The 124,171-nt window shown below is 39.9% G+C and overlaps 4 protein-coding genes across 4 annotated transcripts; 3 read left to right on the top strand and 1 right to left on the bottom strand.

Moving 5' to 3' along the window:
* Positions 1-14,752: 14,752 nt before the first annotated feature.
* klhl10 (kelch-like protein 10) lies at positions 14,753-35,125 on the top strand. Its single transcript, XM_083119915.1, has 9 exons — positions 14,753-15,066; positions 17,662-17,913; positions 20,630-20,909; positions 25,223-25,459; positions 27,484-27,653; positions 30,006-30,175; positions 31,313-31,471; positions 32,461-32,665; positions 34,758-35,125. The coding sequence occupies exons 1-9, from the start codon at positions 14,879-14,881 to the stop codon at positions 35,011-35,013; spliced, it is 1,917 nt and encodes a 638-aa protein (XP_082976041.1). The 5' UTR covers positions 14,753-14,878; the 3' UTR covers positions 35,014-35,125.
* Positions 35,126-37,987: 2,862 nt separating this feature from the next.
* On the top strand, positions 37,988-42,657 carry LOC145985824 (thyrostimulin beta-5 subunit-like). The gene is made up of 3 exons (XM_083119916.1): positions 37,988-38,024; positions 38,960-39,173; positions 42,300-42,657. The coding sequence occupies exons 2-3, from the start codon at positions 38,961-38,963 to the stop codon at positions 42,558-42,560; spliced, it is 474 nt and encodes a 157-aa protein (XP_082976042.1). The 5' UTR covers positions 37,988-38,024; position 38,960; the 3' UTR covers positions 42,561-42,657.
* A 2,486-nt stretch (positions 42,658-45,143) lies between these two features.
* Positions 45,144-82,910, top strand: LOC145985825 (thyrostimulin beta-5 subunit-like). Its single transcript, XM_083119917.1, has 3 exons — positions 45,144-45,278; positions 76,873-77,095; positions 80,114-82,910. The coding sequence occupies exons 2-3, from the start codon at positions 76,874-76,876 to the stop codon at positions 80,351-80,353; spliced, it is 462 nt and encodes a 153-aa protein (XP_082976043.1). The 5' UTR covers positions 45,144-45,278; position 76,873; the 3' UTR covers positions 80,354-82,910.
* A 32,531-nt stretch (positions 82,911-115,441) lies between these two features.
* LOC145985557 (uncharacterized) lies at positions 115,442-123,035 on the bottom strand. Its single transcript, XM_083119628.1, has 4 exons — positions 122,788-123,035; positions 120,615-120,717; positions 119,019-119,161; positions 115,442-115,682 (listed from the first exon to the last, which is right to left on the bottom strand). The coding sequence occupies exons 1-4, from the start codon at positions 123,033-123,035 to the stop codon at positions 115,442-115,444; spliced, it is 735 nt and encodes a 244-aa protein (XP_082975754.1).
* Between the last annotated feature and the right edge of the window lie 1,136 nt (positions 123,036-124,171).

Consider the following 124,171-nt stretch of genomic DNA (forward strand, 5'->3'; position numbering starts at 1 on the left):
TAAAATATATTGTAAATTGGCATATTTTATATAAATATTACATAGATTAATGTGGGGGTTATGTAGGACAAACTTTTATTACTTCCATTAGATTAACATCTGCATATTCGGAGCTATTTTACAGGGCGATGACAACTTTTAGCAAATACTCAATTTTTAAACATTTATTTGCTCGATAAAATGAATTTATATGCTTTGTTTTAATCGCTGCGATTATCCAAATGTGGCAAATTCCTATATCTAGTCTTCAAATTAAAGAGACCCTCCTTGATGGCGTAGTGGTAACGCTGTTGCATTGAAAACAAAGGCTCCGGAGCTCGATTTCCGGTGGAGCGATATGTCACAGGATAAGGCAGGACAGGAGTAATCACGGCGGGTTTGCATTTTTTGTTGAAGTTTCGGCAACATTTCTTGCCCTGCCTTCTAGTTTTATTTGTGGCCTTTTCCCCTCTGTATTGGTTTGTTTTGTTTTGACATTATTCCCTCTCGCACTACTGTTGTGTTAATAGAGCATTTAACATTGTATTACATTGTAGGAGTTATTTTATACTAGAATTAGGCTAAGTAGCTGGACCTGATCGTTTCTATTACATAGGCCTATATTTATATATTTTATAGAAATATATCTATCTCTATTACATACCGGGTGGTCCAAAAGTACCGGAACGGTCACATATCGAGAGAAATACACATCGAATCAGAAAACGAAAAAATACGTGTTTAATAAGTGAAAGAAAGCTATTCAATGATATCACAGTTGTCCCCCGCCCCACCCCCAGGGAGCGGGGTTGGGGAATGAAGTGTGATATCATTGAATACCTTTCTTTCACTTATTAAACACGTATTTTTTCGTTTTCTGATTCGATGTGTATTTCTCACGATATGTGACCGTTCCGGTACTTTTGGACCACCCGGTATATTTGCCTTTGTATTTCTTCTCCCTTGTTCAAAGTGGTTTACTCAATTTTTTGTTGTGTATTGGACTTGATATTGCGTCTGTCACCCATTCGATTACTGTCCAACAAAGACGCTGCGTGACTTGTGTTCCATTAAGTCGGTTGCGGTATGTATTGTCTTATACGACTTGCTGCTTTGTGTATTTGTTATTTTTGAGCTAATCTAGTATCGGCAGTTTATAAGTCTGCCTTCTAGGATCCCTTTGACCGATGTTACTGATGGTTGGGTTAATATAAAGTGGCTGTTTCGCCCAAAACTTTATCCTTCCACGTTGCATGTAGTCGTACACAGGAAATCGAATGAAACGCCCCCCCTTACGGCTATGCAACCCGGAATTTTATATCATCTAGTTTCGCCTGGTAGAGTAATTCCAGAGAGTAGCAGTGTTTCCAAAAATATAACCGTAGTGTTTCCAACCCTGTATTGGTTGGTTGGTTGTTGATTTGGTGTTTTAGGTCCACAATGCACAGTATGACTAATCGGGACTGGGCCTACAGTTTAAAGTGGGATCCTAACCACTTTGTGCCTCCACCGGGAGCCCTTGATTACAAGGCGACGACGCTACCACTGCGCCATCCAAGCCTGTATTGCTTCGTAGAAGACGAAACCTTCACGTAAACTTCTTCATTCGTGAGTTACATTTGGTTTACAGACTCACATTACAGGACACTCTTTTCCTGTATTGCAAGTTTTCTGGAGCATTTATTTTTCCTTCTGCGGAGAAAATTCTGTTACGAGTATTATTTTACATCTTATTTTTCGCAACTTTCCTACCATTTATTGTCTAATCGCAACAATGAGGATGAATGATGTCTCGATGAAATTGATAAAAGGACAGTCATAAAGAAACCATGGGGGGCTAGATTCATATTATTATTATTATTACTAATATCTTTCTTTTTCTAATTTACTTTTGGCTAATCGCAACGATGATGATTAGTGTATGATAAAATTCATGAATTAACACTCATAAATAGAGCCCGGAAGTTTGGCAAAATGCCTCTTTTTATCTACTGCATATATTGATAAAATTTTTCCGGATATAAGTTTCTTATGTTGTTTCGAATGTTTTAGAAGCATTTTCATTTTGCCTATTTTGCCTATTTGGGACCCCACTGCCTATTTTTAATTATAATGCCTTTTTTTGCCTTTTTCAATGAAATTTAACCATTTTTTTTAAAAAAAAATGTGTATATAAATTATTTTTCTCCGAAAAAACGTTGTTGGCATTTATTTTTCTTTCGTTTATTATGTGAGTAATTTTCGTCTTATTTAAGTAATATTGAGCTCATGCATGTTTCAACATTGCTGAAGGAGAAAAGTGTGAGAAAAATGTATTTCATGCTCAGTTAGGATATTGCCTTTCGGTTAACATTTCCTTGTGCATGATTGACTGCTGAAGTAGACAGGTTGATTTCGAACACAAAGAAGATATTTCTGAAATCTCCCTCTCGAACCCGAAAATTTAAGGAAGTTGCATCTGAGCTTAGGTTACCTCCGCAACCAGTCTTGACCAGATGGGGAACCTGGATATCAGCAGCTATATATTATGCTAACATCCTTGAAAAAATTAGTGAGGTGATAGATGCTCTTCCAGAAAATGAAGCGGCTTCAATTCGTGAACTGAAAAAACTCCTGTGCTATTCAAGTTTATTTTTACACATTATGGTGCATTGCCAGAGACAATTACAATTATAGCATCCATGAAAATCTACGAGGAATCTATGCAGCATATGATGGAAGTGCCAGAAGAAAAGGGGTCAGCTGTTGCGGAAAAATGCAAACGGGTAGTGAGTGCAAATGAGGACTTGAAACAATTGAAAACAATTTCTGATATTCTAAAAGGTGAAAATGCTGTTACCAAAATGATTCCAGCTACATTAGTTTGTTTTATGTATGCTCCAATAACTTCTGTCGAAGTAGAAAGATCATTTTCTATTATGAAAAACATTCTCTCTGACAGACCACTATCAATGAATGTTGAGAACTTTAAAAAAACACCTTGTAGTTATGTGCAATCAAGACGGAGAAAATTGAAATGCTCTTCCCAATGTAGATTTTAACATTTTGCCAGAAATTATAGATAAAAGTAAGTGACTTCCAAATGTGCCTTTCTTCGGTTTATTTTGCCTTTTTTTTTTTCATTTTTAGTGCCTATTTTCCACATTATAAATGCCTTTTTGCCTGCCTATTTTAACGAAAATAAATGCCTGAACTTCCGGGCTCTACTCATAAACAATCATACCCAGGCCGGGACTCGAACCCGGGAATTTCGGCAGCGAGATCAAAAGCCGACGGCTTACCACGCTCGGGCACAGCGGCGGCCAATTATTATTAGTGGTATTGTCTCAAGTAGTGTATTTTTCCACCATATTCTTTCATACAATCATGAAACGGATGAAAATTAAAATGTTAAAATACCTGCCTACGTTTTTTTTTTTTTAGCTGGCAATATAAAGCCCTACTGCACGAAGCTAAATTGTGGGAATAAGAAACAGAACCAAGTTAACATATCTTGACCGTGTAAAGTGTTAATACAAAATCTAGAAAAGAGTCATTTAACAGTTGCCTGATTGCTTTTCCATTAGTTGTATGGGAAGAATTGTGTGAAATGTGTGCGTAGTGGCAGGAAAAAGAGAATACAAAGATCGAATAGAGAGGCAACACTGTCACTGTTCTGCACTGCACAGACAACGCGTCTCGTCCAGTGGGCGGGGCACTGTGGGTGCGAGCGAACTGCTGTTGCTTCTGCAAAAAGAACACTCACAAACAACTGAATGACGCTCCGCTTAAAATCTAGTCAATCGAGAAAGGATTTGTTGAGGAAGTGAATTGAAATATAAACGCCACAATTTGGTCTAATCCTATAATGGTTACTCGCAATAGGAGCTGATCAATTTTTACATGTGGAATTCTGTAATGAAAGATGCAACAGGCCGCACTCCACACCTTTAGCCTGGTAACACTAATAAATCATCTCATTATATGCTTTCGGTTATGCTGATAATCATGTTTAATTTTACGCTTTACTTTCATGAAGATATTGTAGCAATATAATCATTCCGCTCCATTTTCGTAGTCTCAATTGAACTCGCACTATTTTTTTCCCAGAATTTGAGCTCCACCTTCCTTCTCCCGCCTTAAAAATTCTTGGGTGAGAAGCTACAAACTATACTAAAACTGAATTACAGACAATACTTTACGACTCAAAGTGACGTGACCTAGAACGTAGTGAAAAATCACTGGTGCAAAATTCAACGTAATGACGATAAAATGAAGGTAGGAAAATGGATGTGCTATAAAGTTTTACATACATACACACACATAGTTAGTTCCTTGTAGAAGATATTGCTTCACATTTTTCTCACCTTGGCTTCCTTGAATTCACGAAACTGTAAAGCCATGAACGCGTTAACACCCTATAATCACGGAGTCCCAGGTTCGATTCCTGGTGGAGACACAACTGCCTAGTGGTTCGGATCCAACTTTCAACTGTAGATCCCACTTCGGGTAACCTTTTTGAGCATGAAATGGAATTAAAACAAAATTGGAACACGGTAACCCATCACAACACCCGCGCAGAGGGCGTTGAACTTAATGACTGACATCTATTATATACATCGAACTTTCAGCGAAGCTGGAATAAAGTATATTTGCCATGCCAAATAGTGTGAATTTTCAGTCTCGTGGTGCATTCCTTCTATACGAAGTGCACGCAAGTTGTCTAAAAAAAATTCAAATGTGAGGGTGAGTCGAGCTATGTTTCATTCAATAAGACTCTTAACTTCAAACATATTTTGCTCTATAGCTGTCGATTTGGAATGGGCATCTAAGACTGGTTGCTTAGCGGACCGGATTTGGAAAAAATCTCGGACTGCCATAGTTCCAATCACACTACAGACATAGCAAAAATTGTTCGCCTGAAGATGAGAGAAGAGGTGATCTCTTGATATGTCTCGAAATATATGGATAGAATATATGGTCAATCAAAAAGAAAAACAATGGATAATGTCCAATTAAGTCGAAACGCTGTTTGAACCGGTATTCATTCACAGAGCAGAAGGGTTATTTTGACAAAATCCTGTTTCCCTGCTGGCTGCTTCAGGGAGAAGGGCTTTGTAAAGTTGCCGCTTCTTGCCCAAGCGGTAGCCTAATTCGTTGTTTGGCCACGAGTTCCTTCAAACGCGGCAACAGAGGATCACTGCCATAAAAGTGGTTCCCGCGACGAGAAAAGCGAAACTAACTTCACTATTGTCACTAACTTCAGACAAACATCTAATAATTTCCTTAGGTTTCGAAGCTGATCCGAAGGGACAACAAATACCAAAAAAACGACATGAATTAAATGATCGATTGGTCCGTCCTTCTGTTGATGGATGGCAATTCATATTAACAATAATAATCGTAAGCTTATCATTAAAGAGTTAACAATCAAAACTAATACGCATCTATTGATAAGAAATTACTAGAGTGTTAAAGTTGTTTTTGTACCTTTTGTTATTTTAAGGCGCTCTTCTGCCACTTTCGGCTAATGAGGATGAGTGACGATTAGATTAAATTGACACCATGATACCAATACTGATACCGTGGCTCGAATCCGGAAATTTCGTGGTATCGGAAGTGGACCATTTAACGTGCTTGGCCACCAAAGAGAACCGGCTCTGCGGCCAAGCGCGGTTAGTGAAGGACTAACGATCCAGACACCGAATGTTCCGGGTTCGAGTCCCGCCCGGAGCTTTGTCAATTTCTTAATCGTCAGAAATCCCTTCACAATCTAAGACATAACACTTTATCAAAACTTCATTCCCCTCCCCTCCACCTCAAATTTAATACTCAATCTTCCCAACAAAATTTCCATGCCAATTTTTGACTTCCTGTTGATATTGCTCCCTCCAAAAAAGCAATCTAAGACGTAATAGTAATACACAAGAGTTGGGATTCCCTGCCCCCCGAAATAATTATCAATCCCGCTACCTGAAAATACCACTAACTTCATTAATCGCCCACCATAATTTCCCTATCAATCTAAGGCCTAATATGTAAGAGTTGGATATCGCCCTCCCCACCAATATTACTTATTACCCGTAACAATTCCCCTGACAATATACAAATTACTATTTGTATAACAGCAATGGCTAATTGATGACGTAATTCAACTTGTGCCCTGTTTACTCAGTCAAATTTCCATCACAGTCTGCGCCATAATGCCCTTCCGCCTGGTCACCCCTGATTTAGAACTGTGACAACGTGACAGGTGTAATCTAACTAACAGTTAAGTGTTAGGAATGGGTGCATGTGTGCTGCGCATTTGAATTTCATGTGAATCAAATCTGTCAATAATGTGAATATTAATATTATAGAATATAATGTAATGGTGCAGGTATGTGAAAAAGTAACCATGAGCACCAAGGTATCAATAAGAAAGAATTGGAAACATAAGTTGCATATGGAGATGTATGTAATTAGTTTTGTTCTGGGATGTAGCAAAGAAAATCGGTTAAACCGTCGGGGTTTCAATACTGTGTCCATCCGCCATTGGATTCAAGCACTGCATCTAGTCGACGAGGCAAGGATTCCACGAGCAGATGTTTGGTCTTCTCCTTAAACTCTCCCAAACATCAAACACGTGAGCCAGGGGACACGAAGGTGCGAACCTCCGCCACCACTCGCCACTCTCACTTCTTATATCCTCTCACTCAGCTATCGTTTGTCGTTGGTGCTTCTGCTGAGTGCGGTATTCTTCGTGTCCCGGAGTGAAGGATATACTTTGGAGTGGTTAACTAGGTTCTGGGAATCTCCGCTTCTACACCAGTTTGAATAAGAAGATAAGCGAGTAATATAAATCTCGGTACCTAAGATAAAACCGAGATGTTTGAAATTAAAGTTTGAGAATCTAGAGAAGTTTTCAAGAAGCATGCATAGGTTTAATATAGAATAAGATCCAAATGGTAAATATAAAATAATATATAATACATAAAATATAGAGAATAATAATTCAGGGTCCAATAGGGTCCGTAGAAAACTGGAGTGCCCTTTAATGAAGACCACAACATCCGCTCTATGTTGGAATCAGGTCTGCACTACGAATCTGCTTCGAATTCTTCCGACTGTTTTCCTCTAATGGAAGTTATGAAGAAACGTCCTCTATTAAGGGAAGTTGTCCTGTCTCGTAGTACCTGATCTCTTCTTGCTGATGATCTTCCTCAGTGGTCACAGTAATGGCTGATCTCAGTACCCGAGTTGATCTCCTAAGTACATCCTGAACTGCGACAGTCCCACGTATAGTAGAGCCAGGAGTGGTATCTCTTTCTGTGGGGTCTGATCTTCTATACTCGAAATGCTCATAGCTTGATATATCCGCAAGCTTGTTGACGATATTGAAGGTCTGCTGGCAGCTCGCCATCTGCTGGAATGAGCCTCTTCTTAAATTGGTCCTCAGACGCCGAATTCGGACGTCGTCAAATTTCTCGCAAGTTAAAAGGGCGTGTTCCGGTGTATCTATTACTCCACATTTCTGGCACTTATCATCAGATCTTAATCCGAACCTCTTTAAATAGGAACCGTAAGGGCCATGCCCTGTAATGAAATGAGTAATACCCTTTGATGGTCGGAAGAAGGAGTTTTTAGGTCTTATCTTCGCCAACGGCAGAAATCCTTTGGTACGTCGGGAACCGGGATGCTGTTCCCATTCCATCTTCCAGGCATTTTCTAAGTGTTGATCGATGTCCTGAAATGTGTTGAGGTTTTGACCAAGAAGGGCTACGATCTTATTATGCTGCCCTTTCCTCAGCCAGTATCTGGCTGCATATCTCTGAACCTCGAAATCGAGTGGAAGAACACCGGCAATTGCTATTACAGCAGCTGTAGCGGACGTCCGAAAGGCGCCCAGTATTCTCAGGAAGATATTCCTCTGTGCTGCCCGTAACTTGACTTTCACATATTGGTTGAGGGTCATCATTGCCCAGGTAGAGGATGCATAACATACTGTCGGCATGAACACCGCTCTGTAATATAGCATTGCTGTGTCAAAAGGCAGCCGGTACGCCAAATTACCCATGCTCATAATGTTATGCATAGTGGTTTTTGCTTTCGTCAGGACATTAACTATGTGAGAGCGAAAACACAGTTGTGTCTCGATTAATATTCCTAACTACTTGACTTCCGAGGCAGCTCGAATAGAACAATTTCCAAGCTTTATTACTGGAGATCTCTGTAGTTTACCTTTTAACAATATCTGATGGGTTTTTTCGGTAGCTATTGTTAGCTTACTTTTCGATGACCATTCTTCAAGCCTTAACATAACATTATTCGTCTTCGTTTCAAGGTCTCTACGATTGTCGGCACTGAAGATAATTAGTAGGTCATCAGCGTATGCAACTACATCAGTTACGTCAGTCATGTGCATGAGCTCCACCAGAATTGGCTCCTTCGTGACATTCCAAAGTATGGGTCCCAATACGGAACCTTGAGGGCAGCCTTTATTGATATTTCTATTTATACTGGCTGTACCCCATGTGTATTGGACACTCCTATTGCTTAAGTAATCCTTTATAACATTATATAAAGCCATTGGTATGTGAAGCTTTTGAAGTTCTCCAAGCAAGTACGGCCACCAGACGTTGTCGAACGCTCCACTTATATCAATAGTTATAGCAAGGACATATTTCCTGAGATCTTGTTGTACAATCTGTGTCACCATATTGATTGCATCCTCAGTGGAGCGTCCCTTCTGGAAGCCATACTGCCGTTCAGAGTTGTTGCTAAGGATTAATCTCTCGTTTAAGCGTTTGGCAATAAGTCTCTAAAAACTTTACCCAGGGTGTCCAATAAACATATCGGCCTGTATGACTTGACGAGAACTGGGTCCCTTTTAGCATCCTTTAAAAAGAGCACAAGTCTGGCCAATTTCCACGTATTGGGGAAGATCCCCTGGAGTAAACACTGATTATAAAGTAGCTGAAGGTCACCAAGTAAGTTGTTCTTCAAAATCTTGATGACTTCATTTGAAATGCCGTCAGGACCAGGGGCACTCCTATTTCTCAATCTATCGATAATAAGTGCAATCTCCTCTTGAGCGAAGGGTATTACCATCAGTTGATTGTTGTAGTTATTATTTGCATTCGCTCTGATGATCCGCTGTTCTGGAGTGTCTTGAAGAGGATCATCCAACGGAAGTAACTTTTCCATCAGGTAGGAAACGGCTTCGTCCCAGGTCTTAGTATAAGTAGTTTCACTTTTCTTCATTGGGACGGGAGCAAACCTTTGCCTGCTCCTCTGCGAGGCCATTCTGTATGGTTTTCCCCAAGGATTTCTTTCAATCTCCTGCTGAACGAACCTTGACCATGATTTCACTTTGTACTGTTCAATAAGGGAAGAGTAGATGCGCTTGGAATTCCGATATTTTTCCAAAAGGAACAACCTGTCTCTTTCTGTTGCAGCCTTTTGGTAGCGCTTTCTCAATCGACGGGTGACACTCCTACGTGTCAATATATACTGGGACCATTCATGCTTGGGTGAGCTTTTGGTGGATTTGGGAATTGATCGAATTGCTGATGTAATAGCATTTGTAATAGTTTTTGCAATATCCTCAGCCAGTCTTCCTTTACTCATAGGATTTAGCTGAAGCTGAATCGTGACCAGTGACCTCAGAAGGTCTTGATCTCTGGCACTCCAGATTCTCTTGATGTTGTCATTATTAAGTGTGTGTCTTTTCATAAGTTGGATATTATAACTAATCAGATTGTGATCACTAACCGTTTGGTTGTCTTCTACCTTCCAATTGACAACAGACATCCTCCCTCGGTGATTTGTAGTAGTAACATCGATATTTGAAGTCCCTCCTCTATTATTGGAATAAGTAGGAAACTCAGACCTGCGATTTATCACACTTAAGTTTTTGCTTGCCAGTAGAGCTTCCTTTGTTCTCAGCTGTCTAGGTTCCCACTCTCTCACCATCAACGACCAAATGTTTTCGATTGGGAGACTTCGCTGGCCAATCTACTCTTGAAATTCCTGGGTGCTGATTAAACCAGGTGGTGTTCGCTTTCGATGTATGGACGCTGCTGTTGTCTTGATCGAAAGTCACGTGCGGAGTCTCATCTTCAAGGTGTCTCTCTCGCACGCTGGGAAGCATGTGGTTTTCCAGCACTGCGACGTATTCCTGCGAATTTATTCTCGAGGACACTTCCACCAATACATCTACTCCAGACGAACTGATCCATCCCCACACCGTGACGGATATCCTGTCACTCCTAGCATGGGTAGAAATGTTCTCTGGGCCGTAGCGAGTGTTGTCGCGCCTCCAAACATAAACCTGACCATTTTCGTCAGACGAAAATACTTTATCGTCGCTCAAAATTACGTTCTGCCAAAATTCTTGAGGAGCTGGTAAATATTGTAAAGCAAAACTGATCCGTGCTTCGTGATGGAAATGCAGCCGAACTGTTGGAGCATGGCACTCCAGTTTCAACTCTTGGCGAATCTTCGTTGCAGCCATGAAGAAATTGCCCTCGCTCATCTCAATGATGCCTACATCTTCTTCCCTGGTTGTCTTCCTCGGCCGGCCTTTGTTGGGTCTTGACTTCATTCCTTGGTCCCCTTCTTCCTCGTAACACCGAATCCAACGCCTGACGCATGAACCGTCCACACCAAGGGTCGTAGCAATCTGTAGTGCAGCAGATCCGCCGCACAAGAACATGCGGACTATCTTCTCTCTTGTAAATTCCGAAGTGTGAGGCATGATGATATGATATCGTAAAGGAACATTCGGACCGAAGGGACATGCTGCACGTGGCACATGCCTCTTCAAAACACCTTATCATTGGTGCATGTAGAGTTTCACGCCCATTCCGGTGCAGAAAGTTTCATTTTATTGGTTCCGTTGCAAGTGGCATGCCCAAGGCATAGATACGAGTAAAACTGCTGCAGGATCTCGAACGAAGCACCCACCGGGGCTCGAATTAAAGCTAAAGCGTGGTGGCAAAAGGCAACCGTGAAGTTACTGCATCTCAGATTTACGTCAAGCAGGGCCTCCGTGGTGTGTGCAAAGAAACTCACGCTTGGTTTAGGAAATAAGGATACTATTGAATCAATGCAATATAAAAGAGTATATACCGTAAAATATACATTATTATTGAGTCATGCATTGACTCATGACACATTTCTGCCCGCAATGAATATAAATGTATAATCTATTAAATTAAGCAGGTGCTTGCAGATTTAAAAATATTGATAAGATGATTGAATTGAATTGAATTGTTGTTTTTTAAGTCCACTTTGTGCACAGAAAGGCTAATTGGGACTGGACCTACAGTTTAGAGTGGGTTACGAACCACAATGTTCCTCCACCGGGTATCGAACCCGGGACCACTTGATTAAAATGTGACGACTCTACGATTGCGCCATCGGGGAGGCCCTAGTCCTCTTACGGAGATAATTCGTTCGGAGCAATAGAAATGCCCTATCAAAACAATTGGGGAATATTATTTTCAATGTGGATATTCTTCGGAAAATATATTTCTAACAACAGTTTACGTAAATAGTGGGGACGTGGGGTGAGAGATAGGGACGGAGTTGGAAGAGAGAGAGAGAGAAAGCACACAATTTTCTGTTCAATGCGAACCTTTGGGATTGCTTTTTCCTAGCGCACCAAAAACGCAATACGTATAACCCAAATACAACCGAAACCTTCAGTGGCGAAATTGTGAGTCAATCACTCAACTGGAATAAAGAGTACGGATTTAATTCTAGGAGGCCAGAAGATAGTTATTGCGCTACCATGTGCCAATACAAAAAAAAATCCACTTTGCCCGCGAGAATTGTCATGCCTGAGTGACATGTATTTTACGTTAGTTGTGAGAGTTGCTTCAATTCCATTGCCTGCCAAGAATAATTATAGCGCTGAAAGTATAAAATACGGAAATGTGCATGTTTGGCGAGTTATGAGAAAAGTAGATCCTTGTGTTTTCTTTTCGAAATTTGCTCATTTTATGTCAACTTTTACATATAGCCAATGGCAATAGAGGATGAATGATGCTTCAGGGAAATTGATGAAGATTGAAGAAACAACGAAAAAGAAAAAAACTCATTATCAGAGGCTAGGACCCAAGAACCCTGGCTACCCAGCATGCTATGATATTTAAGTATATCACGGATTGCTGCTAAATCCTTTCCTAGATATTCGTAATGAATGAACCCCCGCTACGAGGAAAAGAAAGACTACAGGATGTGAAACATTCACAATGTAATTGCATTACTTTACATCGCTCTTGGCTGTATTCCAAATGTAGTAAGAGTAGGTCCCCCCCCCCCAAGGTATAGGTGTATTTGAGCGCAAGGGCTTCCTATTTCATCATTTATAAAGAGTTAACTTTGTCGTTACACTAGCACCAGGCACAAATGCATCAATTTCTCTTTCGGTTATTTTACATCACTCTTCTCCCTCTTGAGTTAATCGCGATAATACGGATGAATTATCAATTTATAAAATTGTGACGGGACAAACTCAGTGATACATTCATGCCTGACCAGAGTTCTAATCTGGAACATATGACCTCGCTTCCCTAAAAAGGCTGGCAGAAATGTATCGGAAAAGTATAGGAGCACCAAGAACCGGTTTCACCGAGCACAGACGATGAAATCATTTACAGCGACTCGCTGTGGTAGTGTTGCTCGTCACCCCCTCCCCCTCGCTCGCAGATAGCCTAGCCTTCTCAGCACCCCACCTGCTGATGGAAGAGTGGAACCGCAAGCAAAACAACCTGCGCAGACCCACGACTCCTGTGCACCGTACTCCCGCGAGGAGGGGCGGGGGAGAGTGGACCATGCTTCCTTACGGCCCGAGTTGAAGGGAAGAAGGGAAATCTGCGCGGGGACTTTTCGTCCCAAGGATTTGTTTCCTTGCGGTCGATCTCATACTTTTCGTTTCAGGCATATTCCGTCTGGAAGGTTTCTGGCACCCCTCCCCCCCTTCCCACCATGGTTAATAAATGAGACCCTTGCACTTTCAAAACCCTTATCGCAAGAAATAGCTGGCATCAATTTTACACCACCATACAATACGATTTACACGGGAAACATTTCCTAACATATTTTCTTGATTCGGACTAAGGGCAAATTAAAAATAGTCGAAGGAATTATACACAAGAGAATTAAATTACTGAAAATATGGGAAAGCGCGATACCGAAATCTGTAATGAGTGCGAATGGAAAATCGAGAAAAGAAAAAAAAAGTGCGAACAATGCAAATGAAAAAAAAACGGGAATACGAATTGAAATATACGACAATCGGAAGTAGGCTGAGGAAGCAAATTTTAATAAATGTGGAAAGAAAACATAATCAAAGTAGCGCTGGTTCGATTCGCAACGGAAGCTCATATTTGTTGTTCGAATCCCACTCTACACTGTATGTCCAGATGCATTTACACTTAAAACAAACTTCGTGGAACTTTTCCAAATCAGATGTCGCCAAAAATTTAAAAACAAAAAGAATAACTCTGAAGGAAAAATGCCGAAAGCGTTATTGCGAAATGAAAAAAAAAAATCTTCACATATTCGTTCGGAAGTGGTAAAAGAATAATAAAAAACTCAAGCATAAAGGTTAATAACACTTGTTATTATTACCAGAGACATTCTCAAAATAAACTTGTTGTCGGTTGAAATCAAATCAAGAGGAAAGCAAGATCTCCACCCGGTCGCGTGAATCTGTGGCTAGATTCAAGAGTTGGAAACACTACGCTTCTCGCGAGCTGCTCTTCCTGGCGAAACTAGATGATATAAAATTCCGGGTTGCATAACCGTAAGGGGAGGCGTTTCATTCGATTTCCTGTGTACAACGCTTCTTGGTCCAGTATTTCGGGAATTTGCCTGTTGGTAATTGTTATTATTCTTAGCGCTTTATTTTGCACACTTTGTAGTGGTTTGGATACCGCTTTAAAATGCAGGTCCAGTCCATTCTTCTTTCTTCTTCTTCTTTGACCTTGTCAAGCAAAAGGCTGTCTTGTTCTTGTTCTTTGTATAAAATCACTGAAATTATTTTTCACACTTCCTGTGTAAAGTCAATTAATTCATGAGATTCGACACTATTTTGGAAACAAAACATGATTATTGAACTTTTGCACAATATGTTCTGTTTATAGTACTACTTAGTTGGCATTTACGTGCATATCCATATAAAATCCAAATAAGTGACGGTGATGAATCAGATAAAAGGGAAGATAGTGAAATAGGAAATTGAATTTTTAAGCGTATCAAACATTTGTATAATATGTATATCTGTATTGTACGCATTCCAAAATTAAGTGTACGGCATGACGGTTGTCATTACCACATGTACAGTTTTGATCTTGTGTAAGGCCTATTTTCGCTAAGTGCGCTGGTATTCGTACGTGTCCAGTACGTAATCTATTAATAAGAACTACAACCGGTCTTGGAAGGGCTTATTTCTGGTACCATGGATATCTTGCATCTGTATGTATGGCCTCTTGCACGCTTAGCATACATATCTACCATCATATTACTTTGATTAATGTGATGTGCTTTGACACATGTAAATTGAACGGTTACATTTTTCGATTGTGCTTGTTGTGTTAATTCTAAAATCGATATAATGAAAATAGGTTGACGGCATAGTTGGGGGTAGGATAATGTCAGAGTCTGTCAAAGAATGGCCTAACTCAGCATAGAGTGCACTGAAAAGAAACAAACATGGATACGCTATAACAATGCTGCAGGGTATCATCCGCCCTCTGTTGGCGGTCATTGTCACTTTCGGCAACTTGGAAACCACTTCTTGTGGCATATCCTGAAATCATGCCATCAGAGGAAAAGAAGAGACCTGGACAGACACACGGCCCTCAATAGAAACGATCCGGAACAGAAGCGTCCACTCTGTGGAAGACTCCTTGAGGGTTATTCCCGGGGGATGGAACTGAACTTGGTCCCGAGCAGCGAGCAGCTCATCCCGGGAAGATGCATGAGCATCCAAGCTATGCAGTCTCTCTTCGAGCTCAGAGAGAACAACTTGCTCTGCGACGCTGTGATTCGGTTGGATGACGGTGGCACCTTCCCTGTTCACAGGGCCATTTTGTCAGCCAGCAGTTCCTACTTCAGGTAAGACGTGTGGATGTTAAGCGGTGGCAAGGTACGGTTTCTGGCACATTAACTTCAATTCTGACGAAACTAGGGTTACCAGGCTTACTCCTCTTCCCGTACCTAAATTTTAGTCTTATGTCTGTCGTCCGGAAGGTATTTGAAAAGTCGTAAATGCCCCACATAAATTTGGAATGGTTGTACTCAAGAATTCATTAAAAATGCAATTTTACATAATGTCTGACATTGTCTTGTCATGGTGGAGTGGTTAGCACAGAGCGTTACGACGGCAGGGGTTTCGGGTTCGAATCCCGGCTTGTGCATGGGCATTCTTTCTGAGTGCCCAATGTCATCATCTAAACTAAACTAAACTCCGTGCAGCAACAGCCCTCGAAGGGCCAGAACCTGCCAGAGCGGCTTTTCATTGGGCGACGCGTGGAATCGGATTCCATCGCCGCTGTTTTTCTGGCTTTCGTGACCGGAGCCCGCTACTTCTTCTTTTCAAGTAGCTTCCCAATTGTCCTCACGACGCTGAATCAACGCCGAAATTTTGGGAGCTCCCACCGGGAATCGAACCCGGGACCGTTTGCACGAAAGGCGAGAGTGCTAACCACTTGGCTACATGGGAGCCCATTGTAATAATCACTTCCTTATCTTCGCGATTAGCCACAAGGGGCAAAAAGAGCGAAGTAAAATAAAGCAAATCAATGAATCCTTCATTCCAAAATATCGTATGGAATCGTGTCATTCGTTGTTTCAGTATATGATATATACATGCTTCAATATATGATGTAGAAACCTGTTATTCATGTTGCTGTAATTTATCTCGTATAGTATATAGTAAATATTCATAAAATAATGCACAGGAATCTATCATTTATTTTGTTCCGAATATAGTATACATCAATATATTTCAAAACAAGGTACTAAGGTAACTGGAGGAATAACGCCATGCTAAGCTTCTTCGATTTTTCCTGGCATTATAAAAACATCTGGCAATGTAAAAACTGGATAAGGCAATAGATGCATTTTTTCGCTAGCAACAAAAAAAATATGGTATCTTTATTTCAAAGAGTAAATTTTCTGAGGGCTTTTTTCTAAGAAGGTACATTTTGGCGCTATTTCCCACATAGCCGGGTAATAACGCCTCATGTGTAGGAGTAATAACGCCATACTATAAGAATGTCCTAATAAAATAGATAAATGGTAATTACTCACTTTATACACACTTCAAGCAATATTCATTCTACAACTAGTTAGAATATGCCATAACATGCAACGTATAATATATTATATTAACATAAACATATAGTAAATGGAAATGTATATAATACACAAAAACAGATTCTATTTTCCACGTTTATTTATTTTCTACAGTACTGATACATTTTTTTATCTCTTGAAATCTATAGCTTTAAGTGAGAAAACACAAACCGAAAGCAAACAATAAGTGCCTGTGTTGAAGATATCTCATATTAACAAAAAACACAATAGCAAAGTTGGCGTTGTTAGCCCAAATTGAAGTTGGCGCTATTACCCATAATACGCAAGTTCCTCTTTCGGAATGCATTTTGCTTCTTCCTCAAAACAAAGAGAATTAGTTAGTAGTATGTTTGGAAAACATAACGACCCACGTACAAAAATAATACAGAGCGCGAACCTCTAACGTGAGGAAAAAACTTTTGCACACTAAGAACTTACCTTTTCAATTTTACATCAGCGTCTCCGAATAACCGCTTTCACCACAAGCAACTAACTCACACTGGGAAGAATGGCGCGACGTCAGAACAAAGGAATCACGTGACTTACTTGCTAGTAACGCACACACTGCATGTGCCATCTATCGAATTCACTTTCAACTTCTCGAGATATAGCCACCTGGCGTTATTACCTCAATAGGCGTTATTTCCCCCAGTTACCTTACATACATACTCTTCTGGAGCAGAAATACCAGAATGGCATTCAACTGTGAACTGTTGCGACTTAGACTTCCTACTGTGTTGCTGAATCTCGGGCTTTTGCTGGAACGTTCATTACAAGTTACAAAAGAGCAGAAAGTTTGTTATTTTTATTGTTAATAACAGAAATAAAGTTCAGTTAGTATTCGAAAGGAATAACTAAAGTTAAAACTGCGTTAGATTGAAAACAATAGAGTGTAAAACGTAGGAACCAAGTTATGTTTCCATTTTCTATGACTTAATGCAAACAATAAATGTTTCTACCGACTTCCGTGAAGCAGTGGTTAGCACAGAGCGCTACGACATCGTGGTTCAATGTTCAAATCCCAACCTGGCCATAGGTGTTTTTTGTGAATGTCCCTTCATCAACTCCCTAGAGGAGTTATCCTCTTCATGGTAGAGCTGTAGATCATTTCTCAAATATTGTGTATATTGTTAGAATTGTATTGAATATTGTACTAGCCAGAAACGATTGTTTGACACTCACAAAGAAATAGAAACTCTTTTCCATATAAAGTTAACTTCTTTAGAATCAAGGAAAATTTACTCTTATGGTAATTTGATAATTGATTTTTGGTAGTTTTAGATGACTGGGGGTATCGCCCTCCACTTGATCCGTCCATGAGTGTTACATAAAGGCGTCTTTCATTCGTTCCAGAGCCCTCTTTACCACGACCCTCCACCCGAGAGAGAAAACCGACGTCGTGCTTCCCGGTGTGTCCTCGGACGTGATGTCGTCGCTCCTTCAGTACGCCTACCTGCGACGCTTCGAAATCACGAACCAAAATGTGTGCCAGCTCCTCGTGACGGCCGACTACCTGTCGGTGCTCGGGGTGTTGGAGCAGTGTTGCGACTTCCTGCGATCCAGTTTGTGTCCCGAGAATTGCATCGGAATAATGAGGTTTGCCAGGTGGGTGCAGTGGAAATTGAGGCACATCTTCAAAGAAAAATTCACGTTGTTATCATGTGATCCGAACAAGACTATAAGTTTAGACATCTTGTAAAGTTATTCGTTATATTAATAATTATGAGTTTGTTTTTTATCACGAAATTTGCCAATTACATTTTGATTTTTGGATAGGCCCTTGCCCACTATGACTTTCCCTTGGCCTGGGTGAATGCGCTCTCTTTACAATTTGCTTTGGTTATAAGGAGATATCGAATTTTTTCGTTGTCGTTTTTATTCTTTAAAAAACTATTATCTTCCCGCTGTTCTGTGACGTTACCCGAAATTCGCGTTTAAAAATAAATAAAAAATAAATACTGTACTTAAAAATATAAAATATGCCAATCCAAACTTTTTCTTTTGTACTCACTACAGAATTTTGGTAACAGAATGTGTTGCAATTGCTTATGCTATCTCCTTGTGGGCAAGAAATACTGAGTTTGATTCCTGATGAAAACACCTTAAGATGATAGTTTGAATCCCATATTAATCTGGAGGTCCAGTCCCAAGTAGCTTATGTAAGCTATTGAGTGACAGAAGTCACATATTTATGAATGCTTGCAACTTAAAGGCGCTTCTTCATTGTAATAAAAACCAAGAGATCCGTTATTTTACTTATGACCTTGTTTATGTTATTTACATAATGTTTAGCTAGCAACATGTGGCATTTGGACAGTTTACTGAAAGATTAATGGCTACTATGAAGGATAGCTGACTGTATCGTAAATTTTAAATCACATTCACATGCATATTTCTGTTCTTATCCATCCCTGGAACGATTATTTTGTATTTTTGTTATTTTACGTCGCACTTCTGCACCTTTGGGTTAATTGGGATGATGAGGGTGGATGATGAATACGTAAATCATATTGATGAAGACACAGTCACAAAGATTACCCATGTCCACGGCAGGACTCGAACCCAGGAACTTCGGTGGGGAGATAATCTCTAACTGTAACTGAGTTACATTTTAGCAACAAAATGGTTAATTTTAACTGTATTCGATCGATTTGTTGTTTTAAGTCCACTTTATGCACAGGAAGGCTAATCGGGACTGCACCTACAGTTTAAAGTGGGATCCGAACCACTGTGCCATGTGCCTCCACCGGGTATCGAACCCGGGACCCCTTGATTACAAGGCGACGACGTTACCACTACGCCATCGGGGAGGCCTTTAACTGTATTAGAGTTACTCTTTAGCAAAGTATAAATGAGGCTGTAAGGGAGCTTTCATGCGTACGTGTATGCAAACTTGACAGCTGGGGACAGACCTTCAGAAATAAATGCAATATCTTGCACCTGAGCGATGTACAGTCATCGGCAATAAATATGGGACACCTAGATCGTGAAATACTCGCTTCCCTACAAGGCGTTATGTGTGTTGCCTAACTCCACGGCGATAAGTGAATTATATTAGCAAAATTTCGATGGAAACTTCTACCACCGCCGTACAGTTAGGCAACTCACACAACACTTTGCAGGAAAGCGAGTATTTAAGGGCATGCGAGACAGACTCCGCCCGGCTTTTCTCTCAGAGTCAGTGTTGCCAACTTAGCTCTCTTGGAGCCAGATCTAGCTCTTTCGTGCACTCGTTTGCCTGTGAATTGGGGCGCCCGCCCCCGTGCCTCACTATGATACCATCAGTGGTTCCGGCCCACATAGACCAACTTTTGCCATGATTATACATTTTGCACGTGACGTGATATTGTTATATTGGCTGCGTCGCCCGATCCCGTCTTATATCCCTAGCTACTTTTTTTATAGCGCCGTGTTGACGTGAAATTGGTATAATATTGTTATCAGGGAATCCTTTATTTTCGATTTCGTACGACCATGAGACGGGTGATGCCGCCGGATCTAGATGGTGAAAACGAAGAATAAATTGTCATCAATTTAGAGTTAACGGTAATAGCTTTGACAACTAACATTACTTTAGGACTTTAGGAAGCACTTCGTAAATCTAACTCCTTGAAAGTCAGTTTTAACTCCATTTAAGGTGCAATTTAGCTCTTTTATGCGCACCAGGTTTGGAAACACTGCCAGGAGGCAAGGAGAAATGCATTGGGCATGTGGGAGTATGTTTTGATTTGTTATCTTGGAAATATCAAACTTCCGATGGAATAGAAAATGATATCAACAGGAAGAGGGCAGTTTGAAGAAGTGATTGTCCAGCAGAAAAGTCGAAACTCCCATTTGATTAGCCGTAACTTGATGTTGAAGTTGATTCCCCATAAGGAATACATGGGATTCCGAAAATTCTTATTCGTCATATTTTTTACAGGTCGTATCTAGCTTAATAATCAACTTTGAAAAATGCTTCGACCTGCTACATGTGGAGAAATTTATGCTCTCTTGTACCCCAACGCTTTTCTTCAGTAGCATTGCCCATTCCGACGATATTAAAATAAATGCACACATGGTGCGTAACTGTATCTCCTCGCCTTAAGGATCTAGGGATCACATTTTCATTGCCGGCGACTGTACGTTTGTGAGAAACCCTCGTACCACATGTAACTTGTCCCTTTTTCCCCCGTTTGTCACTGTGCTCTCAAAATTTTCCATCTCTGATACTTTCCAAATATTGTCAGAGACGTAAATGGCCCATGTTCTCAGAGTTCAGCAGCTTATAAATAACCAGAATACTTCCCAGCTGTTGAATGCATTCCCTTTGTACTTGCAGGGATCATTTCTGCATCGACCTTGAGAGAGACGCCTACAAGTACATCATGAGGCACTTCGTGAAGGTTTCCAAGCAGAGCGACGAGCTTCTGGATCTCCCAGTGGCAGAGCTCATCAAGATGGTAGGAGCGGACGAGCTCAACGTCAAAACGGAAGAGGTGGTCTGGGAGGCCGTACTCAGGTGGATCAACCACGAACCTGACAACAGGCAGTCTCATATCGTCAGCCTCATGAAGAACATCCGTCTGGGACTTCTGGACACGCAGTTCTTCTTGGAGCACGTAAGTTGTCTCAGTGATGTGCCGTAGGTTCTAAGGCCACGTTGAATCGAACATGCTCCGATAAGTTCTGTCTCCCAGGCCGTGTCCGAAAGGTACAAGACCGTACTTGAAGCAAGCATCCTCCGAGTATGGTCTTTGGGTGCGATCTTCAAGTCGTGGACTGGAAGTGAAAGTCTCTCGAATTGCACTTCGACTGCAGCGCCAAATACGATCAGTAGATAAAACTGAGTACTTGTTGTTTTCCCCGCGTTTTAAACACTTGTGTTTCACCGTAGAAATCACATAGCATTTTCAAATGTTCGTACACATACATTTCCACACATTAGAATAACTTTAACCAACAACTTACTGGCCCATAACGTACGTATATTTAACCTGTGTTGCTGGCTTTCTACCTCCGTGATTTTAAACAAATGAAGAACGAGTGCGGAAATCACGTGACCTAGTCAGCACCCATCTGTGCGGCGAGCTGTGCACTTGCGTACTTCTGTTCTTGGCGCTTTCGAACTTTACTAGACAACGTCACTTCCATCAAGACCATACTTCTAGTACGTACTTTGTACCTTTCGGACAGAGCCTCAGTTCAATCTTGAAGCCTTAAACTGAAAGTGAAAATCCTTCGAATTGCACTTCGACTGCAGCGCCAAATACGATCAGTAGATAAAACTAACAACACATTGTTTTTCTCGCGTTATGAACACTTGTTTCTAACCATATAAATTACATAGCATTTCAAAATGCTCCTTTACTTACATTTCCACGCATTAGAAGAACTACAACCAACATCTGTTTGACTTTCGACTTCCTTAATTTGAAACAAACGAACAAGAAGTGCACGAATCAAGTATTCAAGCCTACAACGATGCGTGCTCCATGCTACGGTCTCGATTGCTAGTTTAATTGTCGCTTTCGAACTGCACTAGGTGACGTTACTTCCGACAAGAATGTACTTCAAGCCTGATTTTTTGATCTTTCGGACAGAGCCAGAGTCTAGGTCTACAGCAGGCCTAGTCAACTCGTGCGTATTTGTGAAAGAACGATCCCGTATGCACGTGTGTACTGCAGAGCGAGCGTCGGTACTGTAGCGTTATAAGAGGTACGAAAAGGAGGGAGTGAGCGAGACAGGAGACTTCGTCGGTCGCATTCGTGCAGTGGGAAACCGCTAGTAATTTTATTCGTGAGTAACAGTGCAGTGTGGCAATGTAATCGTGGTAGAAGAAAGGGGAGGTGGTTCCTTGAAAAGGAGGGCGCCTTTCCCCGCAGAAATTTAGGTATGAATTTACAATACCGGAAGTATCTCCAATTGCTTTCAAATTCGGCATACTCACTAATTTTGGCCTCGTAATCACGAATCTGCAGTTAAAATTTGGCGGCCACGTCTAGAAATTGCAAAATAACCTTGTCAATTACCGATATGATTCTGCATACACTAACATGGAAACCATGTTTTCTGATATGAAGACGTCTTCCTTTCCGCACAACGGTCTTGCTACCTTGTGTTCTGACGTAGTCATAACATAACGTTGCTCAAGTGTTGTGCAATAAGTGAGACCAGTTGCATCGAGCGTTGATTTGCATGTGAGAAAATGGTGTCTTGCAAAGGTGGAAAACATGTTTGACCCACGAACCATTCACGGTAAGGTTAGGTTAGGCAAGCATAGTTAAAATTAAGAGTCATCATAAACATAGTTTTCAAACGCTAATCATTGCAAGAAATAGTTGTTTTCTTCATAAATCAAGGGTGTTCACTCCGTTCACGGACCCACTTCTTTCGACTTGTTTTGCAATTTCTAGACGTGACCGCCAAATTTTAACTGCAGATTCTTGATTACGAGGCCAAAATTAGTGAGTATGCCGAATTTCAAAGCAGTTGAAGATACTTCCGGTATTGTAAACTCGCTCCGAATTTTACTTCACTCCTGCTCTGCTCTTTACATGCCTTGAGGTACAGTGCGCAGGCGGGAAGTTTACACCGCACGAAGCACTACCTGATCTCCACAAGTGAAAATGTGTTGTCTAAGCCGGATCTACGTGCCTTAATAGGCGTCGGCAGAAATGTACGTAGGAAGGGCCAAGCCTTCTATATAAAATTGAATAGTAGTAATAATATCAAAATGAACATTATATACTAATAATAAACTATTATGTCATTACCAATTTATATCTTTGGAGAGAGACTCTACTCGATAAACCATATACCATACCCTTAACATACTAAGATGGACAGTTAATGTCGTTAACTTTTACACAGCCTCGCTCTCCAACCACTTTTGGCTAATCTCGAGAATGAGGATGAATGATGATATGATGAGCTTGATGAAGGGACATTCACAAACAACACCCATGCCCACGTCATGCTTTGAACCCCGGACCACTGGCGCCATAGCGCGCTGTGCTAAGGATTCCATCACGGAAGTTAGTAGAACCATTTATTGTTTTGGATTAAGTGATAGCAAATGAATGCATGGCATGATTCCTGAACATTACGCACTATTGATTGGATCTAACGCAGTTTTTACTTTAGTTATTCCGTTCGAATGCTAACTGAACTTTAGTTATACTTATTAACAATACAAATATTAAGGTTTTTGCTTTTTTGAAAATTGAAATGAACAATGCCAATTTCCAGGGGGGAGGGGAAGGGTCGATGGCCCCGTTGGTTCCTCCTCCCGACGCACATGGGTTCTAGACGAAAGAGTCTGTAAATATGCCTCAGATACCCCATACTGGTTGTACTTTCGAAAGTTGTCAGTAGATGTCAGTACAAGGTAACTTGAAAACTTGAAATAACCAGTGCAGTTGGAGCTCAGTACGGAAAATAACCGTTCTCAAAGAGTGAACATCTTGTGCTTGTTTTGTATAAAAACTACTTCCCAAGGATATTTATAAATCATTCCTGTGTGTGATGCGAAGTGTTTGTCATAAAGTGGTAGTAATGTTCGATATCTGAAAAACATTATGGAAGAATGTGTGGTTAGGATATGAACAAGAATTGACGTTCACGCTAATCCAATTATGCACAATATCACTCAGAAAACCCACGTTTCAAGGGAGGCTACCCCGACCAAATGCTTCTCTTTGTACCGGCCGACCTCATCGTTCCATTCTATTCACGACTACGCAGTGATTTGCTCCATTTATTATAATGAGATATTATGATTTGTCTCTTCTTCTCTTCGACGTGGCAGCAATAGTTCTCATTTCTACAGATCTACCTTACACATTTCTTCAGTCTTCTCGCGACAGTATCTATCCATGCATCATCAGGTACCGTTGCAACAACCAACAACCTTGGAAGGTATTTCCAGGTGACACCTTCACCAAAGGATTTACGCACAGGGAACAAAAGAAAAAACAATGTTTACAAGCTTGCTTGGTTTGTCCCCGGAATTTCTTTTCCATTTATCTTGTCCTCTTTTCCTTTTCTATTTAATTAAAATACTCTTCAAATATGAAATCAAGGTTCAAGAAATCCAGTGTAATTCAGAAAAACGTCACTTGCGCTTGGCTTCATGAATTGAAGACCCTCGAAGACATACTCTCGTAGATATCCAGGGTGGCGACACATGCAAGTGACTCCGTAGACATATGTTGGGCCACATTCTATGCGACTGGATCTTTTGTAGCAGCGCTTTGACTAGTTTATTTTTATCTTTCTTCGATAAATTCTCTCATGAAGACCTACCTGATGATTCTGTTGAGATTGCGACAGAAGTAACTATACAGATAGTTTTGAGCTGACAGACGAATGACAATATATAGTGCAACAGCACAATACTTGATAGTTTCAATTTTCCAATATTGTGCTCATGATGGGTGGTCAGAGAACTAAAAGAGGGCTACAAAACGAATGAAATAACCTCTCTTTGCAACTTCGATACTGCAAACTTCGGGCAGTAATAATACGATGGTTAAGTGTATGAATATTGGCGTATATTAAATATTGTCAGACTTGTATCTGACATAGTATATATTCAATGGCCATTAGCGACCTACTTACTCATTAATTAAAATGAAATGTAGTTAATTCATTCCCCATCAGAGCTAAGGCAGTAGTTGCTGTTAATTTTTTTATTTATTAATTCAATTATTAAGTACAATAATTAATTTACTTGCGCATTTAGTTAAAAATTCTCACGACTTTAGCTCCAATTTGGATTCTAATATGTCCTAATATCTAGAATTCCCAGCTAATAGACAATGAAACTATGTGTATTTAAATGAAGACCATCTTTCGTTCCCTAAGGTGAGTATAAGAATGTTGTACATGGGAAAACTAAACATTCAGATTAATTCGAAACTGTATGCTTCAGGTTAAAGACCACGAGTACGTGGCCGGCAACGAGGCATGCCGTCCAATCATCATAGACACGCTGAAGTTCCTCTACGATCTGGAAATGATCACCCAGAAGGACGGAGAGGTGCCGACCCCTGAGATCGCCCGTCCCCGAGTGCCCCACGAGATCCTCTTCGCCATCGGAGGATGGAGTGGCGGCAGCCCCACCAATTTCATAGAAACCTACGACACGCGTGCTGACAGATGGGTGAAGGTAAGTTGCTAGAAAATTAACATGGAAAGTTATAGTTTCTAAACGTGGAAATTTGTTGATTCTATGCAACGAGTTTAAATAAGGAATTTCCTTATTATGTTTCCATTCTGTCCCGGGATATAGCTACCATTAATCAACAAATAATTTGTTATTGGTGTTTTATACAGCATACACCCCCCTTCCAGTATCTCAAAGGTAACGAGCTTCTGGATATAGTTTCCATTTTATGAGCTGTTCAGAAAACAAATTGAAAGATTTGGTCTGGAAAATCAATCAGCTCAGGATATACGTGTATTTACCTTCTTGGTCGGATGTAGGGGCAACATTTTCGGAAGGCACTCTAAGACCCACCTCCATTCCACGTCTGTAAAACGCATTTCTGCAGGCTAACGCGATTTCTGATAAAAGTATAGTTAGGCAGAGTTTGTCTCGAGTTCACTTTATGCTCAGATGGGCTTGTCGGGACTGGATCTATAGTCGTAAGTGGAATCAGAACCATCAGGGGATAGAACCGTTGATCCTTTGACTAGAAAGGGGCATTGTTACCACGAAGCTATTTAATAGGCTTTATCTTGTCCACATATGTACCGAGTGCTCCTCTAGGGCCTCACCGATGGCGTGATGGCAAACTCTTTATCAAGGTGAAGTTTAGCTGAATCCAGTCGGCAGAAGTAGCTCGCTACTTGGCATGCCATAGCAAGTATGTAGGTAGGTCTCCATCTCTGCCATAGGAAAGATGATGTGGTCAGTATGACTCTCAAATGAACTCTACTCCTCCAATGTGCTAAATAATTAGAGGATGAGTGATCCCCAGAACCGCTTTTGCAGGGACATTGACGCAAGATTCCCTTTTCAGGAATGGATTCTAGATCGGGATCGTGGCAGTGAGACGTTCTACCTACTGGCCCACTTTCAACCCCCGTTATCTTTCTCGATGTATAGTTTGACAGTTTTTCCCTTTCCGGGTTTGATACCCGGTGGTGGCACATAGTGGTTTGGATCTCACTTTAAACTATAGGTCCAATCCGGCTTAGCCTATCTGTGCATAAAGGGTACTTCAAAAACAGGCCCTTCTCGCTTGTAACTATACCATTGATTTTAAATGGTATCTTTACAACCCAGAAGTGTCCGTACAATGGAAGGGACAGACTTCTTTTGCGATTTAATGTTTATTTCTCCACCCTTTCACTGAAATTACATACATACATATGAGTATATGTCAGGCACGTATCTAGAAATATGTTTCGGGGGGGGGGTCCGAATCAAGTGTCTCAGGAATAATAATAATAATAAAAATAATAATGTTTAAATTCAAATAATTATATTAAATCAAATTATTACTAATTACAATACATAAATTAATATTATATTATTATTACACGATTAGGTAAAAAGACTGTAGCTATAAAAAAGAGATATAAATACGTCCTTCCTGTCCCTCAAAGCCGTATGATCCCAATATAATCCTTGTCTTCCAATAAGTTAAGGAGAAATTATACAACAAATGCTAAACGAGTATATTTTCATTATTCAATTTTTGTACTTAATAGTTCTTTCGGGGGTGTGTGGGGGGGAGGGGCGTCAGGAACCCCTAAATACGTTCTTCGTATCCCTCAAAGCCCTATGATCCCAATATAATCCTTGTCTTCCAATAAGTTCAGAGGAAATTATACAACAACGGCTAAACGAATATATTTTTCATTATTTAATTTAAGTATTTGATAAATCTTTCTGGGGGGGCCGGACCCCTGGACCCCTAAATAAATCCTTGGTATAGCTATGTATATTCAAGGCAAGACCAGAAAAATGTTTAACAGTTTCACGTATACATGTTTGCTCACATTTTAAATTGAGAACACACTTAAGTAACACTCCTAATAATTTCTTGTGTAATGTTCACACTTCCTATGACTAGCAAATAATGTAGCAGGCGACAGTGCTCCTGAAATACTTCCTTCTTGGATAAAAAATCAAAATGTATATAAACATGACAAGCTGTGCTTTTACAAGACGTTTTCTTTCAGATAGAAGAGGTTGACCCAACAGGCCCTAGAGCTTATCACGGAACTGCTGTGGTTGGGTTCAACATTTATGTAATCGGAGGATTCGATGGAATGGACTACTTCAATTCATGCAGATGTTTCAACGCCGTGACCAAAGTGTGGCGAGAGATAGCTCCGATGAATGCCCGTAGGTCAGCAGGGTGAACAGGTTACATAGAAATAATTTTATTTGGTGATAAGTTAGTAAATTTTCTTTCACAAAAACATCGAAATGAACGAATATTCTTCAAAATAAAAATAACTCCAATGGGCAGGTATTAGCACATATATTTTAATGATTGTACTCTTACTTGAGGAACAGAATAATTAGAAACATGTCTTGGATAGGAAGTAGAATATTAATCTCTCAAACCTGATCAATTTTGACACTTCCAAAGAAATATAGAGTAGAGAATATGTAAAATACCTGTGAAAATAATTATGGTTAATTTGTAAGCACATCCTTGAAAGGAAGAAGACACACACAACTCCTGAACGCTTTACTTCCAATTAGGCCTGTCATATTATATAATGTAATTGAGACTGAATGTCTTACACACGCTGCGTCATCAATATAAGAAAATAAAAGGTAAAGGCATTACACCCTGCCATGAAGACACATAGTGGATGTGGAAGTAGTGCCCCCGTACGTTTTACATCTTGAAGGACAATATTTGTTAATACATCATTACTGACTTATTTAACTTTTATCTCAGCAATTGTCACTAATTATATTAGTTGTAAGCGTACTCTGAAATGTATTTTTTTACGTCGATTCACTTTACTGCCACTATGGCTAATCGTGGCGATGATAACGAATGGTAATTGGACGAAATTGATGAAGAGACAATCTCGAAAGAACGCCAGTTTCCCTGTCAGAACTTGAACCCAAAACTTTTATAACTGAATTACTCAAAGGCATGGGCGTCGCCAAAACATTTTTCAGGGAGGGGGTAGGGCAAATGATAAAAAGTTGAATAGCCAAAAAAACAATGAGTATTATTACAACGTTTATTATATACATAATAAATATCATAAACTAATAAAAACAAATTTTATTCGATAAAAATATTATTATTATATAAATGTGGAAACTCGATCTAGAAAACGAGTGAATACAAGCACAACTATTTTTTATTACTTATTTTGCATTTTATGCAGTTAGTATCTGAAATGCATTTTGATATTAACTTTTGCACGTCTCGTTCAAGAAAAAGGCTTTACATTATAGGGGATTTTTTTTCATAAAATTTGTTGTGTGTCCTCTCACCTACAATTGTAATTATTAGAATTTTGAAAACTGTGGAACCATATGTTCTTTGGATCTGGTATAACCTTGTTCCTGTATTTTTCAATCCAACGCATTTTTACATTACATATTTTTTTCTGTTCTTAACAATAAGAGTAACAATCTTCCGGCTTTCTTGTATCTTTGAATGAACGATATCAATTTCCAGAGGGGATGGGGTCCACCGACCCGTTCGACCCCCCCCCCCCTCCCGACGCCCATGCTCAAAGGTCACAATTAATGATATAGTGTTTTGGGAAGTCACACAACAATTGTAAAATCTTTGGCTGGTTGCTTCGTCACAGTTTTTCACAATTTAAGAAGTAGGTAATGCTAGTCTATATGATTCATGGCCATAAAGACAGGCTAGAGTTATTAATAGAAAATCCATAGGCAGTATTCCGTCTTTATGAATCCATTAGTTAACTTTACTGAACATTTGAATTATCTTTAGTACAAATCCTGAAATAAGAATACTTATTGGATGACTCTGTTAATGACGTAGTTGCTTCTTGTAGTAGTAGATTTCAGATTTCAATTTGCATACTTGTATCAAACAGTCTTCTCAGATCCACTGATTATACACAGGCAATTGGTTTCCATGCTGCTTGTGAGACTATTAAAACCATTTGCAATGAAAATAATAATTATAGTACATTATTTTTACTTACTCAGAAGAATAAAAGTGTATGAAAAAGTCTTAGAGTGGAAAGGAATATATACATAGATCTCCCATTTCGCTAATTATTTATATTTACATAACATAACCCATGGCTGGAAGGGCCTTGGCCTATCTCCTGACTGCCAGTCTCCCTCCCATAATCCTACCTAGAGGTGTGGAGATCTTCAACCAGTAATGGGGTGACTTCAGCACGTCGAACCCTCAGCCGTTATAGGAGATATCCGTGACTGGGTTACGCTACTCACTCGTAGCTCCCCAATTTCTTCAAGATGGTGGGTTGCCTATACACAGGCCGAGAAACCAGAAACTGAACCCAGGCGGACTCGAACCCATGCCGTCTCGCAGTCGGAGTCCAAAGCACAGCGCCTTAGACCACACGGCCACGGAGGAGGACGATGATTTATAACATCAATAATAATGATAACACTAAGATAAATTAAGACTTAACGTTACTTGTAATTTAGATTCAATAAAAACACACCAAACTTAAGCATATGCATCTATGTACATATTCTTACTTTCTACTCGATTCAGATGTTACGTGAGTGTCACCGTCCTCAACGACCTAGTGTACGCCATGGGAGGGTACGACGGCCACCACCGCCAGAACACAGCCGAGCGCTACAACTACAAGACCAACCAGTGGTCTCTCATTGCTCCGATGAACGTGCAACGCTCAGATGCCAGCGCAACCACGCTTAACGGTAATATTTAGTTCATGATACGTGCGAATTTAATACAAAAGTTATTGGTACAGTAGGTGAAACCATGGTCACATTGGATCCGGTTTCGATCGAAATTTTACACAGCCGAAAAGTGTTGGCTGTCACATTATCACCTATACTCTGTTCCAGGAATCTGTGGAGCAAGCGAACGAAAACAAGTCCCCTTGGCAAGTAGTGACTCGAGAGGGCTGGACAACCCGACTGCAACTACCTGCCGTTTAAAGCAGCGCGCGCTGATTTGCATCACCAATAGCTTTCTCCTCTACCCTTCTCAACCCCTGGTTTTCACTTTCACAGCAAAGGAGGGATTCAACGAGAACGCACGGGAACTATACTCTGTCTCGGCTATCTGTGGAGCATGTGAACGAAAAAAAAAAGCAATTACGCGAGACGGCTCGACCAAAGAACACGTGAGAGGGAACAAGATTGCGTGGAGGGGGAGCGACTGTAGTTACCAGCCTTCGCAGCAGCGTGTACTGCTTCGCCTTGACCACTCGATCCCCCCCTTCTCTGCCGCTATGACCGTCCTTGCTCCACAGACTCCAGGGATAGAGAATGTATTCCTGACGAAGATCAGTTCCAAAACTTACATAACTCATTGTCGTCATTTGGTTGTTCTTCGCACGAACGTCCCATCAGCAAGGACTATCGCTATATTCACACGAAATGTAAAATCTACCAAGATGAACCTCGTAACTGGTGAACAGGTTCTTTTTTTATGGTAGGAGGAAGGCTTTAAGCTTGTTTCCTAGGAATCTTCTTTACAAGGAAATTGCCAGATCAGCAAAATTAACCTACTTGCTATCAACTTTGATTACCGATTCAATTACAGGGCATATTAGCATTGTCTTAATGAAGGGTTTTTATTGCAACTGTTAATTATTTCATCAACCTTACAATAAAATCAGAGTACGTTTAAAACTTTAAATATGCATCTTCATTAATATTCAGTTACATCACAACTGAAATTATACTTTTATAGACAAAGTAAAAGAAAATTAACACTCACACCAAATATTGAAACATATAAGAAATAGCAAAATTTATACGTTACCTCTGCGACTTTGAAAACAGCAAACACAGAGCGATATTGACTTTTCCCACCATTTGTTCCAGATAAAATTTACATTACTGGAGGCTTCAACGGACAGGAGTGCATGAACACAGCTGAAGTATACGACCCCGAAACCAACCAGTGGACTCTGATTACTGCAATGAGGTCTCGGAGGAGCGGCGTCTCCTGCATCTCCTATCACGGCTGCGTGTACGTTATAGGTAACCACAATTTACAGTTAGAAGCACTTAGTTTCCATACGGAAGGCACTTTTGAAAAGGAGTACTTTGGTCTCTAGTGCTTTAATTTACATGAATTGGTGTTCCGAAATTTACTTGTTAAAACAAGTTAGTATTTCCCAAACAGAAAGTCGTTAATACCTTCACTTTCTCAGGCAACGGAAAATATCTTAATTATACTTTAATTATGAAGAGTTTCTGTCACATACTGTATGGTTATGGATTTTTAAGGAATTGTAGCATTAGTAGTATCTACTCTATATACTCCCTCTCATTTGTTAATTTCATTCATTTAAAATAGTTCATTATCACTTATATATAAGTGGCAATATATATACACATATATGTACATGTGTGTGTGTGCGATTGTGTGTATTAGGTATATATGTTTTACTGCTATCGTTTCATGTAAACTGGACAGTCAAATTATTAAATTTTCTTCAAGAAAGACAGTTGAAAAGAAACTGAAAACATTTTTTTAGGCGTGGGGATGAGCATTGTCTTGTTGAAAGTTAGTTCAATTTCACTCGGACTTTTTCTTCTCGAATGTACCGATTTCAATTTCATCAGACCTTCCCAAAGATTTATCATCCATGTCAGGAGATGATGACAGAGTTTTACCAAATGTTTTTATCTTTGTGAAAAGCGCGGGCCTTTTACACTGTTTCTGAGGAAGTTCTTAGACTGTCCTTACCTTTTTTAATGTGTTGCGATTGCCCCGTGCAGTCCCCTTTACGACTTGCATTTCGAACCTTTCTCAAGGGGCTCTTTACACCCATTTTATAATTTTAAGGTAAGGCTGTAGATAAAGACATTTTCTCCCATATACCTAGAAGGGTGCAAAATGGCTGCACGGACCGAAGCTCCCAAAAATGTCAAATCAATCAATTTTTCTACTTGCACTTTGTGTCACACACCTTTCTTCTGATATGGAACTGTTCAATGCAGACACATTGTTATCCCCCTTGCAGGAGGTTTCAACGGCATTTCCCGTATGTGCAGCGGCGAGAAGTTCAACCCAACCACCAACTCGTGGACGCCCATCCCAGACATGTACAACCCTAGAAGCAACTTCGCCATCGAAGTGATAGATGACATGATTTTCGCTATCGGAGGCTTCAACGGTGTGACCACCATTTACCACGTTGAATGCTACGACGAACGAACTAACGAATGGTAAGTGCAGGATTCACGCATTAGTTCGGCACCCCCGTTCCTTATCTATAGCGGTCTATTCGGTTAGGCTGATCCTTGCACAAAACTTCCAGCCTACTTTCCAAGGCGTTTTATTTCAACGAGAAATTTGAAAACCATTTTATCGCCTAAGGCTTCCCCCAACATCATGTAGCAACTAAATAATCATGACACACTTTAAATCTCATGTAGCAGTACAAACTTGAATCCTTGGAATATTATATGAACTACAGTACGTTCCCAAAGTCCGACTTCAAATTACGTCAGAACCTAACATACCTTTCCCCGCTAGATGTTGGTGCAAATACAGTAGTTACTGGCTCAAACGGATACCCGGTGTACATTTAAGGGTAAGGTTCATTTCAAGTTGAGTTAGTATAAGTTCGCAAGATAGACTAGTTCAAGGAACTGCAGTTTTTGTAAATGTAATCTGAACTTAACGTTGTATTTTTATTTTATATCAATTAATACTAAATATTTATGGTGCTGAAGTAAGGTGTGTCTTATTTACAGCATTCTGACACAATTTTCATAGCACAAAAATACAATACACGTCAGTTAAGACAACCAAGAAAACAACATAATTAAAATTAAAAGATAGATATAAAGTAAATGGATTATCAAACAGATTTTTCCTCACTGGCGTACGCAAAGGGGGAGGTACGAATGGGGCTACAGCCCCCTCCGAAATCTTCAAATGGAAGCAGTAGAAAGCGCGGAAAAATCAAAGCGACAAATACAATCTCGCCATAAAATGAACTTCGATACCAAATTTGTCTCTGAACAACTATTAAAACAAAGATTAAAAATGGCAATTACTAAATATAATGAAAGCAGCAATGTAACATCCACCTTTACAATTCAAGCCCTCTAAAAAAAAAAAAAATCCTGCCCACGCTAGTATATTTCCTATGTACAGTATTGTTATACTAAACGCTATAAGAAGGCAATTAACATAAGTTGAAACAATGTAGAAAGAATTAAAATTGAAATTGCACAGAAAGATTAATAAGTAAAACATTAAATTGAATACTTGCATACATACATGAAATATTTTTAGTAGGGCTGAGCCGATGCCGATATATCGCTATCGGAAAATATCGGTTAGAATTCATTTACCGATACCGGCCGATACTTTTACGGTATTTTGGTCTTTCGCAGGTTCCACAAATATGCCACGTGATACTTTCGCGGAGTGTAAATATTCTTGAAATTATGCAAACTTCAAACTTTCTTTATATTTTGCACCAATTTTGCACGAAAAACTGCATTTTGTGATTACATAACATTTATGAATGAATTCTTGAATATTCTAAAGCAAATTTCTTGGTAAATTGATGTATAGGATTGGAAAATAATATTTACACATCAATAGTGATCAATAGGGCTAGGATTTTTATGACCTAAAAATCAACAAAATATGCAAAATAAAATATGCTCTTATGACCTAAAATGTTACAAAATATGCACTATAATTTGAAAAATATGCCCTTTTAACTGCATTCTTTCAAACATCAATATCTAAATGCTGAGATATTTACACATACGTACTATTTTTAGTTTACTTTGTGGGTCCTGAGTTGCAATGCACAATGAATACTTTCTCTAAATTTTCAAATAAAAATGATAACGATTTTGCTGCAGTCCAAAGGAAAAAAAAACTCTCTAGTAAACATTGGAGTAAGACGAATCCACTTCAAAAATGACTGTATATTTCTGGAAAATGTAAAAATATGCTGAATATGACCGAAAATCCATCAGAATGTGCTCTATCACTCAGAAATGGCCAAATATGCCAATATATGTCCTTAAAAAGCACCTTAATTTTATTAGTTTCTTCATAATATGAATTTCTATATGTTTGGGGAACACATCATCCTTACCAAAAAAAAATATGCTAAGTCATAAAAATCCTAGCCCGTGATCAATATTTGGAACAAATTTTTAGTATTGCAATTTTCAAGTATCGGTGGGAATCGGTAAGAGTATCAGCATCGGTATCGGTTCAAAGTGGTATCGGCTCAGTCATAATTTGTAGTAGGAATTATATATTTGTTTAATACTTAATTCCCAGGTACGAAGCAACGGACATGAACATATACAGGTCCGCTCTGTCGGCGTGCGTCATCATGGGTCTCCCAAACGTCTACGACTACATCCACAAGCACAGGGAGCGCCTCATGGAGGAAAAGCGTCAGAAGATGCTGGCTATAGAGACTCAGAGGAACAACAATGCTGCCAATAACAATGGGAACAACAATAACCTCAATTTGAACTTAAACATCAACAATCTAAACCCCCCTGTGAACAACGACAACGAAGGGAACTGAAGACCTTACGGAACGCTTCACCCGAATCCTTTTCAAAATAGCTCAACAAATTGGAATTCTCACCATTGTTGTAAATGAGAATTAATACACACTAAATCTTGATACACACACATAGGCAAAATAAATATTTTTAGGTATGCTGGTTTTTCATTTTCACTTGAAAACTGAAAATAAAAACAGGTAATTGTTAGTTTGGGGCGAATTTAAAGAAAGTCGAACGTTATCTTCCCACGCCTTGTCAAGATATTGTGAGCGAAATAAGGTCCCCACATGCGTGCCTCATACGACCCACAAACATGCCACAAGCTCACACCATGCACGCATGTAATTTGATGTTTAGTATTGAAGTGCACAGTAGGAACTACCTAATGGAGTGGTGTTGACGCGTTTGCAGCTTAGAAATTATCCGTTGAGAATATTACACGATTACAGTTTTACAAGTTTGTAAGAAAATTACGGAACAGTAATTGCACATATACGTCGTAATAGGCGGATGTGTATAATAAAATAGTTATAACTTGAATTTGGTGATTGTTCGAATCTACTGACTTCTTAACCCCATAAGTGGGTAATTTAAAAATTACAATTGCTCATCTCTCTTCAAAATGCAGCTTCTATGCTCAAACAAACTCCTTTTGCTGCTTTGAGCCATCGTTGTAAAATGCAAGACTTCAAATCAGGGTTGTTTAAGGTCCAGGAATTTTAAATAAATTCAATTCCAGTCCAGGAGAGAAAATCAGCAAGCGTAAATGTGTTCTGGACCGTAAAGAACCTTTTTATCTGTAAAGTATTTCAATTCGGTCCAGGAACCTTTATTCCAGGATCAATTTAAATACAGTCCAGGAACATTTTTTCTGAATGAATTTAAATACTGTCCAGGAACCTTATTTTCCGAATCAGTTTAAATAGAGTCCAAGTTCCGTATTGAAATGAAACATTACGCAACTTGGATCGAATACGGACCTGACGATAAACAATTATCCACTTGTGAGCATGAAAGACTAATCCAGGTGCTGGCTGTCTCGAGAATCTAAGGTAGAAATAGGCGAAACGCAAACGCTGCAGTCGCGTTACCACTCTCCATGTAGCCCCATTCTCTCTCGCACGTTCCTTCACTTGATTGCAGCAGCACTGCCCTTCCCTGTTGTAATATCTGCTGGGAACACAGCAGCCTCACGTTACCTCATCGACGGCTCCTATTGGCTGCGGTTTCTGGATCGGATGCGGGAGCAACACGTGACTGGTTTGTTTGAACTCAATCAATGTGACGCCACACTAATATAGTCCATTGCGTTATGTACAGTTAGTCTTCGACAAGGGAGTTTTTGAACCTGGCCCACGAGAGAACAACATCGTTTTGATTTATTGCCCGCGCTATGTTTTCTACAACCGCAGTGTGACATTCCAATGTAAAACGTACTCGCGGTTAGAAGGCAACTTTTGATCGGTCAACCCTGGTCCAGGAATTGTAAATAAATTCAATCCTTGACTGGGAGAGCAAATCAGCAAACGTAAATGAGTTCTAGACAGTGTATAACCTTTTCATATTTAAATCATTTCAATTCGGTCCAGGAATCTTTTTTCCGGATCAATTTAAATACGGTCCAGGAACTTTTTTTCGGATGAATTTAAATTCGGTCCAGGAACTTTTTTCGGATGAATTTAAATTCGGTCCAGGAACTTTTTTCCGGATGAATTTAAATTCGGTCCAGGAACTTTTTTCGGATGAATTTAAATTCGGTCCAGGAACCTTTTCCCCCGCATTCATTTAAATACGGTCCAGGAACCTTTTTTCTTCATGGAACAATTAAAATACTTTCCAGAATCTTTTTCAATGTAACAATACGCAACTTGGACCGAATTTAAATTGTGCGAGAAAAAGGTTCCGGTCCTACAGCCCAATAGAACCCACTATAATTTATGGGTTCCTGTACATTTAACAACTCTGCTTCAAATTGCAAGAAGTCAGGGGTCGGTTCGAATCCCGGCCTGGGTGTTCTTTCTGAGTGTCCCTTAATCAATTTCATCACATCATCACTCATCCTCATCGTCACGATTAGCTAAAAGAAACAGAAAAGCGACCTAAAGAACCTAATTCAATCACCCAATCAAGAAAAACAATCATGCAGCTCCTGAATTGTATAAAAGTGAAATATAAACTCAGTAAGCAGAGTTGCCAACGTGGAAGCACTGTCTCCATTTCGATGTGATTATGGCAAGTAAAATACTCTTGAGCTGCTGAAGAGTGACATCTCATGGCGGAAATGCTACCTAACTCGATATAAAAAGAAGCAGGTTCGTAGTTCGTCATACGCAGGAGGAATTAACCAGAACATGTCGAGGAAGGATATTCAGTCAAACCAACTTAAAGGGAGTTATCAAAAATCCTGACCATATTGAATTTTCATTTTACATAATGTTTCTACCTCTCTACATTAATCGTGGCTATGAAGATTGATAGACAAAACTCGAACGCAACGAGATGTCCCTGCTTTGTCGGGATTGAAAACTCTGGTTTCATAATGCTCTGCTGTAATTATTCCGCCACATAAACGGCTCCTGAAGATTTTTCCACTCTATTTACAAGCAGATAAAAATTTGCATGTCTGACGCATGTCTTCTGTTTTTACCTTTTCTGAACGATGACAAAAATAACCGCTACATTATGATTATGCTAAGCTCTTCTGTTGTTTCTTCCTGCTCTGTGTTCATTATGCAGATGTTCATTTTTGTAATCTTCGTAACTTGATTTTTCATCGTACTGAAAGATAAATTTACCGATAATCTCGCAGCGTTTTTCGAAACGAGGAACCAGAATAATGCTTTGTACATTTTCACAACCAAACGCTCGGTGATTTTCTGAAGTTACAGAGGAAGGGAAATGATGTTGAAGTATGACGGGTGGAGCTTGAGTAATCTCCAAGGCTGAAGCTATTCGTATAAAAGGTGCGATTTGCTTTTCTTGTAGGTCAATTCAACACCATCTGGACGTGAAGTTTGATCCAAAGCAGGTGAGTAGATATTCTCCTATGTAGTTCCACACAGAGAACACAAAATAAAAATATGCATATATTTTTTTTTTACTCCAGTAACACATTAAAGTTCATAAACTACTAATGATAACCAAAACTTCATAATTAGTAGTTTATGAACTTCAATGTGTTACTGGATTAAAAATTAAAATGTTTTAAGTCCACTTTATGCACAGATAGGGTAATCGGAACTGGATCTAGGGTTTAAAGTGAGACCCGAACCACTATGTGCCACCGCCGGGTGAAAATACTCTGCATGTAATCATGTGCAATCCCGCCCACTGAAGTGGAAGCTGGACAAAATTCTTCCGCCACTGAGCTTCCCCGATGGTGCAGTGCTAGCGTCGTCGCATTGTCATAACGGGGTCCCGGGTTCGATACTCGATGGAGGCAGATAGTAGCTCGCATTCCACTTTAAACTGTAAGTCCAGTCCCGATTAACCTCACTGTGCACAAAGTGGACTTAAAACACCAAATCAATCTTCCGCCACTGGAGCAGTCTCGAGACTTCTGGAAATGAAAACTTGCCTCGCCGCTTCGCTTCTGCTCCATGTATACTCTGTCCCGGATATCTCTAGAGCAAGCGAGAGAAAACAAGTCTCTGTGCAAGTAGTAACGCGACATGGCTCTACCAATGAACACGTGAGAGGAAACGGGACTGCATGGCGATGGGGAAGCGACTGCAGTTACATGCCTTTTCAGCAGCGTGTACTGCTTCGCTCTGCCCACTCGATTTCTCCCTCTGTCTTCGAACCATAAGAATATATTAGTACACTAGGCAGATATCGTTTGACGTTCTAATAGGCTCTTCTTATTTATGATAAAGAAAGGCAAGTTTAATTATACTTTTGGCATATATTACTATGACAGCATTTCGTAAAATGGCCCATTGACCAGGCACCGTGTGATTTCAGAATGTGTGTGGATGGCCGACATCTCGTCTCCTTGGTTGCGTTCGTCGCGACGGCGCTGGCTCAAGAGAAAGTGGACCCCTTGGACCCTACATCGGCTCTGGGGTGTCGCCTGCTCCCTTACATCACCAACGTCACGAAAACCGACCCCTCCGGGCGCATCTGCTGGGACTCCATCACCGTGACCTCCTGCTGGGGGAGGTGCGATTCCAATGAGGTAAATATGCAGCCATTGATATTTTGATTATGTAGAATTTTATTTGCAACAACTTTATCATCATGTTACTTTTTATGCTTGGGAAGGGAAAGAAGATAGATTGATTTGCTTTATTTTACTTCGCTTTTGTGCCAATTTTGGCTAATTTGCGAATATGAGAATGAGTGATGATGTGATGAAATTGATGAATGGACACTCACAAACAGACATCCCCAGGCCGGGATTCGAACCCGGGACCCCTGGCGTCGTAGCGCGATGTGCTAACAACTCCGCCACGGGGGCCGGTGGAAAAAATACAGGTTTAAGAAGAATTCGTCGGACGGAAAATGCACCAAACATGATCTAGTTACTGAAAATGTCAATTTTAATATTAAATTTTATATTTCTCCAGAAGAAATTAGGTTTGAGATGTGAATGTTGATCGTGAAATGATTTATGCCTGTCATATGCTGAAAAAAAGCTGAACAAGCTCCTACATCAGACCTGACACCATAAAAAATTACATTTTTTTGTTATTTTCAATAGCCTTTATTTAACTTAATAATTAAAATAAGAGCTAAATGCAATCACATAACTTAGAATACATCACATTTTTTTATTACTGGAGCATATTTTTCACACAACTGAAAACGTATGATGATCATTAGATAATATCTGACAATCTTCAATTTTGTTTCTATGTTCTTGATAGCCGTTGAGCATATGGAAGTGATGTGCTATAAAAAACTTGACAAGATTAAAAACAAGACGCTGCAAATAGCTGTTGCGCAGCTCACACCACATTTCCCCACTCCATTCTCCGCAGCGACGTTGGTTTGCAGTGTTGCAACCTGGAGGGAGCGGAATGGTCTGAGGATTTTGAACGAAATTTGTATTCGTTTTTTCCTGGGCTGTTTTCTACCTCTCGGGAGTACAGAACTTCAGCTCACCTTTCGCCAACGATTCTTTTCCTTCTTTTAAAACTTGAACTCCCCGATGGCGCAGTGGTAGCGTCGTCGCCTTGTAATCAAGGGATCCCGGGTTCGATTCCCAGTGGAGGCACATAGTGGTTCGGATCCCACTTTAAACTGTAGGTCTAGTCCCGATTACCCTTACTGTGCATAAAGTGGATTTAAAACAACAAATCAATCCAATCCAATTCTTTTAAAACTTGAGAAACCATCCATTTAGATACGACCATGGCGGCGCTTGTGGACTCGACAAAATTATACTTAAGTTTATGTAACTCCTCCTGATTTCTCAAATATGTTGCAACATTGTAAACAATTTCTCTGGCGTGTCCTCTAAGGGGCATTCCAGAGCACATTGTGTATTTCGTTGGACCCGGCATGATTTGATTTTTGCATTTCAAAAATATCCAGCCAAGAGTAAAGAGCAAGAACATTTCAGTGCTTTAAAAAGGAACACAGACAAGCGTGTTATCAGATTGCCTTCTCGTAGTGATTGTTGTACGATAAACAAAATAACCCCCATCCCCACTCGGCTTTTTAAAAAAAACCAGGCCACTGTTCGATGTCGCATTCAGAAAATGAAGTCATTCGCCCAGTAGTTTTTCTTCGTTATAAGCGTTAACGCGCGTGCGTAATACTACAGTTTACGATCCGCGTACCGCACGCATTTTCAAAGACTGGATTAAATCAAATGAACCACTGATAAACTGATATGAGCCGGCACCGACAATCTACACAGTAAAAATAGTTTGTCATATTTGTTTTAGCTTAATTTTGCTGAGTTGGCACCACTCGTTGTCTGCGCCGTGCCTCGCCGTTCTGCAGTCACGCGCTATCTCGGCCAGGAGTCAAAACGAACGCACGGTAGTTGTTAGGCACAATAAATAATATATCACATTAAAAATGATACTTTTGTATTCGTGCATATTTAATCAAAATCCGTTTTAAAAGGTGCTACGTGCGTTTTTATTAGTAGTATTATTATTACTATTTCACTGGACTGATACTCCAAACAATGATGTTAGAGTGAGGCTGCTGTTGTTGTAAATATCTGAGAAAAGATTTCAAGTGTGATCGAGGGTACTGAAGGCAGAAATTGAGAAAAAAAATGTCAAAATGCGTTTGTCCTTCAACACTACATACCCTAACCATTAAGATATTATGTATGTAAAATTCGTGTGGTTCGGCCACTATTAACACTGCAATGTCTTGTAGGTTCCGGACTGGCGTTTTCCGTATAAACTCTCCCACCACCCCATCTGCATATATGGCGAGAGAAAGCTGAGGGAATCTGATCTCAGGTACTGCGAAGCGGGAGTCGAACCAGGAACCAATAAGTTCAAGTACCACGAAGCCCTCTCCTGCAAGTGTTCTACCTGCAGATCTTCAGAGGCAAGCTGCCAGGGAAGGAAATCTCGGGTGATGTTTGCTGCTCCTCCAACTCCCTCAAAATTCTATCCGTTTGTCTTGAAACTTTAAAGAATCAAGTTGGTGAAGTGGAGAGTGAACGATATTGGAACTTTCGTGTTTCTCTCACGTAAAACATCGTTATAGTAATTGAAATGTTTCACTATTGTATAAGCATAACCCTCTCTTAAAATAAAATAAACTCAAATTTTATTTAAGCTGTTTTTTTCCTTTCTTATATTCAAATTTAATTGACTAATTTTCTGACCAAAGATAACGTTCCCCCATGTTCATTACACTTTATGGGGAGGCCACACAGCGAATATGCAGATATGAGTCCACATGTTATAGAATTTGACCATATTGAAGGTGATGTGATCAGTATCACGTTCCCTATGGCTCTATCCTCCATGGTTCTCCCTTAATGGGAGGCTGTGTCAACCTCAGAGCCACGTATTCAGTTATTCAGAGATCGGGAAACCGAGGCTAGGTCTCCACGAGGCAGTCAGGCACATTGGAACCAAAGAAAACAAATAATAGAAAACGAAACTAAACTAACAATCACAAACAGCGACAACTGTGGTTGCTATCTTATAACGAATATAAACGAAAGGACGAAATTGTATTCTTGAAGTATCTATTTCTTTATTTAACAATTTGTAGATACAAGTTCGTTCTTACCAATTTGTGTGCAGAAACGGTAAAAGCAGCGATAAAGATTTAAGAAACTTCAAAGAACCTTGCTTTAATGCTGACTTGCGTGTTCCAGGTGCCCGACTGGCGGTTCCCCTACAAGCGCTCCTTCCACCCGGTCTGCATCTACGCCGAGAGAAAAGTGAAGGAAGTGGAGCTGAGGTACTGCGAGGAGGGAGTCGAACCCGGAACCAGCAACTTCCACTTCTACGAGGCCCTCTCGTGCAAGTGCGAGATCTGCAAGTCCTCTGAGGCGAGCTGTGAAGGCAGGAAGTCGCGGGTGGTGATGGCAGGTCCCTCTGCGTGGCCCCAAGTGAAGCTGGTGCCTAGCCTCTGAAGTTCAACTGAAAGATGAATGAGAAACAAACAGCTGATGGGATAGATATCTTGTGCAGAGCAATCACTCGAAGGTGTACGTTCAATTTTAATGAACAAAAAATAAAATGTATTCGATAAAAGTATTTTTTCTCTACCTGAACAATAACCATGATCCTCCACTTCCAAATTCAAATAACATTCTTCACGATCTCACCTTTCCAGTCCAAGGTGTGGTGTTCCCCCAATGTGTTTGTCTGTGATTGTGTTTCACGTATAGGTGGGTTTCATGTAACGTCAAGATGCGCACAGCCGCCATGTTTGCGGCCAATTTTATTTGTCGTTTGTAATTAAATATACACCACGTAGCGTTCGTTACATCTGCACCAACTGCACGCTTGCTTTAAATCACGAATCTCTGTGTTTGTATCTCCCGCCCGCTCGCTTGAACTCCGTATGATTACAAGAACTGGCCTCAATCATGGCTGCTCGAAACCACATGCAACAGATCGTGACGTAGGTGTAACACACCAATAATGATCATTCAACTTCATCGTCGCGATTATTCTCAAGAGATGTAAAAGTGACGGTAAATAACCAGCAAACATACGTGCACACCTACACACATACCAGGCTTCAAGATATAGTCAATTTTTTTCAGCAATGGCAAAAGTACACTGCTATTAAATTAATTTACATTCAATATTGTCATATCAGCAAAACCATTGAAGCTATGAATGTGGAATTCGGTGAACTGAAAGCTCTGCAAAATACTGGTAACAACTTTGTGCGATATTTATATTGTTGATTTGTTTTATGATTACTACGTTCTAGTCAACAGTCGAATCCGATTGATGGATATTGATTCTTCGGAAATTGTACAAGCTGGATACATGCATTTTTCTATTGGAGAGAAACTGCTATCTAATACTAATATAATGCGATATCAAGAATATTGATCTAAGATCTATGGCAGTCAAATAATAGAAAATCAACAACTGACATAATTATGTTCAACATGTGATTTGGTGTACCGAAAGATACATAACTTTTCTACAAAATGTTCACGATTGCCCCATTTGTCAGTTTAATAGTAAGAGTAATATCATTAATATCGTAGTCTAAAGTTTTAAGAAAGGACACTTTGAGCCATGATTAGTATAGTTATACTTGATATGTGCAAACATTAAACACAATGTTATGGTACATGAAGCAAATTTGGCCTACCCGATGGCGCAGTGGTAGCGTCGTCGCCTTGTAATCAAGGGGTTCCGGGTTCGATACCCGGTGGAGACACAAGTAGTTCGGATCCCACTTTAAACTGTAGGTCCAGTCCCGATTAGCCTTACTGTGCATAAAGTGGACTTAAAACCCCAACTCAACAACATGAAGCAAATTATTTGATTATAATTTAATCCTACTCTAATCTTGCCTTGATTCTTGTTTATATTTTACTCATAAATTAATCCTTCGCGTTTAGAGATATTATTTCCTAAAGTTAATTTAAGACCACTGTTCAAATTCTTAACAGATTCATTTACAGTACCGGGTCCCGGGTTCGATTCCCGGTGAAGGCACATAGTGGTTCGGATCCCACTTTAAACTGTAGGTCCAGTCCGGATTAGCCTTACTGTGCATAAAGTGGACTTAAAATACCAAATTAATCCAATCCAATCATCTACAGTATCGATTGCAATCATATTTGAATATTTAAAAACAAGATAAAGATTCTTATAATAACCTTTTACGTAATTTCTAGCATTGCTTTATTACTTTTGTCCTAGCATTAGGTATGCCTTTCTTTACTTTTTTAATCCATGTTGAAAATAAATGAAATAAAGTGGATGGCACTTGTTAGTTTTACATAATTGGTAAACATAAGGTAATAATAGGTAGAGTTAACCATAAATACACTACATCTACTGGAATTCAGGGATCGTAAGACACATTATACTGAAATAGTGTATTACGACTGCAACATCTTCATTTTCTCTTTTTGACGCAAGACTAACTGCAGTAAATGTTACCGAAGTCCTTAAAAAAAAATATTGGTATAGGCTATATATGTTTTTTTTTTTATCGATTTAATAGACAATTCCGATGTGTTAATATCTACCTATGTTCATACATCGAAAATACTATTTAGTCACGTGCTTATTAGTGGTCAGGTAATAAATGAGTGCATAGTAAAACGTCCAAGTGGGGTTGCAGCAGAAAATTTAGTAGCCTGGGCAATTCTACTGAATTATTAATGACTTGAAACTTGGAGACAAGGATTGGCAGATAAAAAAATAATCTGATTAGTTCTCTGCATGTGTTAAGGCGGTGTAAATACAGGGGTAAAAAGATGCAGGCGTTGTGTAGGAGTTGCGGAAGGACAGCCCACCCACACGCTGGATACTCAGCCCCTCGAATTTGCGCCCCGGAAAAGGAAAAAGTGCCCCGAAGTTGCATCTTCCACCCACGCAAACTTCTGGAAACGCCAATGCAGGCGCCTCAGGGATGCATCGACCAACCGGAAGCGCATTTCCGGGAGCATGCGCCTCATTGGCGAAACACGTCGTTTTCCAGAATCATTCATATAAAATGTTCCCATTAGTTCGCGCCGATCTTTCAGCGCAGCCAGCAACGAGAGGCGTCCGTTGTCATGTGGAAATGAAAAGCGTCAAGTGACATCCCGCCCCGGAAGCTAGAGAGACAACGATCGAGACTCAACTGCAAAATCCATTAAAGAAACAACGTGAGTAATAAGGATTACTTAATTAGTATTGCATAGTTACTTAGGATTGCTAGTTCATATTTTTATTGGAGCCATTGATGCATCTTTATGGCTGGACAATGACCAGCTGTTTTAATACCAAAACTCTGACATGTATGTAGTTCGAATTCAAGACAGTTTGAATTCAAGTTAACTTGGCTAATGCTCTGTCGTCGTAAACAAGAATGTCATTGTTTGTTTGTTTGATTGATTAGTTTTTGTTATTTAACGTAGCTTTTGCACAACTTTTAGCTAATCACGACGATGAGGATGATATAATGAAATTGATGAAGAGACACTCATAAAAACACACATACCTCGGCCGGGATTCAAACCCAGAACTCCTGGCGTCATAGCAACAAGTGTTTGGCTACCGGTAAAGGATGACTAATGTTTCGGATCCTGCTTTAAACTGTAGCTCCAGTCCTGATTAGACCATCTGAGCATAAAGTGAAATTTAAACGTACATTTCTGTAAAGTTCAAGTTACTGATGAAGAAATCGAGATTTTTTTTTTTGGTGGTATTTTTAACATGTTACAAACTACTAAATGGCATTTAAGTAAAATATTTCATAACTTTCTTTAATATATTTGATCTGTGTCCCTTCAAAAAAGTTAATAAACAATAGCTATACTGTACATTGAGGCAGCGATGTATTCAAACGGGGTATACGGACTGCATATACCGCATAATCTATTTCATTCGCTGATTTTTTATTAGAATAATTAAATAAAGATGGCTTCTATGAGCTGCTATGTAGCACGCACGGAAGAAGACAGAAAAGTTTACAGGGGTCTTGCTGCGGTAATAAACCTTCGTGTTTATGAATGCATTAGAGTTAGTTAATTAGTTTAATACGGACCTCTTTGATTGCGACTTCGTTTCTCCACATAGGGATACTAGCTTCGATCGCCAGTGGAAGTACGTAGTGGTTCAGATCCCATTTTAAACTGTAGACCCAGTCCCTACCTGCACATAAAATGTACTTACGGGGCACTATCGGTCATAAACCTGTAACAGAGAAGTTATGGAACCCTCTACCTCCTCAATAAGATTATCATGATTTGTTGAGCTAAAAACTCATACTAATTGTACGCGCCTTTATTTGTACCAATATATCTTTTTAATAAATCAAGGTACAACCACAATAGAGTACTGGAGTTTGTGAAACGGGAGCCTCCATCTTAGCGGTGTGGATAACGCTGTTCTCCTATAATCTAGATGTGTTGGGTTGCATTCCAAGTGAAGCCACACAGTGTTTTGGTTTTTACTTTAAACAGTAGCTACAATTCGGATTAACCTCTGAACACAAAATGAACTTTTAAAAAAATTGTTTTACAACAACTGTGTACTTTTCTAAACACCTGATGGACATTTACGAAAAGAATAAACTTACTCTTATATGATTATATGTCATCAGTAGGGAGCGGAAGTTGATGACCTAAAAAATATAGGTATATGACTTATAGAATGTCCTAAAGAATGGGAAAAAATGATGTAAAGAATGCAAAAAATGACCATTAAATTTGTGAGTTTCAGGTTAAAAATTGAAATGAAAAAGAAATTAAACAAAATGCAATCTTGCTTTTAAAAAAAGGCGCCAAATGATACCACATGCACATTCAATTAACATCTGTAACGAGGATTTCCAATGGAAATAGCCGAATAATTTTAAAACATAATGAAAATGTCGTATACACTGAATCAAGAATATTACCAAAATGAAAGAAGTGACAAAATATGACGAAACAATACACCGAATATTGCGAAAAATGACTGAAAAATACCGAAAATTGGGAAAATGACCTAAAAACTGAAAATTGGCAAAAAATGCACTTGAAAATTACCTTTTTTGGGTTCTAGACGAAGTGTAATATTGTGTGTATCTAATGTGCATCGTGTCCGAGATGTCAGAAAAAGATGACATTTCATCAACTTCTACTCCCTACTCATCAGTAAAGTTTTGACGTGCAGCTAGTGAAATTATCAGTTGCTTTCTTATTTGCATTTCTCTTCAGTTACGCGTTTTCGTGCCTCATTATGCTAATCATGGCGGTAAGGATGAACGACGATTAGATGAAATGACGGAAAGAAATGTTCATGTCCCGACCGGGATTCGGACATGGACCTACGCTCGGAGAACATGGGTTGACTACTTAACGAGGTCATCCTCCGAGGGCAATTTTCCCTATTTAAAATTAAGCTCGAATACTACCACACAACATTTGATAATAATAATGATACAATATATTATCAGATGGGGAAAGGGTACGACAATAATTTTAAAAAGTTCTGAGAAAATCTTAAAACTGAAAATTCACTACATCCTCTTCAATTCACGAAGTAAATACAGATATCTTCTCCTTCGAAGATATTAATACAATTATTTTTCTTCTGCGATAATGATTTACTTTGCCATTTTCGCCTAATATCGACAACTGGGATGAATGGTGATTAGATTGAAGGAACAATCACAAATACATATAATGCTGACCTCCGTGGTGGAGTGGTTAGAACATCGCGCTACATCGACAGTTCGAATTCCGACCTTGGCATGGGGGTTATGTGTGATTGTCCCTTCACCAATTTCATCACATCATCACTCATCCTGGAGTGTAAGAGATGACCCTTTTTATAGACACCTAAATGCCAAACTCACTTCCACGTAGAACGCCCTGGACTTCATTTTGCAGACTAACGAAGCTTTGGCGTCTGCACCCATAGCCAGTACAATCCTACCTGAGACTTGTGTTGCGTGCTGTCCATGTGCTTGTGGTTGTCGCTTATCTATTTCATTTTATCACCATTCATCATCACGATTAACCAAAAGTGGGCATAAAAGCGAAGTGACATTAACCTGATCAATCAATGAACAAACACATATGAACGAGCACGAGCTCCATATAGGATTACACTGCCTGTGGCTATATGCGCCAGATCCTCGCTAGCTTGCACAAATGCAGTGTACGTAGAAGAAACGTTGACATTCGAGTGCCTTCAGCGAAGACCAATCCTGACACTCCCGTTTCTCTTGCTTATTGGTTACAACCAATACAACCTAAAAGAAGGAGTAGGTTCAGTGGTTATCTTGAGATTTTGCTCATTCGCTCCATACGCATGCTGGGAGAGTACATTTAAAGGAAACCCCTGACGCTTACAGCCCCTTCTTGTGAGGTCAAGGCTTGAAAAGGGGCTTTCCATCATGAGAAAGTGAGTGGGCCACTCAAACGCTGAGCAACTGCGGCTCCATTTTATAACTTGTTTTCCAGTTATTTATTGTCCTTGACGACGTTATTTTTAACGACAGGGCATGCCATTCATGTTTTCTAAGGTGTTCTAAATATTATTTTGAGGGCTCATGCATATCCACAAAGAAGAATATGTTTATTTGTTACGTTTACGTTAGTGCACTCAACTAATCCTTGTAATAGTGATATATCGAAAAAAGTTTGAAATGGTCTCTTGGCTCACATGAGATCATAAACGGTGATGTTAGTCTATTTTTTCGGTACGAAGCACATATTTAGTTGTAAATCAATACATTTTCCTATTTCTTTGTGGAAATTGTTTATTCAACGTTCCTCAGGTGAAATGTGTCCACAGAATGAATACATGGAATAGATGCAATAAAGAGCACAAAGGATTATCCAAACACAACACGGAACTAAGAAACAAAACATTTCACGACTGGGTTATGATTTCGCCAACAAGATGGCTCAGGATATATTGATGGTAATGTTACGGGTAGCTGACGGAAACACAATAGCGCTGCGTGTCGTGCGTATTCGAGAAGACCACACGGATAATAACTAAATGGCCTAATTCCGGTCGATACTTTTAGTGATTGCAAAATTCATTTCTTACATTCTTTATTCTGCAGAAAAACGAAAATATTTGCTTTGGTTATTTTATTTTGGCTGGAGATTCATTTTCGGAAGGTGGCTGAGGAAGGTTCAAAGGAATTCTAAAAATACGTATTTGGTGTAACAGAGCGTGTTAAAAGTATTAGATTGGTGTATCGAAGAGGCATCAGCCAGCCTGCCTAAACTATAGCATGGTCAATGACAGCGCGTTTTAAAGCTATACTTTCTATACTAAAAAAAAAATAACATTTCATTGTGTTAGTTCCTTCAGTTCCATCAGTTGCCATTCGTGCCTATCGTCCCGATTAACGTCAATAAGCTGGAAAGCGACTTATAACCAAAGTTACAAATCATATATCAACAAGTCTGATATAATCGATTTCTGGCTCTTAACGTCTATCTACAAAGACACACTTAGTGTCGACATTCAGTGGCGCGTTTGTGAACCGTCCGCTGTGTGCTCTGCGACAATACACCTGTTCCACAGTAAGATATGCATTTTACGTCAGGAGATGGATCCACCGAATGGCGCATTTGTGGAACTATAATGGAATCATCCAGTGGCATGTGTAAAGGGACCCTTAGATAAACTGACAATTCGAAGACAATTTTTTAACTAACGGAGCCAGATATAATGAATGTGGAGACAGAGAGAGGGAAGGAGAAGAGGAAAATTTTACCCCCCCCCCCCCGGTGTTCACACCCAGCCTAAAATCACAGAAAATTTTGCCCCCCTCCCCCCAAGACAGGGGGGATACAAACACATTGAGAACAATCACAGAGAAGAAAACGGTAAATGTGGACAACAGATTAATTGAGCATACAAGAAGGCGAAGCTATGATTTCCGTTTTTAGAGTGCCCTACAGTAGCCAAGTAAATAGATTATCTCGGTATTTGTCTAGAGTTTCTGAGGACAAAAATAGTAAGCAAATTTAATAAACATTAAGAGATGAAACTTTTCAAGTTGACACTACCAACAACTATCAACTATTCTGCGTCAATACACGCAAAAACATATCACTGTTTACCAAGTTTTAAACAAGGCTACAAAAACCTATGCTGATCGATTTGATTAACGTCATTCATCTGGACGTTATGACAGAAGACAGAACGCAGGAAAGCCCTAGAAAGTGGTAAGCGGCGTTCATGAAATGTATCCATCTGGAGTGACTGAAGGAGGCCACGGATAACCTCAGAATGTCGAGCCACGAAATTTTAACCCACGACCTCCCAATTGTGAATCATTGATACATCAATAACTAATTCAGAAAGAACACATGCTGACCACATGTCACCCCATTACCGGATGAAGAACTCCACACCTCTATGTAGGATTGTGTGAGGGAGACTGGCAGTCGGGAGAGAGGCCAAGGCCCTTCGAGAGCTGTCGCGCCATGGGAGCCCGGAAGTGCAGGCATTTATTTTCGTTAAAATAGGCAGGCAAAAAGGCATTTATAATGTGGTAAATAGGCACTAAAAATGAAAGAAAAGACAAAATAAACCGAAAAAAGGCACATTTAGAAGTCGCTTACTTTTATCTATAATTTCTGGCAAAATGTTAAAATCTAAATTGGGAAGAGCATTTCAATTTTCTCCGTCTTGATTGCACATAACTACAAGGTGCTTTTTAAGTTCTCAACATTCATTGATAGTCGTCTGTCAGAGAGAATGTTTTTCATAATATAAAATGATCTTTCTACTTCGACAGAAGTTATTGGAGCATACATATAACAAGCTAATGTAGCTGGACTCATTTTGGTAACAGCATTTTCACCTTTTAGAATATCACAAATTGTTTTCAATTGTTTCAAGTCCTCATTTGCACTCACTACCCGTTTGCACTTTTCCGCAACAGCTGACCCCTTTTCCCCTGGCACTACCATCATCTGCTGCATAGATTCCTCGAAGATTTTCATGGATGCTATAATTGTAATTGTCTCTGGCAATGCACCATAATGTGCAAAAGTAAACTTGAATAGCACAGGAGTTTTTTCACTTCACGAATTGAAGCCGCTTCATTTTCTGGAAGAGCATCGATCACCTCACTGATTTTTTGAAGGTTGTTAGCATAATATATAGCTGCTGATATCCAGGTTCCCTATCTCGTCAAGACTGGTTGCTGAGGTAAACTAAGCTCAATCGCAACTTCCTGAAATTTTCGGGTTCGAGAGGGAGATTTCAAAAATATTTTCTTTGTGTTCGAAATCAACCTGTCCACTTCAGCAGTCAATCATGCACAAGAAATGTTAACCGAAAGGCAATATCCTGACTCAGCATGAAATACTTTTTTCTCACACTTTTCTCCTTCAGCAATGTTGAAACATGCGTGAGTTCAATATTACTTAAATAAATAAGGCGAAAATTATTCACATAATAAACGGAAGAAAAATAAATGCCAACAACGTTTTTTGGGAGAAAAATAATTTATATACACAATTTTTTTTAAAAAAATGTCAAATTTCATTGAAAAAGGCAAAAAGGCATTATAATTAAAAATAGGCAGTGGGGTCCCAAATAGGCAAATTAGGCAAAATGAAAAGGCTTCCAAAACATTCGAAACAACATAAGAAACGTATATCCGCAAAAATTTTATCAATATATGCAGTAGATAAAAAGAGGCATTTTGCCAAACTTCCGGGCTCTAGTTATTATATATATATATATATATATATATATATATATATATAAAATAAACCTTGGGCGTCTTTACTGGGAATGTTTAAGGATTCTTCTGCTTTTTAAAAAAACCTTTTCTCCATTATTGTATAAATATAATTTATATTTTAGTTACACAAATTTGAACGGTACAGAACTGTTCTAGTGAAGTCAGAATATATTTCGTTAATAAATTTTAGAGTACAAGAAAAAATAATAAAGTAAAGTAAAATAAGAAATATGAATAATTGTAATAATTCATTTTTTATGAAGTATACGAATCTGGGACCTTCTACTGTGCTAGCCAGTCCGCCAGAACGACCACCGAAAATCCATTTACAAAACACAGGCCAATTTTCATTTACTGCGAATTATTATAGTTTCCGCTTAACACCTCCCCCCTCCTTGTCCGTCATTGCCCTAAAAAACAAGGAAACATTACTAAGGTAAACAATACATGTTTCCCGTTTAAATTATTGAAATGCCTTACTTCTCTCCTCATTGGAAATTATTTTGCCTGTTCGTAAGAATTAACTTCCACCATTTCCACTAACCATGATATCGACGAATATGTTTGATTTTTTTTTAATTTCATAAGCCATTTGTAATTTCACAGTAAGTCTCTGACAATGCTCAAACTTCATGATGCGAATTGCAATTCGCGAACCGGCCCCCCGTGGCGCAGTGGTTAGCATGGATGTTTGTGAGTGTCCATTCATCAATTTCATCATATCACAACTCATCCCCATCTTCGCAAATTAGCCACAAATGGCACAAAAAGCGAAATACAATAAAGCAAATAAATCAATCAAGCAATTCGCGAAACTTAAAATTATTGTTTTAAAATTTACCTGTAGGAGTTTATAACAATTATAATTTCCTTTCGATATACATACTCGCTTAGATGTGTGACAAGATAAATATTAGTTTCTACTAGCAGTGTCTTCGTCTTCTTTCTTGGAGGCACATAGTGGTTCGGATCCCACTTTAGACTGTAGGTCCAGTTCCGATTAGCCTTACTGTGCATAAAATGGACCTAAACACCAAATCAATCAATCAATCATTCGTCTTCTTTCTTTTTGACTTGTCTACATTATCTGAAGGATTAAGCAACAATTTTAAATGTCGATGTTAAGTGTAAATCTGCTCATTTTGGTGATATAGTGTTTTAAATCATAAAACCTTCGCCATGCAAGGCTTTGGGTGTGCGACAACTATTTCTAATGTTGTTGAGGAGGTTTGCGTCCTTAATTTTTGGCGAAATGTATTGGAAATTAAAGATAGGCTATTAGGCTAAAACGTGGAAGATCTTAGGAATTACTATAACAATACACGCAAACAGTGCTTGCATTATAATATCAAGACAACTGCTTACTTTTCCCCAATACAGAAGCTAAGCGAAACGAAAAATAAAATACCTCGCACCTTGGCCGCTATCGGCATTCTCCGAACATTTGCTGCCATCTGTTGAGTGTTCTTTCGGAAGGGCACGTGCTCCTATTCCTAGTTTTCCCCTTGCTTTTTTCGGCTTCTTCCGTCGAGCTAGATAGAACACGGGAAGAATACAGCAGAGGGAGTTCACTACGCCAGAGGTTCCCCTGGCTCTCGCTGCCTAACCTGGTGAGCTTTTCTTGTCAAGAGTCGGGGGGAAATTGGGAAATTTTAAGCATTGTGAAGACTTTATGAACGAAAATAGCTGCTTTGTCAAATAAGTATAATGAAATGTAGTGTTTTATTCTGCAGTAAAGAAAACAAATTGAAAATTTTTCCGTTTTCGGTTGGGGGTTCGTGTGCTCCGTGAACCCCCTTCAGGCGACGCCTCTGGGAAGGAGGATATTTTCTGGAGTGCAGTCGCACTTAATATACCTACCTCTTACTTCCATACAAAAGTAACATTTTCGAGTTATTTGAGAGCCGGCCCCCGTAGCGGAGTGGTTAGCATATCGCGCTACGACGCCAGGTTTTAATACACTTTCATCTATCGTGTTCTCACATACTTTCTTTGTTTAAAATTGTAATTTCATAACAGTCCAGCATCGAATTCCGCATGTATTTAAATGGAAGAACAGATACCTGTCTGAAGAGCAAGGACACAACTATCGTGCTGCCACCTACAATTAGCTTTGCCTGACAAACTTCATTGGCTGGTCCACTCTCTCTGGTGGACTTTTTTCATTATTATTTCTTTGATTTAATTTACGTCACTTTGCTGCCACTTTTTAGCTAATCGCGAAGATGAGAATGAGTGATTATATTAACCACTCCGCCACAGAAGCGTGCCCTCTCTCTGGTGGAGTGCTTAGAGTATGTCACTGCTAAGCCGCGGGTCCTAGCTTCGAATCCTAGGTAAGATCATCTATTCCATCAATTTACTATTTTTGCGAGTATTGATTGATTGATTTGCTTTATTTTACTTCGCTTATTGTGCCACTTTTGGCTAAATTGCGAATGGGGATGAGTGACGATATGATGAAATTGATGAATGGACACCCACAAACATCCATGCTCAGAATTCGAACCCGGGACCATTGGCGTCGAAGCGTGATGTACTAACCACTCCGCCACGGCGGCCGGAAACATTGCGAGCAACCACAGAGGTATAGAAAATGACGTAAAGTAACAAGAAAAAGAAGGAACTCAAAAATTCATTACAATAGCCAGTAGCGCAACTACCAAATAAATTTAACGGGAGGAGATTAGTTTAAGCGATGTTAATCATATATAATGTACATCCTTCATCATGGTAGGGATGATGTGAGAGGGGGGAGCGGAAGAAATATTTTTACCTCTCAACATAGACTGCTATGTCACTAGCGTGTTTTAAGTACTTCATAATCTGATTTCCATTTTGATCTGGTAATTGTGGCGGTAGGGTCATTCCATGTCAAATCGTCCAGAATTTTGTGAAAATGTCACCCACCATTCCCGATTTTGATGAAATTCGGTATACTTATAGGACTTTTAATTCTGATTACGAAAATGACAATTTTTTTTAGATTGGTCAAGGGGTTCAGAAGTTACGCGCTTTTTAAAATCTCCGTGTACGACACTTGCGGCTTCACTTTGAATGACACGCATTAGGTTATAAATGATGGTATCTTCCCTCAGGTTTGCCGTAGAAACTTCAAGTTTCTTTTCTTTTGTTCAAAATTGTGTAAGCTTTCACTTAAATAAGGTTTCAGATGATTGTATTAATAACCATGTATTTTTATGTATAGTTTCATGTATTTTTTTAGAAGAAAAAATTACTAACTTCAAGAGCAAATTTCGTGCAATGCCCTCCCCCCTCCTTCAATTTCCCCATAGTTTCCCCCAAATTTTCAGGTTTGTTAAAATTTTCAACTTAAGGATACTTTTGTTAACATCCTGAGACCTTAGTAGCTAAGTAATAAAAAGGCTAATAATATTGGTGATTTTGCAAAAGTAGTGTCAATATGTACCTCTGACCACAACTCTGATTTCTTGACCAAACGACCACAAAAAGTTGAAAAACTCACTTTCTCTCCCTGTTCCGTGCCTCATTTATTACGCTGACGACGTTTCACGGGCGCAAAAAGGCAGTGATGAGTGAAAGATGAGCTCTCATCCTCTCATCCTCTCATCCTCTCATCCTCTCATCTTCTCATCTTCTCATCTTCTCATCCTCTCATCTTCTCATCTTCTCATCCTCTCATCCTCCCATCTTCTCATCTTCTCATCCTTCAAGGACCAAATGTTTGTAGATCGTGACTTTTGTAAACCTCTCATCTTCTCATCTTCTCATCTTCTCATCCTCTCATCCTCTCATCTTCTCATCTTCTCATCTTCTCATCCTTCAAGGACCAAATGTTTGTAGATCGTGATTTTTGTAAACCTCTCATCTTCTCATCCTCTCATCCTCTCATCCTCTCATCCTCTCATCTTCTCATCTTCTCATCCTCTCATCCTTCAAGGACCAAATGTTTGTAGATCGTGACTTTTGTAAACCTCTCATCTTCTCATCCTCTCATCCTCTCATCCTCTCATCCTTTCATCCTCTTATTTTTTCTTCCTCTCTACCTTTAGAACATTGTCGTCAACATTAGAGATGAAGTTGGAGTGCTGGAATCAAGGGGACCAAAATGTTTATATATAGTGACCTTCGTAAACCTCTCTCTCGGGGGAACGATGTGGCATATACACACGCGCGCGCTCTCATCTTCTCATCCTCTTATTCTCTTATTCTCTCATTCTCTTATTCTCTCATCTTCTCATTTTTTGAAAGATGAGTGCACCTTATCGTAATTTTCCAAGTCCGGGACCAAATATTTATATATCGTGACCTTCGTAAACCTCTCTCTCGGGGGAACGATGTACCACACACACACACACACACACACACACACACACACACACACACACACACACACACACACACGCGCGCGCGCGTATGCCTCTTATTATTTTCCGTATTGTGACGCAAACAAACAAACAAATAATAATTGTTGTTTTTTAGGATACCTGGCCCCTATAACCTCGCCAGGGTGCGTGTGGTGGCGGCGAAATCATCACGAGTTTAGATTTGTACTGCGAATGTTGTCAAAAATTTAATCAATGTTGTTTATTCTCAATGCTAGAATCTTACATAGATTATTCTCTAAAAAACGAAAATCGATAATCCTATGCCAAGCCCCCAAGGTATTCAGGCAATTTCTAATGTTCGCGTGGATAGCGATGCTTGGTAGAATTTTTCCCGTCCCTGTGGAGAAATTGTGTTTCGTCGCTCAATGTAACATTTTCATCACGGACCAAACTATCCACACCAACCCCTCCCCGAACCCATTCACCTTGCATCCTCTTCCGCCCGAAGAGATTCTATTTTTTTTTCAGCTTTCCCACAGTCCTGAATAAAGAATCCTTCACATCCCCCGATAACAATAGAATTAGAAGCGGATGCGGCGGAAGCGAACACAGCAGCATCTTCCGCTTTTTGAGTTTTGTGCTGGGGGGATTGTCCGTTTCACACACCACACCCTGACGGGGCGTGGAATAGAGGCCGAGGGGGAAATGATCGACAATACATGCATAGGTGAAACTGTCAACGTCCCGTTTATTGTTATTTGTCCCCCACAGGATATTGTGCGCATCACAAAAGTTTTTTGTTGAAAAAAAATATAGCATGAGCGCTATAGTCAACAAGGGTTTTATTTGCTAGGACATTGACTATAGCGCTCATTGTGTTTTCACCAAAAAGAGTCGTGTGGAGTAGGATGGAGGGAAGGAGAAAAAGGAGAGGAGTTCCTATATAACGTACCAGTTTCTTCTTTTGTACATCATTATCATAGTGAACGTCAATCGTGGCAGTTTAGTATTCTTAATTGTTTGTCTGGCAGTATACATATATATCATCGTGGAAGTTTTAGTGAGCTACAAGTTTTATTTTGAAGTTTTTTTTATCTCTCTTGAAAGGTGAACGTCAATTGTGGCAGTTTAGTATTCTTAATTGTTTGTCTGACAGTATACATATATATCATCGTGGAAGTTTTAGTGAGCTACAAGTTTTTTATTTTGGAGTCTCTCTCTATCTCTCTTGAAAGGTAAGTTTTTATTTTTTCATGATATATTAATATTTTTGTTTTGCCTCTGACACACACATATTCAGAGGAGTCATAAAAATTGACACACACTTACATGTCGCATATTTTTAACCTCCTACAACAGTGCACACACACATACATACATACATACTGTTCGCGTCTAATATATATATGTGGAAGGAAAAAATGTCTAGCATTTTTTTCAATTTTTTTTCCTTCTGTTTCAGTGCGCTTTCCCCTACCACCACCACCATCACCACAACCCCCCCAAAAAATTTCTCTGTATATATATATATATATAAATAACAGAGAGAAAAAATGGAATCGCAACCAGGTCCCTCCGGTCTTTGCGGGAAAGTGGCATGTCGCAACTGCGGAATATTAATTTCTAAACCTAATATTGCTAGGCATTTGAAAAAATGTCGTCTACCGGAACATGATGTCGTAGTCCCCCCGGCAAAGAAATCTCGCATTGATGTGCATGAAGACGGTGCTTTGAATAAAAGTGCACGCATCATGACGTATAAATCTGGAAGCGACGAAAAATGTGACTCGAGCATCTTCCTCGACAATGTGAAATCTCTGGTAGTCGATAAATTACGTGATTGCCTTGTCAATGTTGCACTTAAAATTCATCTCGTCTTGACCCTGCTGTATGAGAAAGTTGTCTCGTCCGAGTCAAGCACTTTTAGTTTTTACGTAGGGTGTGAAGGCTTACACGATGACAATAACGAGGATCTTGACGAGATAGTGACACGGCTATTTGAGCACTTGACACAAAAACAAGAAGAGTTTGAAGGTAGAGGAAGTGGATGGAGTCTTTGCGGTCGCAGCCACATGTTAGAACTTCGAGTCTGCAATTTCAAACCATTACGCAGCGCTCAAAAAAAAAACAAAAAACAAAAAAAGCAAAATGCAGTGTTGAACATACAAAGTAATGATCAGAAGAGTTTCTTATGGTCTGTCATCGCTGCATTACACCCAGCAAATAATGATAACCCCCAACGTCTGTCCAATTACCGAGAATACGAGGGAAGATACGAGAATATGATGAGAGGAATTTCCTATCCTGTGCCCCTGAATAAGATCAATCAAATTTTAAAAAACTATAGAGAGGAAAAAGGAGAAGATATCGATATTTCTGTCTTTGGGGTTGACGATTCCGGCAATATTCGTGTCTTAAGACCTGCTAGAACCCAGAATAATGTAATTCGACTGTTGCTTGTAGATGGGCGTTACAGTTTAATTCGGAATTTCTCAGGATTAGTAGGAAGACAGATCACCAAGCATCACGATAAGATCGAAATTTGCGATCGATGCTTGAGAATTTTTCGCGGGGGTAAGAAGATGAAAGAACAGCACAAGTGTTTTGGCTCCGTGAATGCAGAACCCGAAGATGTCATGCCGGAACCCGGAACCAAGATGAAATTTCAGAAACACCAGGCTCTTCTCCACCACCCCGTCGTCCTTTATGCCGACTTTGAAAGCTTCCAAGTTCCCATGACGTCTTGCAACCCTGATCCCTCTACCTCAAGCACGATCCAAATTTTTCACCACGAGCCTTGCAGTTTCTCCATCTACGGAGAAAAATTGAATGATGTCATCTTGTATTGCGGACCTGATGCGGCAAAACATTTTGTTAAGAAGATAGCGGAATGCGCGAGAGAACTTGCACCCAGCCTGAAAGGCTCTTACGTTTCTCCACCTGCTCTCACGACGGAACAACAACGGGGACATGACGCGGCGACAAGATGCGCGGAGTGTAACCGGGTTTTCACCGCCGAAAATTACAAGGTCGTCCACCATAACCATCAGAATGGATTATTCCTAAACACCATCTGTAATTCGTGCAATCTCAAGATTAAGGAGTCGCATTTCGTTGCCGTGTTTCTGCACTACACGGAGAAGTACGACACGCATCTCTTCGTCAAAGAGCTCTACAACATAACTTCTCGAATCAGGATCATTCCGAGAACGAGTGAGAAGTATATTGCGGTAAGAATTTGGATTCCTCTCCAAGAAGGAGGAAGTGTGGAAGTGCGAATCCTGGACTCTTACAATTTCCTGTCCTCCAGCCTCGCAAGCCTTGCATCTCAACTTGGCGACGAAGATCTTGTGGCCACCAAGCAAAAATGTTTTTCGGGGAGAGATGAGAATTTGAATCTGTTGCGTCGCAAGGGCGTCTACCCCTACGAGTACGTCAACGATTTCGAGAAATTTGACGAGACGGAACTTGCACCCCGGGAGGCATTTTATTCTCATCTCACGGAGGACGTCTGTTCCGAAGAGGACTACGAACACGCTCGTAGTGTATGGACGGCATTTAATTGCCAAACTTTTCGCGATTATCACGATCTCTATCTGAAATTGGACGTGACTCTCCTCATGGACATTTTCGAATCGTTTCGTAAGAGATGCATCGCGATATACAAGTTGGATCCTGCGTATTTCTTCACGACGCCGGGGTTGACTTGGGCTTCGATGATGAAATACACCAACGTGGAACTAGGACTCATCGCAGAGAAGGAACAGTATGCTTTCATGGAGAGTGCGATACGCGGTGGCATCGTCCAATGTCCCCGACGCCATGCTCAGGCAAACAATCCTCATACGCCTGGTTACGATGCATCGAAGCCCAACACCTATATTGTCTACTGGGATGTCAACAACCTGTACGGCCACTCCATGTCCCAGTGTCTTCCCATCAGCGACTACGCGTGGATGACCGAAGAGGAACTCTCCTGCAAAGATTTTCTCAACTGGAGCGAAGATAATGAATGGGGCTGTTTCTTGGAAGTCGATCTCGATTATCCCGAAAGGCTTCACGAGAAACATCACGGATTGGCCCTGGCCCCCACCAAAAAGAAGCCACCTGGAGGATCATCGGAGCCAAAACTAATACTAAGTATGGAGAACAAGCGGAATTATATTCTGCACTATCGACTCCTCCAATTTTACATAAGTCACGGCTTGCAGTTGAAGAAAGTTCATAGAGGATTGAAGTTCCGACAGAGCAAGTGGCTGGAACCCTACATAACCGAGAACACGCGCCGCAGAGCGCAATCGACATCGCCTCCAGACAAGGATCTGTACAAACTGTTCAATAACGCCATCTACGGCAAGACGATGGAGAACGTGCGTAATTACATCGACGCAACGTTGGTCACGGACGAAAAGAAATTTGAGAAGATCGTCGCGTCCCCCTACTTCAAAAACTTCACCATTTTTGACGAGAATCTAGTATTCGTCGAGAGGAACAAGAAGCAAGTGATGCTCAACAAGCCGATTGCCATAGGTGCCACCGTCCTTGAACTATCAAAATTACACATGTACCAATCGTACTACGATCAGTTTCAACCTTTTTATGGAGATAACATCCAAATATGTTATATTGACACGGATAGCTTTATTTTTCTAATCCAAAACACACCAAGCCTCGAACATGATCTGACTAAGATGAAGCATCTGTTTGATTTTAGCAACTTACCATCAGGCCATCACTTACATTCGGCAGAAAACAAAATGACCATAGGAAAATACAAAGATGAAGTTGGCGGGAAGTACATCAGCGAATTTGCGGGGCTTCGTGCCAAAATGTACTGTGTAAAGATTGCAGAAGAAAAAGAGATCAAGAAAGCGAAGGGTGTGGGAAAAATAAGTACCAGCAAATTTAGCATGCAAGACTACAAGGAATGCCTTTTTCATAGTAAAAGGCAACTCAGCGCCGATCATCGCATTGCAAGTAAATTGCATGATTTGTACACGACGCGCGTAACCAAAGTAGCATTGGATGCAACGGACAATAAGTTACGTGTTCTCGATTGTAAAATCCACACGAGAGAGTGGGGCCACTGCAATGGAAGCGATAAATGTGACGTGTGTTAACTGTAACCCCATAGCCATGAAGTCCGCTGTGTCTTTTCCTCTTCAAAAGCAGACGGAGGAAAAGAGGGGCCCTCGGGCGATGAAAAGTTGCAAGCTGTTATTATGTTGTTAAGCCCGCTCCAAACCGAGGCTCATTAAATTCAACTCTTATTTTTCATCGCCCGAGGGCCCCTCTTTTCCTCCGTCTGCTTTTTGAAGAATGGCAAAGGCACAACGTGTTAAATAACTAACAAGGACAATGAATCTCTTTGGTTTCCACAAACAAAGCAACATGGACACTGCATCGCCAAATTTCAATAACCTCTTACCTTCCGTGTTATCTAAACTCAATGGTCTACTAATTGTACATCTTAATAGTATATGGACGAAAATGAATGACGATGTGGGCAAGATGTTTTACGTCTTCAATAACAATTTACATTTCTATGAAATTCCGATCGACGGGAAACTTCAAATCACCGTGAATCCGGAAAACGCAGGCGAAATCAAAATTTCTACCGGCAAGAACATTTTTCGAATCAAGCACGACAAGATGCTTTCTAACATTACGTACGATGTGTCTGCAGGAGATTATTTTTACATGGAACTCCTCGGAGATTACGACAAACTCGTTCCTCTCTTCGTAGAATTACGAATCGTCTATTCTATTATAAATAACAATTAACCAAAAATGCCTAACGACATTTTCGGCAACACCAAGCGTGTAGACCATGCAGAAGAGATTCTCATGCTGGACGTTCGAGTTAAGAAGTTGAGGACCGATTTGATCGCTTTGCAGGAGACCTTAAACAAAAGTTTAGAGTCTGAGATCGCTACGCTCCAAACGCAATGTCTGGATCCCATTCTGAAAATCGATTCCGAACTGAAAACACTGATAAAAAATTATGTTGACGTACCTTCTTACGACAACATTCAAAATATACAGTTGAGCATGGATTCGCTTCAAAATGATTTGGCCAAATTACAGCAATTTCAATCGAAAAATGAAGATTTGAAAAAATTGAAACTCGAAATCGAAGAGCGAACTTCCGCAATAGAAAAGAATTTCTCTGAACTTCAAACCGTCGTGAATGATATTGATGTAGAACGGTTGCAGGTCGTTGTTTCTAAATTACAAGAAGAATTCACCGGCACGTTGGAAGAAATCAAATCCAAGTTGCAGACTTTGGAAGATACAATGACGAACCTACCATCGTCGGACGAACTGCAGGTCATCGGTAAAAGCGTCGCGAACATAAAAATTCAACTGGAGGCTTATCAAGATTTCGAACACATTCAAACCACCATCGCTACGCTTCAGGCGTCTCTGGAGTTGATCAACGAAGAAATTAAAAATATTCACGCTGAAGCAAGTGTGTTGACGAGTATTCAGGACACGTTAAGCACGGTTCAGCAGAAGATCCAATATTTGGAAAATTTGAACGTCGAATCCAATCTTACTCATTTTCATCACGTACTGGACAACATACAGGGTGACTTGGAATCGTTACGAACGAGCGTGCCTTCAAGCGAAGATTTGGAAAAATTGAAAACGGCGGTGACGGCACTATCCGATTCGAGTGACATCAAAAGTTCGTTGAGCGATCTCGAGAGTAAAGTGGCCAATCTCCCCACCTCCAAAGAATTACACGCTTTGAAAAGGAACATATCACGTATGCTGAAACGACTGGAAACGGAAACGGCGAACGTGGAACAGATTCGAGACGAACTTGCTTCCCTGGTGTCGACGCTACCCACTTCGCAGAGCGTCGCCGACCTTCACACGCAGTTTACAGAGATGCGAATCATCGTGAACGATCTTACCGAGAAGAGCTCGAAATTGAATCAAATCGAGAACCTTCAGAACATTGTGGTCAACATCAGAGATCAAGTTGGAGTGCTGGAATCAACGCAGGAATCGACGCTGGCCTCTTTCGGTGCCAAGTTGCAAGAACTCAACGAAAGCTACAAGCAGTTGAACGTGGAAGTGAAAATCAAACCGTCATTTTCTACCGTAACGGATACCATAGTCGAACATTTGTTGCCCGTACAAAACACACTGGGTCAGCTTCACAGCAACCTCGTTAGCGTCGATACTAAATTCGCTAAACTGCATTCTCTGCAAGCCATCGAAATCAACAGTGTACCCAATCAACAGAGAATCTCCACATTCGTCGAAGGTAACAAACTGTACATGCTACATCCTTATCATCCGTACTACAAGTTTCTCCTCGATGGCACAATTCAGATAAACGAATTTTCGTACTGGTCTCACGGTAGAAAAGCTAGCGTTCCCACCATGACTTTGATATCGAATCGTGGCGTCCAGAAAGCAGGAAACATTCCTCTGGCACGTTGGAACGAAACGCGCAACATATATGAAATACACGAAGACGAAGATCTTACCGTTTTCGACGTGAGTGTCGGCGATAAGCTGATCATTCAAAACACGAGCGAAGTGCCACCCTCTTTGAATCCCATCACGCTGGTGCTTCTCTTCAAACGTAATCTCTAAAAATAATAAAAATGTCTAGGCAAGCTATCGTCCAAGAATTGCATAAACCTGCACGCCGCAACTACAAACGTTTGGCTGTGGTAACCAAGGGAATCGACGACCTCTGGGAAAGTGACCTCGTGGAGATGAGTAGCGGCAAGTTAAAAAAAGTACATAAATTGAACAAGGGCAACAAGTACCTCCTCACCGTCATAGACACATTTTCGAAATTCGCATGGGCTCTACCTTTGAAGGCGAAAACGGGAACATGCGTCACGGAAGCATTCAAGACAATTTTTCGCGAAAGCGGCGGCAGACGACCTCGGTTTCTGCACACGGACAAAGGGAAGGAATTTTACAATGCCGTATTCCAAAAGTTTATTCGGAAACACAACGTTCAACATTACTCGACCTTCAGTGACGTCAAGGCCAGCATCGTGGAAAGATTCAGTCGCACTCTGAAATCGCGCATGTGGTCACGCTTCACGCTTCAGGGAAGCTACAAGTGGGTCACTATTCTTCCGGAACTTGTTAACGACTATAATCACACACGGCACGGAACGATAGGCATGAAGCCAGCTGACGTTACCAGGTCTGACGAGCAACGTTTAATTTCTAGCGTTTACTGTCCAAAGTACACGCCCACGACAAAAAAAGCTAAATACAAAATTGGAGAACAGGTGAGGGTTAGTAAATTGAAGCGAACGTTCGACAGGGGTTTTACACGAAACTGGAGTACTGAACTTTTTACCGTGGTTCGAGTTCTACCCGGGAACCGTCACACGTATATAATAAAAGACAGTGGCGGTGAAATTTTATTGGGGCGCTTCTACGAAGAGGAACTCTCTAAAACAAAACACCCCGACACGTACCTTATCGAAAAAGTTTTGCGCAAGAGAGGCAACAAACTTTTGGTGAAATGGCTGGGACTTGCGGAAACAAGTTGGATCGATTCAAACGAAGTGATTCTATGAGTACGTGGAATGTTGTGAAACGTTTACCTAATTCGGAAAGTCAAACGAGAAAAAAAAAGAACGGCGAATTGCTTCCCGACAGCATCCGCTGTCTGATCGTAGGTCCTTCGGGGTGTGGGAAAACGACACTGCTCGTGGACAATTTTCTCCTCGCACCGAATTGGTTAGATTGGAAGAACAGGCACCTGTACGTGTTCTCGAAAAGTTTGGAGCAATCCAAATACCAGCAACTGATGAAACTGTACGATGGTCTGGATATTGCAACGTTCGCCTCGGAAATAAAACCACTCGACGATTGTTGTGAAAATTCAGTCGTTGTGTTCGACGACGCCATCCTGGAAAATCAAAATGAAATTCGCAACTTTTTCACGCAAGGTCGTCACAAAGGAATGGATTGCTTCTACCTAGCTCAAACGTTTTCCAAAATTCCAAAACAGTTAGTACGCGACAACGCTAATTTCATATGTTTGTTTCGTCAAGATCACACCAACCTCAAGCACGCGTACGATGACTACGTAGGCGGAGACATGAACTACAATCAATTTTCGGAAGGCTGCTCTTCTTGCTGGAACGGTGACGATTTCGGATTCGTGACGATCGACATGACGAGGAAACCCAACGACGGAAAATACAGAAACAAAATCAACGACTTTCTAAACGTTGCAACGTTGTGAGAAACGACGTATATAAATAACGTCATGACGAAACGAAAAATTGAAGACGAAAATCTCAAGCTTCGCGATTACCTCGCGAAACGCTTCAAAGGTTGGAAATCCGAGAATCGCGGATTCTACGAAGAGAAGAAACGTCAGGATCAACCTGTGATTGATGCCATCAGCGGTCTAGGTAAAGAAATTAAAAGTGTCACGGAACAAAATAAAAATTTGATCAACGAACTCGTACCACTCGCAGCTAAAAGTTACGCCGTACCCACGCCCATATCGAGCATTCCTTCGACGCCATTCGAACTGAAGGATGCACCGGCACGACGTCGAGCTATTGGTAGCACCTCGTCTTCGGATAAAATCGAGTTGGGGCCTTTGGCACGAGACTACCTGAGCACGGGGAAGTTCGACAAGGATGAAGTGTTCGGATTGTATCCCAGCATGGAAACCAACGAAGGCGGCGGTGTGGTGTGGAAGATTGGGAAATCGAAGGTGACCTTCGAAGGCAACGACATTAAAGTCAATTTAGGCGACAAGGATAGTTGGAACAGGTATCCGGGTACGGTGGGACTGTGGGAACTCATCGCCAAAAAGCAGCCGAAAGATTACACCGACGAAGATTACCAAAGTTACAAGGAAATTCTGATCATGACGGATGCCTTGTACCAGAACAACGACGCCTCGCAGAATAGGGTGAAATCGAGCAGCGGCGAGAAGTACAGGAATCTCATCAAACCGATTTGGAACCAGGTCAAAACAGGCAGCGGCGTCAAACGCTACAACACGTTACCCAAAGAATTCGTTTGGGTGGACGACGTTAGGAAACTCGTGGACCGATTGTTGGTGATAGCCGGCGAAGAGAATGCAGGCAACCGTAATTTCTACAACGAGAAGGTTGGCATCGTGGACATGATCAGCACGAAACTTTCCAACTTCATCGTGAACGACGACAAGGGCATAGGTTACCTGATCAAAATCATCAACACGCTGCCTCCGAGATTCTGGAACGTGGCCGAAGGAAAGGGACTCGTGAACGACATCATCAACAAGTTACCTTTCGAGATGCATTTACCTGGCTACCAGTACTGCGGACCGGGTACCAAACTCGAGAAAAGATTGGAGAGAGGAGACAAGGGTGTGAATCCGTTGGACGCGGCATGCAAAGATCACGACATCGCCTACAACACCACGCAGACGGATCTGGACGCACGTCACGAAGCAGACAGAAAGTTAGAGCATGCAGCTTTCGAAAGGTTCGTGAGCAGAGACGCATCGTTGGGTGAACGGGTCGCCGCACTGGGTACCACCATCGCCATGAACACAAAACAAAAATTGGGGTGGGGTATATAAATAACATACAGTAAAAAACAACATGGCTTGCATAACTGATTTGCCGCACGAACTACTATCTAAAATATTCAAAAAGGTAGTTAACGGAGATGTTAATAAACTTGTGATCATAGCTAAAACGACGCCGGCATTTCGCATGGGATGCGAAATAGTTCTCAAGGACCGTCTTCGGGAGATCAGTGGAATGAGGTGCGGTGATCTCGACACTCTTCTGTCGGCCGCGGGGGAGAAATTGAACGAGAGGTTGGACGAACTGCACGAGGCGAGGCAGGGAAGAAGACGATATACTGATGATTGGCGCAAGTCCAAACAGGAAACTGAAGAAATCATTACACTCACCATCGCGTTTTCGGAAGCACGAACTTTCTTCCTCTAACACAAACACAAAAGAATCTTCGATACAAAAAATCTCATGAAAAAAGTATATATAAATAACACATCGTGAAAAAAAATTAAATTTCTCTCTAACACTCTGAAATTTTTCTCTTCGATATGACGACTGAAAAAATAAGTGATCTCCAAGCATTAAAACAAATGCTAAATTTGTCAGTCGAGTATGTAAAAATTCAGGAATTGGAAGTCGACAAACCTTACACGATAACTTCCGGTTCAATCGTTTCTACCCAGTATGGTCCCAAGGTACGCCTGTTGCTCAACGCACAATACAGTCTATTTTTACCAGATCGATACGCTAACATGTTATCCGACGAGAAGCTATCTATTTTAATCGAGAACAAAACTCGAATCGTGTACAAGGGGACAAAGGAACTTCTTGGCAAGAAAACGAAGCACGTAATAGAATTTGTGTAAGAACTGCGAGGCCTTGAAAATATATAAATAACATACCGTAAAAAAACTACACAAGAAAAAATCTCAGAATATATATAAATAACATACCGTGAAAATAACACATAGAGCATCAACATGAAGCCCAAGGGTGTCGTGTACCAGATACCATATTCGAATCTAAAAAATCTAGGTACCCTCGATGGGTTACTCACCAAGAAACAACGCGAGAAGAAACGTTCTTGCTTGTCGAAAGGACACGGAATGAAATTGCTGCTCAGCACACCTCAATTGAAAAGATTGCAGCGTTCGCGGAAACAGCAAAAGATCGGAGGTTTCATATTCAGCATCCCGGCCATCCTGGCAGCATTGGGGGCCGTTGGAAGTTTGGCCGGCGGAAGTGCCGCCATCGCGAAAACTGTCATCGACTCGAAGAAGAACAAGGCGGAATTGGAAGAACAGAAACGTCACAACCTGGCCATGGAGAAGAAGGGGAAGGGCGTGATGAAAAAGTTTAAAAAAAAGAAACAGAAGCACTCACCAACCGAGACATTGAATCTCTGATCAAACCATTAAAAATCAAACACTTCAGAGGAGTTTTCATGTCCGACTCGTTACCTTCAAGCGTTAAAAGAAGAGAATGCGGAGTAGTCAACTTGGACGGTCAAGAAAATCCAGGCACGCATTGGATATGTTACCACAAAAATGATGATAAAGCATTCGTTTTCGATTCTTTCGGAGGTGTTCCACCTACAAATTTAATTCATTATCTGAAAACGAGCAAAACCTCCATATACTACAACGACGAACGCATTCAAAATTTCGGAGACGTGAACTGCGGTCATCTCTGCCTCTCCGTGCTCGCGTTTCTCTCTAAAATAAATAACCCTACGATCGAGGATTTCCAGAAAGCATTGTGGAATCTTAAACACCATCACGACAATGGGGGTGTTCCATCTCACGAGCGAATCTTCGATCTTGAAACTCACGCTGCACGATGACATCGTCTATCCTAAATCCATAGCTCTGCATGCATTCTACAGCATGTACCTCATACCTAACGTCACCCAGTACAACAACAAAATTAGCGTAGGAAGCGAACATATCGTCGTCACGCCAGGCCAATACAACCTTTCTACTTTGCAAGCTCAATTACCCAAAGGCACGTATCTTTCTCAAAATTCGGTCACGCACAGAGTGGAAATCCTGTCGGCGACGGAGACCGTGGACCTGGGCACCATAGGAGAACTTTTAGGTTTCGAGAACAACACAAAACTCGAAGCTGGCATCAAGCACACGGCAACAAACATTCCTAAATTTCTAGCCATAGAGACTTTGAACGTTCACTGCAACGTGGCGGAAGGAATGATCACGAAATCCTCGGACGGATTAGGAAGTCACAAGCAGACGGGAATCATAGCCACTTTCAAACCAAGTTCCGAGTTCATGGAACCGATCATCTACACGCCCTCTTCGCCGATCTATTTTCCAGTATGTCGCAACCGCATAGACGACATAGAGTTGGTGGTGACGAACGAGAAAGGAGACGTGGTGGATTTCGCAGGTGCAACGACCACTGCCATCGTAGAGATCAACGTATAATAAATAACCATACATAGTGTAAAATGGAGCAAATCGAAAGTTACGAATTGCAATCTTTCCCTCCCAACCGTCGCACGTTCGCCAATCTGAACGAAGCGAACAGGGAGATCGAATACGACGTGGACGTAGGCGACGGGTTTATTCATCCTCACAGAGCGGACCTCTACCTTCAATTCGACGTGGTGAAGAAAGAAAGCGGAGACACGTTTCCCGCAGCAGCAAACTTGATACTCGTAGACAACTTCGTGCCTCACCTGTTCTCGCAGGTGGAGGTGAGGAAACACAACACCGTCATCGAAAGAATAGATTATCCAGGCATCACGTCGACGGCAGTGGGAACTTTGAAATTATCCAAAACGGACGCAGCATACTATCAGGCGGGAGGATTCGAAGCGGGGACCAAAATATCGACGACAAGTCACACAGTGCTCTTTCCCATGCGTCTGCTTCCGGGATTCTTCTCCGATTACAAGGAGATCATGTGGAAGGGAGGACTGAGAGTCACGTTTCGAAGAGCGGCCAACGATAACAACGCACTGATGCGATACACCAACTTGAATGCCGACGGCACGCCGATAGCCAACACTTTACCCGAAGCAGCGAAATGCATCATCCGGAGCATGGAATTGAGAATGCCGATCGTGGAATACGAGACAAACTATGCCCTCAAGTACAAAGCGGAGATCTTGAAAAGTCCGCAGGTACCGATTCACTTTCATGGTTACCAGTGCGTGCAGAAGATGGCGACGGGAAGTCACATGGAATTCGACGTGACGACGCAGTTCAACAACATACAGTTCGACATGCCAGATTTCGTCGTGGTGCTCTTTCAGACCGGGAGGGACAAGAATCAGGAAAAAGATTCCAGCAAATTCGACGACTGCAAGATCAAGAACGTATATCTCAAGAACGGAAGGAACAAAGTGTTCCCGCGCGAGAATTACAACCTCGACATGACCAAAGACGATTATCTCAAACTTTACGAAGCGTTTTCGGCTTACAAACGCGTGACCGAGGGAAACGTGGACATGTACTACACGCCCAGCGAATTCAAAACCCGGAGACCCATGACCGTCATCAATACCACAAAAAGAAAGCAGGTGGTGGTCAACGATCGAACCAACATCAAGATCGTCTGCGAGTTCCACGATGCCTTGCCCGAGGACACCCTGTGTAGCGTCATCCTGATTGCAGAGAAGTTCTTCGCCTACGACGTGAAGAATGAGAGGGTCACAGAGCAGTTTTAACAGGTTTTTAACATCTATTTTCTTGCACAATAAGAAATTTTTAGTACTAGCACAATCAGTTACAATGGCACAATACGAATTTCACTAGTTCAGATCAGTTACAATGTCAATTTCATCAGTTATCAGTTACAATATCTTTTTTCATTACTATAGCACGAGACAATCAGAATTTGCACAAAATTTGTTGTTGTTTTTACACGTGAAAATTAACAATAAAATTCTTTTTTTTTTATCGTTTCAGATGCTGCCGAAACATCAAAAACACATACACATACAAACACACTAAAAAAAAAAGCATGCAACTTTATTTGTAACACACACATATTCTCCATCTTCATCAAGAAAATATTATAATAAACATAATTATTTTTATCTATCACACAATAAAACTCTATATCCAAAAATATTACAACATCAAATAACACTAGAGTCGTTAGTACACGTTGCATGCATTACGGAGGTCCTCTGTAGGGTTTCATGGAAGTTTGGGGGAAAAAAAAAACACGTGAAACTCTACAGAGGTGTGGTTATCTACAACCGCAGCCGTTAGAACCTTTTACTTTTTGGTTGGGCACCACGCACCCTGGCGAGGTTATAGGGGCCAGGTATCCTAAAAAACAACAATTATTATTTGTTTGTTTGTTTGCGTCACAATACGGAAAATAATAAGAGGCATACGCGCGCGCGCGCGCGCGTGTGTGTGTGTGTGTGTGTGTGTGTGTGTGTGTGTGTGTGTGTGTGTGTGTGTGGTACATCGTTCCCCCGAGAGAGAGGTTTACGAAGGTCACGATATATAAATATTTGGTCCCGGACTTGGAAAATTACGATAAGGTGCACTCATCTTTCAAAAAATGAGAAGATGAGAGAATAAGAGAATGAGAGAATAAGAGAATAAGAGGATGAGAAGATGAGAGCGCGCGCGTGTGTATATGCCACATCGTTCCCCCGAGAGAGAGGTTTACGAAGGTCACTATATATAAACATTTTGGTCCCCTTGATTCCAGCACTCCAACTTCATCTCTAATGTTGACGACAATGTTCTAAAGGTAGAGAGGAAGAAAAAATAAGAGGATGAAAGGATGAGAGGATGAGAGGATGAGAGGATGAGAAGATGAGAGGTTTACAAAAGTCACGATCTACAAACATTTGGTCCTTGAAGGATGAGAGGATGAGAAGATGAGAAGATGAGAGGATGAGAGGATGAGAGGATGAGAGGATGAGAGGATGAGAAGATGAGAGGTTTACAAAAATCACGATCTACAAACATTTGGTCCTTGAAGGATGAGAAGATGAGAAGATGAGAAGATGAGAGGATGAGAGGATGAGAAGATGAGAAGATGAGAAGATGAGAGGTTTACAAAAGTCACGATCTACAAACATTTGGTCCTTGAAGGATGAGAAGATGAGAAGATGGGAGGATGAGAGGATGAGAAGATGAGAAGATGAGAAGATGAGAGGATGAGAAGATGAGAAGATGAGAAGATGAGAGGATGAGAGGATGAGAGGATGAGAGGATGAGAGCTCATCTTTCACTCATCACTGCCTTTTTGCGCCCGTGAAACGTCGTCAGCGTAATAAATGAGGCACGGAACAGGGAGAGAAAGTGAGTTTTTCAACTTTTTGTGGTCGTTTGGTCAAGAAATCAGAGTTGTGGTCAGAGGTACATATTGACACTACTTGCAAATGTAACAGTTATTTAGCAAATAATTCTTGACGCTATTTTTATAGGATGAAAAACTTTTCGACTCTGCCCCCCCTCCCCCCCGAAGTTAAGCCTCAAGTTCGTACCTGCTCCTCCAAAGATAAGTCCCAAGTTACACCCATGGTTGACACTATGAACACAACGCCGAAATATTGAAAACATCAATTGAAGCTCAGAGCGTAATCATTATTCCAGTTGCTTACACGAAAGGTTACAGTCAGTGAGGCTTGACGCTGGCTAGCAGAGAGAAATGACCGTTATCGTAGCTGGCCGGAGCGGCAAGTTCGTTGCTTGTATGTGTCTTGCCAAGACATCTGTTGGCATTATTGAATACGAAGCCGACAAGAAGATTGCCACGACTTGGATTGGAGTTTTTGTTTCAAGTCCATTTTGTGCACAGATAAGCTAATCTGGAGTGAGCCTACAATTTAAAGTGGGACCCGAACCACTATGTGCCTTCGTCGAGTATCGAACCTTGCACCCCTTGATTACAAGGCGACGACGTAGCCACTACGCTATCGGGGAGGCCCCGACTTAAATTTGAGTATGTTAAATTTCGTCCTTTTGGTTTACTCGCGGGATATAATATTATTTTTTTAACTTGTAAGCATATCTAGTAGTTCCTATTTTTTAATTGGTCACAAGTTGTTGTTTTTCTCAATACAAACCCCAATTTTCCTTAGAAACTCGGACAATTCTCATAAAAGGCGAGAACTTTAACCTTTCATATGTATTTTACGACAAGCGGGAACTCCAGTTGACATCATGCCAGTGTCGTATATACAATTTCATTACGTGGTAAAAAATTTTATTACCTGTACGCATATGAACGGCTGCACCTGAACATTTGACGATTGGGTTACAGCTGCGAGAGATCCATAAAATAATAAACGGAGGTATTTTATAAATGCAAACTCTTTGAAGGAACAGGGGTTGATAATTATACTATAACTATGAATGTTTGTAGTGTAGCTTCGTTGAGGTCTTACTTAAGTTTGATAGCCCATCTTTAAGTACGCACTGGATCTTGCCATGTTTTAAACTACATTAAAAAAAGAAACTTCTTGTACATTTTTGGTACACTGCATTGTAGAATATCTGTACCAACTGTGCACTGAAAGGATATGACCCTTACTTTTTCACTTGCTTAATTTTGGAATGCTTTCTAACTTGTGAGAACTTTTCAAAATATTCTGCACAGTCTTGCTTAATGTACATCAATACATTTCGTGCACATTGATTGATTGAGTTGGTGTTTTAAGTCCACTTTATGCACAGTAAGGCTAATCTGGACTGGATCTACAGTTTAAAGTGGGATCCAAACCACACTGTGCCTCCACAAGGTATCGAACAAGGAAACCCTTGATTACAAAGCGACGACGATACCACTGCGCCATCAGGGAGGCACATTTCGTGCACACTTAACGGGTCAACGCAAGGAAAGAAGTGGGCCTGCTATGTGTTCTTCCATTGGCAATAGCTGAAGAATCAATTTATTCAACATGGTATCTGTTCAATTTTGTTGGATTGGAGAGCTTTACTGAAACACCTTGGATCTTTCTTTCCGAAAGTGCAAAGAAAAACATCGAACAGAGATCAAAATGCATTCTCTGTAATCCAGTTACTTAACGCATGCCACCCTGATATGGTCCATATTTTATGACGTTACTATTGGTATCTTAAGCTTGTATTATCCTTCCACTAAACCAGCCTTTATCTTCATTTTACATTTAATCTCTCTCCTTTCACGCCTCTTACCTCGGTGCCTTGAAAGCAGATTATTATTGTCGGAACTTTATAAAGGGATTACACAAACCACTTTTTTCCCCGTCCGTATAGGTTCAAACTACAATACAGAAAAACAGAACACGAATAGAAAACTCGAATTGGCAAGTACCATTATTAGGACTTTGTCGTTAATTCCAACATTATCTCTGAAGGTGATTAATATTGGTTTGTTATTTGTTGTTTCACAGACGCATTATTGAAAATCATCTAATTCACTAATTCCGAAAATCTGCATTTATGACGCCCACTATTAACAGAAACATCCAAGAAGAAATAGGAAGAAGTGTTCCAGTTCGTTTCCTTACGCAGCATTCTCTGAGTTTCCTGCCATAAACCATTCTGTCTCGCCGATCCTTCTCACTTTTCAGTATTCATTATATCAGATCCTGTTAGGGTTATATAAACAAAATTTGGCTTACTGATACACCTACCAAATGTGAACTAAAAGCAACATAAAATAACTTGTTATGGGCAGGGAACGGATTTACCGTATATGTAAATACAGATACTGAGACAAATTTTACTTTTTATTACTTTGTGAATCGTGGTATGGAAGTTCGAAATATGCTATTTTTATTTTTCATATTTTTAGCACATATGTTACTTATTTTTACATTTAACTTCCATATTTTCAAACATTTTTCGACATATATTCCGCGTTCATCATATTTCTACATTACCCAGGGTGACCATACGTCCCGTTTCGTTCGGGACAGTCCCGTTTCAGAGGCGTGTCCCGGTCGTCCCGTCCATATTATTAAAAACCACTATTTATAAAAATCTAGGAGTTATCTTGAAAAGTAAGTCTAAATTTCAGAGACATTTCACGCGAAAAAGATGCATTGTTTTGTATGTGTTTCGTTATTTGTATAGCAGTGATTAAGCAGCATACAGTTTCTTTACGGAGTTACAAATAGAATTTGAAGTTCCTGCGTCTTGACACAAAGTAAAAAAAAAAAAGAAGTAAAGCACCATGCCATGAAGGCGTATAGGGGATGTGGGGGTAACGCCCCACACTTTCTTGATCCGGTCGTGAGTGGGGGTGATGTGATCAGCATCACGCCCCTGACCGTCTTTACCCCCCAGGGCTTCCCCCAGGTACACATGTTATTCGACGCTGGGTGGGCGCCGGGGCCCGCTTCCAACGAAACACAAAAGAAAATTCTAATGTTGTATGTCTGATATGTGGGGTAAGGTGTTCGGAGAGATTTATAAACGGTTGGTGAAGAATAGGTATAGCTGCTCTCAAGAAGGTTAGGTCTTCTGCTAAATACTTCTTGCATTACTCAACTTCAGCATAGGACTAACATCAAAGGATGACCAGAAAGGACGAGAAACGCTATGTAAATTCATAGTTACCTTTTGACAACAGGAGATCATATTTCATTAATTGTTTATGATGTAGCTATCAGTCATGCGAACACTGGCGTAAGCAGGATTTTTTTCGGGATGGGCTGGAACCGTAAAGGTGGATAGTTCATAGCTGCTTTCTGGGGTGACAATAAGATATTTCTTACATTGAAAAAAAAAAACTTCTTAGGAGGGGCTGTAGCCCCTTCAGCCCACCATTGCGTACGCCAGTGCATGCGATCCATCCATTAATAAATAATAACAATACTTTAATAATAACAATAATTTTATATTTAGGTCTAAACGATTTTTCAGGAAGGGGGGAGAGGGCGAAACTCATCTCCTTGGGATGTCCCGTTTTAGGTCTTAATATTATGATCAGCTTACATTGTATTAAATACCAATGGTTTTCCGTTCATCTGCATTTGGTTTGTTTCGCACTCTCTCTCTGCATCTGTTAAGAGGAGATTCATGTTTCAGCACTTTAAAAGAGCTTGGTAATCAGGCCCGTACCCAGGATTTTTTTGAGGGGGGGGCAAGCCCGAAACCTTGGTTATATATATATATACATGTATATATATATGTGTCAATAATTAAATAATTAATTAATTAATATATATATACATATATATATATATAAACATATATAAACAAATTTATTTTGCTACATTTATAAACTAGCAAATTAATTCCTTGAACGACTGGTTCAAAATGTCAGGAAATTAGAAGATAGGTGAAATTTCTTTAATAAGTGTTAGATATTATTTAATTATTGTTATTGTTCACATCAGCAAAATCGATTGCAAATTAAAGATAACTAGGGGTGGAGGGACAAAAAATAAGAAACTTTAAGAAGACATTAGTTTCCTATTAAATTAACACGTAACATCACGGCGAAAAGAGGTGAGAAATGGAGAAGAAATGACAGGTCGGTCTAATTTCTATGTTCCATGGGTCTAGGGTGACAATGACAACCACCTTCCCAGCTATGGCTACATTTCCTAAGAGTCCAATTTGATATAATTTTAAAATCTTATCTATGACTGTAGAAGTACGTTTTTACCGCATGCTGTTGCCAGCCCTAAAGAGAGAGAGAGAGAGAGAGAGAGAGAGAGAGAGAGAGAGAGAGAGAGAGAGAGAGAGAGAGAGAGAGAGAAAAGAGACGTATGCAACATTCACACATAGGCTGACATCATTCTTTGTTATTCCTTCTTTGTATGTGTTTATGATGTTATTCTTAGTAATGTATGATTGAAGTCCAAACTAATTGCTTATTTTTGTTGTTATAACACAAATTCTTACCTTCGGAAAATTTTAATGGGGGAAAAATTTTAATAGAACAGGATCGTTGGTGGGAAGGTGGAAATTCTACGTTCCGCCATGGGAATTCGCACCTAGAATGTGACCACCAACGCTATGGATTTATCCATATAAAGAAGAACATGTCTGAATGTGAATTAATCGGGTTGTAAATGCCATTGAATTTTAATTGAGTCTTTACTAAACAGAAGTGTCCGTGACTGTACAATTCCAATTCATCCATAACATGAAACGCGGTTTAAGGTTACATCAAATCTAAATATTTGAAACTTTACACATCTTGGTATTGTATGCAAACAACATGAAATATCAGTTCAAGGTTTGCTGTCAAATGACCACCTCTTCCTCTGACATTGCAGGATGTGGACCATAGCAAAACTAGCAATCCTCCTCCGCTTGATGTTGCCCGCCGCCGCCATCTTGGAGTATGTGGAAATCAAGGAAATGGTCGACCCCTCCACCACACTCGAGTGCCACCGGCGCCTCTACACCAGCAGGGCTTCGAAGGTCGACGGCGCTGGCTTAGAGTGTTGGGACTACCTGCAGGTCATGTCGTGTTGGGGGCGATGCGATTCTAACGAGGTAAGCTCAAATGCAATAGCCTTAATTCATACACGTACACCAACATTCAACACAGTGACATCGATACAGGCTTTGTCGCCATCATGCAGAACTGAATGAAGAGTCCTTAAATTAATCGAGTTTCATAAATTTTCCCCATAGTTTCTAGTGAGTGACGTTTTGACACGTAAAAATTCTATGATCAATTGATTGATTTGTTTGATTTTAATTCGCTTTCTGCCACTTTTGGCTAATCGCGAAGATGAGGACGAATGATGATAAGATGTATTTGTTGAAAGGACAATCACAATCACATATGTATAGCACTCAACACAGGTTCCACAGAGGATTTTACTTGCCGTGAGTCGATTCGCCAGAGCATCGTTAGTTTGCAACAATGTAGCCCAGGGTGTACTATGTGAGGTTGACATTTGGGTGTCTTCATAAAGGTTGACCCCTTACACCCAAAATTCTACGATCAAGATGACACCAACAATAATAATAATTGATGCGTGGCCACAAAGACTTACGGAATGTGTGCGTGCTAAGCGTGGCCATTTTGAATAATGATTTATGATTTTGATTTGTCATACATCCATTTCAGTAATGTTATTAGGATATTAAAATATCTATCAGCATTTTGTGTCAATTTACTTAAAACTTTGTGACAGTATTTATGGTAAGACTAGGTAAATAATAAGGCTGAATATTTTGGTTCTAAGCAAAAACATTTACCCCGAACACTACTTGATATACATTAGCGCACCCAGACATTGTTCTAGAGGGGAGAAGCCAAAAAACATTTTTTTTTCTGAGGACAAGTAAGGCATTTTTCTGGAACAAACAACACTTTCCAAGGGGGGTAAGAAATATATACTTCGAAATACATGGCAAGGAATTTTTTGAAAAGGGAATAACATTTATTTTACATTCCACGTAAAAAGCACAATTTTTCACCACACGTTTTCTAGGGGGTTAAGGGGGCTGGATACGCCGATGTTGCTATGGAAAGGAAACTCTTGCACCATTATATGCAGCCATAGCCCCGTAGCGGGCTATGATGCAGCTCACTGCTTACTTAGGTCAATTTCCAAGAAACTGTGAGTATTATTAGAGTTCGCGTCAAACTCCTGCATATGGCGATAGCCAATAGCAGCGCACTTCAGCGGTGCCATGCCGAAATCTCTCACCGAAAAGAGACAGCGTGGTTGAGCGAAACGCCTTGTCACGAACTAGGCAACGCCGCACGTCTGTGATTCGCTGGTGCTGTTCAGCCGTTCAAGGCCATATGCAGGAGATTTGACGCGCACTCTAGAGGTGTGTTAATTTTTTATTGATTAAAAAGTCGGACACTTGACAAACAAAATTGAACTCTTTGATTGTGGAAATATTTCCTAGAATACAATGTCAATAATAAAGGACGATAGCTCCATTATATAAAGAATCTATATACTCTATGTGATCAGAAGTATCCGGACAGCCACCTCAAAATAAAGTACAAGTTTGGGCAACCCTCCATTGGGAACACTGACAGTCAATACAGTGTGGGCCCACCCTTAGCCTTGATGACAGCGTTCACTCTCACAGGCATACTTTCAATCAGGTGCCGGAAGGTTTCCTGAGGAATGGCAGCCCATTCCTCGCAGAGCGCCAAAATGAGAAGAGGTATTGATGTGGATCGGTGTGGACTAGCACGAAGTCTGCATTCCAAAACACCCCAGAGATGTTCTATGGGTTTCAAATCAGGACTCTGCGCAGGCCAGTCCATTAGTGGGACGTTGTTGTCGTCAAACCACTCCCCCACAAGCCCTGCAGTATGGACGGGTGCTCGGTCGTGTTGAAAGACACAATGGTCATCCTCGAACTGGTCTTCGACGGTAGGCAGCATGAAAGCTGTTAAAATGTTAACGTAAGCTTGTGCCGTGACATTGCCATGTAAAGCAACAAGGGGGCCAAGCCCCCTCCAGGAGAAACATGACCACACTGTAACCCCGCCACCTCCGAATTTCACTGTCTGCACTATACAGGCTGGTAGATGTCGTTCACCAGGCATTCGCCACACCCACACCCTACCATCGGATCGCCACATTGTGTACTGTGATTCATCACTCCACACAACGGTTTTCCACTGTTCTATGGTCCAGTTTCGACGCTCCTTGCACCACACGAGGCGGCCTTTTTGGATTTGTCTGTGTGATGGGCAGTTGCTCGGTCATGGAAACCAAGTTGCCGCACCTTGTGCCAAACAATAATGGTGCTTGGAGTAGATCCTGATGCAGTTCGGAATTCCTGTGTGACGGTGGCGATGGATGATTGACGATAATGCTGTACAAACCTCTTTAACACTCGATGGTCTCTGGAGGTCAACATGGGAGGTTGGCCTGCACGCTTTTGGATTGTACACATCCCTTCACTATCACATTGGAAACAGTGGACAGAGGGATGTTTAGGAGGGTGGAAATCTCACACACAGACTTCCTACACAAGTGGCACCCAACCAACTGACCACGTTGAAAGTCTGCGAGCTCCTCAGACCATCCCATACTGCTGTCTCACACTGTCTGCAGACTACTGAGTTCGCTGACTATGTGTTCCATACGGTAGATGGCAGTACTGTGTCGCCCTCTATGATAAACATACCTTTCGCGGTGTGTCCGGATACTTTTGATCACATAGAGTATTTTTAAGTAGCGGCGGTTGGATGTAAAATTTCGGCGGTAGGAGGTGGAGTATGGACAGTTTACTTGCTTTTGGTAGACAAGGATTAGTATTAAGAGATGTTAGTGCGTGGGTAAAAAGTGAGAGAAATGTTTGTGGGCGAGGGAGCAAGTCAGGCTTGCTGCTGTTAGCTTATGTCTCCAATTTGCTATAGCTGTTGCTTGCCGCTCGTGAACAAAGTACCTGCATTGGGAACCAAGATTTGTAAAACATTTAGAATTTGGTTGCTTCATTTTCAGGCTGAACATCCATATGTGGGAACGCAGTAGTTTGACATTTATTGACATCTTGTATAAAGAACTTCTATGTTGATCTTTGCAGATTTCTGACTGGAGGTTCCCATACAAGAGGTCTTATCACCCAGTGTGCATGCACGACGAGCGAGAAGTGAGGGAAGTCATTCTTAGAAACTGTGAAGAGGGAGTTGAACCGGGGACCGAAAGATACGAGTACCTGGAGGCCGTCTCTTGTAGCTGTGTAGTATGTAAATCCTCGGAGGCCAGCTGCGAGGGACTCAGATATCGTGGGGCGAGAAGCGGCTCTCGTAGTAATAAGAAATAAATGTTCTTTTGGGCCTTCACCATTTATTTTTATTACATCTTTTTCAATTACAGAAACTAGTGAAATATTGATTGCAACTACAACTAAAGAAAGTTGCAAATACATATTATTTTTAGTGTAATCTATAATGCTATTCGTAGCAGCGTTGAATTTTGTTTTGGCCGAAATAAGATGCAGATTACACATGGAAAGTTATTAACAAATGCTAAAGATATATATTATACTATGTTAAATTATTCCCCAAAGTTAGGTTTATAAGCTGACATTAAAATGTAATTAACAGAAAAGGAATAATTTGCTTTGAAAGTAACTTCCTCCTGCATTGCATGTCACATATTAGTAAATAAAGCGTTCATTCAAAACATCACTGTAAGTAAATGATAGTGCTTCTTAGTGATAAGTAAAACTACTTAATTGTTTGTGAGCTGTAGCAAACGAAGCACACTTTGAGTATTGTTATATTCTTCAACATCATGTATTGAACGCAAAATAGTTCTCTCTCCACGGTAAAGTGTAAATTTGTCTCATTACAAGAAGAACTCAAGTCAGACATATCAAAAATAAGTAAGGCACAATTGATTTCACTTTATAATTTTGTTTACTGTTATTGAGTCTTAATTCTTTTCACAAATAGAATGTGCTACCTGAGACTATGTGGGCAAGCTATATGTTTCTAGTGCAATGAATCATGCTTAATAAAAAAATATTTCTTTAATGCGTTATGGTCGCGGCCTTTCAAAAATACACATATCCAGCCATATAACGTCATATTAAACAAATACAATCTTCTTACTTAAAATTAGTGTTAATATATCTAAGAATTTTGTTATAAAGTTTAAGTAATATTAAAGTCTAAAATTTAATTGAATGCTGACTTTAATGAGTTCAATTATGCCCTTGTTTGCAATTTTCATTCCGATTGCTACAAAAAGTGGCACAATTTTTAGTACGACAAAATACTTTTATGGTACATGTCGATTGAACAAGAAATGAATCATTCCTTACAAGCATATTTTTATTAGTAATTTAGCAGAAGCAGTACATATAATGCACATATTATTTTAAGGTGAAGGCCTAAAATTGAATTATTTCATAAATGTAATATTTTGTGCAAATTTATTGTGAGCAGAAACGCTTAATATTAACAATGTGACTATTTTCAAGCAAACCACACAACCTAGTCAATATTTTTCTTGAAGTTCACTATGAAGGACAGGATACGCTGTAGTGCATTGCGGGAATATATGAGGCGAAATGAATTCAGTGCTTATTTTATGATGCTCAAGGTTTCAGTGTAAATTAGTTACTATGTATGTATCTGCTTGTTATGAATAATTTGCAAATGTGTATTTTTGTTAATATAACTGACAAGCCACCCTATTATTACTTCTTGTAAATATATAGATACATGAATAAGAAGTCATACGTCAAACATCGGAGACTACAATCAAAATATAGGACTTCTAATTGTTGAGAGGCTGGAATTGTATTGTTACATCTTTCTTGGTTTCAAATTAAAACAATACAATTGAAAACTTTATTTACAAGAGAAAACTCTATTATTATTCACTATTGTCAGATTAGGAATAAAGATGGGAAACCGCAACTGCAAATTTTTGTGTCTTTCTCACTCAACTTTGTACTTTAGGTGTGAAACTCGTAACCTCATGCATGCATCAGTCACCTTTGTTTCTTTGAAAAAATGTAAACTATATTAACACATTTACAATTTAAGAAATAGTATTTATATTATTTTAAATATTATTATTTTATATTATATTAAACTATGTTGAGTTTCAATTAAAATAAGAGACGTAGGTTTTTACTTACATATAAATGAGCAAACATTCTCACACGTTGTTTTAATGCAATGGAACTTTGAATAGAAATATGGAGAAACATTTAAAAATATGAAAACTATTCAGCATTAGAGATTTAATATCTACAAGACTAAATAGCTTCAAATAATTTTGTTTATTTTGCAATTTTTATGCTGTTGCAATTGTTTCTCATTCATATAGTCAATTTTAACCTGTGTAGTGTACAAATAATAATAATGATAATAATACTAATAACATTAGACCCTAATATCATTAATAATTTAGATATGCCCATATTATAGTGGGCATGCCTCAACCTGGAAGATGGAGGCATTATTTTTTTCACATGTAACTTTACCATCAAACAATGTATATAATAATTATTATTATAATATAAAGAAACAATAATGTGAAAGCAATAATATAAAATACTTAATTTTAATGTATGGTTGACAGAACATTGATTGGAAATGCAGTGATCTGGATTATGTTAACTATTGATTGGCTTATATATAGGTATAGTTTAATTTTAGCTATCTCTGAAACTTGCTGTCATCTGAAAAAGTACATGTTGTCATGAACGGTTTAATAGTAGATAAATCGAACTCAATTTGACTGTTAGACTAATAGGCTGTTTCGAAAACAAAGATTGTATTATCACATTCCTGATAATGGAAAAAACTTGCACAGGGTATACAGGGTGCTCGGAAATTCCCCTTACAAACTTCTAGGTCTATTAGAGGGGACTGAGTAGACAATATTTGGAATAGGAACCCATGTCCGGAAAAGTACCGTTTCCGTGCTATAACCATGACAATGTGTCGGATGTGCCTGTTTTGGTATGCAACCGGGAAGGCAGTACATGACGTCAGAAGATCACCTAATGACCTAAAGTGTAATCATTTATTACAACCATGTCACATGAGGTGTTACATAAGGTACAGAAGTGAATGACGTGTGAGTCAGTCCATTATACAAACAAATTTATTTGATAACAATGCCAAGGGAACAAAAAGCAAAGTACTATACGCAACAATTTGTTTCTGTCTTCTGCAGTGGATGTGTCGCATACGGCACTGCTCAACTACAAAAGTGGCTCGATGTGACGACCACCAACGTCGTTGCACACATTGTACTGACGAATCATGTTCCGGTACACTCGCACCATCACACCTGGTGTTCCGTCAATCTCCTGTGCAGCGACACCATAACTTGTGCCAGCAGTTCGTCCTCTGTCTCTACAGGAGTCTCGTACACCTTAGTCTTCATACGACCCCACAATAAATAGTCCAATGGCGTTAAATCCGGCGATCGTGGGGGCTACGCGGTTGAACCACCTCGGCCTATCCATCTTTGCCAGAATATTCGGTTAAGATGACTCCAAACGTCACGTGTGAAGTGAGGCGGTACGCCATCGTGCTGATACAACAGTTCCTGACGGACGTTCAATGGCACAGCATCCAAGAATAGGGCAAATACTTCCTGTAGGAAGATCAAGTACGCGACACCCGTTAGCCTGGCTGGAAGAAGGTACGGCCCGATCACATGACCGTCCAGAATACCTGCCCACACATTGATAGCAAATCTGTGCTGGAATCCCGGACATGAATCGCATGAGGGATTTAGTCTGCCCAGACATGGCTGTTTCGAAAATTGAGAACACACTCCTTAGTGAATTTACATTCATCTGTGAACGTCATTCACTTCTGTACCTTACGTAACACCTCATTTGACATGGTTGTAATAATTCATAAACTTTAGGTAATCTGCTGATCTTCCGACGTCATGTACTGCCTTCCCGGTTGCATACTAACACAGGCACATCCGACAGATTGTCATGGTTATAGCACTGAAACGGTACGTTTCTGGACATGGGTTCATATTCCAAATATTGTCTACTCAGTCCCCTCTACTAGCCCTAGGAGTTTGTAAGGGGAATTTCCGAGCACCCTGTATAATACCTTGTCTGATTTGAGATAATAGTTGTGATTATTCTCTTGTCTCATTTCCCTGTTTCACTAACGATTAAAGTCTGTCAGTTTTCTTTAAAGTAAGTTTAACGTCTACGTGACTACTTAAGTATGTGACGTCGACGTAAAAGCCTGAAGAGAGGAGGTAAAGCAGTTTAAAGAACAGTCCTAGTTATGAGAATTAGAAACGTGATCCTCATCTAAATTCTACTGTTTCGTATTGTGTATTACATATTAACTCCATCACGAGTCTCACGCATAATAAAACACTTAGATAAAACTAGAAATATTGCCTAAACATTAGGTATGTATCAGCCAACAAAACGTTGCCGGTTTTCACACGTATGAACAAAAACCAAAACTTCCTTCTATGGGATTAGATTGGTGTAGGTCCCACTGACACAGCTTATATTTTGTTAACTTCATACACTCATAGTTTAATATTAACATCTCTAGCGAGACACTCTGTGTTTGAAACTCACAAATTGGGTTTTCTGGATGCAATCAGATTTAAATGAATGGAGCACACAAAGAATTTGCACACTCAAGATTAAACTTCGAAATTCTTTCTCTAGTCAACCGTGCATGAAACTTCAACTGTACAATAGCTTTGAGTTTGCATTCGTAATCTCAGTATAAGTCAAACAAAATGCATTATGAAATTTGAAACGTGGTCATACACGTTGGACAGAGGAATGTTGCTGAGAACACTTAAGCATTTATGTATTAAGATCTACTAACGTACTATATTTGGGCTTCAAAATTTTCAGTGAATATGGTACTTGGCAACGCAAGTCAACACCATACCGTAAACTAAAATTGTTTACAATCAACAGCTAATAATCAAATCACGTGGATGAGCAGAGTGTCCTGTCCTTAATAGCAAATACTTCTTGATCTATTTTAACTCAATATTTTCTTAATAAAGTATATTTTGTTCTTAAATAAAGAAACAGAAACATGTATGGTAATTTCGTATGTACTCGCACTTTGAAACAATAAAATGATCGAAGTAAGTCTATTAAGCCGCTCGTCAAGTCAACCTTGCAGCAGGTTTTCGCATATGTAGATCCAAACGTGCGCGGAAGAATATAGTTCCACTGAGACGGGTTCTATTCCGACACAACTGCATACTTGCAAGAAAACAGTTATTTAATTTGTAATATACAGACAAAATAGTACAGCCATTAGCAGGTATGGACTTAATTGGTTGCAATCACTGTGCAGACGAACTTAGAACCGCAGATTCGCCAACTGCAATGTGTATTGCGTTAAAGAGACACTGAAACTTTAGAGCGAGTCGAGCGAGACTGAATGCGTTGCAGAACGCGTGGAATCGGTGATACCAGTGTTGCACATCCCACTATTTTAACCCTATTTTTTTGTAGAGCGGCGAGAATGGCTGAATCTCCTGTTCAGCGCGCGGTTTTACCCGAATGTTATTTTGGGCTTCATCCGAAGGGAAATGCTATTCAAAGGCAAGTAAGTTGTTTTAAATCCATAATCCTCCTTGCGGCAACAAGATCAAAGTAAAACAGGGCGTGAGGTGAATGTGCGCACGAATTGTATCACGGGTGTTGAATGATTTGCTGTTTGAGTTTAGCAAGAGGAAACGATTGTTTGTTTTTTGACGACAAAAGAATCTCCGCGGTATTAAAAGATATCGCAGCGAGAAGAAACATTTTTATTATTTGGACGAGAAGTCCTTCAACTCGGTGGGTGGGGGAAGGGGGAATAAAACATGGATGGATACCACCATGCAAAACCACCGCCAGGGCTGAAGAAACCGACGATGAGGGGAAGGGGGAGGCTTATTGTTTCACCCACTGGCGGCAATGAAAGCTTTGTTGAAGTCGCATATTTACTGTTCCGCGCAAAGAAAGGGAAGGGTGATTATCAGCAAGAAATGGACAGACCAAGATTTGAATCCTGGTTTAGTGAAGTGATTCATAAATTGAAACCAGAGTAATATCGACAGACAATGCACCTGATTGTATATATCACCAATAACAAATCATGCTTTTTTGGTGGTATAACTTGAATTGCGTGTGTCTTACAAGAACGGATGTATTGCGGACGAAGCAACCACGTTTTTCATAAATGTATTTCTTTCTAAACCAAAAACAATAATTTGTCATTAAATTCAAGAGGGGCCTATCGTTGTTTACTTTTATCTTCGTTAATTTTTCGTTTTGCGTGCTTGAAATATACACACATGCTCTCATGTTTAGAAGTTATTTCGCTCTTATATTAATGACACATTTATTAAATAATATATGCGCAGAAAGTACTTTTAAAATTTTATGTTTCAGGAGACAAAGAGAAGCAAAAATACATTCCACTTGACATGCATGCGAGTGTTGATGTGTTGTGCGGTTGGCAATACTGTAGATTTTCTCAGTGTCTGCGATGTAAGCAGCTCGGCGGTTGAGGAAAGACTGGCACGGAAGATTCTGAGCTCAGTTCTCGAGCGGATTGATACATAAAACCTGCTGCAAACTTAGCCTGACGCGCGGCTTAGTAATTTACACCAACCCCTTCTAAAAATATTTTTTTGATGATATACGGGCATAACCTTGTTGTCCGTCCCAGGTTACCATTTTCTGTTCAGATTTGTTTTTATTTTAAATGTATGTATGTGTGTATATATATAAACTTTAATTCATTCACATATTCCTCTGCCACAAATCAAGTGTATTTTCCAAAGTTCTGTTGGGTTTTCTGTAGGTTTAACATGAACGATCTTGAAACTCTTTAGTCAATCGTAATAAGGGGCTAGTCATTATATATATGTAGTTGATGTATGCTTTCAACTTAAACTCTTGAAATTTGCTGCAGTTAGGCTATTGTTGTGTCGTCATAATGGTACCTTATCTTGACATCAATTCCTAGGTTGTATTAGACTAAGCACTGTAAAAGAAAGTTATGTTACAGCTTAAATTATGCTCTAACACTGTTGAGTTTGGAATGTGCTATTCTATGAAAATTTATACTAGACTACTATAAGCAGAATTTGAAGCTCACTAAAGACGATAAAATACATTTCATCTTCAGACACTTTGGCTAACTTTGCTCAAATGCAATGGTATCGTCACGCATTGTTAAAACTGCCTTGGGATCGAACCAAGAACCTTATGAAAAACTAAATATGCTGACCCAGGCAGTAATTTATTTTATTAAAATCATAAACTAAACGTAACTTTTCAACCTTGTAGCAAGGTCTTCTTCAGACTCTGTATCAAGTATAAAAGTAACAAGATACAAAAACAGGGCATTATATACACACACAAACATTACTCCCTCCAGACTATTTAGAAAGTTGTTTGGAACTTTCTAGCAGGTGACTTTCACTTTCCAACTTTACTTTCACCTAAAAGGCTAAACACAATTACTTCCATATAGAATGTAGTTGGACTTTTTAATCTCACGCTCTTTTCCCTTCATTTTTCTTCCTTCTCCTCTCCTCTTTCTCTCTTGTCCTTTCCACTCTTTCTAACATCTTCTTCCGGGGTGTAAGGGGTACCTTCCACGTAGGCGCCCAAAAGTCAACCTCACTTCCACGTAGTGCACCCTGGACAAGAGACTAACGAGGCTCTGGCGACTGGCATTATGGCCAGTATAATTTTGTGTGTGTTGTCCTGTTTTTGTCCTTGTGTGTGCTGAGTGCCCGTTTACAGCCTCAGCTTTTATCAGAAGTCAGAACATTTTAAGATTTTTAGTTATGCAACGTTAGAGTTGTTATTTGTAATGATAAGGGGCTGGCCCCCGTATAATGTGCCGGGAGCTAAATAGCCTAAGTGCTGACGCTCCCAAAATTTTAATTTCAAATTCAAATTTCTAACATCTTCTTCCATTCTTTGTTTAACTTCAATCCCACATTCCAGTTCATTGTGTCTTCTTCACCTTTCTTCTCTATTTCCTTGGCTTTCTTCCATTTTCTCACTAGCATTCTCTTCTCCCTTCCTATCTGCTTAGCCTCATCCCACTCTATGTCATGTCCTGTTTCTCTCGTGTGTTTAAATATTGCATTTCTTTCTCTCTTAAGTCGTACATCATCCCTATGTTGTTTCAACCTGTCTTTCAGCCTCTTTTTCGTTTCTCCTATGTACACACTCTGACATTCTTTACATTTCACTTCGTAGATAATCCCTTCCTCTTCCTCTTCCTCTTCTCTGTTTTCCTTTTTCTTGTTTGCATTCCTCGCTATTCCTAAGATGCTTCTCCCTCCCTTCCTGTAAGTTTTAATTCCCGCTTTCTTAAGCACTTTGCATATCTTTTCTGTGGTCTTCCCCATACTCCTTATTCCAAACCTTCTCTCTTTTTCTTTCTCTTCCAATTCTTCCCTGCCCGTTTTCTTCCTTCTTCTGTTTATGTTCAGTCTATCCTGCTTCTCATAGCCATTCTTTTCCAGCTGTTTCCATAGGCTATTTATTTTGCCTTATTTTTCACATTCTTTCATGCATATTTTCTTGATTCTGTCCTCCATATTCTTTATAAAATTTATTTTTGTCACCTCACTTACATCACTTCTTTTGTGGCAGAATACCCCTGCTGCACACTTCTTCTGATGCCAAGCAGTTTCAATTTCTTGTCCTCTCTTCCTTTTCATCAATATATCTAGAAAGCTTAACTTGTCTTCTTCTTCTATTTCAAGTTCCAATAATATCCCTCTTTCTTCATCTTGTATTTCTTTGGCAAAAATATCAAGCTGCCTCTTCGTTCCCTTCCATATGCCAAAACAATCGTCCACATATCTGCAAAACAGAATTATTTTCTCACCTCCTTTTTCTATCACTTTCTTTTCCCATTCATTCATAACCAATTCAGCCAATGCTGGGCTTAGACTGGAACCTATATTTAGTCCTTCACTCATTAACATTATTTTATCTCCCATTATACTGTAACCGTTATTCCAAATGGTTTCCAGCGCCTTCACTACCCTTTCACTATCCCATTCTCCTATAACACTGTACAACACGAAATTTGTCCTTTGCTTAAAAATATGTTTTTCTAATGAATTTTTGCATGCAAAACACGAATCTACAATTAATTTCTTCGTATCACGCAGGGAGTCGTAACGTACCCAATTTGCGTTACACGGTACGTTCCATTTTGTAGGAGGAAGAGTATGGTTCAGCTGCTGGTACCCATGGAACGTAACGAAATGCAATATGTTACAGACTGACATTACAGAGAACGTAACAAAATGTATTATGGTAGATATTAACGTTATAAAGGAACGGAACGAAATGAGCACATTGGAACATAACGTAATATGCAATATGGTATATACTACCGTTACAAGGATACAAGGAACGTAGTAACGAAATGCATTGTGGTATATACTAGCGTTACAAAAAAACGTAACGAAATGCAACATGGTAGTAAATAACGGTACATAGGAACGTAATGAATGCAATCCTCCGTAACGGAACGAAGTGAAAGGCAATATGGTTAATTAACGTTACATAGGAATGTAACAAAATGTAAACCACTGTAGCGGAACGGAACAAAATGCAGTTGGGTACATACCATCTGCATAAGGAACGTAAATAAATTCAGTATGGTAGATGTTAACGTTACAAGGAAAGAACAATTCACAAATGTTTGCTAGTAACGTTATAGGTGCGTGACAAATATAATCTATTAAACATCAAGGAAGAAAAAGGAATAGCCCAAATCTCTTGCCATTCATTGGAACATTGCGAAAAATAACTCAGTATATTGTGTGGGATTAATGTTTCGTTAAAAATATGGTTGTTTGTAAATTAATGAATTTCCACCAGGGTTGTTAAAGGATCAGGAATTTTAAATCAATTCAATTCAGGTTCAGCAGGGAATATTAGCAAGCATAAATGGATCTGGACCGTAAAGAGCCTTTTTATGTTTAAGGTATTTAAATAAGTTCCAGGAACCTTTTTTCTGGATCAATTGAAATACGGCACAGGGTCCTTCGTTCCGGATCAATTTAAAGACGGTCTAAGTTCCATATTTGAAATGAAACAATACGCAACTTGGACCGAATTTACACTGTGATAGAACAGGTTCCGGTCTTGTTGCGGAACCCAATAGAACCCATTAGAATTTATGGGTTCGTGGACGTTTAACAATCCTGATTTGAAAATTACATTTTTGGCTCGAAATTGAATAAAGCTTCCAACTAGTGTAGAAATGAGTAGTCATAGACTACTCTTGAGGAATCTTATCGCCGGATTAAACGATATTATGCTCTTGAAGAAAATGAAGTATTACGAAGCCGATGAAAGTTCACAAAGCAACAACGGCGGAAGAAGGTGCAGTGGCGCAACCACAGGGGCAGGGGAGATTAGCCCTCAAACTTGTACGGAAATCAATTCTAGGAGGTAAGGAAGGCAAACATTGGACTATAGAAAGAAAGGTTGCAGAATCTAAGAGTAGCAAGACAAAGGGATACTGAAGATGGATTTAGTTTTCACGTCTGTCGTGCACTATTTCTTCCAGACGGTCAAGAGCACCTGCAAGGAGGCACAGAGGGGCAATTGCCCCCTCTTGATTTCTATCTTTATACAAATATAAATAAAGTTATATAAACTTGGACAGTTGCTGCTGCTTACGGTGTACGTTTTGCCCGTGTAAGGTAATAAATAGATGTATTATTAATTTTTGAAACCCCACCGTTCATTTATAAACACACTGTATATGAGTCATTGTGAATTCGAGTCAATTAAAACATTTTGCGTTGTTGGGAGATTATATATTAGGATAAAATTTGGACATAATGAATCTAAGTAGAGAAAATGCAACTTGTATATCAAAATTGCCATGTCCAACTGATCGCCGAAAGTAGTGTTTAGCACGTCACATTTCAAGTATATTGTAATAATCTTCAATTAAGCCAAACGTTAACGAACAAAACAACTTATAACTTCATGTTATATAAACTACATGAAATACATTTAACAAAGACAAAATACAAAAGACAATCTCTCTCCAACTCGACTTGCTCACAGTATCTCTTCTAAAATTTTTATCTTTTATATTTTTCGTAACTTCTATCATATATGATTGATTAATTTGAGTCCACTTTATGCACAGTTAGGCTAATCGGGACTGGACCTACAGTTTAAATTGAAATCCCAATCACTTGTGTCTCCACCGGGTATCGAACCCGGGACCCCTTCATTACAAGGCGACGACGCTACCACTGCGCCATCGGGGAGGCCATTTCAAGTATAGTCCATGATTGTATCTAGTAGTATATGAACGAGATGTGTCCCTCCATTCAAACAATACGTGGCTTGTCCCTACCGAACGAAGTGTGTCACTTATAAATTAAGTTTCCGAAAGCAGGTATTATGCATGAACAGAACAAAAAATACTTGTGAGAAATTACAAAAATTATAAGTAAGTTCGTGGCGGGAGTTATTGACGGTTTTCCCCACAACCTATCCGCTTTAGGTTCCGGGTTCGAGTCCTGGTCTGTAAATATCTTTGTTAGGTGTCTCTTAATTAATTTAATCTAATTATCATCCATCTTCATAGTTTCGATTAATTATAAAAGTGACATAAAAGCGAAGCAAAATAAGAACAAATAAAAATAATTGCAAAATGATTACAATGTCAGAACTACATTTGAAAAATAAAATGCGAACAGAAGATTCATTTTCAAACAGGTATTTGGGTAGAATTGTGTAGACAGACAGCATGATCCCGAAAGTTGCCAATCCACGTGTAGCATGACCTTCGATACTGGGGTTGTGCTTTTTCAGGAAAGTTTGCTCGACGCTCTTCAAGCATCTTATCAAGAATGCCTCGGTGTTTGCAGCATTACCAACTTATTTTCCGTCGGGAAAATCTTTTTTCTCCTATTTAATCTGCGGTTGACTCTACAATACAGCATATTAATCAAGATACAACAACTGAATTACGGCGAAGTAGGTTAGAAACCCTGCGTGCTCAAGAGCAGCTTCGATAAGGCACCTGAATTGTTTCGAGCTGAACCAGGAAATGGGCGATGTTTATTCCCCAAGGCCATTCCGTAAAACTAATGCCACAAGAAGTTTTCTGTGTGGATTTGTGAGCATGAAATTGTAGGTTAATGATAGTGCTACAAGACGTCAAGTGGATTTATTTTTCTGTTTCGTTATTTTAGATAGCTTTCCTACCTATATAGTTTGAATAACTAATTAATCATTTGATGAGCAGACAAACACGAAGAAGCCGATCCCGTGGCAAATTGGTTAGCGTAATAAACTGCGAAGTCTAATGTCGGATTAGAGCCTGGACTAGAAAATATGTATGGGTTGGGTCATTGTCTTTATACCACTTCCATCACCTATCACATCCTTTATCATCGCGATTAACCGAAAGTGGTAGACGCGAAATAAAAATAGAACCTTTGCATGGAAGTCCGAAAGAGAGGCAAGGGAGGGGGGGGGGGGTGCACGACCCACCTGGAAAATGAAAGTCAACCAAAAACTATGTATATATCACACAATTCCATTTCAGCTGCAATAATATATGTTAATTATTGCATGAACATAACTAGCTAACTAACTAACTCTCTAGCCTTCTTAAACCCGAAGGTTCATGGCTGCAGCAACACAGGCCTTCCATCTGTCCCTATCTTGAGCAAGTTCTATATACTCTTTTCCATCCCTACCGATTTCCTTTAAGTCTATCTCAACGTTGTCCCTCCATCTTCGTCTTGGCCTTCCTAAAGTTCTCTTACCATCAGGTTTCCCAACAAGAATCCTGTAAACTCCTCTTTCCTCTCCCATTCGTGCCACATGGCCTGCCCACCTAAGTCTTCTTGATTTAATTATTCTAATTGTCTCCTCATCCCTTTTAGGTCCAAATATTTTCCTAAGGATCTTATTTTCAAATAAGATGAATATGATAACTTCAAATTAAAGCAATGTTTTTTGAGGAGACAACACTGTTATGCACCTTGTTTGCCCCCCCCCCGGAAAAACTACCTTGCTTGCCCCTCTTTGGAAAAAACTCAACAAAGTGCATTGTGAGGGAAATGCGTTTCAAGTTGTCAGGCACAGTTCGAGCTCCACAAAAACTTGGTAACAGTAGATCGGAATGTTTCATGCGTGATTTTCAAAGATTTTATGGAGTTTGCACTGTGCCTGGCAACTTGAAACGCATTTCCATCACAATGCACTTTGTTGAGTTCGCCCTTCGTATCCGCAATGCCTCATATTTTCAATTACTTTGAAGCATTTTGGACCATTTTTTATTTTTATAAGCAACTGCATTAATTGATAGAATTAACTGCATTAATTGATAGAATGATCTTAAACATGAAACTAATTGTTTCTTCCAATGATTAACTGTTTTCTTTGCCTTTCATTACGCTAGGTCACTCAGCCGCTATCTTCGTTGTGAGCCTAGATTAAGTGTGATTGGAGCTTATCCTATATGCTTTCTTCATACAGCATGGCTGTCGGCTACATGTTTGACATCTTAACACAACTTCTTTCAAACATCGCTCATGAAATGTATTTCACCTATCGTCCTACGGGAATCAGAGGGACGTAACTACAAAAATGCTGTTTTCAGTTTCGTGAAAAAATAATCCTCTGAAGAGTATTTGGAGTAAATCGACATTTTCCACTTCTAATGCTTATCTGTAAGGCGGAGTCACGTTTAAGAGTCATATTCCTAAGAATACATTATTTCCTCTCCTATTAATTTGATAAATTAGAGTTAAGTCGCTCTGGTTCTCACACACGCTTTCAGCTCCTATTTTCCAAAATTTGGCACGTTAGGTATTACGCCAGATGTGTCATTTGGGTACGATACTACATTTTTATTATATGCCTGTGGAGATTCGAACAGTGTTCTCGGCTTGCGAGCCAGGTTATATCGGCGTTAGCGTCCAACGTTTGGAGCGCGTACATTCCTCTAAGCAGGATGCTCCAATGTATGCGCTCGAAACATTGGACGCTAACGCCGATTTAAGCTGGCTCGCAAGCCGAGAACACTTCGTCAGGAAAGCTACACTTTTTTACCCATGAAAGTTATTGTCCGTGGCCTGCAAGCAAGGTTCTTGCAACAAACTGCCTCGAGAGAATTATGCGTAGGCTATGTGTGACTTTTCTGTTTCTCAGACCACGTGTGACTACCTACAAATTATGTGAAACAATAACATAAACAACTTCCCATCTGAGTATGAGAAACCACTTGCATTCTAGCCGGGTTCGATTCCTGGTGGAGGCACAGTGATTCGAATTCCACTTTAAACTGTAGGCCCACTCCCAATTAGCCTATCTGTGCATACAAGTAAACTTAAAACAAGACAAACTTTCTTTCTAACCTCAGTCACTTATGGGAGCTGCTTAGAAGTAGTAGTGTTGACTGCCATGACTAAAATTTCTGGATCCAAGTTCACTTCGTCTCAACGATTTTATTTGTTGTTTTAAGTCCCCTTTATGCACAGTAAGGCTAATCAGGACTGGACCTACAATTTAAAGTGGGATCCGAACCACTTGTGCCTCCACCGGGTATCGAACCCGGGACCCCTCTCTCGACGATTTGACCGAGTCTGCACTCCCTGCGCTGCACTCCGCTGTCTATGCAATGTAGTTTTAAAAGTTGTTAACTGAGGTATCCTAGTCACCAATTCCACCGCTGCCACCGGTTAGTCAAGGTGTGACTCATCATCAGCCAGGCTCGGACGAAACGCAACTCATTAAACCGTCGCGGACGAACTGTAGCATTTTTCTAGGAATTTCGCTTTCGGACGAAACGCTACTGAACCGTACAGCAGTCCCAGTGCCTGCTCCAAGTTGCACAGCTGCTTTCGGAGCTCTTGGTTTGGAAAGGGAGTGGGGATGAGGAAAGGGTCTTGATTTTTCATACTGAATCTCGTTCATTTCGTTCTCCTATTTCTCTTGGTTGAATTTTCTGAGATACGGAATCTACCTCATTTTCCTTTTCATTACGTTTTATTGCGTCACCCACAGTACTCTTACATGTACTTAACATTTTCAATTTCCCTGTACCTGCACCCTTTGGTTAGGTAAAAATAAATAACTGCAGTTCGTCAAATGTTGTATTTTTGTTTTTGTTACCCATTTTTCTCGTACTTCAGTCAGGGGCAATGGAGCTACTGGTAACAGACGTAGTTAGGAAATAGCATGAATTGTTTCTTCCCCGCACTGTAGTTGACCGATAAAAGAACTATGTAAAGTCTCGTTTCTATTACCACAAATTTTACCGCGCAACATGACGCGCGTGGTCACCCTCCGGAGGGCGACCCTCATGAGGGCAGAACTCACCCTCACCCTCCGAAGACTTGTGAGGATGAGGGCGAGATCGATCCGTGAGGGTGAGGGCCTGTGAGGGTGAGGGTGAAAGGCTAATCGTGAGGGCGTGTGAGGGTGAGGGCCAAGTCGAGTCGTGAGGGTGAGGGTGTGTGAGGGTGAGGGCGAAAGGCGAGTCGTGAGGGTGAGGGCGTGTGAGGGTGAGGGCGAAAGGAGAGTTGTGAGGGTGAGGGCGTGTGAGGGCGAGGTCGAAAGGCAAATCGTGAGGGTGAGGGCGTGTGAGGGTGAGGGCGAAAGGAGAGTTGTGAGGGTGAGGGCGTGTGAGGGTGAGGGCGACTACTGAGTCGTGAGGGTGAGGGCGACTTCTGAGTCGTGAGGGTGAGGGCGTGTGAGGGTGAGGGCGACTGGTGAGTCGTGAGGGTGAGGGCGTGTGAGGGTGAGGGCGACTGCTGAGTCGTGAGGGTGAGGGCCTGTGAGGGTGAGGGCGACTGGTGAGTCGTGAGGGTGAGGGCGTGTGAGGGTGAGGGCGTGTGAGGGTGAGGCCGAAGCCGAGCCGTGAGGGTGAGGGAGGTTGAACGAAAATGACCACCTCTGCACGCGGCATGCGACGCTGCATGTGCCAAGCATTTGTTGAAATGGAAACTGTCTGCAACATACCGCGGCGCAAGTGCCGGGGACAAAATTGCCCCAAACGATTAAGACGCACAACGTGCGCGGCGACAATGGAAACAGCCTACAGCAAGTTCCTGGGGCACGGGCATACGAACTAGAGTAGAAACAGACGACACGACTACAATCTGTGGTCCAACAAGATTTAATAACAATGCAAAATCAGTTGCAGTCATTCTTACAAAGTTTTCGTATCCACTTTGAAGACGTAAGTCTCTCATCAACGAGTTATATGCTCCTTCCGAATTTCTTTTCGCTAGAAAACTTCTAATCCACCATCTAGGTTGTTTTCGCCTCTTTTTTTTTTTTATAGAAATTCATGATACGCGCCTGCCATAACCACAAAACCCGCCATAGCTTTATTGTTCATCTTTACCCAAGTTAAATCACCACCAAATTATTACAATACAAGAGAAGAAACACTGACTACTCTAAAGCACTGCACAACGCTACACTGCGATCCTGCACTCCAGTGTTGTTGCGGACGTATTTTGAAGAAGTAGTTTTGAATTGGAAGCAGTACTAAATGACGCGCAACATGCGCCGGCACATGTTGCACCTCATGGATCTGGAACTTGTCAGAATGGAAACGTAGCTTAACAGAAACAGAAGGCTTTCACGATTTGTCTGAATATTAAAGTGATCTCTTCTTTCACACCCAAACATAAATAACTATTTTCAGATTTGAAACCGTAACAGGGGTGTAAGAGGTGACCTTCCACGTAGTACACCCAATCGTCAACTTCATTCCACGTAGTACACCCAATCGTCAACTTCATTCCACGTAGTACACCCTGGACTGCTCTTTGCAGACTAACGAGGCTCTGGCGACTGACCCTATAGCCAGTATAATTCTGTGTGTTCTGTTTTTTGTCATGTGTGCTGAGTGCCCCTTTAGAGCCTCAGCTTTTAACCTAAGTCAGAATATTTTAATATTTCAGTTATTCGATATTACAGTTACGTTATTTGTTATGGTAAGGGGCTGGACCCCGTTTAACGTGGCGGTTGCAAAATAGTCTAAGTGCTGACGCACCCAAAATTAAAAAAGAAAAATGTAACAGGGAATATAGCTTTAATAAATGCCTATAAATATTTCACTATCGTTTATATTTATGTACATGAGCCCGACCCTGTGGCCGAGTGGTTAGCACATCGCGCTATGACGCCAGGGGTTCCGGGTTCGAATACCGGCTGGGCATGGATGTTTGTCAGTGTCCATTCATCAAGTTCATCATATCATCACTCATTCTCATCTTCGCAAATTAGCCAAAAGTGGCACAAGAAGCGAAGTAAAATAAAGCAAATCAATCAATTAATTAGTTAGTTCTACTATAGACCTTCAATGATTACCAAGGTTTCAGATGCATGGAACTAACGATTAAAGATTTTATTTGTCGTTGTTGTACATTGTTTGCAATAATTGTAGACAGCTTATAATTCCACTAACCGAGACTGTTTCGGAAGGATCCCTCCATCCGTGTTAAAAAATATTTTAAATGCCCATAAATCAAAGTTCACAGGCACACATACTATGAACATACTTTTAGAAGAGAACACATATTTTAAAACGTCTCTTTAAGAAAGTAACAATACGCGTAAGCCAGAGTCGGTGTAGCACACTTTTAATACGATTGGCAACGCTGCATCTCCCTCGAAAAGGCAACGATCTGTCTGCCAAGTACGTACAACAGCAGAAGTCATGACGCAATGCACCTGCCAAGGAGCGAGCAAGACACTACGCGCCAGTTTCCTCCACCTTTCCTCTTGAAAGGGGAACAACAAGGCCAATCCGCTAGCCGGTAGCACTGACGTCAGTCACCTACACAAGAAGCGCAGAACACGAAAACAAACAGGGCTGTCGTGTGGGGGAGGTAGCATAAGCAAACGTACAATCCCGCAACACTGATTGCTTGAAGGGGTTCATATCCAAATTAAGATAAGGATGAGATATGATGAAATTGAAGAAGGGTCAATCACAAAGAACTCCAATTCCCAGACTGGAGTAGTGAAGCGTTGAGATAACCATTGATGTGGGGGTAGGGCCCGACACATTCCCAATCTCGCTCGGCCATTTGGAGGTGATGTGATCAGCACCACGCTCCGGCCACCTTTACCCCCCCCCCCCGAGGGTTTCCCCTAGTTATCCATTTATTTGAGTCTGGGTTAGCCCAGGAACCGCTATATGCTGGGACAAGGCCGGAATAATTTCGAAGTTAGATCATCCACCGCGGGATTCAAACCCTGGTCTCCAGCGTTGCAGTCAGACGCCCTATCGACTAGACCAGCAGTTGCGGTTACACCATTCATATATAAAAATAACTATCTCACCGGATATGAGCTTGCACTTCAAATGCTCCGATTGCGGATCAGAGCACTATTGTATCTCGCCCCGCTCCGGATCGGATCGTGCATGTAAAAATAAGTAACCACTCCGCTCCGGAGCGGAGTGGTATCGCACCACGCTCCGCTCCGGATAGGAGCGTGCGTGTAAAAATTACTAACCACTCCGCTCCGGAGCGGAGTGCTGGCTCGCCACGCTCCGCTCCGGATCGGAGCGTGGAAGCAGAAACATCCAACCACTCCGCTCCGGAGCGGAGTGCTGTCGTCCTACGCTCCGCTCCGGATCGGAGTATGCACGTAAAAATTACTAACCACTCCGCTCCGGATCGGAGCGTGCAAGCAAAAATATCCAACCACTCCGCTCCGGAGCGGAGTGCTGTCGTCCCACGCTCCGCTCCGGAGCGAGGAGCGGAGTAGAACTGACGCTTCGAAATCGCTCCGGAGCGCTCCTTTAGTACGCTCCGCACTCCGCTCCGAAACCCTGCTTCGAACACGCCTTCGATAACGGTATTTGCTATTCGTAACGGATATGTGTATCACTTTTTCGAAACAGACTTTTGTGGAGGGAAAGAACTGTAACGTTACAAAAATAACGAGCACAATTATACGAGAGACCTATGTTATTCTCTCCAGAACACGGCATCGGACACGGTATTGCACATCGGAACGTCTGTATGATACCAGCTATCAATAACGTTGTTGCTTTGAAGCAAGGAGTGTAACGTTTTTACAGTCGTGGCCTCAATTAAGTTACTGGTTAATTGTAACGTTACTATCACTTTCCATGCACACTAAAGTTACTAGTCAATACGTGACAAACTTGTTTCTTACCCTGTAACGTTACTGGTTGCCGGAAATGGATGTAACGTTAAAGCGTCACCTAACGACCTACTGCTTTACAGATCAGTTATGGTTCGGTACCGTTATGCACACCTGTAACGTAATGTTCATATACCTGAGGTAACGTTTCTGTTCACGAAAAAAGTTATTCTGTTTCTGGTTGTAACGTAACGGAAACCGTAATTGAAAATACCGTTCCATTTCGTTACGTTACGACTCCCTGGTATCACGTACAGTTTTTTGGAAAACGCCATCTTTATACAGTATGTCTATTAATTACGTTTAAACAATTATAAATTCCTTTAACTTTTTTTTTTCCAGCGCTTGATAAAAATGATATCGCTATCAGTTCGCATTGTTACAAAAAGAAACGTTTTGCTGAATCATCTAGTGATAAATTTGTTACATAACAATCACCATGCTGGCACCACTGAAGAACAAGCACTGCCATCTGTTTTGTCCTATCCAACGTGAAGGTTGTGCTTTGCAATTGCAGGTGTTTGTGTAAAGTTTTAACGTTTGTGGCGGGTTTCTGTTAGTGAGGTGTGTATGAAAAGGAGACTTCGTTCAGTGGATCATAATGTCCTGTCAGTGTAAGAATAACCCTGATTCATTTTGTTATATATGTGGTGAACTGACGTTGAAAAGTCAAAGACGTAGCCTTACCCCTGTTGTCAATAAAGCATATGAACTGTATTTTGGATGCCGAGTAGGCGATCAAGATAAGCGATGGGCACCACATATCTGCTGCAATTCCTGTTCCAGGAACTTGCGAAACTGTATGCAAGGAAAGCGAAGTGGGCTAAAATTTGCCGTACCAATGGTTTGGAGGGAGCCCAAAGACCACGTAAGTGACTGTTACTTTTGTTTGACAGATGTAATGGGCTTCTCTTCAAAATCGAAACATCACATCCGATATCCTAATTTAGAATCAGCAAGGTGCCCAGTGCCTCATAGTGAAGAGCTACCTGTGCCGAAAGCTCCCAAAAATTGTACATTTGATACATCAATTGAAGAAGGAAGTTCAGGCAACAAGGACGTCGACTTCACGCCACCAACCCTCTCAAGTGCACCACATCTCATCACACAAGAAGAGTTAAACGATCTGGTACGAGACTTAAATCTATCGAAAACAAAATCAGAAATCTTGGGCTCTCGACTTCAAGAATGGAATCTATTGGATAAAAAAGTCAAAATCAGGACGTGACAGAGTAACTTTTCATCTTGCTTTTCGGAGACTGGAGGAAGTGCATTTTGTAACAATATTAATGCTTGATTTCAGGAGTTGGGCCATGAATACAATCCAGCAGAATGGCGATTGTTTATTGATTCATGTAAGATAAGTCTGAAGGCAGTACTGCTCCATATTGGTAATGCTTATTCAACCATGCCAGTGGCGTATGCTGTTCACAAAAAGGAAACATGTGAGTTAATGCGTGACATATTGCAGTACATTGAATATAATACATTCAAGTGGCGAATCTGTGCAGACCTGAAAATAATTGGAGTTCTTACTGGCACGAAACAAGGGTATACCAAATTTTGTTGCTTTCTGGGTGAATGGGAGAGCCGGGACCGAGTTAACCATTATGTGCAGAAAATATGGCCACCACAACAGGAATATGTACTAGGAATCAAGAACATTTCACATCAACAACTCATGGACCCTAAATATGTTTTTGTTCCCCCATTACACATCAAACTAGGTTTCATGAAAATCTTTGTCAAAGCATTAAATAGAGATGGGCCAGCTTTCAAGCACCTGAAGACAAAATTCCAAAGCCTAAGTGACTCTAAGATAACCGAAGGTGTGTTCATTGGTCCACAAATAAGAACTGTCATGCAGGATAGTGAGTTTGAATGTACACTGTCGGACATAGAAAAGGCAGCATGGCAAGAATTCAAGTTAGTGTGTTCTAATTTCCTTGGTAATACTAAAGAACCAAATTATGAAACTATTGTTAGTGATATGGTGCACTGCTTCCAAATCATGAGATGCCACATGTCCCTGAAATTACATTTTTTGGATTCTCATTTAGACATCTTTCCACAAAATGTAGGGGCTGTTAGTGATGAACATGGGGAACGGTTCCACCAGGACATTGCAACATTTGAAAAGCGGTTCAGTGGACGATGGAACAGCAGTATGCTTGCTGGATATTGCTGGTCTATCATCAGAGAGACTCCTTCAGATAGATACAAGAGAAGAAGATCACAATTATCATTTCCGTAGAAGTTTGTACTGTCTTTGCTTTGTTTACGTAAAATGCCTGTCTAATGTCTCTGCAACAAAATGTCATGTGACTGTACAATACAAATGGTATGTCTTGGGAGAAAACTGACTTCACATATCGATTTAGTACCTTTAACTTATTTAAACTCACATGTTTTCAACCAAAGGACATTTTCGTAGATATTTTTTTAGTCTTTTGTATGTATACATTGATTTACCTGTCTAATGTCTGTGTAACAAAATGTCATGTGACTGTACAATAAAAATGGTACGTGTTAGGAGAAAACTGATTTTACATATCGATTTAGCACCTCCAATTTAGTCAAAATAACCTGTTTTTAACTAAAGGACAGAACATGACCTCAAATTTGTTGTACAGTGTAATTTCTTGTCCCATTCTCTTTTTAATAATGTCCAAAACGCGTCCCCTCTTCATACTCGGGAACATACTTTTCACGTCTAAGCTAAACATTGTCGTCTTCATCTCATTTAACTTAAGTCCTTTTATGAGGTCTACTACTTGTTCACTGTTCTTAACAGCTCTGCTTTCTTGCTGTGTTACTAACACGTCAATAACTTTCTTTAATTTCTTTTCTAAGGGTTCCAAAATATTGTTTCTGCAGTTCATTACTGGTCTTAACTTTATCTCCTCTTTGTGTATCTTTGGAAAGCCTTTCAAACTTGGTAGTCTTCCTGTCTCCTTTATGCATTTCTCGAATCCACTCCTCCTACAGTCTTTTATGATTCTTTCTTTTATAGTTTGTTCTTCTCCTTTTCCACAAATCTCCTCATATCCATTTTCTTTTAGGTCTTCAAACTTCCTCTCGTACCATTCTCTTTCCATCACCACAATTGCTCCTCCTTTATCTGCCTGCTCTATCACCACATCATTTCTTTTCTTGATTTTCTTCATCCCTTCCCTTTCGTTTTGACTCAAATTATCTACTTTTCCTTGTTTTCCCATTTCTTTCTTCAGTATGGCTGCTGTTCTTCTTCTAATCTTGTCTCTTTCTGGTTCTTCTTTTATATGGAGATAAAGATAATAAAGATAATAAAGGAGAACCTGACAAGAATTGAAAAAGCTATTGAAGATGGTCTCACCATTTTTACGAGAGAATATACATTTCATGAAATGAAAATCTGGCAGGAGAAATTTAGAGAGAAAATGAAAATAAAATTGAAGAAGAAAGGAGATAAAGATAATAAAGATAATAAAGGAGAACCTGCAAGAATTGAAAAAGCTATTGAAGATGGTCTCACCATTTTTACGAGAGAATATACATTTCATGAAATGAAAATCTGGCAGGAGAAATTTAGAGAGAAAATGAAAATAAAATTGAAGAAGAAAGGAGAGGGACTAGGATGGAAAGAAGAAAGAGGAGAAGAGGAAGAAGAAGAGGATACCAGAAGAAGAGTTGTGGTAATAGGGAATGTAGACCTAACAAAAGAAGAGGAAGCTTTTTTAAAACTAGGAAGAGGTTTCAAAGTTAAAGAAAGAAATGTAGATTATGAGGAAGTTATATATGACATTGAAGAAGCAGTGCTCCATATAAAAGAAGAACCAGAAAGAGACAAGATTAGAAGAAGAACAGCAGCCATACTGAAGAAAGAAATGGGAAAACAAGGAAAAGTAGATAATTTGAGTCAAAACGAAAGGGAAGGGATGAAGAAAATCAAGAAAAGAAATGATGTGGTGATAGAGCAGGCAGATAAAGGAGAAGCAATTGTGGTGATGGAAAGAGAATGGTACGAGAGAAAGTTTGAAGACCTAAAAGAAAATGGATATGAGGAGATTTGTGGAAAAGGAGAAGAACAAACTATAAAAGAAAGAATCATAAAAGACTGTAGGAGGAGTGGATTCAAGAAATGCATAAAGGAGACAGGAAGACTACCAAGTTTGAAAGGCTTTCCAAAGATACACAAAGAGGAGATAAAGTTAAGACCAGTAATGAACTGCAGGAACAATATTTTGGAACCCTTAGAAAAGAAATTAAAGAAAGTTATTGACGTGTTAGTAACACAGCAAGAAAGCAGAGCAGTTAAGAACAGTGAACAAGTAGTAGACCTCATAAAAGGACTTAAGTTAAATGAGATGAAGACGACAATGTTTAGCTTAGACGTGAAAAGTATGTTCCCGAGCATCAAGAGGGGACACGTTTTGGACATTATTAAAAAGAGAATGGGACAAGAAATTATAGGAGAATGGGATAGTGAAAGGGTAGTGAAGGCGCTGGAAACCATTTGGAATAACGGTTACAGTATAATGGGAGATAAAATAATGTTAATGAGTGAAGGACTAAATGTAGGTTCCAGTCTAAGCCCAGCATTGGCTGAATTGGTTATGAATGAATGGGAAAAGAAAGTGATAGAAAAAGGAGGTGAGAAAATAATTCTGTTTTGCAGATATGTGGACGATTGTTTTGGCATATGGAAGGGAACGAAGAGGCAGCTTGATATTTTTGCCAAAGAAATACAAGATGAAGAAAGAGGGATATTATTGGAACTTGAAATAGAAGAAGAAGACAAGTTAAGCTTTCTAGATGTATTGATGAAAAGGAAGAGAGGACAAGAAATTGAAACTGCTTGGCATCAGAAGAAGTGTGCAGCAGGGGTATTCTGCCACAAAAGAAGTGATGTAAGTGAGGTGACAAAAATAAATTTTATAAAGAATATGGAGGACAGAATCAAGAAAATATGCATGAAAGAATGTGAAAAATAAGGCAAAATAAATAGCCTATGGAAACAGCTGGAAAAGAATGGCTATGAGAAGCAGGATAGACTGAACATAAACAGAAGAAGGAAGAAAACGGGCAGGGAAGAATTGGAAGAGAAAGAAAAAGAGAGAAGGTTTGGAATAAGGAGTATGGGGAAGACCACAGAAAAGATATGCAAAGTGCTTAAGAAAGCGGGAATTAAAACTTACAGGAAGGGAGGGAGAAGCATCTTAGGAATAGCGAGGAATGCAAACAAGAAAAAGGAAAACAGAGAAGAGGAAGAGGAAGAGGAAGGGATTATCTACGAAGTGAAATGTAAAGAATGTCAGAGTGTGTACATAGGAGAAACGAAAAAGAGGCTGAAAGACAGGTTGAAACAACATAGGGATGATGTACGACTTAAGAGAGAAAGAAATGCAATATTTAAACACACGAGAGAAACAGGACATGACATAGAGTGGGATGAGGCTAAGCTGATAGGAAGGGAGAAGAGAATGCTAGTGAGAAAATGGAAGAAAGCCAAGGAAATAGAGAAGAAAGGTGAAGAAGACACAATGAACTGGAATGTGGGATTGAAGTTAAACAAAGAATGGAAGAAGATGTTAGAAATTTGAATTTGAAATTAAAATTTTGGGAGCGTCAGCACTTAGGCTATTTAGCTCCCGGCACATTATACGGGGGCCAGCCCCTTATCATTACAAATAACAACTCTAACGTTGCATAACTAAAAATCTTAAAATGTTCTGACTTCTGATAAAAGCTGAGGCTGTAAACGGGCACTCAGCACACACAAGGACAAAAACAGGACAACACACACAAAATTATACTGGCCATAATGCCAGTCGCCAGAGCCTCGTTAGTCTCTTGTCCAGGGTGCACTACGTGGAAGTGAGGTTGACTTTTGGGCGCCTACGTGGAAGGTACCCCTTACACCCCGGAAGAAGATGTTAGAAAGAGTGGAAAGGACAAGAGAGAAAGAGGAGAGGAGAAGGAAGAAAAATGAAGGGAAAAGAGCGTGAGATTAAAAAGTCCAACTACATTCTATATGGAAGTAATTGTGTTTAGCCTTTTAGGTGAAAGTAAAGTTGGAAAGTGAAAGTCACCTGCTAGAAAGTTCCAAACAACTTTCTAAATAGTCTGGAGGGAGTAATGTTTGTGTGTGTATATAATGCCCTGTTTTTGTATCTTGTTACTTTTGTACTTGATACAGAGTCTGAAGAAGACCTTGCTACAAGGTTGAAACGTTACGTTTAGTTTATGTTTTTAATAAAATAAATTACTGCCTTGGTCAGCATATTTAGTTTTTCATAATCATGGAAACAAGGCTTAATGGTGTTATGATTGGATGATGTAGTTATTCATCATTCATTTTTCAGATGGCTATTTCTCGCTTGGCCTAAATTTGATATATGCGATAGGTTACATTCAAAGGAATGGCAAAATAATTCACATGTGCAATAATTGGATTTCTGTACTCTTCATGACTGAACCGATATGGATATTGATGAAGATAATAATACTTACCTCACAAATCGATGAAGGTTATTTCCACACTTGTCCTCTCAATTGTAACTTGTCTCACCTTCCTGTCAGAATTCAATCTCTTCATGCACCATTGTCCAATAATAGCTTCCCACTTCCCTTCTATCTCTCTCACAATCCCAGTCCTTACTCTCTCTCGTATTCTTGCCAAGTGAACTCGCCTCCTCACGATTCCAACGCTCATTCCATAGCCGTCTCTCAAGTCACTAACCTAACGTTTGCCTAATTGCTTATTCCGCATTTCTTACTCTGCTTCCTGATATGTTAAGAATAACATAAGACTTGTAACTTCTTACCCAATACTTTGGGTACGATACAGTATACTAAACACCTATGGTAACTAGAAGCCACACAAACCTCGACTCCAACATTTAATGTTATGGCAGTTATAGTAGTTTAAATACTTACGAATTGGCCCTAACTCTTATCCTAAACTACAGACTAGTTATATTCTAAAACATCTATAGCAAAATTCTGACCCACTTAATGCTCTAACTTTACTGTGAGTTAATTCATTAAGGTCCGACAAAGCATGATAGACAGAGTTTTGAAGTAAAATATGTAGCTTGGCACAGTGTCTCTCACACAGCCAAAATCGCTTTCGTTAGGCTGCAACTAAGTCTAATACTTTCGAAAGTATAGAGACATCTGGCTTCGTAGGGCACTATGCTGACCACTCTGCCACAACAGAGATCAGCTGAAGCTGTAAATGGACGCTAAGCAGTCATAAAGACAAAAGACAGGATGAAACTGACTAAAATCATACGCAATGGCACGTGAACGTCTCACCTTGGACGTCAGAATGATCTCGATGCGATACTGAAGCGTTCGAGGCATTTTAATGCTTTTTTTCTGACACTTCGAAAAGTAGCAAGTGGGTACAAGCATTCACTAATAACTTTTTACTAGTTAAACATATGTAGATATAACCATCAGCACTGCATTTCTCGTTAAATTCTAGCCTAATTTGATATATCACATCGCCCGCATCCCATTTAAAAAAAACAAAAAACATTGAGTTGAATTCAATATGGGGCTACCAATATGGCGAAAGTCCGCTTGGAACACACCAATATGGTTCCCATTAGGCCTAATCTGTTTCTATCATGACAAATTGTACTCAGCCTAACTCCTTTATATTATATAGAAGGTATTAAGGGACTTTTGAATCACCCTGTACATTTGGAACTATCTTGAACTCCTGAACGTTTCTAGGTATCCTGGTATTCAGTGAAGAAATGGAAGAGGAGCAGCGAAATTTTCTCTTTTGCCGCTTTTCTTCCACAAGAAGGGTCTCAAGACACAGAAGTAGCCAATCTCTACTAAGCTGAGAGTGCTGAATCCTAAAAAAAGACCTAGGATGCCTCCGCAGTTAGCTGAAAAGATATGGAAGATATCAGTATTGCTTTACATGCTTAAAAAAGATATGAGTTTTTTTATGTAACAGCCATATGTTCCATTGTTATTAATCTTAATCAGAACTTTGTCTTTTCTACTATTTATTGATTATGTTGTTTAAAGAAACATTAATATGGAATAATTGGGGTGTTACAAAAAATACCTTTGTTTCTCGTAGTTTCCTGCATATAATATTACCTATAATATTCATGTATCCACAAACAATTTTCTCCAACATGGAAAGGTATTCTTTACTGGAACAGCAAATTAATGATTTAATCTAATCATGAGTGATCATTAGATAAATTTGACAAAGAGAAACTCACAAAGGATTGGATTGGATTGATTTGGTGTTTTAAGTCCACTTTATGCACAGTAAGGCTAATCGGGACTGGACCTACAGTTTAAAGTGGGATCCGAACCACTACGTGCGTCCACCGGGAATCGAACCCGGAACCCCTTGAATACAACGCGACAGACTCACAAAGGATATCCATGTCAAGGTTTGAATTCGAAAGCGGCGAAATAGCATTGGCAATTACAGCGACAGATATATGTTTTTTAAAAATCTTTAAACTGAATCGTGGGTTGCCTAAACGTATAAACCTACAGTGAACACTTCTATTTCTTGTGCATATACTAGAAGTGTGCGGGACAGATTTTTTTTTTGGTCGGGACGGGATCGGGACGGGAAATTTTATTAATCCCGACATTCGGGACGGGAAAAAATCGCAATTTGCAGACAAAGTCGGGAAATTTTCGGAACGGCAAATGTTCAGAATTTCCCGAAGCTCTGAAAATCTCGAATTCTACACATCGTTTTCACCTTAACTGTTTTTTTTTTTTTTGCATTTCTGTTACAATAACACGATTTTCGATAAGTTCCAGACATTAACAATGCAGAAAACGCCGAGAATTAACGACTTTTTAAAATGGCCATTCGGTATTTCCAGACTGCTCCGGATCCCGAAAAGTCGGGAAGTCATTTACTGAAGTCGGGATCGGTACAGGAAATTTTCTTCCCGACTTTTCGGGATCCCGCACTCCCCAAGCATATTATTAAAATCTGGAAAGTTTCCAGCTATGAAAGGATGAGTAGAAATACGCATTCCTTGAACATGTGATAAGGCAACTGCTTTCATATTCACATTTTTCGAGCCTAGAGTAAGTAGTGTGTCTCTCTCTCTCTCTCTCTCTCTTTCTCTCTCTCTCTCTTTCTCTCTCTCTCTCTCTCTTTCTCTGTGCATGTGTGTGTGTATCACATTGTCGTCAGAGTGCTATGGTATGGGTAACTGGAGAAAGGCATTCTTCTTTCTGATAGACAACTTTCTCAAATTACAGAAAATTGACCAGCCTGTCAATTCAGTGCTTGATCATCTACCTGAGGGGTTCCCAAATATTTTCGTTTCACTGCGCCCTTAGTGTATCAAGATTTTTTCATCCGCGCCCAAGTAAGAACGTAGACCTATCTAACACTTGCAACGATCAGTCAGTGTTGGTTAGGTTCCTGCCTTAAGTTAAAAAATAAACACATAAATAAATTCAGAAACATTTTTTATGTAAAAAGTACTAAAACCAAGTGTAGACTAACAAGTAAGTGTCATATCAGTGAAAATATTGGAACATTTCACGGCGCCCCTGTAAGCCAGCCACGGCGCACACGTTGGGGACCACTGATCTACCTTATTCTTCTGATCTAGAAATTTTCTAAAAGATTTGAAAGACACATTTACAGGACAAAGATGTTACAATTGACGCTGTGATTAGTTGAATTAAATAATAGAAAGACATATTCTTTTTACGTGTTAAATTTGTTCAAAGATCGTTGTTCGAGACAATGTTGGTTTTGAAAATTTTTGCAAATGAGGAAATCCTATTGGTCTTGACTACTCTTACGGCAGGCGGCTCTCATGCTGGCAAGTGAATTGGGGAGCGGGGAATACGCAGCAAACCAACAAAACAGCAGCATTGGTGCCGAGAGTTACGACCGTGTCGGGAAGAAGTACTACTCGCACCTCGACTTACAGGCTGCTGCGCTTCTTATCGTGCTGAATTCGTATCTTCCCCGTTCCCCACTTCCCTTGACAGCATGAAGACCGTCCGCCGTGAGACTGGACAAGAGTTGTAGTAAATATTCTTAGAACATTACGAATATCAATTACCTATGTAACTCTCCATCTCCAAGAACCAAAATTTCCAACCAAGGAGGAATTCCACCACATCCATCATAAAATACTACCCTAGTAATAATTTATTGCCCTTACTTTGCTATTGACCCATATGCATTCCTTCCGCGTTAGGCAGGAAACTTACCAAAATCTATCGGCTATTATTATAAGGGATAATCGCCTGCCTCCGTGGCGGAGTGGTTAGCGAATCGCTCTGCGACGCCAGGGTCTCGGGTTCGAATCTCGGCCTGGGCATGGATGGATGTTTGTGACTGTTCATTCATCAATTTAATCATATCATCACTCATCCCCATCTTTTCGTAAATTAGCCAAAAGTGGCAGAAAAGCTAAGGAAAATAAAGCAAATCAATCAAAAAATAAATATAAGGAATAATCCTTCCATCAGGAAGCACACGGGTATAGTTCCCGATGTCCTTAGGAGTCCGTGTCGTTTGTGCCGAGTCATTTGCGCCCAGGCTTCTTATCGGTTCATTTGCGCCGCGACATATGTCAAGACCTTCCTTGGTGGGTTTTCCCACAATCGGGAGTGTCATTACCGCCGCGCGCACGTGTGTTTATGGGAACATGGTGCATAGTGCATGAAATCAAACAAACAAACAAACAAACAAACGTGTTTATGACGTTGCACAGCTGTGTTTACACTGAAATGTTAAACCTATCCAGAGAGTCAAATATGACTTTTCTTTGCTTATTTCAAAAGACGTTACACAGGATTACTTGTATCAATTTTATTCCACAACACAAAATACATAAATCAGCCTATTAACTATTATTCATTTATACACTACAGAAACGTTCCTGTTTACGACAGGCAGAAGTGTACCTTGAACAGAATAAGAAGATCGATTTTAGGTGTTCAACAAGATGCACCAGATGCAGATCATCTCACTTTACCAGAATCTTTGAAGTATTTTAATGACGGTTCTCCATTTCTTCACCTTGACGACACGGAAAATGGAAAGCGGTTGTTAGTTTTTGCTAGTGTCAGATCCAAAGATGTTTTGGCAACTTCAGAAACCGTATTTTTAGATGGCACTTTTAGCGTCTGCTCCAAACAGTTTTATCAACTTTATACCCTGCATATCGACATCGGTAGTACAAATACTGCTACTAACGTAGCACCAGTAGTTTATGCTTTACTTCCAGACAAAACCGAAAGAACTTATCAAGGATTCTTTTCGTTCATTAAGAACTACTGCCCTGAGATTAATCCGAAAGTGATCAAGCTAGACTTTGAAAGTGCAGTACTTAAGGTGTTAAGAAACGTGTTCCCACTGTCACACATTTCTGGATGCAATTTCCACTTTAAACAAGCAATTTGGAGAAACGTTCAACGACTAGGGCTTGTTGACATGTACAAGAAGGACGAAGCTGTTAGAATGCACATCAAAATGTGTATTACTTATGTAATGTTTGCAAAAAATAACACTGTATTTATAATATTTTTGACGATTTTATGTAGTGTATAATAATTAAGTGTAATAGACTGGCATATTTATGTTGCTTCCAAAGCGTACTTCTAGAATGCTTGCAATATTTTAACAATACTGTACTTACAATGTTTTTTTTAACGATTTTATGTAGTGTATAAATGATTAATAGTTAATAGGCTGATTTATGTATTTTGTGTTGTGGAATAAAATTGATACAAGTAATCCTGTGTAACGTCTTTTGAAATAAGCAAAGAAAAGTCATATTTGACTCTCTGGATAGGTTTAACATTTCAGTGTAAACACAGCTGTGCAACGTCATAAACACACGTTTGTTTATTTGTTTGTTTGTTTGATTTCATGCACTATGCACCATGTTCCCATAAACACACGTGCGCGCGGCGGTAATGACACTCCCGATTGTGGGAAAACCCACCAAGGAAGGTCTTGACATATGTCGCGGCGCAAATGAACCGATAAGAAGCCTGGGCGCAAATGACTCGGCGCAAACGACACGACACCGTCCTTAGGACATATTGAATATAATCCCCAACATAAAAACACATACCTACCTATAAAGTCTGTTGTGCTGTAGAGCTCCCCTCGTTCAATGCTGAAAAACTCTCTTTCTTTGAAGAAAATCCTCATTCCGATGTACTTTTCACTAAAATAAATTAAGAACGATAAGTCATTCTAGTAACGTTTATTGATTTTTGGATACAAATATTTACATATTGGATAAATTCGTGTTCTCATGACGGTTTTCATCATGTGCACTATTTTTATAATTACGTAAAATACACTCCTCACAAAACAAAAAGGTTTTAACTTATTGTTACGTTAGACAATAGGTGTTCGACACTGCCTTGGAATGTAACAACACATGCTATATGTCTGGTGGACGTTCTCATCTTCTCACCAGCACATGCCACTCTGCCTATCACCTATTGATTAATATAACAATATTCCAAACGTTTTGTGAGGAGTGTATTAAAATTTCCTTCTTAGTACCAAAATTTCCCATATTAAAGCATAATCCTACTTAAAAGATCTTTAGCCTAGACTCACAAGGGAAGAAATTTCAATATATCTTCATAAAGAAGTAATGGTGAAATGTAAATATTTAATGGATATCGTATTATATCGATGCATAATATTCCTTATGTCCATTGTGTTCAAATGGTCAACTGTAGAATGTACTTTTACAGTACACGCATCGATGTGTATCATGTCATTGTCGTCCTCTGCGTAAAATAAGGGGTAAATATTTGACACCTGGTGATGAGTTGGACGACTGGTTTTCTATAAGAGGTTTTCCATGGTTTCCGACAAGATGTTTTCCTTAGTTTTCGATAAGTTTTCTTTTCTGGTTACTAACGACATGTTTTGTTTGGTTTTCGATAAGGGATATTCCCTGAATGATGTAAAGTTTACAAATAGCTTCTAGTGCTGACCTACCCATGTATTCAATCAATTGCATTGTACAGCGAATGGCAAAGATAATAGTAGTCAAATTGTCGCTGTTTTTATTTATTTTATTCTTCATCCTCTGTTTCTTTAAGAAATGGTATTCTGTATATTCAAAGCATATCCCCTCTGTTTATTAACATTCTTATTTCAATCCATTATCGAGTAAAACAGACTGAATGAAAGTGGTTATGGTCAATTCTCAAACTATTTATTTTGCAGTTGGGCGTACAATCGGAATTATTATGAGTTTATGCTCTCTCCACCTAGGTTCTTGTTTATAATGATTGGGATCTACAGAAGACGCAGTCAATCTTAATCTATGCATATTATTAATATACTACAAAGCTACATACAATACCTTGGAGAAAAACGTGGAATGTTGTAGCGTTGGTTGACTGTAGATGGATTCATTGGTGATACGAGAGTTTCTACTTCGTAGCTGACATCAAAACAACTCGGCAGACAATTGCAGTATTTAGGTCCATATATGTCTTCAACTGCAGCAGCGGCTGAAAGGAAACTATATTTAAACAAATTTCTTTCCTTTAATTTCTTGCTGCTGTGTGGGAGTTATTTTTAAACAAAGATGAATAGTTGTCGCAAAATTTGTGATGGTTATATTGTTTGAGTGCACAAATCACTGTTGGAATTGTTTTGAATTTGAATTTGAATTTAAAATTTTGGGTGCGTCAGCACTTAGGCTATTTTGCACTCGTCACTTTATAGGCGTCCAGCCCCTTACCTAAACTAAACTGTAACTAATAAGATAACTGTAACGTTAGAAGACTAAAATATTATGACTTAGGTTAACGGAACTAAAATAAACATGACTGTAATGTCGTGTTGTAACTAAAATATTAAAATATTCTGATTTTGGTTAAATGCTGAGGATGTAAAGAGGCACTCAGCACACATAAAGACAAGGCACAGGACAACACACAGAATTATACTGGCCATAGGGCCAGTCGCCAGAGCCTCGTTCGTCTGCAAAATGCAGTCCAGGGTGTACTACGTGGAAGTGAGGTTGATAATTGGGTGAACTACTTGGAAGTTCACCCCTTACACCCCCTGTTGAAATTGTTCTCTTCATTGCTTTTGTACATTTCCTGGTAATTTGGTATTTAATTTGCTATAAATTGTCGGATGAACTGAGAAATATGGATAATTGTATGGCAATAAACTTGCTGTTGATAGATATTTCGTTGTGCTATAAACTGAGCTCAAACTTACTATCCACATACATTAAAGGTGTTTTCATTCCTGGACCGCAAATTGGGGCATCTTTCATTCCTGTAAACAAACAAAAAAACTTGATTTCTGATCCAAGTAGTGAATTTTAAACATTTACTTAAACCTTTTAATTGTGGTTTAATTGTCATAATGTTAGTGTGAGGAAACCATTTCTATACTTCTGAAGAATCAAATTGCAAAATTTTTAATAACCTCATTACGAAACTACTGAGTTGGAAGAACAAAACAAAAATAAACATTATAAGAAGTTTCTGGAAGCTTTCGAAAAATAACTTAGTATCATGCGTCTACATTAGGCTAGATAACGACTTAAATGAAATATTACCAACACATAAAATAGTTCACTGCTAACACGTATAGAACTATACACACACACACACACACACACACACTTACACATACTTACTTACTTACTTACTGGGTTGGAAGAAGTAGGAGCAATTACAAGTAAGAAGGATTAAGTTGGCGAAACATTCAGTTCTGCAGTTATTTTGGGTGTACATCTTGAAAAATTTCAACTTTCTCTCGTTTTGAAAATAACAGCCTCTTTTCTGCGGAGAGACGTCAGCTAACCTCCTGCTGGTTCTAATCACATTTGGAGTTATGCTTATGTCCGTGAAAGTGTCGTGAGATGCGTAGTAATAGCTCTCAATTGGAATTGGGGAATCGTTTGGACTATGGATTATGACCTGATGGCAAGAAAGAAAATATAAGTTATTTTGCATAAGATTTCTTCTCTCTAATGCTTTATTTTGTAATATACCCAGTCAACATACACCGTATTTGTCGGCATATACACATTTATGAGGAAAAATCTTTATTGCAGAATATTATAATTCATTTACAGTATTTCAAATAAGGATTGGCCGCGGTGGCTCAGTCGGTAACGCGTCTGACTACCATGCTAAAGGTCCCGGGTTCGATCCCCGGCCGGTTCAAATCCGGGAACTTTTCTAACGATGGAAGCGGCCCCGGCGCCCACCCAGCGTCGAATAACATGGGTACCTGGGGGAAACCCTGGGGGGGTAAAGGCGGTCAGGGGCGTGATGCTGATCACATCATCCCCACTCACGACCGGATCAAGAAAGTGTGGGACGTTACCCCCACACCCTCTATACGCCTTCATGGCGTGGTGCTAAGCACAGGGGAGCACTTTACCTTTACTTTTATTTCAAATAAGGTATACGTACTTTCGACAAATTACTTACCTAATCAGGCAAATAACCCCAAATAACTAACAACGCATGCGCATCCCTGCGTATACACCCTATACTCTATCTCAGGAATCTCTGGAGCAAGGTCGCGCGTAGCGGCAGAGAAGGGACGAATAGTAGTGGGTGGAGCGAATCAGTACAAGCTGCTGCAGTCGCTTCCCACCCACGCAATCCCGTTCCCTCTCACGTGTTCATTGGTCGAGCCATCTCGAGTCACTTGCGCGGAAACTTGTTTTCGTTCGCTTGCTCCAGAGATGCCCGGAACAGAGTATACGTCACTGGAATGCTGTCACACACTGCAATGAAGCAAGAAAGAAATCGTCCAACTCTGAACAGAGAAAATTTCTAGAAATGGAGGTAATAAAAACTGAGTATCGGCGTTAAAACTCACCTTGTTTTTCAGACTAATTTTTAAAGGAAGAAAATTCGTCTTACACAACGGCAAATACGGTAATTTAAAATTGGTTTCAAGTTCGATATGAAGTTTAATTTGCATTGACAATAAGGAAACGCCTTCATTATTGAACTAGTAATAATAAGCCAATGTTATTTTTGTAGCTCTTGTAGTGTTTGAGATACTCATAGTTGACCGACGGAAGGACGGATAGAAAACATGCGGAAAAAGGGACGGACAAATCCGTCACATTGCGTTACTTCTGTTGATTATTGCCCTCAAACAACATTACTCATCTCAAGTAACTATTTTACAAATTCTACAACCCAACTAACCCACTCGCAAATTTGTGACAACCATCAACCAATATGAAAGTCAATATTTATAAGTATTTCTACCTTGACATATTCCTGAAAAAGATTGTCGCACGAAAGTCCCAACATTTCATCACATCGGATTATCACAACCAGGCCGTTTGAAGGTCCGCCATCCAAGACCCTGAGAGGAAAAGACTGGGTGACGTCATCGCCGGGAGTGTAGCCGTCTTCGGGAGACCAATTGTTCGTTCTGTTGGCATCCGGTTCTTGCGGGAAGAAAAGTCTGCAAAAGAATGGATAGATGGAAAATATCGAATACCATACTATAAATGTCGCCAAATACAGAGGTTGATTCGCTCCCATCTGGACGATTTAATGTGTTCGCTCACCTATGACAGTCCTGTCTTTCATTACCGGTTTGTGTTCGATGTGAAGGACAGCACTCTTGACTATTGCCCGACATCGCAGTTTCCATCATCTTTAATTAGGATTGGATTGGATTGATTTGTTGTTTTATGTCAACTTTATGCACAGTAAGGCTAATCGGGACTGGACCTACAGTTATAGTGGGATCCGAACCACTATGTGCCTCCACCGGGAATCGAACCCGGGACCCCTTGATTACAAGGCGACGACGCTACCACTGCGCCATCGGGGAGGCCATCCTTAATTAGGCTTCCTGGTTATCCGAATTCTATACGAATTAGAATACTTAATGATGTTCCAACAATCCCTGATCATACTCCGAAAATTAAATATATATTATACCAATGTATTTCTGGTTAGTACAAAATAATCATCGTTGCAAGAATGGGATGACTGAATAATAGGTAGTAAACTGTAAATTTATTTATGAGTTTTAACTTTCTCATTAATTTTGGCTTTATAGTTAATATATATATATAATTTTGGACTGCAATTTCAAGGTAATACAATGGTATTAAAGCCTAAAAGAATGCCTTTTAATTATGACTTTAAAGGTTATTAGTTTAAAATTAACTTAAAACCTTAAAAGAATATATAAGTTGGCTGGACTAGAATAATTCCGGAAATTGATATGAAAATTGAAATTACTGATAGCATTTCTTCTTTAGATTTAGTGGTTTATTATTAATAATTCATATATTGGTTTTGTAATTTATTAATATTGCTGTTAGTGAGGTTCGTAAATAATAATACAAGGTTAATAGTGATATTCCAATTAAAATAGTAGTTATTATCAATTGTTTAAAGTTGTTTACTTGGATAATAACCATTCATTTTGGTAGAAATCCTAATAATGGTGGAAGGCCCTCAGTGAGAGTATTGAGATAAAAAGGGATATTTTTTTTATTGGTTGTCTTATCCCACACCTGTTGGCAAGCTTTCCATAAACCGGTTACTGCATGTACAGTCACCGGCAATAAAAATAGGGCACATATATCCTGAAATACTGGCTTTCCTGCAGTGCATTATGTGTATGTTGCCTAACTCTACAGATATAGCAGTACTTGCCAATGCTATTGCATTTTGCCCATCGCCGTAGTGTTAGGTAACACATAATGCATTGCAGGGAAGATAGTATTTCAGGATATAGGTGCCCTATTTTTATTGCCGGTGACTGTACGTACCTTACGTGAAGAAATGCGGCATTTCAGAAGTCCAATTAGTCCATTCGACTGGCATCGAGACTCTTCAAAGCGTCTTCGCTACCATCCGTCTGTAGAATGCCAGCGATGTTTTTGGCTGTGTGACTGGACATCTTGTCTTAATGCAATTCCATGAGAGTAATCTCCTGTCCATACAATGTGAGGATGTCCTAGTTGTATATATAAGTCAAGACAATTTCCTAATAATTATTGATTATCACATATTGTTTCACGCGTAGTCGTATTGTTATCAAGGGATCCCAGGTTCAGTACTCGGTGGAGACACACAGGGTTTCTGATACCACATTAAACTGTAGGCCCAGTCCCGATTAGCCTTACTGTGCATAAAGTGGACTTGAAACAAAATCTCAAACTCAAAAAAACTCCCTCGTTAAAAATGATACTATTTTCGTGCTTAAGCTAATTTCTGATGTATTCTTAACTAACTATCTGTGTCTGTGTTATTAAGTTATGTGTCTGTCTCTTTTCTTCTTTTGTATAAACTGCTGTCTAAGTTCACATAGGATTCATATACACTAAAAATTAGAAAAACATGCATGATAATATGCAATAAGAACTAAACGAATCTGCACTAAAATATGCAAAATACAAATAATTATTTATAATCATATGATCATAATCATAAGAATAGTTACTGAAGCGATTCTATTGCTGATCTACAGAATGCGAAGAAGAAACTAAATTACTACTCTAAGAAGATGCAGTTAGTTATCCACGTTTATTGAAAAAGTCACATCAAAGCTACTTCCTATAATTCATGTGCTAATACTCAGTATTTTTTTTTTTAGAAATATACGAGTCAATTTCCGGCGTTCATCTGTAGGTTACGTACTATGCCAATTCGATAACGTAGAGGGATGAGTTTTGTGTTGGGGACATTAGATCTTGTTGCTTATTTCAAGTATTCTTAACTTCCAACAACTTTACAGCAACTGAAAATATACCAGAAATTAACAGGAGGCCAGGATATTAAGTCCCTCAGTCGAACGAGACAAGAAAACTTTTAAAATGAATTTAGCTGAAATATCACACGTCAAATGCAAATTTAAGTAAATTAAGTGGAATTTCGTTCATAAACTATTCTCCCCTTCTTTTCCTGATTTACTAACTTAGTTGTCAAAATGCATAAGAAACAAATATCTTATAAATGTACCCAGCTAACGTGCTACGACAGTCAGCTTTCGCAGGTTCGAATCCTGGTTAAGTCATGGATGTATCCAGTGTTGAATCCAGCCATTTTTCTCCAAAGGAGGGGGGGGGGGGAGGTGCCATCAAACTTCAAGGGGGATTCTCATAGGCATCAAATTATAAAACCAATAAAAGAATACTAATATTTTATAATTTTCCCTTGCATCTGATATGTAATTAAATTAAATTAAGTGTAATTAGGTATAATCAACTATCATTTTAAGAATGAGAATATGAGAATCAATGAAACAATAATATAGCGTGCAATAATTTACATTTGCAGCAAACTAAGGCCTGTAGGAATTCTACAGCATATCTGTGGATTGCACCATCAAATTAACTTTCTGTAGGTTCCTTGTCCCCCTCAGTAGATGGCACCTTCACACAAGCTTGAAGTGTATCCTGATCCTCCGTACTTCTTAATTCAGCAGTTTTCAAAATGGACAATAATTTAAATTTGTTCATTATTTTGACTTTTAATATGAAGAGGACTGAATCAGTGCTTATTAAACTACGTAAAACACAGAAAAAGTACGTTCTACCTTAACGTGCATGAAAGAAAACGAAAGTTAACGTTTTCCAACGCTCTGCCAGGTTACTGAAATTTTCGAGGGTGGATTTCTTAATTTCCGGGGGGAGGAATACCGCTTGGACCACACCCTGGATTCATTACTGGATGTATCATTGTGTACATCATCGCAGCTATTAACCCAAGAGAGAGAAAAACGTCGTAAAATAACCGACATTGGAAGAAAGAAGAGAATAATAGCGAATGAACGTACGTTCCTTCGGTGTAAACATCTACGAGGGGCAGCGTGTTGATAGTGGAACAACGGCCATCAAATTTTAGCAGCGGCCTCACGCTGACATTCCTTTGTCCACCCAGAGAAACGTAAGGAAACGCATAAGTATCGTTGGTTGTAGCCTGCAAAGACAGACGTAATGTAAGCTTAGATGCATTCTAATGTACAATTATTTCGTCAATAACATTCTGTTCAATTTTTTTTCTTTAAATTCGTGGCACTAAACATTAGCAAAAGGTTTCTCCAGTCCATGAAAATGTAAGGTGGAAATGTGTGAAATTTCCTAAAAAATGTCTTTGTATTTTCAGTTTTTACTGCTCTGTACTGTACTTTTGTATTCAATAAAGTAGGCAGGTGTATCAATATTTTAAAGAGTACCGTAATTTAAAATAAAATCCTTAGAAAAATATCTGGACCTAAAAGGGATGAGGAGACAGGTGAGTGGAGAAGGTTACATAATTCAGAACTGCATAATATGTATTCATGTTTCGATATTATTAGAATAATTAAATTAAGAAGACTTAGATGGGCAGGCCATGTAGCACGAATGGGAGAGGAAAGAAGAGTCTAAAGGATTCCTGTTGAGAAACCTGATGGAAAGAGACCTGCAGGAAGGCCAAGACGAAGTTGGAGGGATAACGTTGACATAGACCTAAAGGAAATCGGTAAGGATGGAAAAGATTAGATTGATCTTGCGCAGGATATGGGGCAGATAGAAGGCTTGTGTTGCTGCAGCCATAAACCTTCGGGTGCTAGAGAGTAAGTAAGTACGTAAATCAAGAAGTGCAATTTGGAATAACTGCAAAATTCACTTCCTTCTCATAAATTGGGAAAGTTCCAGCGATGACGTTTAGCAAAATCTTGAACCTGGCAAATTGAAGACTAAAATTGGTAAACGCTGTAAGTGGCACAAGAATTCAAACACCGTTTTCCACGTTAAACTGTGAAATGTGCCATGCTTGGTAATGTGGTAAACGTGAAAAGTGGCTGGTAGCCAGCCCTCTAAGTAGTTCAAAGGGCGTGTAAAAAGGCACTAGTGTGAACGTTCGTACGGGCTGATGTGCTGAACGATGCGATTTCCCAACACTTTCGCTTTTGGCACTTACAACGTTTACCACTTTTAGTCCTTAATTATCTCGATTAAATGGTCTGTTTTTGCATGGAGGCAAAACAATCGAATATAAAATGTCATCAATGTTTATTTTTAATGTTGTTATGTCATATAAACAATTCACAGTAACTTAAAAGTAACTTAACGAGCACTGAGGATTACATACTATTTGATTTTCTTTGATTCAGTCTGGACGTCTAATACATGTAGCAATAATTTTATCATAATATTTTTAGACTTTAGGTGTAATTTACTGGCCACTATGTTTGAAGCCAATGTGGTAGCAGACACAAGGCCATTAAATTGTATGTTCTTGGTGGGTTGTGCTCTTTTAAATATGCCTTGAACTAACTGGAGACGAAAGGAGAAACCTTGGTTGCCATAAGTGAAACTTTTTCAGCTTACCTACCCAACTAATGCATTTTCTGGTAATCATAGCGTATGTGAATCAGTTTGCAACTCACCCTCCTCATGAATTCATAGAAGTCTTCCTCGTTCACCTTTTCAAAGTATGGGGAGTAAGCAGTTGGACAAGTTAAACCTAGGTAACTCATTTCCACATTATACCTGCAAGACATAATTTAAAACTGTTACCAGGATGTACTCTTTCCACAATTTGCTAGTACTCGTACTCCTGGAAACATAATAGTATATTCTTTATGTCAATTTCTTAACACAAAGTCTTAACACTTAACTCATCACAAGGTGATGATTGTAACGCATAGCTTGTAACACTGTTATAACTAACATGCACTCTCTCAGTAATTATTAATTCTGAACGTCTAAAAAGGGCCTCCTCAATGACGCAGTGGTAGCGTCGTCGCCTTGTAATCAAGGGGTCCCGGGTTCGATACCCCGTGGAGGCACAAGTGGTTCGGATCCCACTTTAAACTGTAGGTCCAGTCCCGATTAACCTTACTGTGTATAAAGTGGACTTAAAACACCAAATCAATCAATGAACGTCTAAATTAAGGTTTGAATAATTTCCGGTGGCACAAAATAGATTTCATGCTGCTGACTTCGAATCTAGTATTGGACTGTAGCATACCTGGATTTTGGAATATTTTCAGTTCTATCGCGTTATACTTACTACTGGTGTCACTACTGCAAATACTAGGCTTCTATCCGCCCTGATAAGGACTTGTATATCAAAGTTGACAACACTACACATCGTTGGTGTTGTGTGGGAAGCGATAAAGAGCAGCTATACGATCCTCAATGACTTCGATTGATTGATTTGCTTTATTTTACTACGCTTTTTTGCGCCACTTTTGGCTAATTTGCGAAGATGAGGATGAGTGATTATATGATGAAATTGATGATTGAATACTCAGAAACATCCATGTCCATTGCGGGATTCGAATCCGGGACCCCTGGTATCGTAGCGTGATGTGTTAACCACTCAGCCACGAGGTCGGCTCAATGGCTTCGACTATTCGAGAGAAGGCGTTTGTTGCATTTCTGTAAACTTCATTTCTAGGCTTTGTTTATCTCGGGGTGCTGTGGAAGAAGTCCACGTGTCAGTGATGTAGTGCATTTTGAAGATATGTTATAATCAAAGGGTAAAATTTGCCAGAATTTGTTCACTACATTCGTGCAATTGTTTGCTCTCCTCTTCCTCAGGAAATTTGAACACCAGTTCTTGAAAGGAATGCAGCAGCATTTCAGTTACAGAAACTCAAATCTGTTTCAAAATCTAGATGGTGCATGAACTGACATATGTGTGTACCAGGAGAATACACATGTTGCAACTTAATCCTTACTTAACTTTGGGCCTCCCCCATGGCGCAGTGGTAGCGTCATTGCCTTGTAATCGAGGGGTCCCGGGTTCGATACCCGGTGGAGGCACAAGTGGTTCGGATCCCACTTTAAACTGTAGGACCAGTCCCGATTAGCCTTACTGTGCATAAAGTGGACTTAAAACACCAACTCAAACCAAACCAAACTTAACTTTGGAAATCTATCTAATATATAAAAATGGATGTGTGTGTGTGTTTGTTCCAGCATGACTCTCGAAGGCCTGGAGAGATTTCAACCAAACTTGGAACACGTATCACTTGCAATATCCAAAGAAATACTGTGGGAGCAAGGCACCCCTGGCACCCCTAGGGTTGGGGGTGGGAAGGGGGTGACATGTAAAAATAATCTAAAACGACCGATAGGCTATCAGTGTTGAATCCATAGTTTTCGGGGTCGTTAGATGAATAGCGACACTCCCAATGCCGTTCAACTCCAAGACACCCCTGGCACCCCTAGGGGTTGGGGTGGGATGGGGTCATATGCAAAAATAATCGAAAACGACCGATATTACTGTGGAATCCGTAGTTTACGGGGTCGCTACGATGAATAGTGACAATCCCAATGCCGTTCAACTCCAAGTTCATTTTACAGTATAGTTAGAATTCATTATTTTCCTGTCTAATAGAAGATTGGTATAAATAAATACCCGGGCAACGCCGGGCAATCAGCTAGTATATATTATACCGGAACAGTATTTCGTGAACCTAGTGTTTATGGCTGAAATTCTTGTAATTAATTTAAAATCTGAACAAATGTTCCAATTGGTGAAACGCGGCATTCCTAACCGCAAAAAGGTTAAAAAAAAACAAAAAAAAAACAGTAAGATTATGAGCTTACCTGGTCCAGTCAAGTATGGATGGAACCTTGAAGTCATTCCTCAGCTTGTCTTGGTTGCATATGGTGACTCCCGGGAGCGGAATGTCTGAAATGCTGCTTGGTGTTGAGGAGAAGCTTATTATGACTGGGGAATTCCTCCACTTCTCCAAAGCGTTTGCAATGAGACAGGAGCATAGCAAGGCGCTTACGACAAAAGCGACGGACCAAAACAATCTAGAAGGAAATACGTGATGAGCGATATGATGCATGGATATTCTTTAGCAAATCACGAGCAACTGGAAACCAGATATTTAATTAGTTACACATTCTTAAACCAACTGACAAACGAGGTTAGTTCAGTTTGGGAATGAACAGTTATGTACAATAGCTCCGTTACAGCGCCTTGAATGTCTTGTGGTAGCATTTTCTGAGCAGTCAACACGTACCGTATCGGTTTATTGTTCATTCCAACAGACAAGTGGACAACCAAAGGAGAATATTAATTCCCATGAAGATGGTAATTTACAGGTCTTTCGGCATGCTAATTGTCTCGAAGATATGGAAGGTGAAAACAACAATTGTTAACAATTAATACTAAATTCCCATGTACAATTGCCATGTTAAGCTAGTATTTCGTATTTTTAATTTAATAGCAAACATTACAGACATGATATACAAGTTTCAGCATGACTGTTTAGAACGCCCAATATAAAGTTATAATATTTTCTGCAATTGATTCAGTGTAACTTAGTTGAAAGCAACAGATAGTCGCACTTTGTGACTTATGTGACTTTTCCTGAGCATAGAATTGCTGAACGTAATATGAATTATATCTCCACTTCTCTCTGACCGTGAGGAATAACAAAGGAAATCAGAAGACGCATCGATATATCAGAAACTAACGACGCCTACTGATCCGTGACAAAAATATTGAGCCCTCGGTTTGCGTGCTTGCAAAATTGTACTCCGTGGGAGGAAAAAAGTCAATTATAGCTCATTGGAAAGCTATAAGTGTCTGCGTTTAGATAAAAACAAAACAAATCAATTTTAAGTCTGTCTGTTCCCTATTCAGACAAATATGATCGTAAAAGTGTAGTTTTTTCGTGTGTTTCTTACATTAGTCGAATTCAATTGTGTGTAGCTTCGTGCAAAACTGTCGCAAAAATATGACGTTTTTGTTGATTGTAGCTTGTTTATGTCGAAATATCTCAGCCAAATATGATGGTACCATCATCTGTGAAACAGCCACAATTAATAAATAATTGGATGTTGCAATCTCAGTAATAGTCGGCCCAATGGCCATGAATTGCATATCAGAATGATGGCCGTGGAACAAAAATCAAATTTCCATATCTCGTTCTTGCATACTGTGCGAATTGAAAACAGCAGAGAGAATTGTTTGTTT

The sequence above is a fragment of the Lepisma saccharinum genome, chromosome 3 (genome assembly GCF_977018435.1).
Source record: "Lepisma saccharinum chromosome 3, izLepSacc3.1, whole genome shotgun sequence".
NCBI lineage: Eukaryota > Metazoa > Arthropoda > Insecta > Zygentoma > Lepismatidae > Lepisma > Lepisma saccharinum.

What these genes read in the sequence shown, in the direction of transcription:
- klhl10 (XM_083119915.1), top strand. Translation starts at nt 14,879, where the DNA reads ATGGAACTGAACTTGGTCCCGAGCAGCGAGCAGCTCATCCCGGGAAGA. An exon ending in GGAATAATGAGGTTTGCCAG is followed by an intron (nt 17,914 to 20,629) that starts GTGGGTGCAGTG and finishes TTGTACTTGCAG; the next exon opens with GGATCATTTCTGCATCGACC. An exon ending in CAGCGCAACCACGCTTAACG is followed by an intron (nt 30,176 to 31,312) that starts GTAATATTTAGT and finishes CATTTGTTCCAG; the next exon opens with ATAAAATTTACATTACTGGA.
- LOC145985824 (XM_083119916.1), top strand. Translation starts at nt 38,961, where the DNA reads ATGTGTGTGGATGGCCGACATCTCGTCTCCTTGGTTGCGTTCGTCGCG. An exon ending in GGAGGTGCGATTCCAATGAG is followed by an intron (nt 39,174 to 42,299) that starts GTAAATATGCAG and finishes TGCGTGTTCCAG; the next exon opens with GTGCCCGACTGGCGGTTCCC.
- LOC145985825 (XM_083119917.1), top strand. Translation starts at nt 76,874, where the DNA reads ATGTGGACCATAGCAAAACTAGCAATCCTCCTCCGCTTGATGTTGCCC. An exon ending in GGCGATGCGATTCTAACGAG is followed by an intron (nt 77,096 to 80,113) that starts GTAAGCTCAAAT and finishes TGATCTTTGCAG; the next exon opens with ATTTCTGACTGGAGGTTCCC.
- LOC145985557 (XM_083119628.1), bottom strand. Translation starts at nt 123,035, where the DNA reads ATGCATCATATCGCTCATCACGTATTTCCTTCTAGATTGTTTTGGTCC. An exon ending in TCTATGAATTCATGAGGAGG is followed by an intron (nt 119,162 to 120,614) that starts GTGAGTTGCAAA and finishes CTGTCTTTGCAG; the next exon opens with GCTACAACCAACGATACTTA. An exon ending in GATGTTTACACCGAAGGAAC is followed by an intron (nt 115,683 to 119,018) that starts GTACGTTCATTC and finishes ATTCTTTTGCAG; the next exon opens with ACTTTTCTTCCCGCAAGAAC.